This window comes from Hyla sarda, chromosome 10, assembly GCF_029499605.1.
Source record: "Hyla sarda isolate aHylSar1 chromosome 10, aHylSar1.hap1, whole genome shotgun sequence".
NCBI classification, from domain to species: Eukaryota; Metazoa; Chordata; class Amphibia; order Anura; family Hylidae; genus Hyla; species Hyla sarda.
This window is the reverse complement of record NC_079198.1, coordinates 28,109,421-28,253,599: the sequence shown is the minus strand read 5'-3', so window position 1 is coordinate 28,253,599 and position 144,179 is coordinate 28,109,421. Positions and strand designations below refer to the sequence as shown.

Genomic DNA, 144,179 nt, shown 5'->3' with positions numbered 1-144,179 from the left:
TCTGAAGAATCTAACATCAGAGGGATTTCATTTAAAGGGGTACTCCGCTGCTTAGTGTTTGGAACAAACTGTTCCGAACGCTGGAGTCGGCATCGGGAGCTCGTGATGTCATAGACCTGCCCCTTATGACATCACACCCCACCCCCTCAATGCAAGTCTATGGGAGGGGGTGTGACAGCCGTCACGCCCCCTCCGATAGACTTGCATTGAGGGGGCGGGGCGTGACGTCACAAGCTCCCAGCGCCAGCTACAGCGTTCGGAACAGTTTTTTCCAAACGCTGAGCAGCGGAGTGCCCCTTTAATACTGGCATTTGACATCTAAGTATGTGAGTCCTGTTCAAAATTAGGTTTTATTTTTTATAATTCCCAAGGAGGGTGGTAGTGTGTAACACCCCATAAAACTCGTTGGACAGAGAACATAGCGGAGAATCAATTGTCTTTTTCTTAATTACCATTCACGGTGAGTTACGGTAAAACTGACTGTATGCTTTTGATGGGTACTACATTTGTCCACCCCCTGAACAGGTGAGTTGCATGTAAGCTTTTGCCGTACCATCTCACTTAATCGGTTGGATTCTTGTTTTTCCATGTTGATACAGGATGAAATGATTCAAGTCTCACTCTGTACAATACAGCAAACGTTCACCAACCATCTGACTGGGGCACATGTAAGATTTGTTTTGCTTAGTCATTGTTATGTGCCTATGTATTGTGCCTAGTCATGGTGTACACAGGTCATGGGACCAGTGATCAACATGTAAGAGACTCTCAGACTGTTAGTTTAGAGACTCTGTTTAGAGGCAATGTTCAAGTTGCAGAATTCCATACATATTTCCTTCCGAAAAGCTTTCTGACTGTAATTGCAAAGTTGCAGCAGAATTTTTGGGCGGAATTCTGTGTTTTCTAACCCCATTGAGTTAAAGGGGTATTTTAGGATTTTTTTTTTTATTTCACTATGCTACAGGGGCTGTAAAGTTAGTGCAGTTCATAATATAGTGTCTGCACCTGTGTGTGACGGTTTTCTCACAATTCTTCTGTGATTTTCACCCCAATATTTATTTCTACCAGCATACAAAATGACTGTTGTCTCAGATTTTTGCCAGCTTGCAATGCGGCTGAGACCTGACATCACTGATGACAGGGAGCCTGTCTGCTTCAATGGGTGGAGCGATCGCTTGATGGGAGGGAGGAAATGGAATTATGGGATTTGTAGTCAAAAAAAGAAAAATCAAACAGGAAATACTTGTTCACAAAAGTCTAGCCACAGTGTTATGGTAATCTCACAACATAGCCATTAAACCCCAAGACAAGCGCAGATCCTTCCTAAGCATGTCCATGACTGGAGGGATTTTAGATACATACTCAGTGTATAACCAAACCTGTAAACTACCCCCATACCCTGTCCTCGCTCCAACCACCCCCTTCCCATAAAATACACAAGACCTGTTGGAGAAAAATGGGCTTTCAGCCTGTTTATTTAACAGACCATTATACACATATAAATATTATAAATAACAATATAAACAGTATAAACAGTATCAACATACTGTACATAACATGACCAAAAATTAACAGGATGGGTCCCTGGAGGTCTCAACTGTATTCCAAAATTTTACCAAACTGAAGGCACTGAATGTTCCTTTTACCCTTGGCCGCAACTCCCTGACCCAAGGGCACCCACACCGCTCAGTGCCTGTTTCCATCCTAAACTCCTGGGGCCCCTACACACAACCAGGAGGCCCAGTCCAGCTGTACCATAACAACTGGCCAACTCTTCACCATTTCCACACTCTTAACAATATTTTTAAAACCTTACACACCTCCAATGACCCATATACCTGCCTCCCACAACTGAACCACAACCACACACATAAAGGGTGGGTGGGTGGGACTTCTTTAGCTAACTTTCCCGCCGCTGTCTGGCTCCTCCCCCTTCCAGCCCCTATATACCCCCGTTACTCCACCCCTTGGCTACTGCACCCCCCAATAGCAACCCCACTAGGAAAAAACTGCCCATTTAACCCCCCAGATGTCTGTGACACCTTTTAACCCTTTAAGTACACTAAAACCCCCGTCAAGCCGCTACTCCGCTAGGGTGTTACCCTCCGCTCCATACGCTCCCATTACTGTCTGCCAGGTACGTACTAAAATCACCTTATGGTGGACAACCTCTTTAAATGTGATTCCACTCGCAATTCTGCAAAATTTAAAGACAGGAAATTCAGCTGTGTGAATGGGTCAGCAAATGGGCAGTAAATTTCGTCAGAATTCAACCTTGAAACACAGCCTTAGGATGCATTTTTACAGAGATGGTGGAGAAAATAAAGTGGGTAAGTGCCCTTAGTGCTTGCTGGTGATGGATTATAGAGGAGAACAGTGTAAAAAATTAAAAGTAAAGGTGCCTATTCATACATTGCTCAATAAAATAAAGGGAACACTAAGATAACACATCCTAGATCTGAATGAATGAACTAATCGTATGAAATACTTTCATCTTTACATAGTTGAATGTAGCTCATCTCACACTGAACTGCTCTGGGGTGTGTGTAGCAGAGTGAGGGAGGAAGTTCTCCCCTGTATGGCTTCAGATGATGTCACGCCTGCTGGGTAACGCCCCTTCCCAGTCTGTGAATCTGACTGAGACTGAGCAGAAAATACAGAGCAATATCAAGGTAGAAAACTAAAAAATAATAAAAAATAAAGGCAGGGGGTGGTTTATCCCAGTGAACTGGGAGGATTATAACATTTAATAAGATCATGACAGGTACTCTTTAAACTTATTCCTGCAAACAATGGCACACAGGAGCCGGGGATGTGGCAGATTTATTTAGTAGCTTACTACTTAGGGCCTGTTCACATTACAGATTTTCAGAGCTGAATTCCGCTTGGAAAATAGGGTGCAGCAGCGTTGCATTGTTTTTCAGTGGGATTCTGCAGCACCATTCAAAGTAAAGGTGCCTATTCATACACTGCTCAATAAAATAAAGGGAACACTAAGATAACACATGCTAGATCTGAATGAATGAATGAATAAATCGTATGAAATACTTTCGTCTTTACACAGTTGAATGTGCTGACAACAAAATCACACAAAAATTATCAATTGAAATCAAATGTATCAACCCATGGAGGTCTGGATGTGGAGTCACACTCAAAATCAAAGTAGAAAACCCCACTACAGGCTGATCCAACTTTATGTAATGTCCTTAAAACAAGTCAAAATGAGGCTCAGTAGTGTGTGTGGCCTCCACGTGCCCGTATGACCTCCCTACAATGCCTGGGAATGCTCCCGATGAGGTGGCGGATGGGCTCCTGAGGGATGTCCTCCCTGACCTGGACTAAAGCATCTGCCAACTCCTGGACAGTCTGTGGTGCAACATGGTGTTGGTGGATGGAGTGAGACATGATGTCCCAGATGTGCTCAATCGGATTAAGGTCTGGGGAACAGGCGGCCAGTCCATAGCATCAATGCCTTCCTCTTGCAGGAACTGCTGACACACTCCAGCCACATGAGGTCTAGCACTGTCTTGCATTAGGAGGAACCCAGGGCAAACCGCACCAGCATATGGTCTCACAAGGGGTCTGAGGATCTCATCTCGGTACCTAATGGCAGTCAGGCTACCTCTGGCAAGCACATGGAGGGCTGTGCGGTCCCCCAAAGAAATGCCACCCCACACCACCGCCAAACCGGTCATGCTGGAGGATTTTGCAGGCAGCAGAACGCTCTCCACGGCGTCTCCAGGCTCTGTCACGTCTGTCACATGTGCTCAGTGTGAACCTGCTTTCATCTGTGAAGAACACAGGGCGCCAGTGGCTAATTTGCCAATCTTTGTGTTCTCTGGCAAATGGCAAACATCCTGCATGGTGTTGGGCTGTAAGCACAACCCCCACCTGTGGACGTCGGGCCCTCATACCACCCCCTTATGACATCACACCCTGCCCCCTTAATGCAAGTCTATGGGAGGGGGGCGTACAGAACCATGTTCTGTACTGGGACATCACATTGTTATCCTACACATTTCATTAAAATCATTCTAAAAATGAGTTTATCATATCAGTCATGATTGGAAATCATGTTCTAGTGTGAACAGAGGCTTATACTTAAAGGGGTACTCCGCTGCTCAGCGTTTGGAACAAAATGTTCCAAGCGCTGGAGTCGGCACCGGGAGCTATGACATCATAGCCCTGCCCCCTCATGATGTCACGCCCCCTCTCATAGACTTGCATTGAGGGGTGGGGCGTGACATCATGATGGGGCGGGGTTATGACATCACAAGCTCCCGGCTCCAGCGTTCGGAACAGTTTGTTCAAAATGCTGAGCAGCGGAGTACCCCTTTAATTCCAAACAAATTCTGGCCCAAAATCAGACTTTACCAAAGTCCTCAGCAGCTATGATCTGCTAGGGATTTAACTATTTTTGCATACCTCATATGTCACCCAGCTTTCCTTGGATGTGATATGCTCTTCCTGAAACATATGACAGGTACCTCAGGAAATTATAGAGATCCCTGATCACCATTCCTGTCACTGTTTCACACTGATCATCCTGTAACACACCCAACCTGACAAGCTGATATCACCTCTGGGGTCAGCAGTACAAAACATATTTTACAATACACTATAGCTGTATATGTTATCTCAACATTTATAAGATATCTTACATGTGGAGCTAGGAATGTATATGAACTTTGAAAAGAAAATTACCGAATAGTAATGATTAACCACAGATCAATACGTAATGATTGTCTGAGATGGAATAATAAAAAATATTGCAGCAAACATCACTTTTTCCATTTAAAAGTAAATCTTTAATCCTTTTACTGATAGCAAAATAGTATAAACCTTGCTCTGTTTACTCGAGTTGGCCAAGAGCCTGCCGTGTGAACAAGCCAAAAAAGAGACAAATGACAAATGTTCTTAAAGGAACATGTGGTAGTCACGGGGTGTTAGAAAAATACTTTATCACGTGACGCCAGGGCACCATTAATCCTATACACGGTCCGAGGTTGGAGAAAGCTTCTCCTGGGCCAGACACAGGGAATAAAGGAACACACCGACGTCAGGTTATGAATAACTTTCTTTACTGAGCTGGGTGCAGATGGTATAAGGCTGCATTCACACCAAGTTGTTACGCCTAGCGCTCCGGGTCCCCGCTCCTCCCCGGAGCGCTCACGGCGTCTTTCTCCCTGCAGCGCCCCGGTCAGTCCCGCTGACCGGGAGCGCTGCACTGTTTTGGCCGTTGGGGATGCGATTCGCACAGCGGGACGCGCCCGCTCGCGAATCGCATCCCAGGTCACTTACCCGTCCCGGTCCCCTGCTGTCTTGTGCTGGCGCGCGCGGCTCCGCTCTCTAGGGCGCGCGCGCGCCAGCTCTCTGAGACTTAAAGGGCCAGTGCACCAATGATTGGTGCCTGGCCCAATTAGCTTAATTGGCTCCCACCTGCTCCCTGCCTTTATCTAGTCTCCTCCCTTGCACTCCCTTGCCGGATCTTGTTGCCTTGTGCCAGTGAAAGCGTTTAGTGTGTCCAAAGCCTGTGTACCTGAACTTCTGCTACCCATCCTGACTACGAACCTTGCCGCCTGCCCCCGACCTTCTGCTACGTCTGACCTTGCCTCTGCCTAGTCCTTCTGTCCCACGCCTTCTCAGCAGTCAGCGAGGTAAAGCCGTTGCTAGTGGATACGACCTGGTTGCTACTGCCGCAGCAAGACCATCCCGCTTTGCGGCGGGCTCTGGTGAAAACCAGTAGCCTCTTAGAACCGGTCCACTAGCACGGTCCACGCCAATCCCTCGCTGACACAGAGGATCCACTACCTGGAAGCCGAATCGTGACAGTAGATCCGGCCATGGATCCCGCTGAGGTGCCGCTGCCAAGTCTCGCTGATCTTCCCACGGTGGTCGCTCAGCAATCGCAGCAGATTGCCCAACAAGGACAGCAGCTGTCGCAGTTGACCGCCATGTTACAGCAAATTCTGCCTCTGCTACAGCAGCAACCATCTCCTCCGCCAGCTCCTGCACCTCCTCCGCAGCGAGTGGCCGCTCCTAACCTCCGCTTGTCCCTGCCGGACAAATTTGATGGGGACTCCAGACTCTGCCGTGGATTTTTGTCTCAGTGTTCCCTGCATATGGAGATGTTGTCAGACTTGTTTCCTACAGAACGGTCTAAGGTGGCGTTCGTAGTGAGCCTTCTTTCAGGAAAGGCCTTGTCTTGGGCCACACCGCTCTGGGACCGCAATGATCCTGCCACAGCCACAGTCCAGTCCTTCTTTGCTGAAGTCCGAAGTGTCTTTGAGGAACCTGCCCGAGCCTCTTCTGCTGAGACTGCCTTGCTGAACCTGGTCCAGGGTAATTCTTCCGTTGGCGAGTACGCCATACAATTCCGTACTTTTGCCTCTGAACTATCCTGGAATAATGAGGCTCTCTGCGCGACCTTTAAAAAAGGCCTATCCAGTCGCATCAAGGATGTGCTGGCCGCACGAGAGATTCCTGCCAACCTCCAAGAACTCATCCATCTAGCTACCCGCATTGACATGCGTTTTTCTGAACGACACCGGGAGCTCCGCCGGGAAAAAGACTTAGATCTCTGGGCACCTCTCCCACAGCATCCTTTGCAGTCTTCGCCTGGGCCTCCCGCCGAGGAGGCCATGCAAGTGGATCGGTCTCGCCTGACCCAGGAAGAGAGGAATCGCCGTAGAGAAGAAAATCTCTGTCTGTACTGTGCCAGTACTGAACATTTCTTGGTGGATTGCCCTATCCGTCCTCCACGCCTGGGAAACGCACGCACGCACCCAGCTCACGTGGGTGTTGCATCTTTTGGTTCTAAGTCTTCTTCTCCACGTCTCACGGTGCCCGTGCGGATTTCTCCTACAACCAACTCCTCCCTCTCAGCCGTGGCCTGCTTGGACTCTGGTGCCTCCGGGAATTTTATGTTGGAGTCCTTTGTTAATAGATTCAGCATCCCGGTGACCCGTCTCGTCAAACCGCTCTACATTTCCGCGGTCAACGGAGCCAGATTGGACTGCACCGTGCGTTACCGCACAGAACCCCTCCTGATGTCTATCGGACCCCACCACGAAAGGATTGAGTTCTTCATTCTCCCCAACTGTACCTCTGAGGTCCTCCTCGGTCTGCCTTGGCTCCGGCTTCATTCCCCCACCATTGATTGGACCACCGGGGAGATCAGGAACTGGGACTCTGCCTGCCACAGGAAGTGCCTCTCCCCCCCTCCCAGTCCCATCAGGCAAGCCTCTGTGTCTCCCCATGGCCCCCGTCCTGGTGTCACACTGCCCCGTGCCAGGCCTCGCCCTCTGCCCTCCCTCCCCATTCCCACTCCTGCTGTACTGCCTGCCGTTGAGGAAACCCTCCATTCTTTCCCGGTGTCCTCATCCCAGGGGAGGCAGTTACCGGACAAAGAGAAGGGGAGACCTAAGGGGGGGGGTACTGTTACGCCTAGCGCTCCGGGTCCCCGCTCCTCCCCGGAGCGCTCACGGCGTCTTTCTCCCTGCAGCGCCCCGGTCAGTCCCGCTGACCGGGAGCGCTGCACTGTTTTGGCCGTTGGGGATGCGATTCGCACAGCGGGACGCGCCCGCTCGCGAATCGCATCCCAGGTCACTTACCCGTCCCGGTCCCCTGCTGTCTTGTGCTGGCGCGCGCGGCTCCGCTCTCTAGGGCGCGCGCGCGCCAGCTCTCTGAGACTTAAAGGGCCAGTGCACCAATGATTGGTGCCTGGCCCAATTAGCTTAATTGGCTCCCACCTGCTCCCTGCCTTTATCTAGTCTCCTCCCTTGCACTCCCTTGCCGGATCTTGTTGCCTTGTGCCAGTGAAAGCGTTTAGTGTGTCCAAAGCCTGTGTACCTGAACTTCTGCTACCCATCCTGACTACGAACCTTGCCGCCTGCCCCCGACCTTCTGCTACGTCTGACCTTGCCTCTGCCTAGTCCTTCTGTCCCACGCCTTCTCAGCAGTCAGCGAGGTAAAGCCGTTGCTAGTGGATACGACCTGGTTGCTACTGCCGCAGCAAGACCATCCCGCTTTGCGGCGGGCTCTGGTGAAAACCAGTAGCCTCTTAGAACCGGTCCACTAGCACGGTCCACGCCAATCCCTCGCTGACACAGAGGATCCACTACCTGGAAGCCGAATCGTGACACAAGTTTTTGCAATACAGTTTGCGTATATGTTTTCAATTAGAAAATCGTACGGAACCATATTGGAAACCATATGCATTGACTTTCCATTGAAAACTGTATGCCAATCGATGGATCCGGTTGCATCCGTTTTCCATCTTGAACGGTTTTGTCTGTTTTTTTTTCCCATACCCAAAACTGTAGCCTACCATGGTTTTTGGTCCGAGTGAAAACATTTATTAAACCATATATGTTTTTTTTTTAACATGGGAGTCAATGGGAACTGTACAGAACCGTATGTGCGTAAGATTCCATCCAGTTTGCACCATACGGTTTTTGACTTTACACAGTTTTTTTTTCTTGGAATTTCAATCAGACAAGTGAAACTTTATTCATAATAATAATCCGTATACGTTTTTTTTTCTTAGAAAATGGATGCAACCGGACATCATTTTTCAAACCGTATACGTTTTTAACCATATACGGGTTAAAATTTGTACACACGTCTTGATACTGTTTAGTCCGATTTTGAGGAATCCGTTTTTCATACGGGAACTGTATTGCAAAAATGTGGTGCGAATGCAGCCTTACACTGACAGTCTGGTGCTGGGTGAGAGGATGCAACGTAACCCCTCGGGAGCCCTGTTGCTTTGCTGGGACTTGTGGTGCTTTCACCAAATGAATTGATACTGACTTGAAAGACGGATAGATTGATCCTGGTAGCTCATCTCTGTCCATGTCAGGAACTGTCCAGAGCAGGATAGACTTGCTATTGGGATTTGCTCTTGCTCTGGAGAGTTCCTGACATGGACAGATGTGTCAGCAGAGAGCACTGTGGTCAGACAGAAAATACATTTTAAAAGAAAAGAGCTTCCTGTGGAGCATACAGCAGCTGATAAGTACTGGAAGGATTAAGATTTTTATATAGAAGAAATTTACAAATCTGTTTAACTTTCTGGCACCAGTTGATTGTAACAAAAATGTTTTCCACCAGAGTACTCCTTTAAGGTTTTCCCATGGAAAAATGTTGAAAGGTACTTTACACCCATTACGAAAAAATCTAACCATGCTGGTGTTTTGCAATAATCGCACGGTCTCTTATGCATTTTCTCCACCGGCACAATAGTAACAGCTATGTTCTCTAGTTTGTAGGAAGCGCCTGAGGCCTCATACCAGAGGAAAAATGTTAATTGCAGCAGAGTTCCATTGTTTTCAATGCGATTCTCCTGCAATGCGCAGACAATGCAATTTCCACAGCTAAAAGATCTGCCGTAGAAATTCAGATTCTAGCCTCTGCTTGTAAATACATTGTCGTCTATGCAGACAGCGCATTTCCCAGCTGTCCTAGCACATGTTCTGCCGGCACCCACTGTCTGTGGAGTGTCTGCCGGAAATTTTCCAGGCAGACGTTCCACAAATAAATCTGCTGTCTGAATATATCCTTAGGCCAAGTTCACGCGGCAGAAATTCCACATATCTGCATGATTTCTGCATTCACATAGGTTCTGCTCAGAATTCCGCAGTTTTTTATCATTTGCGGAATCGGTGCGGAATTCGTGCAGAAATTTCCACACAAATTCTGCATGGTTCCGCATCTCAGTAAAAAGATAGGGGAAGATCTATGAAAACCTGTCCAGAGGAAAAGTTGACCAGTTGTCCATAGCAACCAATAAGATCGCTTCTTTCATTTTTAACCCCTTAACGACAAAGGACGTATATTTATGTCCTCCGCCATCAACGGCTGGGACCCGTGGCTAATTCAGGACATCACCACTCGCGGTGATGGCCTGTATTAACCCTTCAGACGCGGCGATCAAAGCTGACCGCTGCGTCTGAAGGGAAAGTGAAAGTATCCCGGCTGCTCAGTTGGGCTGTTCGGGCCCGCCACGGTGAAATAGCGGCATCCCATCAGCTTACAGAACACCGGGAGGGACCTTACCTGCCACCTCGGTGTCCGATCGGCGAATGACTGCTCCGTGCCTGAGTTCCAGGCAGGAGCAGTCAAGTGCCAAAAACACTGATCACAGGCGTGTTAATACACGCCAGTGATCTGTGTAAAAGATCAGTGTGTGCAGTGTTATAGGTCCCTATGGGACCTATAACACTGCAAAAAAAAAGTAAAAAAAAGTGTTAATAAAGATCATTTAACCCCTTCCCTAATAAAAGTTTGAATCACCCCTCTTTTCCCATAAAAAAAAACCAGTGTAAATAAAAATAAACATATGTGGTATCTCTGCGTGCGTAAATGTCCGAACTATAAAAATATATTGTTAATTAAACCGCACGGTCAATGGCTTACACGTAAAAAAATTCCAAAGTCCAAAAAAGCGTATTTTTGGTCACTTTTTATAAAATTAAAAAATTTATAAAAAGTGATCAAAAAGTCAGATCAATACAAAAAACTTCAGATGACGGCGCAAAAAATGAGCCCTCATACTGCCCTGTACGTGGAAAAATAAAAAAGTGATAGGGGTCAGAATAGGACATTTTTAAACGTATAAATGTTCCTGCATGTAGTTTTTTTCAGAAGTACGACAAAATCAAACCTATATAAGTAGGGTATGATTTTAACCGTATGGACCTACAGAATAATGATAAGGTGTCAATTTTACCGAAATATTCACTGCGTAGAAACAGAAGCCCCCAAAAAATTTTCTTCGATTTTGTTGCACAATTATTTTTTTTTTCCGTTTCACCGTGGATTTTTGGGTAAAATGACTAATGTCACTGCAAAGTAGAATTGGTGCCGCAAAAAATAAGCCATAATATGGATTTTTAGGTGGAAAATTTAAAGGGTTATGATTTGTTAAAGGTAAGGAGGAAAAAACGAAAATGCAAAAACTGAAAAACCCTGCGTCCTTAAGGGGTTAAAGAGTCCTGTGAAAAATGAAAGAAGCGATCTGATTGGTTGCTATGGGCAACTGCACTACTCTTCCTCTGCACCAGGTTGTGATAAATCTCTCCCATAGACTTTTTTTAATAGAACACAAAGGCCCAGATTTATCAAAGAATGTATATGGTAGAGCTATTTTCCCACGTTTATTTGGGTGGTGGGTTTGACTAGCGTGCATCTTATTTATCAAGAAGATGCAGCAGGACGATAAATTTTGCGCAGCTCTATGTAGTGGGAAAAGCTGTTAGGTGTTTTTACTTTCACAGAGTTGCCGGGACATTTTTACTTGCAATTTAGATGCTACAATCAAATTTGATTGCAGTGTCTAAGGGGTTAAAGCCAAGCATCACCGTGATCGGTGGGTCCTGGTGGCAGATAGCCGCCAGGACCACCCAGCTATGATCCGCGTTCAGCTCCTGAGCACATGTCATAGAAGGAGAGTCGGACGCTGTCGTCCACAAGAGGTTAAAGGTTGAATTGTGGAAGGTAGAAGTGATTCTCACACCTACTGGTAGGGGGTGTAGCTTTGCGTCTAAAAAAAAGTACATTTGCGCACAAAATAGCGACTTTTGACAAAAGTCGCAAATGATATATACATGACCACTGCATGGTCAAAAAGAAAAAGTTCTACAGGTAGGCAAAAAGAGTGAAACTGTCTATATCAAAAGACGCATAAAAGTCGCTAAATATGCTGCTTGCGCCTGAACTTCGCCAAAACATAGACAAAAAAAATGCTCTAAAAGCAATGAGAAATCTCCCCCTAAAAGTTTGTGCAGATTCCGCACAGAATCTGCATGCATTCGACGAGAATTCCACACAAATTTTGCAGAAATCAAGCGCCATTGACTTCAATGGGATTCCGCAGCCAAAGTCCCCAAAATAATATAAGACCAGACTTATCTTTTTCCGGAGTGCGGAATGCAGAATTTCAGCAGCGGAATTCAGCATGTGAAAATTCTGCTGTGTGAATGACATTGCGGAATCCCATTAAAGCAAATGGGCAATACATTTATGCAGAATTCCGCGCAGAAAACTCATTTCCTTCACGTGAACGCGGCCTTAGGCTCCTCAGTAACCTACGTAACCTACTGCATTGGTGCACAACAATGTATCACGAAATCACATACAATAGCTATGGCATGCAACACTGCAGCACACATAATCGTATGTATCAAATCATCCAAGACTTAAAATCTATGCATCACAAAATGCCTGTTCTCACAGGTACAGTGACCCCCCGACCTACGATGGCCCCGACCTACGATAATTTCAACATGTGATGGCCTCTCAGAGGCCATCGCATGTTGAAGGCAGCATCAACATGCGATGCATTTGTATGTCGGGGCCATCGCATAAACGGCTATCCGGCAGTGCAGACTGCTTCAGCTGCCACCGGATAGCCGTTTACGGTGCCCCGTGTGCTCCGGCGATGGTCTCCTACCTGTCCTCGGGGCTCCGGACCGTCCTCTTCACGATCCCCTCCATCGCCAGCGCTCTTCTTCGTCGTCATCACGTCCCATGCACGCCGTCCCATCATCCAATAGGAGCGGCGTACGTGCGTAGTGATGTGATGACGGCGACGGAGAGCGAGGATCCCGGGGAAGCAGAGACGGTCCGGAGCGTCGGGGACACCACGGGGACGCGGCGACATCAATGGAGGCCGACATCCAGGGCAGCGGTGACGGGTCCGGAGCGGCGGTGAGTACAGTTTCCTATACTTTACATCTCACGGATCCCTCAACAACATGATTTCAACAAACGATGGTTCATTTGGAACGGATTATCATCGTATGTATTCTACTAGAGATGAGCGAACTTACAGTAAATTCAATTCGTCACGAACTTCTCGGCTCAGCAGTTGATGACTTATCCTGCATAAATTAGTTCAGCCTTCAGGTGCTCCGGTGGGCTGGAAAAGGTGGATACAGTCCTAGGAGACTCTTTCCTAGGACTGTATCCACCTTTTCCAGCCCACCGGAGCACCGGAAAGCTGAACTAATTTATGCAGGAAAAGTCAGCAACCGCCGAGCCGAGAAGTTCGTGACGAATCGAATTTACTGTAAGTTCGCTCATCTCTATATTCTACCACTGTATTCTACTCTAGGATTATATTATACTTAATATTGGACGTATAATATTATATTCATTATTAAGCAATAACTTTGGAGCTCTGACCTTAGAGCAGTGGTCTTCAACCTGCGGACCTCTGGATGTTGCAAAACTACAACTCCCAGCATGCCCGGACAGCCGTTGGCTGTCCGGGCATGCTGGGAGTTGTAGTTTTGCAACATCTGGAGGTCCGCAGGTTGGAGACCGCTGCCTTAGAGAGTTACATTTTTACAGTTTCCTATCCAGAGGGCACAGAATAAGGTGAAAGTTGATGACAAGATCTTCTATTTGGCACTCTTTACTAAATCTCAAGCCAATCCAATGAATGTGAGGTAAGTGGGTGGGTTGGTTGTGTTTTGGAAGACTCCTCCCTTTGAGTGTATAAAATCCAGAGAGCAGCTGTGCACCCACCAGAGCATTGAGAGTCATAGGAGTTCTTAGTTCTTGCTTCAACAGTGTTTGAACGGAACAGGAATTCTCTGTGCCCGACTACACCAGTCCTTAACTCCAGGACCTCATCTTATTCCCTTAGAAAGTCCCTACTATGACCACCATGAGCTCCCAGGTCCGCCAGAACTACCATCAGGACAATGAAGCTGGAGTCAACCGCATAGTCAACCTGGTGCTGCAGGCTTCCTATGTCTACCAGTCAGTGGTGAGTACATGACCGCAAACATAAAGAACCTGTGTGTGTGTGTGTATATATATATGTATACGTATATATATATATATATATATATATATATATATATATATATATATATATATATATATATATATATATAATATGGGAGATTTATCAAAACCTGTCCAGAGGAAAAGTTGCCCAGTTGCCCATAGCAACCAATCAGCTCGCTTCTTTCATTTTTAACAAGGCCTCTACAAAATGAAAGAAGCAATCTGATTGGTTGCTATGGGCAACTCTTCCTTTGCACAGGTATCAATAAATCTCCCCTATATCTTTTAAAGCTATTTTAACATTACAAGTCAGCCTGTGCTCGTCTCTAGAGATGAGCGAACTTACAGTAAATTTGATTCGTCACAAACTTCTCGGCTCGGCAGTTGATGACTTAGCCTGCATGAATTAGTTCAGCTTTCAGGTGCTCTGGTGGGCTGGAAAAGGTGGATACGGTCCTAGAAGACCCTTTCCTAGGACTGTATCCACCTTTTCCAGCCCACCGGAGCACCTGAAAGCTGAACTAATTCATGCAGGCTAAGTCATCAACTGCCGAGCCGAGAAGTTTGTGACGAATCAAATTTACTGTAAGTTCGCTCATCTCTACTCGTCTCATGCCAAGGGATGTAGTTTCAAGGTGTAAAATATTTTAGGTTATCAGGAGTTCCATGAAGGTCTCTTACTATCAGTTAAAGGCCATATAAAGGGTCGCATGAACAGCATTTAGTCCTAATATTCCAAAATGTAAGTCTGGGTTCACACCATGGTTTTTCCCCATATGGGAGCGCATACGGCAGGGGGAGCTAAAAACTTCCGCTCCCGTATCCCTGCGTGAACCGGTCGGCACATTTTTTTTTTTTTTTTTCCCCCATATGCGGTTTTCTACTGGACCTAAAACTATAGTCAACCATGGGTTTAGGTCTGGTAGAAAACCGCATACGGGGAAAAATGAGCTGACCGGTTCAGGCTGGGTTCACACATCGTGTTTTTCAACTACGGTTCCCGCATAGGTTTTCATTAGTGAAAATGTATGGAACGGTATTGAAAACGGTATACATGGGCAAAGCATTGTAAACTGTATGCACCCTGATGCATATGGTTGCGTACGGTTTTTAACAGTACTCCAAACCGTGTTCAACCACTGTTTTGACTTTGGGTTAAAAACCGTACTGCAACCGCATACACTTGGTTTGTGTTTTTTATTTTTATTTTTTTTATTTTTTAACATGGACATCAATGGGAAACGCACATGTATACGGTTCCATACGGGAAACCATATGCGTTTTTTCTTTGCATATGTGCATTTGCATCCTAAAGTCCCCACCCAAGACCCCTCCCATTAAAAATGGATAGAATTTTCAAAAACATGTGTTTTTTTTTTTTTATAATTGGACGGAACTGTATGCACTTTTAAAAAAACAGTATACAGTTTAAAAAACACATACGGTTTACTTTTTTCCCATACTGTTCCATCTGTGTTTATTTATTTATTCCCCCCCCCCCATATGGTTTTTGATAGAAAACTAATGCGGGAACCGTAGTTGAAGAAGGTGATGTGAACCCAGCCAAATACAGTAGAAAAGTCACATAGCTACTGAAATTCTCCATCTAGTTCCTGCCCAATTAAAAACCACACTGGGGTTCTCATCTACATTCCTGGCTTATGTGTAGCAAACATATACTGTATCTGAACTATGATAAATCTGAGGTTGGTGGTTCTGTTAGGTTCCCCCTCTCCACAAAAAAAAGAGAAATTGGGCCAGTTTGGCTGCAAGGAGTATTGACCTGTAGCTTTACTATTCTACCTCTTCCATAGTGCAGCGTATTCAGCTGACAGATCTGCTGCCCGGACACAGGCTCTGGGGGAGACTTATCAACCCGTGTAGAGAAGTGGTGCAGTTGCCCATAGCAACCAGATTTCATTGGTAAAAAAGCTGAAAAATTTAAGCAATCAGATTGCTTTTATTTTTCAGCTCTTTTTACCAATCTGATTGCTATGGGCAACTGCACATCCGCTTGCTCTTATAGCTTTTTTTTTTTTTTTTTACCAGTGAAATCTGGTTGCTATGGGCATCTGTACCACTTCTCTGCACAGTTTTGGATAATTCTCCCCCTCTGAGAGCCTGCGAGTCGTGCTTATCCCCACTTACACATAGTGATTGACAGATCCCATACACATGAAGAGCTGTGTGTGTGTCCCTGAGCTCAACATCTCTTGTATGTAAGTCACACCCCAACCGCACCACATTTAAAGGGGTACGCCGCTGCCCCAGCGTCCAGAACATTGCTGGGTGCGGGCTGCAGGGGTTGTGATGTCACAGCCATGCCCCACAATGCAGGTCTATGGGAGGGGGCGTGATGTCAGTCATGCCCCCTCCTTTAGACTTACATTGACAGGGTGTGATGTGACATCATGAGGGGCGTGGCCGTGAGGTCATGACCTCTGCAGCTCGCACCCAGCGTTCGGAACTAAATGCTCCATACGCTGGGGCAGTGGAGTACCCTTTAATATAGTTAAGTTTGTCCATCTGATGCGTCCCTAAATGGTCAGATAATAAAAACCCTGAGATCTCAGGAATGGAAGGCATACTAAAAGCATAAACTGTTAGAATTAGGGCATGTTAAGCTATAAGCGATATTAAAAACTCAATATATTTGGGGTGCCCACAGGTCCTCATTAAAGATCTTTCTGAAAATGTTTGAGCTCAATTCCTATCTTTCCAGAGGCACTAAATTATCGACTGTCTTCCATCATAGGGATTCTACTTTGACCGAGATGATGTGGCCTTGGCCAAGTTCTCAAAGTTCTTCCGTGAACAGTCTGAGGAAAAGCGAGAACAGGCGGAGAAGTTTTTGAAGTTCCAGAACAAGCGTGGAGGACGGATAGTTCTTCAAGATATCAAGGTAAGAAAGTCTGTGTGTTGGACTAATGTCTGTGAAGAATTATCCCAAGCTGGAATCTATGGCTGCCCGAGAAGTCTGAAGCCTAGAAAATGCCTATCTAGCTTTAAAGGGGTACTCCGGTGAAAAACTATTTTCTAATCAATTGGTGCCAGAAAGATACACATATTTGTAAACTACTTCTATTAAAAAATCTTTATCCTTCCTGTATCAGTTGCTTGTTCCACAGGAAGTTCTTTTCTGTCTGACCACAGTGCTCTCTGCTGACACCTCTGTCCAGAGTAGTAGCGAATCCCACATCAAACCTATACTGCACTGTACAGTTCCTGACATGGACAGAGGTGTCAGCAGAGAGCACTGTGGTCAAACAGAAAAGAAATTCAAAAATGAACTTCCTCTGGAGCACACAGCAGCTAAGTACTGGCAGTATAAATTTTTTTTTTTTTTTTTTTTTTTTTAAATAGAATTAATTTACAAATCTGTAACTTTCTGGCACCAATTAAGGGCATGTTCCCACTTGGCATACACGCAGCGTACTAAATTCTTTGCAAAATCGGCAGCGGGAAATACACTGTATATCCCTTGCTCACCATACACACAAGGCTTTCTGGCAGCAGCCCTATGTGTGTAGTGAGTTTGAGGTGGGGCCATGTGCCGGCGGGATTGTGACGTGCGGCTCCACCTACAAAACGCACTGTACACATAGGACTGCCGCCGGGAAGCCTTGTGTGTTTGGTGAGCGAGGGATACGCAGTGTATTTCCTTCTGCTGATTTTGCACAGCGTGAAAGACGCTTCGTATACACAAAGTGGGAATGTGCCCTTAAAATAATTTTCACCGGAGTACCCCTCTAATAGGTTTCCATACATGGATCCAGAGTTGATAAAATGTACTTGATACCTGTTACACACACTTGGAAAGGTTTAACATGGAAGGAATATGCTGTAACTTATTGTATTTGTCCCATTTTATTCTAGAAACCTGATGCTGATGAATGGGGAAATGGCCTCCATGCTATGGAGTGTGCGTTGAAGCTAGAAAATACAGTAAACCAGGCTTTCCTGGACCTCCACAAGATTGCTACTGACCACACAGACCCTCATGTAAGTACAACTTTCTTGAATGTTGGAATATGTATCATAAGGAACCCTCTTCCGAAACCTGTGGGTTAATATTTGACAAACCGATGACTAGGCCAAACAGAATCCTCCAGAACTACATATAGTATTTATGCTCTTCATTAGTGGTCAACACATATAGATTGTCCAAAGTTACTAAACAATATCTGTAGAACATCCAGCTTCATCCTTTGTATGGGACCACTGAGTCTTCTTTAAAAGGCTGCCTCAATACTAGAGTACAGTGTTTCCCAAATGTGGTCCTCAAGCGCCCCCAACAGGTCATGTGTTCTGGATTTCCTTAGTCTTTCACAGGTGATATAACTGGTGATGTCTGATTCACTGATTAGATCACCTGTGAAAGACTAAGGAAATCCAGAAAACGTTACCTGTTGGGGGGTGATTGAGGACCACGTTTGGGAAACACTGCTATAGGCCTACAAAGCTTTCTCCCAGGTAGGCCTTATAGACACTCTTAGGCTGCATTCACACCACGTTTTGCAATACAGTTCCTGTATGTTTTCAATTTGATGATCGTATGACACTGTACTGACAACCGTATGCCAAACGATGCATCCGGTTGTGGACTTTGTGTCTTACAGTCTTTATTTTTTTATTTTTTCATTTTTTAACTGAGACAACCGGACATTTATCAGATTTTTAACTGTATATGGGTTAAAATTTGTACACACATCTTGATAGTTTTGAGGAATCCCTTTTTAATTTATGAAAAACTGATACGGGAACTGTTGCAAAAAAACATGGTGTGAATGCAGCGTCAAATCTCTTATTACTATGGGTCGCAGCCAACACACCTCCATGTAGTTCTACGGGGGAGGCAGCGTTAGTGCCTAACCCATAGGACTGGGAGGGGGTGTATAGTCTACCTCACATGGATCGGCAATGCGGCCCCAGGGATAAATTGTCTTGCTGCAGATGTCCTTTAATCCCCCTCCTTCCATTATTTGCATGCCCCTCTGATTCCCTTTTGCCATTTACAGTACATAATGCAGTGTTACTTAGTTGAACATGTTTACCAGGCCTGTGTTTATACCATTCGGAGGGCTGCACTGACGGATGACGTCCTTCTGTGCTGTGCCGACACCTCCACAATTTCAGGGATGTCGCATGGCCGTTATTTGTCAGTGAATTGACGTACCCCCCCCCCCCCCGCATAACCCTGGTCTATGCCATTCATGTACCTTAACCCCTTAAGGACCGGGGGGTTTCAGTTTTTGCATCTTAGTTTTTTGCTCCTTGCCTTTAAAAATCATAACTCTTTAAATTTTGCACCTAAAAATCCATATGATTGCTTATTTTTTGCGCCACCAATTATACTTTGTAATGACGACAGTCTTTTTGCCCAAAAATCTACAGTGAAACGGAAAGAAATAATTGTGAGACAAAATTGAAAAAATTTTGTAACTTTTGGGGGCTTCCGTTTCTACATAGTACATTTGTTGCTAAAAATTACACCTTATCTTTATTCTGTAGGTCCATACGATTAAAATGATACCCTACTTATATAGGTTTGATTTTGTCGTACTTCTGGAAAAAATCATAACTACATTCAGGAAAATTAATACGTTTAAAATTGTCATCTTCTGACCCCTATAACTTTTATTTTTCCGCGTATGAGGGCTCGTGTTTTGCGCCGTGATCTGAAGTTTTTAGTGGTACCATTTTTGCATTGATAGGACTTAATGATCGCTTTTTATTCATAATTTTTTTATATTTTTTTCAATGATATTTAGTGACCAAAAATGCACTATTTTGGACTTCGGAATTTATTTATTTTCCTCATAGGAAACCAGTGATCGATGATTCTGCCGCTTGACTGATCATTAGAGATGAGCGAACTTACAGTAAATTCGATTTGTCACAAACTTCTCGGCTCGGCAGTTGATGACTTTTCCTGCATAAATTAGTTTAGCCTTCAGGTGCTCCGGTGGGCTGGAAAAGGTGGATACATTCCTAGGACAGAGTCTCCTAGAACTGTATCCACCTTTTCCAGACCACCGGAAAGCTGAAATAATTTATGCAAGAAAAGTCATCAACAGCCGAGAAGTTTGACGAATCGAATTTACTGTAAGTTCGCTCATCTCAACTGCTCATTCCTGGATCTCGGGCACTGAGCAGTCATTCGGCAATCAGACAGCGAGGAGGCAGGTAGGGACCCTCCAGCTGTCCTGTAAGCTGTTCGGGATAGCCGCGGTGAAGTCGCGGCATCCCGAACAGCTCCCTGAGCTAACCGGCATGGTTTCACTTTAGAAGTGGCGTTCAACTTTGAACGCCGCGTCTAAAGGGTTAATAGCGCGCGGCACCGCCATCAATGCCGTGTGCTTTATAGATCGGGAGCAGACACATGACGTTACAGTACGTCATGTGTCCTTAAGGGGTTAATAGAACATATAGAGTTTTTTTTTTTTTTTTTTTTTTTTTCAGCCATTGTGATTTTAGTTACTAATTCCACATAGGATAAATATGCTGAAACGTCTAATATCACTTCCCTATACAGATGTGTGACTTCCTGGAGAGAGAATATCTGAAGGAGGAAGTGGAACTTATAAAGAAACTGGGAGACCACGTTACAAACCTGAAGCGTGTGCACGCAGCTGAAAATGGCATGGGAGAGTACCTGTTTGACAAGCTGACCTTAGAAGACTAATATGGTTACGGCAAGATCTGTAATGCTGGGAGGGATGGGGTCACTGGGGAGAAGTGACTGGCATGCTCTGAAATATCAACAATAAAAATAATGTCCAGCAAAACACTGTCTTGTTCTTGTCCCAAAGGTTTACTTCAATTATACAAAGTAACTTTCACCGCGACCAGAGTCCAAAGTAAATATTAAATACTGCTACACTAGTAGTGAATAATGAAGTCTCTTGGATAGGGTCCTAATAACAACTAAGTGGTCCCATATGGTCTGGTTTATATCCTAACCTTGATGGTTTGTAGTTTGATGTCCAGTCCCCAGGGCTCCCCTGCAGCATACCCCCCCCCCCCCATTCTGTATATAGGTTTGCATCATTTAATGTAATTTTTGCTTTTAATGTTTGTACCATATGATTGTTACCCAGGGACCAGGTGAGGCCCCCCCCCCGTAAATGACCTCTGGGCTCCTTGCACAGCCCACTATATAACAAGGGGAGAGGCTGCAATCTCTATCTCGCTACTTCTGCTGAGGTCCAGTGCAGTAAAGTTTGTCTGTGTCCAGAGCACTGGAGGCCTAAAGTCCTGCAGCCACAAGTCAGTCATCTGTCAGTCACCATCTGTCAAGTTAATCTGTAGTCACTGTGCTCTGCACTAAAGTCAGTCTAACTACTGCAAGTCCCTGCAAGGTCCCAGTGTCACTGGTCACCTTCCTGTGCTATTTGGCTGTACTGCAAAGACTATATCACCTGTCTTGCCTAAGTAAAGTTGCCATTATCCTTAATCTGGCATTGCTGTCTTCAATTTTTTCACTAAAATGCTGGTTTCCCCCCCCCCCCCCCCAAATTTTACACTTTTACAAGGGGTTATAGGAGAAAATGCCCCCCAAAATTTGTAACCCCATGTGTGGACATCAAGTGCTCTGCTGGCGCACTACTATGCTCAAAGAGGAGTCACATTTGGCTTTTGGAAAGCAAATTTTGCTGAAATAGTTTTTGGGGGCATGTCGCATTTAGGAAGCCCCTATGGTGCCAGAACAGCAAAAAAAAACACATGGCATACTATTTTGGAAACTACTCCCCTCAAGGAACATAACAAAGGTGTACAGTGAGCATTAACACCCCACAGGTGTTTGGCAAAGTTGGACGTGAAAATGAAAAATTTAAATTTTTTTTTTTTCACTAGAATGCTGGTTACCCCAAATTTTTCATTTTCGCAAGGGGTAATTGTACAAAAAGCCTCCCAAAATTTGTAACCCCATTTCTTCTGAGGATGAAAATACCCCATATGTGGATGTAAAGTGCTCTGCAGGCGAACTACAATGCTTAGAAGAGGAGTGCCATTGAGCGTTTGGGGAGAGAATTTGGTTGGAATGTAAGTCGGGGGCCATGTGTGTTTACAAAGCACCCTGTGGTGCCAGAACAGTGGACCTCCCCCACGTGACCCCATTTTGGAAACTATACCCCTCACAGAATTTAATAAGGGGTGCAGTGAATATTTACACTCCACTGGTGTTTGACAGATCTTTGGAACAGTGGGCTGTGCAAATGAAAAATAAAATTTTTCATTTTCACGGACCACTGTTCCAAAACTTTGTCAGACACCTGTGGGATGTAAATGCTCACGGCACCCCTTATTACATTACGTGAGGGGTGTAGTTTCCAAAATAGTGTCACATGTGGGGGTCCACTGTTCTGGCACTATGGGGGCTTTGTATACACACATGGCCTTCAATTTCAGACACTTTCTCTTGCCAAAATCCCAATGGCGCTCCTTATCTACTAAGCATTGTAGTGCGCCAGCAGAGCACTTTACATCCACACATGGGGTATGTTCTTACTCAGACGAAATGAGGTTACAAATTTTGGGGGGCTTTTTTTTTTTTCCTATTCTCCCTTGTGAATGAAAAATGTAGGGTAACACCAGCATTTTAGTGAAACATTTCCCCCCCCCCCCCCCCATCCAACTTTAATAAAAATTTGTCAAACACCTGTGGGGTGCGAAGGCTCTCTATACCCCTTGTTACATTCTGTGAGGGGTAATAACCAAAAAAGAAGGGCGCAAAATACTGACCTATGGTCCAACCTTGTCTCTGGCATACAGAGAAAAACAAATAATACCCAAGAGAATTGCACAGAGACACAAAGTAGTGAAAAAGTATATATAATCTTTATTAGTGATGACTGGTTTAAAAACAGAATTAAAAGGAACGACAATGGACAGACTACTGAGGCGTCTGGATAAGGGGAAGAGACAAAACTGGGCTATAACACATCAATAAAAAATGGGAGAGAATAAATGGACCCCCATCCGGGTGTATATACATGTAAAGGGTATAAGCTGTACAAAAATATACTAGCAATGACATACCAACATATTTAAACATATACACTCAGAATGGCTGTATAGATGTAAATCCAGTATTGCACAATGCCCAGAGAAAAAAGTTTTTATGACCGCACCATGGAGTAAGACAATGAGTAAAGTATACAATTATGAGAGTGATAAGCGGGTAAAAGGATAGAGAGTCCCAGGAACCGGGATAAGACATACACAAATGTTCAACAATCACCGGAATCCTGGAAAATCTGACTCAAGTATAAATCACCCATCTCACATCACAAGAGCATACAGCGGACATCTTACCCTAAGCCAGAACGCCACCCCTACAACGTTGTTTCGCAACAAGCTTCCTCAGGGAGTATGAAGCTTGTTGCGAAACAACGTTGTAGGGGTGGCGTTCTGGCTTAGGGTAAGATGTCCGCTGTATGCTCTTGTGATGTGAGATGGGTGATTTATACTTGAGTCAGATTTTCCAGGATTCCGGTGATTGTTGAACATTTGTGTATGTCTTATCCCGGTTCCTGGGACTCTCTATCCTTTTACCCGCTTATCACTCTCATAATTGTATACTTTACTCATTGTCTTACTCCATGGTGCGGTCATAAAAACTTTTTTCTCTGGGCATTGTGCAATACTGGATTTACATCTATACAGCCATTCTGAGTGTATATGTTTAAATATGTTGGTATGTCATTGCTAGTATATTTTTGTACAGCTTATACCCTTTACATGTATATACACCCGGATGGGGGTCCATTTATTCTCTCCCATTTTTTATTGATGTGTTATAGCCCAGTTTTGTCTCTTCCCCTTATCCAGACGCCTCAGTAGTCTGTCCATTGTCGTTCCTTTTAATTCTGTTTTTAAACCAGTCATCACTAATAAAGATTATATATACTTTTTCACTACTTTGTGTGTCTGTGCAATTCTCTTGGGTATTATTCTGTGAGGGGTGTAGTTTCCAAAATGTGGTGACATGTGGGCATTGTTTTGCGTTTGTCAGAACCGCTGTAAAATCAGCCACCCCTGTGCAAATCACCAATTTAGGCCTCAAATGTACATAGTGCACTCTCACTTCTGAGCCTTGTGCGTCAGCAGAGAATTTTACGCCCACATATGGGGTATTTCCGTATTCAGGAGAAATTGTTACAATTTTTAATTTTTTCCCCTTATACCGCTTGTAAAAATTAAAAGTATGGGGCAACACCAGCATGTTAGTGTAAAAAAATTAAAAAAAATTTACACTAACATGCTGGTGTAGACCCCAACTTTTCCTTTTCATAAGGATTAACAGGAGAAAAAGCCCCCCAAATTTTGTAACGCAATTTTTCCCGAGTACAGAGACCCCATATGTGGCCCTAATCTTTTTCCTTGAAATACGACAGGGCTCTGAAGTGAGAGCGCCATGCGCATTTGAGGACTAAATTTGGGGTTTGAATCCGCCACAAAAATACCCTACGGCAGTGTTTCCCAAACAGGGTGTCTCCAGCTGTTGCAAAACTCCCGGCATGCCTTGACAGTCAGTGGCTTTCCGGCAATACTGTGAGTTGTTTTTTTTTTTTTTAACAGCTGGAGGCTCCGTTTTGGAAACAGTGCCGTACAAGATTTTTTTTTTTTTTTTTATTGGGGGGAGACTGGGACTGTGTAGGGGTATGTAGTGCTTTACTTTTTTATTTTGTGTAGTGTTTTTAGGATACATTCACACGGGCGGAGGTTTACAGGGAGTTTCTTTGCTGGAAGTTTGAGCTGCGGTGGAAAATTTACTGCATCTCAAACTTGCAGCAGAACTCGCTGTTAACCCGCCCGTGTGAATGTACCCTGTACATTCACATGGGGGGGCAAACCTCCAGCTGTTGCAAAGCTACAACTCAAAGCATGCACTGACAGACCATACATGCTGGGAGTTGTAATTATGCAACAGCTGGAGGCACATTGGTTGGGAAACAGTTTGTTACTTAACTCAGTGTTTCACAACCAGTGTGCCTCCAGCTGTTGCAAAACTAGAACTTCCAGCATGTACAGTCTCTCAGTGCATGCTGGGGGTTGTATTTTTGCAACAGCTGGAGGCACACTTGTTGCAAAACACTGAGTTAGGTAACAAACTCTGTTTCACAATCAGTGTCTCCAGATGTTGCAAAACTGCAACAATCAGCATGCATTGACAGCCGAAGGGCATGCTGGGAGTTGTAGTTTTGCAACAGCTGGAGGCACACTGCCACAACTCAGTCTGTGCATGCTGGGAGTTGTAGTTATGCAACACCTGGCTGCACACTTTTTCCATAGAAAAAAAAGTGCCTCCAGCTGTTGCATAACTACAACCCCCAGCATGCACAGAATAGCAAAGGGCATGCTGGGAGTTGTAGTTGGAACTCCAGCAGTTGCAAAACTACAACTCCCAGCATGCCCTTTGGCTTTTGCATGCCGAGAGTTGTTGCTAAGCAACAGCAGGAAGTGAAGAGGCCTTACATCCTGCTGTGTACCCTGCCCCGGGCCGCCGCCGCTGCTGCAGCCGATCCTGCTGCTCCTGTCGCCGCCACCACACCAGAGGGGAACCCCACCAGACCAGGGCAAGGTAGGAGACCCCCTCTGGCGCCGATCTCCACTCCGATCACCATCTCCAGCAGGTCCGTGACTGATCGGTTGCTCCGACCGTTCAATCACGTGATCGCAAGGCGACACCCGTGCCACTTCACTCCTGCTGAGTAAGGGTGAATGGGGCTGTCTCGGACAGCCCCATTCACCCTTTTTTACCGGGTCACCAGAGACCCGATTGACCCGGAATAACCACAAATCGCACGTCTGAATTGATATGGGGGGGACCTCAAGACCCCCCTGGGTGATATGCCGAGATGCCTGCTGAACGATATCAGCAGGCATCCCGGTCCGGTCCCTGCCCGGTGAGCGGCAGGGACCGGAAGAATGCAGAGCGTATCCACACGCCCTGAGTCCTTAGGGACTCTGAAACGGGGGCGTATGCATACGCCCTGCGTCCTTAAGGGGTTAAAAAAATTACAATAAAAACAAGGATGGCGTCTGACGAACATGGAGCATCTCTCATATGGAAGCTGCTAGTATGGAGTAATATAAAATGCCCACACAGCATAAAGGGGTAGTACTAGGAATCTTATAGCAGCATAACAATAGTAAGGTGTTGTATCCAAATACAGTGCATAAGGTACAAACATAAAGTGCATAGGCAAAGTACAAGCATAGGATCACAGCAGCAAATACCTACATGTGCAGACAAAAAGTGCAATAGAGAGACGTCCACCCCTACGTCCGTTTCGGACTTGCGTCCTTCTTCCGGGAGAAAGAACGCAAGTCCGAAACGGAGGTAGGGGTGGACGTCTCTATTGCACTTTTTGCACTACCTGGGTCATGTTGTCAATATCGAGGGAGTGCAGACAATTCCTGAAAAGGTGGAAGTTGTCAAGAACTGGCCTACCCTGCGCACGGTGAAAGATGTCAGGAGCTTCTTGGGATTTGCCGGCTACTACCGCTGCTTCATTGCCCAGATTGCAGAACCCCTCACAGCTCACTTACGGGGTATGGCGAAGGAGAACTACCATGGAAGACTACCTGTTGAATGGGCCAAAAAGCAAGAGACAGCGTTCTGAGCCCTTAAATTCTTTGGATCTGGTCTCTGGTGATCGAATTAATCAGATTCTGGTTCCCTGAAGAGATGCGGCTATGGTCCTCAACCCATACCATGATCAGGTCAGGACACTTTGGATTCCACAAGACCCTAGTGTCAGGAGTAGACTCTATCGGATCGGAATGCAGAGCGACATTGAGAAATGGTGCAGTGAATGTGCAATCTGTAACATCACCAAGAATGTGCGCAAGGATGCCAGAGCACCCCTCCATTCCATCCAGAGTGAAAGGCCTAACCAGTTGGTCATGCTAGACCATGTTAAGTTGTCTCCTACCCAGAACCACCCATCCTGGCATATCCAGACTACAGTCAGCCATTCTGGCTATATACTGATACCAGTTTTGAAGGTCTGGGAGCCGCCCTGTCCCAAGTCCAACAAGGACAGGAACCGGTAATTGCCTATGCCTGTTGTAACCTGCGAGGAGCCGAGAAGAACAATGCAAATTACAGCTCATTCAAATTAGAACTTCTAATTTTCTGAACAATGCCGATGCACTGTCTCGGATGACCCCCGGCGAAGAACCCCCTGTTGAAGATGTGTGGTAAGACGTGGAGATGTCCCTAGTTTATCAATGGTTCGTTAATCAAAGTGTTGTGACTGCCCTCAGGGATGGCGAACCCAGGTCCAAAAAGTTCAAGAAGACCTATACACCTGGAAGACTCTTCAACAGGAAAGTCGAGTCATGGGGGATCGGTTGGGCTACTTGCTGGTGAAAAAGGTATCAATGCGTCTACGCCGGGCCCAATGTGATTATGAGCTGAAACGTCTGTGGCGACAGAGGAAGTCTGGTTCCCCGAAGAGACGTGGCTATGGTCCTCAACGCATACCAAGATCAGTCGGGACACTTTGGGGTCCACAAGACCAAATCTAGTGTCAGGAGTAGATTCTATCGGAATTTGGAGCGACATAGAGAAATGCGGTGGGGGCGGTGCGGGTGGCGGGGCATTATTGGCTTATCGGCAAGGTAATTGCCGATACCGATAATGCCCAAAATCGTGATTATCGGCCGATAATATCGGCCAAACCGATAATCGGTCGATCCCTAGTCAAGTTGTCTCCTAGCTGGTCCGGGTACACTTATGCTCTCACCATGGTGGATCACTACTCCAAATGGGTTGTCGTTGTATCCGTTAAAGATCTCACAGCCAAGACAGCGGCCCTGATGTTCTTCTCCAATTGGGTTCAAACCCTTGGGTGTCTGGAGTCTGTCCTAATGGACCGTGGAATGGCCTTTGAGGCCCAACTCTTCCAAGAACTGTGTCAATTCCATGCCTGCAAGAAACTCTGGATTACTGCTTACCACCCCCAGGGGAACGGGCTTTGTGAACGCATCAATCAGGTCTTTTTCATTTTTTTTTTTATAACATGAAATTATATTGAATTTTTCCAATACATGTAACATTTGTGGGCTTAAATAAAACATCTTTCTGTAGTTGACATACATATAAGGGAGATAAAATCTCTCCCTACAGCCCATGTAGACATTGAGAGAACAGAGGTAACATATAAAATTAAAAAAGGAGGACAACTAAATAAAAAAAAAAAGAAAAGAAACAATTAATAACCAGTCAGAACATATCTCTTGTACCCTTTCTGATTCAAGTATCATTGTATTTGCATAAAAGATAGGAGCAAACCTATATACGAAATAAATCATCAATGGGAATAGGCATTCACACACCCGACATATTTATAGTTGAACTGTGTTGTGGGGACTATTTAACCACACATCCCACTTGGAAAGAAACTCGTATTCTTTATCCAATGCAGATGCCACCTTATACTCATACCAACAGCTAAGATTAATTCCTAATTTAACGTCTAGAATAGATGTGTGGTGTCCCGTTACCGTATTGCATACCGTACCTTGTGTGGTGGTCCCCAAAGTCAGAGTAACTACGCTCAGGTAGGGTCCCCCAGGTGGGACAGCTACTAGTCCCCTCTTCTCTACTCTAATTCTGTGATGTTTATATATGTACATATTTAATATAATGTATAGTATACTTACCTTGTCTGGCGTCGCAGGACCTTCGGTCATGTGACCATGTTGAATCCTCTATGGTATGTTAGAGGACCTTTGGAGGTCCTTGGGTCACATGTTACCCATAATCCTGTGTGAAGGTGATTGACATCAGTATTGGACCAATTAGCACTAGTCCAGCCCCTGCCCATATAAGGGAGCTGTAGCCAATGATCGCTCTCTTGGGTTGCTGCTCTCGTGGATGCCGGAGTAGCAGGACGGATCTGCGCAACTTTCAAATACACGCTAGGCCTAACAACCTGCCGCCCTCAGCAGAACCTAAATCGTGAGTTCTAATCTAATCCCCGCTAAAGCTAGCTTGACTACTGGACTGCAACTAAGTCCCCTAAATCCAGTGGAACAGCGCATATCAATCTAAAGACTCTAAATTGCTTAAGGTCCCAACCACTGTCAATCTCCAAGAGAATGTGCATTTGTAGAGACTCTTCCTGTTGTGAAGTTGCATAAAATCTGTTTTCAGCAAACTCTCCAGTTGTGGACATTCCATTATTCTATACCTCCCTATCGCTCTTGGGAAGGGTGGCGGTAGGACAAGCATTACAGAGGAGCCCTCACCCTGGTGTCATGAATAGCAAGGGTTAATCAGACACCCTTTAGTCACCGCACAGCTACATCCTATATACCCTACTCCCCCAGGCTATCACATAGCGCACATGCTTTGTGCCCCACCTTCTAATAATGTTATGATGGGCAACTATTGGAGTATGTAAAATTATTGTTTTATGGAAATGAGAATATGTAGATATATCTATGTTCAAGAGAGCTAAAGCAGCATCAAGAATAACTGGGAACCCACATAGCTGTGAAATAAACCTGCCCAGTCTTTTCCAAAAGGAGAGAAGAGGTGGACAACTCCACCATATATGGATGAAGGAACCTGGGTCCGAACACCTCCAGCACTCACCCGTGGATGAGGTCAATTTTTCCAAGTGCGTTGGCACAAGGTATTAACGATATAACAATTTTTTGGACGATTCTAAATGGGCAATGCATTTAGAAAGTTTTGGCACTACATAATGAGCTATACTCCATTGGTTTTCTGTAAAAGAGGTGTTCAAATCACTCTCCAACCTTATTTTATATGGGTCCATTTCTAGAGTATTATGTGATATAAGGAATGAATAACACCAAGAAATACCTTTCCTTGTTGGGGTCAGGTGATTAAGCCAGGCATTGAGTTCAGAGATGGCCGTTGGATGTGATGGCGTGATAGACATTAGGGCATGTCTCATCTGAAAGTATTTATAAAATTCTTTATTACTTATAGAGAATCTAGAGTGGATTTCCTCAAAAGAGATACATGAAACTCCATCCCATACATCAGCAAGGTATCGAATGCCTCTCTCAGGCCAATGCGAGATTGAGAGGTCAGGTATATGTGCAGCTAGTACTTCTATAGGGGGTCTTATCATAGTGTGAATGGAATCATTTATTGGGTAGGATGTGTCTATTCCATACGGAGTAAATGGCATCAATTGTGGGGTGTGAAGAGGAAAGTGTAGACTGGAATACAAATGCAGCTGTGAGGATATGTTTGATGTAATTATTATGAAGCTCTTGTGTTTCAATAGTAACCCAAAGTTTGGAAATATCCAAACTCCACAGTGGTTTAAGTTGGTCCAAAATAACTGCTCTATAGTATTGTAGAATAGAGGGGCAGCCTATGCCTCCCTCCTTCAAAAGTGGATAAAGGCATGGAGTTCTAATTCTCGACTTTTGGTTATTCCATATATAATGCATAATAATCAATTGAAGTTTTTGTATATACACAAGAGGCAATTTTATCAGGACATTTCTAAATATATATAGGATTTTTGGCAAGACCATGATTTTAATTGCTGCAACTTTTCCTAACCAAGAAACCCCCAATCTTGGGAGTTGGGACACAATTTTCTTAAGATCTGCAAGAAGTGTAACATAATTAGCATTAAATAAATGCGAGGTAGGGTAAGTTAGCATCACTCCCAGATATGGGATAGAGTCTTTAACCCACGAGAATGGAAATTTTGATTTAAGAATATTAACTATTCTCTTGGGCAAACCTAGACTAAGAATTTGAGATTTAGACGCATTGATTTTGTAATATGAGATATTAACGAAAGATTGCAGGTCACTGACAATATTAGGGAGAGACTTTAAGGGATCCCTGCAAACCATAATCACATCGTCTGCAAATAACCCAATATGATGTTTGATCCCACCTATTTCTATCCCAGAGATCAATGCATTGGATCTGATCCTCTCTGTTAGGGGAGAGGGGGCACCCCTGACGCGTGCCGTTGGAAATAGAACATTTTTGTGACATAAACCCAGCCGTGAATACCGATGCAGAGGGACACGTGTATAATGCTAGAATTGCGTTTTTAATTCTGTCTGAGAAGCCGAATTTAGACAAAACTGCCATCAGGTAATCCCAGTTGATCCTGTCGAATGCCTTCTCCGCATCAAGAGTTAGCAGCAATGAAGGCACCCGACAGGACGCCACAGGATGTATCAAATTTATAAAACGTCTAGTTCCATCTACTGTTTGTCTTTGTGGTATAAAACATACTTGGTTGTTTTTAATTAATACTGGGAGAGTATTACTACGGTAAGTTTGTTTGCCAATATTTTGGAATGCACTTTGACATTTAAAAGTGAAATTGGCCAGAATTTTTCCGGTCTGTTAGGAGGTTTACCCGGTTTTGGCAAAGGGATAATAATTGCCTGCAGCATTTCAGGTGGAACTCTTCCTGTATGAAAAATGTCATTGAATGCAGAGAGAAGATGTGTGGAGAGAATGTGCTGAAATTTTTTGTAATATTCCCCCGTAAACCCGTCAGGGCCTGGATATTTATTTAGTTTTAAAGATTTTATAACTGATACTAGTTCCAGTTCTGTAATTGGTTCTTTCAAGAATGCCAGAGTCTCTGGCTCTAGGGATGGAAGACTCAATTTGTTAAGGTAAGAGTCAATCAGATGCTTTTGGGGTTGAGGGGTATTAGCGTCTAAGTTGAGGTTGTATACGTTTTTAGAATAGTCCGCAAGGACATCGGCTATCAATTTTGGATTCATGACTTTTTCATCATTGTTGTTATATATATATATATATATATATATATAAAAGGGATTTTGGCTTTAATGGTCCTAGATTTAAATCGGTTAGCCAGCATTTTACCTGCTTTATTACCATGTTGTTACGCCGAGCGCTCCGGGTCCCCGCTCCTCCCCGGAGCGCTCGCTACACTCTCTCCGCTGCAGCGCTCCGGTCAGATCCACTGACCCGGGGCGCTGCGATTCTGCTTCCAGCCGGGATGCGATTCGCGATGCGGGTAGCGCCCGCTCGCGATGCGCACCCCGGCTCCCGTACCTGACTCGCTCTCCCTCGGTCCTGTCCCGGCGCGCGCGGCCCCGCTCCCTAGGGCGCGCGCGCGCCGGGTCTTTGCGATTTAAAGGGCCACTGCGCCGCTGATTGGCGCAGTGATTCCAATTAGTGTCTTCACCTGTGCACTTCCCTATATCACCTCACTTCCCCTGCACTTCCCTGCCGGATCTTGTTGCCATTGTGCCAGTGAAAGCGTTCCTTGTATGTTCCTAGCCTGTGTTCCAGACCTCCTGCCGTTGCCCCTGACTACGATCCTTGCTGCCTGCCCCGACCTTCTGCTACGTCCGACCTTGCTTCTGTCTACTCCCTTGTACCGCGCCTATCTTCAGCAGCCAGAGAGGTTGAGCCGTTGCTAGTGGATACGACCTGGTCACTACCGCCGCAGCAAGACCATCCCGCTTTGCGGCGGGCTCTGGTGAAAACCAGTAGTGACTTAGAACCGATCCACTAGCACGGTCCACGCCAATCCCTCTCTGGCACAGAGGATCCACTACCCGCCAGCCGGCATCGTGACAGTAGATCCGGCCATGGATCCCGCTGAAGTTCCTCTGCCAGTTGTCGCTGACCTCACCTCGGTGGTCGCTCAGCAGTCACAACAGATAGCGCAACAAGGCCAACAGCTGTCTCAACTGACCGTTATGCTACAACAGTTACTACCACAGCTTCAGCAGTCATCTCCTCCGCCAGCTCCTGCACCTCCTCCGCAGCGAGTGGCCGCTCCTGGGCTACGCCTATCCTTGCCGGATAAATTTGATGGGGACTCTAAGTTTTGCCGTGGCTTTCTTTCCCAATGTTCCCTGCATCTGGAGATGATGTCGGACCTGTTTCCCACTGAAAGGTCTAAGGTGGCTTTCGTAGTCAGCCTTCTGTCCGGAAAAGCCCTGTCATGGGCCACACCGCTCTGGGACCGCAATGACCCCGTCACTGCCTCTGTACACTCCTTCTTCTCGGAAATCCGAAGTGTCTTTGAGGAACCTGCCCGAGCCTCTTCTGCTGAGACTGCCCTGTTGAACCTGGTCCAGGGTAATTCTTCCGTTGGCGAGTATGCCGTACAATTCCGTACTCTTGCTTCAGAATTGTCCTGGAATAATGAGGCCCTCTGCGCGACCTTTAAAAAAGGCCTATCCAGCAACATTAAAGATGTTCTGGCCGCACGAGAAATTCCTGCTAATCTACATGAACTTATTCACCTAGCCACTCGCATTGACATGCGTTTTTCCGAAAGGCGTCAGGAGCTCCGCCAAGATATGGACTCTGTTCACACGAGGCGTTTCTTCTCCTCGGCTCCTCTCTCCTCTGGTCCCCTGCAATCTGTTCCTGTGCCTCCCGCCGTGGAGGCTATGCAGGTCGACCGGTCTCGCCTGACACCTCAAGAGAGGACACGACGCCGCATGGAGAACCTCTGCCTGTACTGTGCTAGTACCGAACACTTCCTGAGGGATTGTCCTATCCGTCCTCCCCGCCTGGAAAGACGTACGCTGACTCCGCACAAAGGTGAGACAGTCCTTGATGTCTACTCTGCTTCTCCACGTCTTACTGTGCCTGTGCGGATGTCTGCCTCTGCCTTCTCCTTCTCTACCGTGGCCTTCTTGGACTCTGGATCTGCAGGAAATTTTATTTTGGCCTCTCTCGTCAACAGGTTCAACATTCCAGTGACCAGTCTCGCCAGACCCCTTTACATCAATTGTGTAAACAATGAAAGATTGGACTGTACCATACGCTTCCGCACGGAGCCCCTTCTAATGAGCATCGGATCTCATCACGAGAGGATTGAACTTTTGGTCCTCCCCAATTGCACCTCGGAAATTCTCCTTGGACTTCCCTGGCTTCAACTTCATTCCCCAACCCTGGATTGGTCCACTGGGGAGATCAAGAGTTGGGGGCCCTCTTGTTCCAAGGACTGTCTAAGACCGGTTCCCAGTAACCCTTGCCGTGACTCTGTGGTTCCCTCAGTAACCGGTCTCCCTAAGGCCTATATGGACTTCGCGGATGTTTTCTGCAAAAAACAAGCTGAGACTCTACCTCCTCACAGGCCTTATGATTGCCCTATCGACCTCCTCCCGGGTACTACTCCACCCCGGGGCAGAATTTATCCTCTCTCTGCCCCAGAGACTCTTGCCATGTCTGAGTATGTCCAGGAAAATTTAAAAAAGGGCTTTATCCGTAAATCCTCCTCTCCTGCCGGAGCTGGATTTTTCTTTGTGTCCAAAAAAGATGGCTCCCTACGTCCTTGCATTGACTACCGCGGTCTTAATAAAATCACGGTTAAGAACCGCTACCCCCTACCCCTCATCTCTGAACTCTTTGATCGCCTCCAAGGTGCCCACATCTTTACTAAATTGGACTTAAGAGGCGCCTATAACCTCATCCGCATCAGAGAGGGGGATGAGTGGAAAACGGCGTTTAACACCAGAGATGGACACTTTGAGTATCTGGTCATGCCCTTTGGCCTGTGCAACGCCCCTGCTGTCTTCCAAGACTTTGTCAATGAAATTTTTCGTGATCTGCTATACTCCTGTGTTGTTGTATATCTGGACGATATCCTAATTTTTTCTGCCAATCTAGAAGAACACCGCCAGCATGTCCGTATGGTTCTTCAGAGACTTCGTGACAATCAACTCTATGCCAAAATTGAGAAATGTCTGTTTGAATGCCAATCTCTTCCTTTTCTAGGATATTTGGTCTCTGGCCAGGGACTACAAATGGATCCAGACAAACTCTCTGCCGTCTTAGATTGGCCACGCCCCTCCGGACTCCGTGCTATCCAACGCTTTTTGGGGTTCGCCAATTATTACAGGCAATTTATTCCACATTTTTCTACCGTTGTGGCTCCTATCGTGGCTTTAACCAAAAAAAATGCCGATCCCAAGTCGTGGCCTCCTCAAGCGGAAGACGCCTTTAAACGACTCAAGTCTGCCTTTTCTTCGGCTCCCGTGCTCTCCAGACCTGACCCTTCCAAACCCTTCCTATTGGAGGTTGATGCCTCCTCAGTGGGAGCTGGAGCTGTTCTTTTACAAAAAAATTCTTCCGGGCATGCTGTCACTTGTGGTTTTTTTTCTAGGACCTTCTCTCCGGCGGAGAGGAACTACTCCATCGGGGATCGAGAGCTTCTAGCCATTAAATTAGCACTTGAGGAATGGAGGCATCTGCTGGAGGGATCAAGATTTCCAGTTATTATTTACACCGACCACAAGAACCTCTCCTACCTCCAGTCTGCCCAACGGCTGAATCCTCGCCAGGCCCGGTGGTCTCTGTTCTTTGCCCGATTTAATTTTGAGATTCACTTTCGTCCTGCCGATAAGAACATTAGGGCCGATGCTCTTTCTCGTTCCTCGGATGCCTCAGAAGTTGAACTCTCTCCGCAACACATCATTCCACCTGACTGCCTGATCTCCACTTCTCCAGCCTCCATCAGGCAAACTCCTCCAGGAAAGACCTTTGTTTCTCCACGCCAACGCCTCGGAATCCTCAAATGGGGTCACTCCTCCCATCTCGCTGGTCATGTGGGCATCAAGAAATCTGTGCAACTCATCTCCCGCTTCTATTGGTGGCCGACTCTGGAGACGGATGTTGTGGACTTTGTGCGAGCCTGCACTATCTGTGCCCGGGATAAGACTCCTCGCCAGAAGCCCGCTGGTTTTCTTCATCCCCTGCCTGTCCCCGAACAGCCTTGGTCTCTGATTGGTATGGATTTTATTACTGATTTACCCCCTTCCCGTGGCAACACTGTTATTTGGGTGGTCGTTGATCGATTCTCCAAAATGGCACATTTCATCCCTCTTCCTGGTCTTCCTTCAGCGCCTCAGTTGGCTAAACAATTTTTTGTACACATTTTTCGTCTTCACGGATTGCCTACGCAGATCGTCTCGGATAGAGGCGTCCAATTCGTGTCTAAATTCTGGAGGGCTCTCTGTAAACAACTCAAGATTAAATTAAATTTTTCTTCTGCATATCATCCCCAGTCCAATGGACAAGTAGAAAGAATTAACCAAGTCTTGGGTGATTATTTGCGACATTTTGTTTCCTCCCGCCAGGATGACTGGGCAGATCTCCTTCCATGGGCCGAATTCTCGTATAACTTCAGAGTCTCTGAATCTTCCTCCAAATCCCCATTTTTCGTGGTGTACGGCCGTCACCCTCTTCCCCCCCTCCCTACCCCCTTGCCCTCTGGTCTGCCCGCTGTGGATGAAATTTCTCGTGACCTTTCCATTATATGGAGAGAGACCCAAAATTCTCTCCTACAGGCTTCATCACGCATGAAGAGGTTCGCGGATAAGAAAAGAAGAGCTCCTCCCGTTTTTTCCCCTGGAGACAAGGTATGGCTCTCCGCTAAATATGTCCGCTTCCGTGTCCCTAGCTACAAGTTGGGACCACGCTATCTTGGTCCTTTCAAAATTTTGTGTCAAATTAATCCTGTCTCTTACAAACTTCTTCTTCCTCCTTCTCTTCGTATCCCTAATGCCTTTCACGTCTCTCTTCTTAAACCACTCATCCTCAACCGTTTTTCTCCCAAATCTGTTCCTCCCACTCCTGTTTCCGGCTCCTCGGACATCTTCTCTGTCAAAGAGATCTTAGCCTCTAAAAAGGTCAGAGGGAAAACTTTTTTTCTAGTGGACTGGGAGGGTTGTGGTCCTGAAGAGAGATCCTGGGAACCTGAGGACAACATCCTAGATAAAAGTCTGCTCCTCAGGTTCTCAGGCCCTAAAAAGAGGGGGAGACCCAAGGGGGGGGGTACTGTTACGCCGAGCGCTCCGGGTCCCCGCTCCTCCCCGGAGCGCTCGCTACACTCTCTCCGCTGCAGCGCTCCGGTCAGATCCACTGACCCGGGGCGCTGCGATTCTGCTTCCAGCCGGGATGCGATTCGCGATGCGGGTAGCGCCCGCTCGCGATGCGCACCCCGGCTCCCGTACCTGACTCGCTCTCCCTCGGTCCTGTCCCGGCGCGCGCGGCCCCGCTCCCTAGGGCGCGCGCGCGCCGGGTCTTTGCGATTTAAAGGGCCACTGCGCCGCTGATTGGCGCAGTGATTCCAATTAGTGTCTTCACCTGTGCACTTCCCTATATCACCTCACTTCCCCTGCACTTCCCTGCCGGATCTTGTTGCCATTGTGCCAGTGAAAGCGTTCCTTGTATGTTCCTAGCCTGTGTTCCAGACCTCCTGCCGTTGCCCCTGACTACGATCCTTGCTGCCTGCCCCGACCTTCTGCTACGTCCGACCTTGCTTCTGTCTACTCCCTTGTACCGCGCCTATCTTCAGCAGCCAGAGAGGTTGAGCCGTTGCTAGTGGATACGACCTGGTCACTACCGCCGCAGCAAGACCATCCCGCTTTGCGGCGGGCTCTGGTGAAAACCAGTAGTGACTTAGAACCGATCCACTAGCACGGTCCACGCCAATCCCTCTCTGGCACAGAGGATCCACTACCCGCCAGCCGGCATCGTGACACATGTCCATAATATTGAGTATTTATTTTTTTAAGGTAAAAGTCGAATTTATATTGAAGGATTTGGTGGAGTTGGAATCTTAGCGTCCTAAGTTCTTTCATTACGGCGGGGTCCCTGTACCTTTTATGATTATCTTCTAGATGTTTAATTTTCAAGGTTAGTTCTTGTATCTTAGAGATTCTCATTTTTTTCTGGTTGGCTGATAATTTAACACACACTACCCTTACCACTGCCTTGTGTGCACACCAAGTCTTTATCCACATGTTGCAAGCAGCCTCTGTGGCAAGACAAGAGTGGCCCCGACTGGTGCCCAAACTTTTGGAGATCTATAATAACACAGTCCATTGTTCTATGAGTACACCCCTTTCTACTTGATGATGGGACGACATGTGCAGCTGCCTAAAGACCGGACATTTGGGCTCCAGGCCCCGTTCAATAACTCTCCGCAAGCCTCCCTGGAATGGGCCTCTTACCACCAGAAAAGAATCCATGAAGCAAAGAAAATAGTCAGCAAAATGATGGGCGATGCTCAACAAAGACAGCAACAGGAGTACAACCACCATGCCTCTGCCAAACAGCTTCAATTGGGTGCTAAAGTGTGGCTGTGAAAATTTCCAAGAACCCATAAATTAGACTCTATCTGGGAGACGGAACTGTACACGGTGACGGCCATACCCTATCCAGACTCTGATAAGAAGTGCGGAAAAAAACCTTGGCAGCAGGCACTCAGCAATCCAATAGGAAGTGTCACACTCTGGTCACGAGGTAAAAAGTTCAGCAGCTTTATTCATGTACAATAATGACGCGTTTTGGGTTACTGTTTTAATCTGAAGAAGGGGTGGATTAACCTTGAAACACGTCATTGTTGTACATGAATAAAGCTGCTGAACTTTCTACCTTGTTACCAGAGTGTGACACTTCCTATTGGATTGATGAGCGCCTGTTGCCAAGGTTTTTTTTCCGCACTTCTTATCCAGTACCTCTGCAGGACACTGGCTGGTTGTTCCTGGGACCTTTGGGCTGCACGGATCCATACCATCTTTACAACCCCTATGCGGGGTGATATACATATTTCCTATACGCTCAAGGTAAGCGGCTATTTCATAGAGCCTGCACCCCCCTCTAACAAGGGACACCCCCTCTCCATTGTCTAGGGTAACGCACGAGGCGCCGTCCTTTGGTCTCTATTTTTCTTTCTACTTCTATCCAGACAAAGTAGAAAAGCCTGGGTATGAGCCACAAGTTGTTCATCACAATCAAATCAAACTATGTTTAAAAGATGATCTATCAGTGCTCCCAGCACCATCTCCTCCAGCTGTCAGACCTGCAAGAGAGTACATCCCAAGCGAGGGGATTCATTCATCTATGGACCTCCTATGTTTTCCACAAGTCAGCCTGCAGTTTTCTGTGTCTCACCAGCCTCGGGGTCTGTTCTACCAACATTAATTTCTACTCCAGCTTTAGTCCTGTCACCGTTGGCTCCAACCTACATACCAGTTTGCAGAGCGCCAACTCTGTCACCAGTCTCTCCAGCACCACAGTCAGCGACTGAGTCCTGACAGTTCAGACTCTGTACCAACTCTCGAATTTGCTGAGGAAGACCCAGTCACAGTTTCAGCTAAGCCAAGAGCTCCAGAAGACACCGGTGTTCCAGACTCTCCAGAAGTGGTGTCGCGTAGGTCTCAACGGTCAACCCAAGGACAACTCCCAGAAAGGTACAAAGATTAATTCACCCTAAAACATGTAAAAGTTATGTACCATACATAGTCCAGTTATATGGTAAAAGTAGTCCACATACATGTAAATATATCAGTTAGTATTATAACATTATTTGAACACCCAGTCCATGCATGTCTATAGTAAAAATGTCTAATATTTTCTCATGTCCAAGTGTGCAGGATACTTTTCTGGCCAGAAGGTATTCCTGATAGCTATACAAAACAAGTACAGTGACAGTGACAGAGATAATATAATGTAAAAGTAAAACTTATGTCTAGATTAATATGTACAGAGTTCTGGGGGGAAGTGTGTAAGACCAAGGGACCCCAGTAGCCAAGGCATTGGGTAGATAGCTTTCGGCAGCCCAATCCAAAAAATCTTTTTAATAATTGTTATGCCTATTGTTGTTAGAGAGTGTCCAGAACGTCATTACAAGGTCAAAAGTCCTCGCATATGTACAAGAGCATGTCTGGACATTCACCATGCCTGTTTGTCATCAAATCTGGAAAGGACATTGTGTTAAAAATGCCTCAGGAACTGTCATTGGCCCCAGTGGTCACTTTGGTCCTCTGCCCTCCAGGACTGGGTGTCGAGGGTGACTGCAATTAAGAGGGGGGGTTTGTGGTGGCCCAGTAGGGGATGGTGTTGCCCCATACCTTTCCTGCCCTGTCAGGCAGTGTCCCTCAGTGTCCCAGGGCTCCCTGTAGTTGTTTCCCCCTTTGGATATATGTTGTACATTAAAATATGTGTTATGCCTTTAATAAAAATGTACCATCGATTGTTACCCAGGAGGTACCAGTGACCAGCTGTCCCCAAAGGTGACCTATGTACTCCCTGCTAGTCTCCCCCATATAAAACCACAAGTCCAGTGCAAGTAAGATAAAGTCACCGTCCTGTCAGTCAAGTCAAGTCAAGTCTTCTGTCTACCCAGCGTGGCCTGCACTAAATTCTCCAGTCCAACTGCAAGTCTCAGCAAACCTGCGAGGTCTCTGTGTCACTGGTTACCATCTTGGTCCCTGGCTGTACTGCATAGACTGTAACAACTGTCTACCCTCAGTAAAGCTACCATTGCCCGTAACTTGGCGTCGGTGTCTTCATTGCCCCCGTGCCTCGCCCAGGATCCAGCGGTATACTTCGGATGGTTAAGACTAAACCCCACCCTGGTGTCACGAACACAAGGGGTTAATACCATCTTCCCCTAGGGTAACAACATCTGCCCTGCACCTCACACCCTGCCATACCACATAGCTTAGACCTCTAGTATAGAGGGATGCAGGGCATCATGGTGATGACTTATAATATAAAACATGTTCCCATCATTTCAGTTCATCACATTTCTGAGCTTCCCCAGTAAATGTAGCTGTAGTGAAATATCTGGGATCACTGAGTGCTAAAGAATGATGGATTCTGAAATCTTTCCTTAAAGGGGTACTCCGCCGCCCCAGCGTTTGTAACATTTTGTTCCGAAAGCTTGTAGCAGGAGACGGTGGTCGTGATGTCACAGCCACCCCCCTTGTGATGTCATGCCAAGCCCCCTCAATGCAAGTCTATGGAAGGGGGCATGGAGGCCCCACGCCCCCTCCCATAGACCGTGATGTCACGATCCCCGCGCTCACACACAGCGTTCTAAACAAACGCTGGGTCCTGCACAGAGATCGTGGGGGTCCCAGCTGCAGGACCGTCGCAATCAGACATCTTATCCCCTATCCTTTGGATAGGGCATAAGATGTCTAGGGGCGGAAAACCCCTTTAATGGATTGGGTTTCCATGAATGAACAGATGACATAAAGCTTGCCATAGACAGTGTCTACTGGAGAGGTAAGAATTATGACACCATAAAAATACACCACACTACCTTCTTAATAAAATTTTATGTATACACATTCTCTCATTTCTTTGTATTTTACGCCACCATATCCCATTTATAAAACACATACAATAAATATAAACCATGTAACACAATAGAGGGGACTGAGGTCACTGTCGAAGGACCAAATATCACACTGAACAATAAAATCCATCAATAATTCTTTCCTTGTTTTTTTTTTAACTTCTTATATACCAAATTCAGGACAGTCCTAATTCTGAGACATCCAGCATGGTCCCAGTGGATGCTTCTACTTGAACCATTGGGTCTGCTCAGCTTTTATACAGCATTGTTCTTATGATATCACTATACATGGCCTGTTTTGTGGCCTTTTCTCCATGAATAGACTAAGTGTAGACTATGTATAATGTCCAAACATCCAGGTGTCTGGTCCATATTCTTCAATGTTCTGTACAAGAGTTCATTGCCCTGTTTTATTCCGTCTAGTTTCTTAGTTTATTCAATACTCTGTTCTTGGCTCTCTTCATGTGAAATATCATTTGGGCCATTTCATCAGAAAAAGTCTAAAACAAAAAGAAAAAAAGTCATATGATGGAAGTTTGTGCTCAACAACAATCTTCTATGATATACATATATATATATATATATATATATATATATATATATATATATATATATATATATATATAATATATACATTTGTGAGGGTAAGGATGGGCCTTGTGACTGTATTATCTCACACTTAGAGTTTGTCTATAGTTGGTAAAGTGCCTGTAATAGTTGCAGGGCCCCTTATAAGAAGGGTTGCCACTTTTCTTGTAAAAAAATACCGGCCATGCTAATTTGCATAATTAATTATATATGCATGACATCACAAGATACACATATTTGAGGGAAATTTTCTCCTATTTTGACCCCAATAACTTTTTTATTTCTCCTTATACGGGCATTTTTGTTTTGATGTGACTGTTTGATCGCTTAAATTAAATTCAGGAGTTGCAGTTAGTTACTAACTACAACTCCCAGCATGCCCTGATACAACCTGTGGCTCAGCAGCTGCCCCAAACGAAAACGAAAACTCCCAGCATGTTGGACTATATGGTAGTATATAGAATAGGTCAGCGTTTCCCAAACAGGGGTACCTCCAGCTGTTGCAAAACTACAACTTCCAGCATGCCCGGACAGCGCTGGGAGTTTTAGTTTTGCAACAGCTGGAGGAGCTCTGGTTGGGAAACACTGGTATAGTAAATGGTGCTACATTCCAGGAGTTGGAGGATTGGTTGGGTAAATACCGTCCATTGCATTACCAGTATTTTTAATATAAAAATACTGTCAGGGTGGCCTAAATACCGGCTGTGCCGGGAAAATACCGGTCAGGTGGCAGTCCTACTTATAGGTTAACATTCTATACCGTAGAAACCCTTAAAGGAGATGTCCAGTGCAGACTTTTCAAACCAGCATCGGCCGGTGATAGGTACGCTGTGTAACGTACCGGGCTAAGGGAAGTAGGAAGTAGACAGCCCGGTCGAACGATCAGCTGTTGCAGAGCTCCGGGGGAACGTAGGAAGGTAAGTGAAAGTTTATTTTCTCTTTTTTTGCAGCCCGGGCAGGATGGAATAGGAAAAGTCCGCACCAGACATCTCCTTTAATCTGTCCCTATATAAATGGGCATGACTTAAGGAAAAATTTAGCTCGGGGCAATATACAAGCCACTACTTTTTACTTGATGTCTGTTCTTAAAAATGAATAAATATTTTTATGAGCGAGGTCACCAAGGCCTCAAACATTACATGATGCTGTAATGTGAAAATACAAGTTACGTCAGCAATGCTAATATTTTATTCATCTTTGTTATAGATCTGTCACTTACCTTTACAACAGGAATTTCTATTTGGCTATCCTGACCAGTTTCCTCTGAGGTTTTCTCCTGAAAGCAAAGAACGTTCAGAAACGTTAAGATTATCTCATGTAGAAGGTAGAATTATTGCTAACTCCCAATAAAAGCTTTTTTGGTCTATAGGAGTACCAAAGAGACCCGAGAGCTGTACTCTGGCATCTCCTGTGCTCCCAAAGAAATTAATGGAGATCGTGCGGACCCTAGCAGGCGCTCCTCTAAGAGAGCCGGTGGCCTGTTCAAGAGACCGTAGGGAGTCCCAGTGGTTGGACCCCCCCCACGATCTGATAAGTTACTTTTCGTTTTTCGTTGCAGTACCCCTTTAACCTTTTCTCATTATGTCCTTTTTAAGTTTGAAGTTCTGCAGCCACCATTATCAGAAATATCCATACTTGTTGAATACTATTATTAATGAATTCAATGTCTGCAGTTGGCTTAAAAGGCTTCTTCTAGTGGTGTCTAGTGTTTAAATTTATGCCATAGCAATCTGAAAAATGGAGTTCTGACTGCAATAAAGATTTATTAGGAGTTAATTAGGACAGAACAAAATGGTGCTCAGGTGTGGATAGTGGGGGAGATTTATCAAAACCTGGCCAGAGGAAAAGTTGCCCAGTTGCCCATAACAACCAATCAGATCGCTTCTTTCATTTTTAACAAGGCCTCTGCAAAATGAAAGAAGTGATCTGATTGGTTGCTAAGGGCAACTAGGCAAGTTTTCCTCTGCACAGGTTTTGATAAATCTCCCCCATTGACTTTAGATATTGACTTTATTGGATATTGAATTTAGATATAAATACAATTTTGTACAAACCTTCATATACACCTGTAGGTCTTCATAGATAGGAGCCATGGAGTTCTCCCAGTCCTCGTACACAACTCCAGGAGTCTCATACCTCTCATGTCTCCTGAGAACACACAAGGATGTCATTGAATAACCAATTCTAACAAAAAAGTCTACAACCTAAACCAGGCCTTCATATGTAGGGCAACACCTAATGGCCCAGATTTATCCAACTGTGTGAGAGAAAAGTGGAGTGATTTCCTCACAGCAACCAATCACAGCTCAGCTTTCACTTTACCTGACTCATTAGCTGAGCTGTGATTGGTTACTGTGGAAAAATCTCTCCATTTTTTCTCTCACACAGTTTGATAAATCTGGGCCAATAAGTTGATAATTGCTGGCTTGGTGGCTCTGGTATTTGCCAAGGTTATGTTGTGTGTGCATACTTATACTATGAGTAAGTTGGCATGCGAGTGTGCTTTTACAATAAGATGGTATGCGAGTGTGCTTTTACAATAAGTTGGCATGCGAGTGTGCTTTTACTATAAGATGGTATGCGAGTGTGCTTATACTATGAGCTGGTATGCGAGTGTGCTTATACTATGAGCTGGTATGCGAGTGTGCTTATACTATGAGCTGGTATGCGATTGTGCTTATACTATGAGCTGGTATGCTAGTGTGCTTATACTATGAGCTGGTATGCGAGTGTGCTTATACTATGAGCTGGTATGCGAGTGTGCTTATACTATGAGCTGTGAGCTGGTATGCGAGTGTGCTTATACTATGAACTGGTATGCGAGTGTATTTATACTCTGAGCTGGTATGGAGTGTGTTTATACTATGAACTGGTATGTGAGTGTGTTTATACTATGAGCTGGTATGTGAGTGTGTTTATACTATGAGCTGGTATGTGAGTGTGTTTATACTATGAGCTGGTATGTGAGTGTGTTTATACTATGAGCTGGTATGTGAGTGTGTTTATACTATGAGCTGGTATGTGAGTGTGCTTATACTATGAGCTGGTATGCGAGTGTGCTTATACTATGAGCTGGTATGCGATTGTGCTTATACTATGAGCTGGTATGCGATTGTGCTTATACTATGAGCTGGTATGCGATTGTGCTTATACTATGAGCTGGTATGCGAGTGTGCTTATACTATGAGCTGGTATGCTAGTGTGCTTATACTATGAGCTGGTATGCGAGTGTGCTTATACTATGAGCTGGTATGCGAGTGTGCTTATACTATGAGCTGTGAGCTGGTATGCGAGTGTGCTTATACTATGAACTGGTATGCGAGTGTATTTATACTCTGAGCTGGTATGGAGTGTGTTTATACTATGAACTGGTATGTGAGTGTGTTTATACTATGAGCTGGTATGTGAGTGTGTTTATACTATGAGCTGGTATGTGAGTGTGTTTATACTATGAGCTGGTATGTGAGTGTGTTTATACTATGAGCTGGTATGTGAGTGTGTTTATACTATGAGCTGGTATGTGAGTGTGTTTATACTATGAGCTGGTATGTGAGTGTGTTTATACTATGAGCTGGTATGCGAGTGTGTATATGCTATGAGCTGGTGTGTGCACTTACACAATGCTAAAATAATCTATTCTTTTGATTCCTAGTACTGACCAATGAATGGGTTGCTTTGGTTTGTTAGTGCTGGAGGCATTGTCATCCTGCTCAGCCCTAATTGATGGTACTTACATTACTAGGTCTATTAATTCTTTCATCTCCAGGGCCACATTCCTGGCTTCATTCACATGTCCTTCCATTGCAAGACGAGCACTGAACTGAACACTGTGGGTCTGCAAGACACTCAGATCAATGGTCTCCAGAGCGGCAGAGCTAGAAACGAGAACAGAAATGTATAAAATCTGAGCAATGTCAGTGAAATATATAGGAAAGGAAAATTATTTGATACCCTGTCTGATTTTGTACATTTTCCCACTGGCAAAGAAATAAACGGTCTGTAATTTTAATCCTTGAGCCCTACTTATTTGGTATTGGTTTTCACATTTTGTTCTCTCTTTTGTGTATTAGAGAGTCAGTGGTGAGCTCGGAAAAGGTGATACATTTGGAGTGAGCCAGATCTAACATTTGTTTGGTCGTTAATAATTTTAATGGTCGGTTTATTTGGACAGTGAGAGACATTTACAAATCTGTTTAACTTTCTGGCAACAGTTGATTTAAAAAAAGAAATGTTTTCCAGTGGAGTACCCCTTAAAAGCCCACATGGCTCTGTTATGTGCATGACTTTAAAGGAGTAGTCCAGTGGTGACTCAGTGGTGAACAACTTATCCCCTATCTTAAGGATAGGGGATAAGTTTGAGATCGCGGGGGGTCCGACCGCTGGGGCCCCCTGCGATCTCCTGTACGGAGCCCCGAGAGCCCGCGGGAAGGGGGCGTGTCGACCTCTGCACGAAGCGGCGGCCGACACGCCCCCTCAATACAACTCTATGGCAGAGCCGAAGCGCTGCCTTCGGCAATCTCCGGCTCTGCCATAGAGATGTATTGAGGGGGCGTGTCGGCCGCCGCTTCGTGCGGGGGTCGACACCCGCTATCTGGCCAGAGAGCCGGGGCCCTGTACAGAGAGATCGCAGGGGGCCCCAGCGGTCGGACCCCCCGCGATCTCAAACTTATCCCCTATCCTTAGGATAGGGGATACGTTTTTCACCACTGGACTACCCCTTTAAATTAAGTATAAACCAGTATAACTAAATGACTAGATTTATCTGGTCTGTTCTTACCAATCATTGGTGACCGGCCTTTTCTCACTGAGGATCCGTCGTCTACTCCTTCCATCTGGGAGTGTGTAAGATAAGTGTAATTGTATTGGTAGCTGGGAGTATCGAAGCACTTCTGTTACCAGAAACACAATAAGATATATTTAGAACATCATGAGACATTGACTATTCTCTATGACTGTTCTAACTGTTGCAGCCATCAAGGGCTACCCAAATTTCGAATTATTGCATTTTTAAACAAACCTTTAATCTTGGATGAATGGACATTAAATTCTGTAGACAGGACAGAATCAGCTGTTGTGCTGCCAAATGTCTTTTCCAACACTGACTCATCAGTCCCTTCATACAGGAAATGCCTTAACAGGAAATAATAAGGAATCGGGAAGTAATGTAAGTGAAGAAAACAATATATATATATATATTTTATTATTACTATGTACTGTCAGGGTTGCATGTTTCTGTTAGGGCTCATTCACACCACGTTTCGGGGATACAGTAGCCGGATCCAGTGAAAAAATGTAAAAACCATCCGCTGCTGTATCCCCCCTGAATCCACTCCGCACCCCATTCACTTCATTCAATGAGCTGGGTGAAGTCAGATAGTGACTCTGGTTGGCTCATTTTTGGACCGTATACGGTTTTGTTGCTGGACTGAAGACAGTTTTAAACCCGGCAATTGAACCGATTCGGATTACAAATGAGACGACCGGAGTCGCTATCTGACTCTGTTCGGCTTATTCAAATGAAAGGTGCTGCGTGGATCTGACGGTGTGAATGAGCCCTTACTACTACCTACTTCTACTTGTTGGCTTTACGACTACTTCTCGGCCATTACTTCAGGTGGAAATACAACTTTAAAAATACTAAATTAGCGGATGTGATAAAAACTGCAACACTGGTTCATATGATATTTATAATCTTCCATGTAATGTGTAACATATTACCCACTTAAAGGGGTACTCTGCTGCTCAGAGTTTGAAACGTACTGTTCCGAACGCTGGAGCCGGTGCCGGGAGCTCGTGATGTCATAGTCACGCCTCATCATGATGTCACGCCCCTCAATGCAAGTCTATGGGAGGGGGCGTGACGGCCGTCACGCCCCCTCCCATAGACTTGCATTGAGGGGGCGGGCCGGGGCGTGACATCATGATGGGGCTATGACGTCACGAGCTCCAACGTTCGTAACAGTGTGTTCCAAATGCTGAGCAGCGGAGTACCCCTTTAACAACACAAATTATACATAAGTGTTGTACCACCATGGGAATCTCTAGAACCGCTATAAAAATAAGCAGATTTATTACAGAGAGCACAGGGGGTCTATATCATAGTACATAGACTTACATAGTTTGTGGCAGGAAAACTTTCAATTTCACATTAGTAGCAATAATTTCTTCTTCTATGATAGACTGGAACTCATTAGCCAACTTTAATGGATGTACAATATTTACCTATCAGAGACAAAGCATAAGACTTTCCAAATCCAAGTATTTTATAGGTTATGAGATAAGAAGTGCTGAACAAGTACAAATTACCGGTCTGTAAAATAAGGAGGGAACTAAGGATAGGCAAATAGGCAAAACTCAACATTCTACTTTACAGGCAGATGGTAGTAGAAATTCTTCAGTTTTGTATTAGTTATATTTTAACATATTTCACTGTACCATAATGCTAAAAAAAAAAAAAGAGCTTGTACCTTGCCTCCAGTTTTATCGGCTAGTTGTCCCAACTCTGGCAACCGGCAGTTAGTTCCTTCTATTGTAACCACAGAGACAACTACACTGAAAGACAGTAAGAAAACATCTAAACTTCGTTACCCAATAATGTAATGATCACCAGGATCTGATGATCTATTCAAATTACCATGTTTCCCTTGTATCCAGGGTTATGCTATTTTTGGTGGTAATAATGGTATGGTCTGCTGTGACGTTTTTTCTGTGCAAAGTCAGGCCCCGATATAAGTCAATGGGATCTGTAAGCTCCTTTCAACTTTTCCTAAAAAAGTGTTGTGGCGGACCACCGGGTGTAATGGCGGGACCACAGGTGTAGCGGTGTGAGTGGTGGGATCAGATGGTATTAACCCCGGGGGCTGGACGGTATTAACCCCTAGTGTTCTTGACGCCAGTGTGGTTTTCGGGTTCCGGAACACCACACGCCCGGATTCTCCACTATCCCAATTGCTAGTAGTCAAATGAGAGTCCACAACCAGTTATGGTCAAACGGAGGCTTTACTAAGTATAAGACAGATGGAATTGTCTTCACAGCTAAGGCCAGAATTCACAGAGAGGTGGCCAGGACCCAGAGGACCCCGCAACTGCTGGACCAATATACTTGTAGTTAACTTGACTTGAAATTAGACTTGACTATGTGCAGGACTTGACTAGTTTCAGTGACCGCAGACATAGACTTGAGACTTACTGGAGAGACTGAAGCTTTTGAGGTCTTCCAGATGCTGATCACTTGTCCTGAGATCTCTGGTGGTTGCTGTCTCAGCAAACTTGTTCTCCAAGAGACTTAACTGTAATGGCCGCCCCTTTATATAGTGGGGGGCTTGACTAAAACCCATTGGTCAAGCTCCGGGTCATAGGTTAAGCTGGTGCTCTCTGGGAGAACATGTGACAAAAAATAATGTGACTGCATAACATAACATGTGACAGACTTACACAGGTCCTTGAGACCTCCCACAGGTCCCCTACACTACCTATACATAGGGATCCTGTCTAGGCATTAAAGTGATACACATCTTTATAAAACCAACAGGGAGAGACCTTGCAGGGGAGCCCCCAGGTGACTGAGGGTCTCAACCTGACAGGGCCTAAGGGTAGTACAGAACCATGTTCTGTACTGGGACATCACAGTGTTATACTACACATTTCATTAAAATCATTCTAAAAATGAGTTTATCATATCAGTCATGATTGGAAATCATGTTCTAGTATGAACAGAGGCTTATACTTAAAGGGGTACTCCGCTGCTCAGCGTTTGGAACAAAATGTTCCAAGCGCTGGAGTCGGCACCGGGAGCTATGACGTCATAGCCCTGCCCCCTCATGATGTCACGCCCCCTACCATAGACTTACATTGAGGGAGCGGGGCATGACATCATGAGGGGGCGAGACCATGACGCCACAAGCTCCCAGCGGTAGCTCCAGCATTCGGAACAGTTTGTTCCAAATGCTGAGCAGCGGAGTACCCCTTTAAAGGAGAACTCCACTGGCCAGCATTCGGAAGTAAATGTTTCGAATGCTGTTTTCACGCTGCGGGGGTCAGCCATGCCCCTCGTGACATCACTGACACGCCCCCTCAATGCAAGTCTATGGGAGGGGACGTGATGGCCGTCACGCCCCCTCCAATTGACTTGCACTGAGGGAGCGTGATTATGATGTCACAAGAGGCGTGGCCGACCGCAGCAGTGCGAAAACAGCATTCAGAACATTTACTTCCGAACGCTGGCCAGTGGAGTACCCCTTTAAAGAAGAACTCCAGCCAAATGTAACCTAACCTATCTCCTATCCACACGATAGGGAATTAGTAGCTGATTGCAGGGGTCTGACCACTGGGATTCCCCGGGATCCCTGGAAAAGGACCCCGGCTGTAAGTGAGAAGCACATGTCCGGGCAGTATCACACTGTGCACGTCCACTTATTTATTTTATATGTTTTTGTCACGTGTGCTCACGTTTGTGTTCTTTTATGTGTCACTAGGATTTGGTCAGGGTGCAGTAATCCCTTCTGCCGGTCTAGGGGAGGTGTGTGTGGCCATCAGGTTCCTCACCTCCCTGCCATACCCCGAGCATTGCTGCTTCGGCAGGAATACCAAACCCGTTTTACTGTCTCCTTGGGGGCAGCTTGGTTAACGCTTAGTTGTTCGCCAGGAGCACTTTTTGGTCCCTGAGTAGCTTCGGCGAAAGGGGACATTGTACCTGGAGCCTTGCAGGTGCCTTTTGGCCCGGAGGTGAAGGGTTTAGTTTGTTGGGGGGGCCTCTCTCCTTTTGGAAAAGTGCTTGCGATGGACCGCATCCTCGTGCATGTTTTTTTGTGTGAACACTTGCACTTTTTACTTGCACTTGGGTGAATTGAGAGCACACTCCTCGGCTCTTTCCGGCGCTAACATAGAAATAAATGGAGCGTGTGCACTTTTAGATTTCATATCAATTAGGTATCTTCACTTTTGCTTATCTGTTTCACACACGCCCTGTTCTGCACACAATCCCTCGTCGGATGTCAGTAGCGTCATTATTGTCCTCTATAGCCCAAGCGGCGGCAGAGGGGAGGAGACTGAGTTGTGATGTCATGAGGCAGAGGACATCAGCGATCATTCCTGTCCGCCTCTGAGGATCACGTTGCAGCTGAAAGCAGTTCTCCTCTGAGGCGGACAGACATGATCACTCAGGAGAGGTGGGAGGTTGTGGCAGATGTATGGAAGTGTGTGCAAGGATGCTGGACGGACCTGACCTGCCTTTCTGCCTCGGAGGTGGCACTGCACTCCTCCAGCACTCCACTTGCAAAATTTGGCAAAAGAAATGGTGCAAAATGAACAATACATGAGCCCGTTTGTATTTCAGTTTATCACCATTTTTATAGTTTGCTGTCAGTGAATGAGAACGTCCTTGTTTACAAGCCTGGACTCCAGAGTCATACAGTGCAGCAAACTATCAGAGCATTGATAAGACTGGATACAACAGTAAGCACTTTTTAGCTGAGAGCAGGACTTGCTATGTAAGGTTTGCAGTCTCTGGATGTGCAGTCCCATTCACTGACTGCAAACACAAAATGGTGGTTATGCAAACACGAAGAGGGAGCTTTATGTAGCTTTTTAGTAGTATTGTTTGTCGCAAGTGGTGTTTTTGCTCAACATTTGTGCAACTTTTTGCAAACTACGTTTTTCCTAAAATGACTTTGGTAACCACTTTTGGTTTTTCACTTTGCAGTGGTTACTGGTCGAAGTGCGACTTTCCTTAACAAAAAGTCACAAGTTTGTCGCAAAAGTGTTCAATTACACCACACTGGTTGTGGACAGTATTTTAAAAGAGTAGCTGGACAGTATTTAAAAAAAAAAAAAGTTAAAAAGTCTCATGAAAGAATCATACAACATGGTGTACTGAAGTGTTATTTAAAAAAAAATGTGTATTTGACTAATATTTATCACGACATGCAACTTTTTAATAAATTCGGTGCACGTACACATTACCAGCACACAAATTAAAGGTGTAGAAAAAAATATATCAGGGAGTTGCTCTATATATATAGGACAAACAGCAATGTAATGCGTTCTGTGCTGTGGATCAGATATCTAAAATATGGGAGAAATTACGCAGATAGCAAGTGGGGGCAAATACCTACAGGGGAACACATAAAGATGGATCTTAGCAATGGGGAGACACAACATAAATCAAACCTGTGCTGAAGAGCCAGGTCTCCCAAATGACTGTAGTAAAGCTTGGAGGACTGGTAAGCGTACTCATCGGAAATGTCCTCCAGGTTACCTAGGTCGGTGTTAGCTCTGCCATCAGTGCATATGATCACCTACAGAGAAGATAAACCACATGGTAACATTAAAGGGTGCACGACTAGCTGGCATTGATAAAGGAAAATCTTACTACTTGTTTTTTTTTAGCATTGATATCTTTAAAGGGGTACTCCGGTGGAAAACATTTTTTTTTTTTTTAAATCAACTGGTGCCAGAAAGTTAAACAGATTAGTAAATGACTTCTATTAAAAAATCTCTACCCTTCCAGTACTTTTAAGCAGCTGTATGCTACAGAGGAAATTCTTTTCTTTTTGAATTATTTTTTTTTGTCTTGTCCACAGTGCTCTCTGCCGACACTTGATACCCGTATCAGGAACTGTCCAGAGCAGGAGAAAATCCTCATAGCAAACCTATCCTGCTCTGGACAGTTCCTTACACGGACAAAGGTATCAGCAGAGAGCACTGTGGACAAGACAAAAAAGAAATTAAAAAAGCAAAGAATTTCCTCTGTAGCATACTGCTGCTAATAAGTACTGGAAGGATAAAGATTTTTTTTATAGAAGTAATTTACAAATCTGTTTAACTTTCTGGCACCAGGTTATAAAAAAAAATAAAAAATACCCCTTTCATTTGTCATATTTCGACTATTTCAGCACAATTGCCATCTGTAACAATCATGACTACACAGTGCCACCTAGTGGAATAGACTGGTAGCGTCACATTGCAGGTAGCAATCACAGTGATTAGTCTGACAGTAATGTTTTGGTGCCCCTGGTTTTATAAATAGGTATTTTTAGGATGTTCCTAAAGCAGTAGACTTTACCGCCCCAAACTAGAGTTCTGGAATGCTTTAAAGGGGTATTCCGGGCAAAAACATCTTATCCCCTATCCAAAGGATAGGGGATAAGATGTCTAATCGCAGGGGGCCCGCCGCTGGGACCCCCTGCAAGCTCCCTGCAGCAGCCCGCATTCTATGCGTAGCTGCGTCTGCAGTTTCGGAAACCGCCGAGCTTCCGAGATGGGGACGTGACGTCACACCACGCCCCCTCCATTAATTTCTAAGGACATGGATGGAGGGGGCGCGACGTGACGTCATGTCCCCGTCTCGGACGCCCGGCGGTTTCCGAAACTGCAGACGCAGCTACGCATAGAATGTGGGCTGCTGCAGGGAGAACGCGGGGGGTCCTTTGGATACGGGTTAAGATGTTTTTGCCTGGAATACCCCTTTAAAGGGGTTCTCCACTGCCCTGTCTTCCGGAGCTCCGCTCGCAGCGTCCGGAAGTTCATTACTCCGGGCTTCCGCGTTCGAGGCCGCCCCCTCGTGACGTCACGCCCGCCCCCTCAACAAAAGTCGGGGGCGGGTGTGACATCACGAGGGGGCGGCCTCGAACACGGAAGCCAGCACACAGCGTTTGGAGTAATAAACTTCCGGACGCTGCGAGCGGAGCTCCGGAAGACAGGGCAGTGGAGAACCCCTTTAAGCTGCTTCTGCTGTACAGATCAATGGCTGGAGACCCAGTTGGACAGGAGCATTCTCTGTCAGCTCCCCCCTAAATAAGCATTGCTCATCCTGTGCTGCACCATTCACATAGCTGTCCCCACTCGGTGGCAAAAGCAACTTACAGCAACAAAAAAGGAACACTCCGGCCAGCAGTTCCCCCCTGGGTTTACTTATAGTGACCTATGATTTTACAATCCCCAACTCACTTGCCTTTGATCCTGGACTCTTGGAAGCCATTGCTATTGAAACCAGAGCTGCCGGCCCCAGCGCTGTAGCTCCCGTTTCTTCCAGACTGTTATAGAAAAAATAAAAAGCAAATTCTAATCTTTAAAATATTACAAACATAGCCAGACATTAAAATATTAAAAACCTTAAACAGTTCGAACAAGGCAAAACAAGAAGGAGATCAATAAACATTACCATTGAACCTTTTCTTTCAGGGGGTGCAGAGTATTTATTAGGGGGTGCGGCATGGCTTGGGCTTCACCCTGTGATTTCAGATAATCGGGATCTAAAAGCTCAGCGTCCTGCAGCACCAGTGGCTCTCGAGTACCATCACCATAGAGCTTCACCTGGATAGAAATCAACAGGACATGAACACAAGCGTCAGCGGAAACCTATAACAATGTCATTTTTAACTTATCATAAAAAAAATTGTAGAAAAGACAGATGCCTGTGAAGCTTAAAGGGGTACTCCGCTGCTCAGCGTTTGGAACAAACTGTTTCGGACGCCGGAGCTAGCACCAGGAGCTCGTGACATCATAGCCCCGCCCCCTCATGACGTCACGCCCCACCCTCTCAATGCAAGTCTAACATCATTAGGGGCGGGGCTATGACGTCACAAGCTCCTGGCGCTAGCTCCGGCGTCCGAAACAGTTTGTTCCAAACGCTGAGCAGCGGAGTACCCCTTTAAAAGCAAACAGACATGGTGTTACCAGCACTAACCCCCCCCCCCCCCCAAAACACTGGGTTCTAGTGCGAGTAAACCTGAGGAAATGATGTTATACTTACTAAAATCAGTCCAGCTATTTTCTAGACGTTGCGCGTATTGCTTGTAGGCAATATAAGCCTTGGGCTCAAGGGATGCAGGAGCCGGTGATGTGTAGAATTCTGTTCCTATCAGCTGTTAAGGACACATTTCTCTACAGGGAGCAGAATTCTTCACATCACCGGCTTGCCGAGCTTCCCTGCCTCTGTCCTGTTTGAGGCGTCATGCCCGTCCATCTTCTGCATAGTCACTAGGATGTACGAGTGAAGAATTGTGAGTATGCAGAAGATGGGGGTGTGGGGTGAAATGAAGAACATCTATGACAGACATTTATCAACCGATTTACCCGAGTTTTTTCGCATAAAATTGTCGCAAAAAATTCACGATTGCGCCACCGTCTTTTTTCATACGACAATCTGCCACGAGAGCGAGAAAAGCATTTTTTGTTTCAAATCGGCGTACATAAGCGTTTTTTTCAATTTTGCCATAGTCAGAAATTTATCAACCATGACATTCGCAACTGGTGCCAGAAAGTTAAACAGATTTGTAAATCACTTCTATTAAAAAACCGTAATCCTTTCAGTACTTTTTAGGGGCTGTATACTAAAGAAATGCAAAAAAGAAATGCATTTCCTCTGATGTCATGACCACAGTGCTCTCTGCTGCCCTCTGCTGTCCATTTTAGGAACTGTGCAGAGCAGGAGAAAATCCCCATAACAAACATATGCTGCTCTGGACAGTTCCTAAAATGGACAGCAGAGGTCAGCAGAGAGCACTTTGGTCATGACATCAGAGGAAATGCATTTCTTTTTTGGATTTCTCTTTAGTATACAGCCCCTAAAAAGTACTGGAAGGATTAAGATTTTTTTTTATAGAAGTGATTTACAAATCTGTTTAACTTTCTGGCACCAGTTGATGTAAAAAAAAAAAAAAAAATTTTCCACGGGAGTACCCCTTTAACCCCTTCATGACCCAGCCCATTTTCACCTTCATGACCTGGGCATTTTTTGAAAATCTGACCACTGTCACTTTAAACATTAATAACTTTGGAATGCTTTTACTTATCATTCTGATTCCGAGATTGTTTTTTCGTGACATATTCTACTTTATTTTATCGGTAAAATTTCACTGATATTTGTATCCTTTCTTGGTAAAAAATCTAAAAATTTCATGAAAATTTTTAAAATTTAGCATTTTTCTAACTTTGAAAGTCTCTGCTTGAAAGGAAAATGGATATTCCAAATAAATTACATATTGATTCACATATACAATATGTCTACTTTGTGTTTGCATTAAAAAATTGACAAGTTTTTACTTTTGGAAGACATCAGAGGGCTTCAAAGTTCCGCAGCAATTTTCCAATTTTTCTCAAGATTTTCAAAATCTTAATTTTTCAGGGCCCAGTTCAGGTTGGAAGTGGATTTTAAGGATCTTCATATTAGAAATACCCCATAAATGACCCCATTATAAAAACTGCACCCCCCAAAGTATTCAAAATTACATTCAGTAAGTGTTTTAACCCTTTAGGTGTTTCACAGGAATAGCAGCAAAGTGAAGGAGAAAATTCTAAATCTTCATTTTTTACACTCGCATTTTCTTGTAGACCCAATTTTTTCATTTTTACAAGGGGTAAAAGGAGAGAAATCACCCTAAAATTTGTAACCCAATTTCTCTCGAGTAAGGAAATACCTCATATGCGTATGTAAAATGTTCGGTGGGCGCAGTAGAGGGCTCAGAAGGGAAGGAGCGACAATGGGATTTTGGAGAGTGAGTTTTTCTGAAAGGGTTTTTGGGGGGCATGTCCCATTTAGGAAGCCCCTATGGTGCCAGAACAGTGGACCCCCCCACATGTGACCCCATTTTGGAAACTATACCCCTCATGGAATGTAATAAGGGGTGCAGTGAGCATTTACACCCCACTGGCGTTTGACAGATATTTGAAACGGTGGACTGTGCAAATCAAAAATTTTATTTTTCATTTTCACAGACCACTGTTCCAAAAATCTGTCATACACCAGTGGGGTGTAAATGCTCACTGCACCCCTTATTACATTCCGTGAGGGGTGTAGTTTCCAAAATGGGGTCACATATGGATATTTATTGTTTTGCGTTTGTCAGAACTGCTGTAACAATCAGCCACCCCTGTGCAAATCGCCTCAAATGTACATGGTGCACTCTCCCTTCTGGGCCTTGTTGTGCGCCCTCAGAGCACTTTGCACCCACAAATGGGGTATCTCCGTACTCAGGAGAAATTGCGTTACAAATTTAGAGGGTCTTTTTTCCCTTTTACCTCTTGTGAAAATGAAAAGTATAGGGCAACACCAGCATGTCAGTGTAAAAAATTTATTTTTTTACACTAACATGCTGGTGTAGACCCCAACTTCACCTTTTCATAAGGGGTTAAAGAAGAAAAAGCCCCCCAAAATTTGTAAGGCAATTTCTCCCGAGTACGGCGATACCCCATATGTGTCCCAAAACTGTTGCCCTGAAATACGACAGGGCTCCAAAGTGAGAGAGCGCCATGCGCATTTGAGGCCTGAATTAGGGATTTGCATAGGGGTGGACATAGGGGTATTCTACGCCAGTGATTCCCAAACAGGGTGCCTCCAGCTGTTGCAAAACTCCCAGCATGCCTGGACAGTCAATGGCTGTCCGGCAATACTGGGAGTTATTATTTTGCAACAGCTGGAGGCTCCGTTTTGGAAACAGTAGCGTACCAGACGTTTTTCATTTTTTGGGGGGAGGGGGGCTGTGTAGGGGTATGTGTATATGTAGTGTTTTTTACTTTTTATTTTAGGTTAGTGTCAGTGTAGTGTAGTGTTTTTAGGGTACAGTCACATGGGCAGAGGTTCACAGCAAGTTTGCCGCTGGAAGTTTGAGCTGCAGCGCAAAATTTGCGCCATCTCAAACTTGCAGCACTCACTGTAAACCTCCGCCCATGTGAGTGTACCCTGTACATTCACATTGGGGGGAGGGGGCAAACATCCAGCTGTTGCAAACTCCGAGCATGCCCTTTGGCTGTCCGTGCATGCTGGGAGTTGTAGTTTTGCAACAGCTGGAGGAACACTGGTTTGGAAACACTAAGTTAAGTAATAAACTTTCAAGTGTTTTGCAACCAAACTTAGTGTTTCCAAACCAGTGTGCCTCCAGCTGTTGCAAAACTACAACTCCCAGCATGCATGGTCTGTCAGTGCATGCTGGGAGTTATAGTTTTGCAACAATTGCAACAGCTGGAGGCACTGAGGTAGGAAACGGACAATGTTTCCCAACTAGTGTGCCTCCAGATGTTGCAAAACTACAACTCCCAGCATGCCCAGACTGCCAAGGCATGCTGGAAGTTGTAGTTCGGCAATATCTGAAGGATCAGATGTTGCTGAACTACAACTTCCAGCATGCCTGGGCAGTCTGGGCATGCTGGGAGTTGTAGTTTTGCAACATCTGGAGGTCCACAGTTTGGAGACCACTGTATAATGGTCTCCAATCTGTGCTCTTCCAGATGTTAGAGAACTACAACTCCCAGCATGCCTGGACAGACTGAGCATGCTGAGATTTGTAGTTTTGCAACATCTGGAAGAGCACAGATTGGAGACCATTATACAGTGGTCTCCAAACTGTGGACCTCCAGATGTTGCAAAACTACAACTCCCAGCATGCCCAGAAAGCCAAAGGCTGTCTGGGCATGCTGGGAGTTGCAGTTTTGAAACTCTCAGAGGCAGCAGTGAGATCGCTTTACGGCAATCTCACTGCTGCCAATGAAGATGCCGCACTGCTGCCGGAAACTCACCTCCGGGACGCAGCGCAGCCGGGACCGCATGGAGGACGCCGGGACCGCATGGAGGACGCCGGGACCGCATGGAGGACGCCGGGACCGCTCGGGACACCGCTCCGACGGGTAAGTGACGCCGGGGGACGGGTCAGGGACACTTAGCAGAGCAGTGTGTGTCCCGATCCCCGTGATCGGGACTCACACACCGCGCTGCTAAGTATTTTCATAGCGAAACGCTGCTATCAGCTAGTCAGATTTGACCAGCTGATAGCAGCGATCGCTGGGGGGGTGGGGGATGAAACCCCCCGTGGTCGCACGGTAAGATGGCTGGCTATCAGTGATAGCCACCATCTTTCCGGGCGCTGCGGGATGCCGCGAGTAGCGGCAGTAATATCCATGACGTACCTGTATGTCATGGGTCGGGAACACCTTGCCACCCATGACGTACAGGTATGTCATAGGTCGGGAAGGGGTTAACTAACAGAAACTGACTATTGTTTTAGCTTAGGTGAGAAAAAAACTCCCGCTTTTGCTTACCTGGGAAAAATATATTAACGCCGTGCAGCAATATAGTAAATTTATCGCACGTAAGCAGACTGGAAGTGGAAAAAAAATAGCATAACTAAGCAAACTTTCATAAATGCCCCTCTATGAGTGTACAAGTCTAGAATTTTGTTTCCAATTCTAGAAACTTCTTTCAACTGCTCTTGATCCCCAGCACAATGAAAAGCCAACGGCAACAACTGGAGGTCCACAGTTTAGAGACCATTGGGATACATGGTTCAAAGCTCAACCATAATACTGTACTATGATTTCTCTAAAACACAGCAGCATTTCATAGTACAGGGTGGGCCATTTATATGGATACACCTTAATAAAATGGGAATGGTTGGTGATATTAACTTCCTGTTTGTGGCACATTAGTATATGTGAGGGGGGAAACTTTTCAAGATGGGTGGTGACCATGGCGGCCATTTTGAATCCAACTTTTGTTTTTTCAATAGGAAGAGGGTCATGTGACACATCAAACTTATTGGGAATTTCACAAGAAAAACAATGATGTGCTGGGGTTTAACGTAACTTTATTCTTTCATGAGTTATTTACAAGTTTCTGACCACGTATAAAATGTGTTCAATGTGCTGCCCATTGTGTTGGATTGTCAATGCAACCCTCTTCTCCCACTCTTCACACACTGATAGCAACACCGCAGGAGAAATGCTAGCACAGACTTCCAGTATCCGTATACACTGCTATATACTACTATATACACCGCAGGAGAAATGCTAGCACAGGCTTCCAGTATCTGTATACACTGCTATATACTACTATATACACCGCAGTAGAAATGCTAGCACAGGCTTCCAGTATCCGTATACACTGCTATATACTACTATATACACCGCAGGAGAAATACTAGCACAGACTTCCAGTATCCGTAGTTTCAGGTACTTCAGAATGGACAAAACAAAAATTGGAACAGGACCCTCAGTTTACGCAAAAGATTTTGTTCAGTGATGAGGAAACTTTTATGTGAATGGTGAAGTTAACAAACAAGACCAGCGCTATTGGTCTGACACTAACCCACATTGGATTGATCCCTGCAAGACTCTTGGAACACAAAAATTGATGGTATAGTGTGGTATATGGGGTACAAAGATAGTGGGGCCATTCTTCATCAATGGAAACCTCAAGGCCACTGGATATGCGAAATTGATACATGATGATGTTTCCCTCTTTATGCACTGAAGCTGACACGTCCCCTGAGTTTTTCCAGCAAGATGGTGACCACCACATTATGGGTGTCAGGTCCGAGCATTCCTAGATGAAGAGTTTCCTGGAAAGTGGATTGGTCATCATGGGCCAGTTGAATGGCCCCCAAGGTTTCCTGATCTGACCCCCTTAGACTTTTATCTTTGGGGTCATCTGAAGGCAATTGTCTATGCTGTGAAGATACGAGATGTGCAGCACCTGAATCTACGGATAAATGGCCCACCCTGTGCATTGTAGGGAGGTAACCTGTGCCCGTTTCATTCTCCCTGTTCGGGTATGTTCACACTGCGGAATTCCGCAAGTGGAATTCCGCACAGTGAACGTTAGCATCAGTGTGAAAGGGTCTTCCACGAAACCTGTTCTCAATGGTCCTACCGCCGCCACCGGCTGCCAGGCTGGATCTCTGCTCACTGAATTCTGTGAGTGGAGATTCAGTGACATATCCGTAGTGTGAACATACCCTAGTTCGGGAAGCATGAAAACAATTGACAGGTTCCCTTTAAGCAATATACAGAACCCTTCAAAATTGCAGCCTGCAGTAAAGTTTTACGGACACACTGGTAAAATGATAAATGACTGTAAACTAATAATCTAGAATAGAGACAGTATTGTCACCTGGTCGCTGAAGGTTACAAGTGCTACTCTCTTTTGAGGATGCTGCTCATGAAGGAAATCCAGAGTTTGATCCAATGCAGATTTAACAGCCTGAAAGCAAATAGATAGCATTAGGATAGCAGAGCGCTGTCATAACCTTGGATCGGAATTTAAGAAACTCACAGGGCAACAAAAGAGAATTTAGAAGAGATTCAAAACATATTGACTCATAATGGAAGCGGCTGCCAGGCCAGTGGTCACATATTGATTTATTAGAAAATTCGGCAGGGTGTTTTAGTTAGGATTGCCTAGCAAACACTAGCTTAGCTTTCCATGGTGGACTACTATATGACCAGACATACTGTATGAATAGACGTAGCGGCTGCGGTGTTACATAGTGTAATGTTAATGGTGTAGAAATCCCACCTGGGTAGGCCTGGGTCACACCATGTTCAGGTTTATGTCTGAGGTATACATCAGGGTACTGGCCAAAAAGTTCAGTTTCTGAGTCTCACATAGAAACAGGATATTTACATTTAATGAATAGACTGAACATAGTCAGCCTAGTCACTAACATTTGACCCATTTTACTCAATAAGGCTTGTTGGGCCATAAGTCTGCACCCCTTTTTTGACAGGCTGCCAACATATATCACAATGTGTGGCCAAAAACATGATATGAATAAGGTCTTAGAATTCACTTTTCAATGCAAAATAAATAAATGTTATCATCTAAAACGGGCACTCTCATTAAAACAAATATTTGCTATTGCACTCCTTATGGTAAATAAAAAATCTTTGTTTTGGGTTTATGTCTATGTTTTGTGTTAAAAAAAAAGTTGCCACTTGGTGTCTCCCTACTTGTCCAGACCACATTTCCCCCCATTTCTCTTGCTCAGACATTGGACTCCTGCTGGCCTGGCAAAAGTCCAAAATCGGGATATGCAGTCTGGAGTGCTAAGGGGGGGGGGGGGGGGGGGGTGCAACCTTAGCCAATTATAGCTCATCTTACACACTGCCCTGCTCTGGGCTGTGTGTAGCAGAGTGAGGGAGGAAGTTCTCCCCTGTATGGCTTCAGATGATGTCACGCCTGCTGGGTAACGCCCCTTCCCAGTCTGTGAATCTGACTGAGACTGAGCAGAAAATACAGAGCAATATCAAGGTAGAAAAAAAGGCAAATAAATAAAAGGCAGGGGGTGGTTTATCATGATGAGGGCAGTGAACTGGGAGGATTATAACATTTAACAAGATCATGAGAGGTACTCTTTAACCTCTATGTCCCTCATTAAATTTGCTTGTTCTTATATATATATTTTCCAATTCCAGGGCAGTTACTTATGTATTTAGCGAGCAGATTCCTTGAGTACCATTGGTGGCGCTCTTCTTTAAAATACTGTACATAAAATACAGATGGCACATGTTGGTGTTTACCTCCATTCTTGTTTTGTAGAATATACTATAATCATTGCTCTGGTCTTGGGTCACCTGCAGTAGAATGTAAAATGAATTATATTTCCAGCATAATATGGGCACATTAAGAAATGTTTGCTGTACATAATACTGCCATTCCTTGCTACACAGACTTATTTTAGATTCTCTCTTCTCAGGTAAAAGAGATGGCACAAGAAACGGGCAGGTTAAGGATAAAAACGAGTCGAGAAGCAGAAAATACACGAGTAAGAAAGATGTTATGGAAAACATTGTCAATGGCTGTAGACTGGACAGAAAAAAGTCCTGACTCCTTCTCACCTCCAGGGTCACACTCATGCTCCCTGATATATCTATGCAGAATATTATCATGGTATGGTCGGCATATGAGTACTCATTCTCAGATTGGTAATCCCAGATATAGAGCTCATCTCCCACTTCTCTGCTCACAAATGTCTTATCATCAGGCAAGGGGTTTTCAGCAGCACAAAAAACACAAGTCCATGTCTGTAGGGAACCCAAAAAAATACATTAAAATACATAATTAGGCTAAGTTCACACTGCTGCTATGCTTCATCCTGTTCTGGGTAAGTCCAGCTCTTGGCCGAATGGCCCCAAAATTGTGTTGAAGCACAACGGACTCCACCAGATCACCACCAGATCCTAACAGATCCTATTGACTTAAAGGGGTTATCCAGGAAAAAACTTTTTTTTATATGTATCAACTGGCTACAGAAAGTTAAACAGATTTGTAAATTACTTCTATTAAAAAATCTTAATCCTTTCAGTACTTATGAGCTTCTGAAGTTAAGGTTGTTCTTTTCTGTCTAAGTGCTCTCTGATGACACCTGTCTCGGGAACCGCCCAGTTTAGAAGAGGTTTGCTATGGGCATTTGCTTCTAAACTGGGCGGTTCCCGAGACACGTGTGATCAGAGAGCACTTAGACAGAAAAGAACAACCTTAACTTCAGAAGATCTTGGTAGCTGGATTATGTTTTGATCACGCGCCTAGCATCTACAGATTCTTCGACAATGGGGCTTGTGGGGTAAAGAATCTGTTTAAGATGCAATTCAGAAGAAGAGCCACATGTTCAAGATATTATCTTGTAGATGATAAAATACAAAAACAGCAACTGACCTACTAAAGTGGACCTGTCCCAGGGACATGTAACAATATATTCAGGATAAAGGAGCTTTATTGCATATTGATTTGAAGTATGTGCAATAAAGCTCCTTTTTCCTGAATATACTTGGTGAGTGCTGGGACTTTATTTACACTGTTTTCTAGCCTTGATCCACCAGGTGCACATCCCCCAACGGAAGTGCTGACCAAAATTTTCAGCAGTCAGGGTATGAAACTCTTTATATCACTACAATGACTGGGATGAGGAGCGCGCTCTGTGTCGATTTGAGACGGTATCATAGACTCGAATTACGAGACTGTATTGGTCATGTGACACATAATATGCTAAGCGTGCACTTTTTCCAGCTCATTCTAGTAACTGGTCAGGGTTTTAACAGCCCCTGACTGAACTTTTCATATGTCTCTATGACACATGAAACGTTTTTGTAATGACACCGCCCACTTAAATGCCCGAGGAAGTATATTAAACTGACAGCAGATGGTGCCACATTACCAGTCAATCTTACTGATTGTGTATATTGATTACTCTTGTCTATGGTTACAATGAGATCACTTTTCTCTGTTAACCTTTAGGCTAGGTTTCCACACATTTTATTTATTTATTTATTTTTGGTGTTTTTTTTTGGAAAACTACCACTGCAGAAGTGGATCCAGCAGGAAGTGTAAGTCCTTCTTATATATTTCCCATACACACTTCTGGCTTTGGCTCCAAACTGCAGCGGCAGCTATCCAAAAAGCTCAGAAAAAAACCTGTGTGGAAACCTAGCCTTACCTTGATGGGCATGGTATGTGATGTTCTTTGTATTTATATAAAGGAAACAGTTAAATCTTCCACAATGTCTAACAACTCTTGCAACAGTAGGATGCATTAAAGGAAAAGTATCATACTAAAAAACGTATTCCCCATCCGCAGAGAGTGGATAGGGAATACGTTTTTTTAGGATGATACTTTTCCTTTATTTTACAAGTCAACAAAGTGGCATAATAAACTTGGGGAATATATATTTAGTCGCTTACCTTGGTATCAGTTATATGGTTAAGCTTTGAGCAGGCAGCAGAGCAGCCACTGCAGAGTAATGGGGGTTCTTGGATATAAGTTTCTAAGGAAAGAAGCATGGTTCAGTGTCTACATTAATTCATGGTTTACTCCAACCTCTCCTCCAGTTGGGGGCTGAATAAATCAGGCACTGGTAGTAAGAACAACTTTTTATTTTCCCATAATTCAACGTGTTTCGTGGCGGTTCCGCTTCAACATTTGGTCAAGCTTCAAATGACTGTTTAAAGCAAGAGCCGTTTCCATGTGTTTTGGGGCTGAGAGGTAACAGAGTCACTGTGGGTCTCTTATTTGTCCCACCCTTAGCTTAATACAATACAAGAATATGGGTGCACTACTGTGGTAGATGTATACAATGACATTGGCTATCCCTCAACACTGATGTTAAAATTGAGACATTCGCCAGTATATCCTTATATGAAGGACATACCAGAGCCCGCACACCAACGCCAAGGTTTCTCAAATGGCGCGGGACCTTACGCTAATCCTACCTGTGCGTGATAAGCAAAACAGGGGCCAGTGGGCAATTACGGCAGCATTCGGTCGACTCACAGCGTCCTCCCAGGTACCCTCCAGTGTGACTGAGCACACATACAATGGGAGGAGAGAGGAAGGCTGCAAGCCCCACCCAAGTTGGCTAATATAGGTGCATGGCCTCACAGGTGCTACCCTAATGCTGCCTGGAAGATATTCAAGGCGCATTACATAAAATTTAAACAAACAACAAACCGAATGCTGCCGTAATTGCCCACTGGCCCCCTGTTTTGCTTATCACGCACAGGTAGGATTAGCGTTAGGTCCCGTGCCATTTGAGAAACCTTGGCGTTGGTGTGCGGGCTCTAGTATCTCCTTCATATAAGGATATACTGGCGAATGTCTCAATTTTAACATCAGTGTTGAGGGATAGCCAATGTCATTGTGTACATCTACCACAGGAGTGCACCCATATTCCTGTATTGTATTATTCTAATTGTTACACATCCACACCGGTTATCTGGTATAGGATACTATTGTGGCACTTGTAGTCCACTGCAGGCATCCTCCATTGTATGAATTTTTATGCTGGGGATTGCCCCTAGCAACGGACTACAAGGGCAGGATCTGCTCCCCCAGTATAAATGCACAACCGCATTTGGGGTTGAGCACCTCCACCCTTAGCTTAACAATATACCCATAAACAAACAAACAATAACTCATAGGGTCAAAGACTTTTATGTGTGTCTATGAAATGATCCATTTGTGGAGGTCTACACCGGCATTATTTATATCATGTGCCATGTCTAGAACTTTATGGTATAAACTCTATATAAATTATTATCTATAAAAACATTATTATTATTATCCATGTCTAGGACTTTATAGTATAAAGATTTATTTAGATTTCTGTTTTCTTACCAGAATCCTCAACTATCTTTCCTATGTTCAGAAGCAAAATGTTGCAGTTTGCTGGCAACCGTTCCTCAGGGGGGGCTACAAATAATAAAGATATATTGTAAAACCAACTCACCATAAAATGAGCAAGCAAAAAGTAGTCTGATCTTTGCAGAAAGTATATAAAAAGATATTGGTAGAAAAGAGCTACTGGATGAAGAAAAAATAGATAGATAGATAGATGATAGATAGATAGATAGATATAGATATGAATATATAGATAGATATGAGATAGATGATAGATAGATAGATAGATAGATAGATATGAGATAGATATTAATAGATAGATAGATATGAGATAGATATTAATAGATAGATAGAAATGAATAGATATGAGATAGATAGATAGATGGATATGAATAGATAGATAGATAACAGGAGAAAGGAACGCAGAACACAAAAATTCTTCTGCCAAAAATTTGTGTTTATTCCATTCTCAGCAAGATAAATACAAAAAGTTCAACATTTCGGTAGTCTCACACCACCATCTTCAGGCATAGTGCAGTGAACAAACAATATATATACATATATATCTGACTCTACATACATACCGGTATATACAAAATATTTGTTCACAAAATCCTATGCTGTACATAAAGTAAAAAGTTAGGGGTTGTGTCCAAGCGATCACCTAGTGTACATTTTGCTATATGTCTTGAATTCAACATTGAGTCCACCAGGTTTCAGGGAACCCAATTTGAAAATCCTGTTTAATTCGTGTTTTTTAAGAGCTGAAACCCTATCGCTTCAGTGGGGGAAAGTGATCCATTATCATCACCTTCAGATCCCGCTCCAAGTGATTTTTTTCAACAAAATGTTTTGATACAGGTAAATCTAATCTTTTCTTGCGGATACTGTATCTATGCTGATTAAGAACATATTTACAATTAATACACGTGCAACATGGAAAGCAGCCTCTCCTGAACGGCTAAGAATTTTTGTTTGTTATCAGGTTTAATGGAGACATCAGTTTTTACAAGTCTATCCCTAATATTAGGGGCTCTACTATAAGAAATCAAAGGGCGTATTTGGAATTCATTAATTTGTGGGTATCCCTCGCTAATCAGATGTCAATGTTTATTTAATGTCTGGGCAATTTTGCCCGACATATCGTTAAAGGTGGAAACAAATGGTATTCTAATTTTTTTTATTTACATCCAGTTTATCCTGTCTAGAGATATTTCCATTTTTTACTCTTGATGTCGTGCAATCAATTTATCAGGATAACCTCTCTATTTGAAAGGTTCAGACATGTTTTCCAAAGCCTTGTCTTATTTCTTCTGTGCCATGTGTTGAGCACGCCATGTAGCATTTGGCTGTACGGTAACAACTCAATCATGGGACGTGGATGACAAATTTCATATCTTAACAAATTGTTACAATTGGTAGTTTTAGTGAACAAATCAGTTATAATCACCAAAAAAAAGTATGGCTCTAGAGTTTGTTACCCATGGCCAGCACAGCAATCACCACCAAAAATATATGGATAAATAAGACATACAATGTTAAAATGAATAAAAAAAAAAAAAACTCCCCTACATTGCACAAAATATTGGTCATCAAATAGAAAATAATTATTCTCTAATACAAGTTGTAACAATGGAAGTACAAAATCAACATCAATAGAGCTTCTACCATCACTTTTAAGTGCTTGCCTGACAGTTTGTATACGTATATACCACATCTACGAGGATTGGAAGCTGTCAGTCAAGCACTTAAAAGTGATGGTAGAAGCTCTAATGATGTTGATTTTGTACTTTCATTATTACAACTTGTATTAGAGATTAATTGTTTTCTATTTGATGACCAATATTTTCTGCAATGTAGGGGAGTGGCTATGGGGAGTAATGTAGCCCCAACTTACGCTAGTATATTTATGACCTTCCTGGAGGAGACTGTCGTCCCACCACTTCAGGCATGCCCTGGGGTGGTGGAGATACATAGACGACATCTTCCTCATGTGGTCAGGCACTAAGGTGGAATTGAAGTCTTTCCATGAATTTTTGAACTCCGTTGATACTGATGTGAAATATACACTGGTATACTCTCAAGAAACGGTACCATTTTTGGATTGACAACTGATTTGTTCACTAAAACTACCGATTGTAACAATTTGTTGATATGAAAGTTGTCATCCACGTCCCATGATTGAGTCGTTCCCATACAGCAAAATGCTAAGTGCTCAACGCATTACTGACACAGAAGAAAAATTAGACAAGGCTTTGGAAAATATGTCTGAATCTTTCAAAGAGAGAGGTTATCCTGATAAATTGATTACATGACATCGAGAGAGTAAAAAATGAAAATATCTCCAGACAGGATAAACTGGATGTAAATAAAAAAAATTTGAATACCATTTGTTTCCACCTTTAACGATATGTCGGGCAAAATTGTCCAGATATTAAATAAACATTGACATCTGATTAGCGAGGGATACCCACAAATTAATGAATTTCCACTACGCCCTCTGATTTCTTATCGTAGAGCCCCTAATCTTAGGGATAGACTTGTAAAAACTGATGTCTCCATTAAAGGGGTACTCCGCCCCTAGACATCTTATCCCCTATCCAAAGGATAGGGGATAAGATGTCAGATCGCTGGGGTCCCGCTCCTGGGGACCCCTGGGATCCCCGCTGTGGCACCCCACTATCATTACAGCACAGAGAGAGTTCGCTCTGCACGTAATGACGAGCAATACAGGGGCCGGAGCATCGTTACCTCACGGCTCCGCCCCTCGTGACATCATGGCCCGCCCCTTTCAATACAAGTCTATGGGAGGGTGAGTGGTTCAGAAAGGGAGTTGTTTTATTCATTCACAGACTAAGGAGAAACTTAAGATTAATTATATTTAACATGTAACCCTGATTTTATTATTTATATTCTTTGGTGTCCATGCAATTTAATTTATGTGGGGGAGACCACTAATAACTTAAAAACACGCCTTAATAAGCATAGATACAGTGTCCGCAAGAAAAGGATAGATTTACCTGTATCAAAACATTTTGTTAAAAAAAAATCACTTGGATCGAGATCTGAAGGTGATGATAGTGGATCGTATTCCCCCACTGAAGCGTAGATGTACAGCATAGGATTTTGTGAACAAATATTTTGTATATATATGTATGTAGAGTTAGATATATATGTATATGTGTATATATATATATATATATATATATATATATATATATATATATGTATATGTATATAATATACAAACACATATTTATGTAATTTTGTTCTTTCTTTTATTTGCAGATCTGGGAGAAGAAAGGGAAGGAACACACCAAATCAACAATAACTTGTGTTTAATTATCGGATGAGACCGTAGTCTGTGATAATATGTCCACTTTTCATCTTTATGTGGCATTAATATGTTATAATTTGTATTATTTACTTAGGCACCTTGGATATATATTGAAATGTATCCGTTCTACCATATAGACCATAGGTAGTGCGCACCTGACAGGTATGTCATTGAGCCAGTGACGTCAGTGGCGCCAGTTTTGTGCTGCAACTGTCTCTGGACTCAGCCTGACACATATGGAGCTGTCCGGCCTCAGATATTGTCAATGTCTGACAATTCCAGCCATGTGGGACACATTGGTCTGCTCTGCTTCTCTTTGCCCTATACTAACATGCTGCCTGAATTCTCTTACACTTGTAATGCGCTTGCGCAAGCCCCGTTGCTTGCGATTATTATAGTTACGGAATGTCATTGGCTTTTGCCGGCATCTGCGTCGTGTAATTTACTCCACGCTAACTCTTAGACACAACAGTATATACAATTGACTGGTGAGTGTTCCGCCCCTAATATCCATTCAGATCTGTATTTTAATTGCACCAGCACTGTACTGTATGTAATTATGGGTGTATATAACAGCAAGACATAATATTTTGCACATATAAGATTTGTTATCAAACTATTTCTACTTAACACATGATTTTATGCAATTCCTTTGAGACGTTTTATGCACTATTATGTATAATGTTATATATTTATGTAAATTATTAATGTATCAATTGAGTGATGTCATTGGGGATATTATAGAACCATTGTTTGTTCTCTGCACTATGCCTGAAGATGGTGGTGTGAGACTACCGAAACGTTGCACTTTTTGTATTTATCTTGCGGAGGATGGAATAAACACAAGTTTTTTGCACTAAGAGAATTTTTGTGTGCTGCGGTACTTTCTCCTTTTATTGAAGTTGGGGTCTCAAACCAAGTCTCCCATGACTGCGTGCACCTTAATACTATTGAACGTGGATTGGTGGATATGCTGCTTTTTTGGATTTCTAGAAAGATAGATAGATATGAGATGGATACATAGATAGATAGGTAGATAGTTTAGGGTATTTGTTCACATTGGTCATGTCCCATTAACTCCAGATTGGAGGATCAGTAATATATAGGTGATGTAAGGTTACCAGGTGAAGGTGCCATTGGACGATCTGGAGGTTTCACTGGTTTTCCCTGCATTTCCAGTTCTGCGGGGAGAGCTGGCAATATGTCCAAGTAACTTCGGTCATTTGGCTCTATGGTCGTACCCTCGGCTTGGTCTATAAACGAGAAAATGGGATTAAAATATGAGCATCCCTCAAACCAATAATCTGTACATATATCTCATATTATTTTACAGATGTAATCACATTCATAACATGGAACAGTTGCATAAGCATGGTTTCACACCCAGTGTTTTCTTACAGTTTTTTATGAAGTTTTTTAGAGCCAAAAGGAACAGAAAATATAATAGAAGGGCCTACACTTCTTCTTTCCGCTTAATCCTTTTCTAGCTTTGGCTCATAAAATGGCATCAACTACTGCAGTATCGTGTTTCCCAAAAAAAAAAAAAAAAAACATTGAGTGCGATACCTGCCTAATAAAGCTCTATCGTGTCCGTGTAAACCTTCCGATAGAAGATGTTTCAACAATATCCGATCTACTATGAATGAGCAATAGACTAAAGTGGTTTAAACGTGTACTCCGCTGCCCCATCGTTCGGAACATTTTGTTCCGAACGTTTGGAGCAGTCAGCGGGGGTCATGATGTCACGGACACGCCTCTCATGATGTCACACCATGCACCCTCAATGCAAATCTACGGGAAGGGGGGAGGCGGTAACCACGCCCCCTTCGATAGACTTGCATTGAGGGGGTGAGGTGTGATGTCACGAGGGGCGTAGTCGTGACGTCGTGACCCCCGCCGCCGGCACCCAGCATTCTAAACGAACGCTGGGCGATGCACAGAGATTGCCGGTTCCCCAGCTACAGAACCCCCACAATCGGGGATAAGATGTCTAAGGGCTAAGTACCCCTTTAAGGCAATTGGGGAAAAAATATGATATGAACATCCCTCTATAGTAATAGAAGAAAAGCAAAGTGGTGGGGGCCCTTGGCAATTGCAGCCAGTGTCCCACCTCAGTCACTGACTAGCTTTAGGGGATATGATTAGGTTACGAGATGTTCTCCATTACCTTCATCGGGCCTTTTGGAAACTGTATTTGGTATGTGAAAATGAAACAGTGGGAGAGATTGCACCCTGGGAGTCTGGCAACAGGCAGATCACATCCAGCTATTTCATATCGGTAAGGTAGCCATACTTTCAGGTAGCCATATATATTTCTAGTGACTCTCAGTAAAACACTCGGGGTCCATCCACTCTAGACACCTGTGGCATCGATAACATCTCTGTTTCTGAACGACTGAGACTACAGGTACCAGCAGACCCTTCCCTACTACTGTGTTCATCCCAGGGGTCAGCGCATATTGATAAAGACTACCAGTGGGCAGAAAAGAATTAAATGGAATCACAATACCTGACATCTGATGTTCTGGAGGTTTTGCATTGCAGTTTGGAAAATCCACATAAGACTGGTCACCTTGAATTATTCTTGAAAACCGAAAATCTAAAGTGTCAGAAAAAATTATAGGTCAACAATCGTAATGGTGGATTTAAAGGTCTATTCCAATTAGGATATTTATGGCATAGTCACAGGATATGACTTATAATGTTTCATAGATGTGTAAACTACATCTTAGGATCAAGGTCCCCCGACCCCATTCTGCCTGTTTGCCAATTTGCATAACTCTAATAGAGGTTAATGAGAGCTACGTAAACAGCGGTGAACCTCTTCCTGTGCTTTTTCTATAACCTGGGTGTATTCCCAACTACCTCTGGCTGCTGCTAGCTTCTGGAATGGGGCCAGGGGGCCTTAGTTCTTAGAATAGGTGGAGCGACATTGGTGGAGCAGTGGTTTAGATCTTCCATCCACGTCATAATTGCGGGCAGGAGATCGGTTGTCATGGCAGCCAGAAGGCTTACCAAGCCTTCCATGGCTGTTGATCGTCTCCTATTGGTAAAGCTTGCCTATGACAGGCTCCAGTAATAGAGCGCAGATATCATGGATCATTGCAGTACAGATGTGCTGCACTGATCTGTATGAGGAATCTCATAAATCAAATCGTTTATTAATTTGGTATCAATGTAATCATATTGACCTAAAGAATAAAGATAGTGGGGAGGATTTAACAAAACCTGTCCACAGAAAAAGTTGTTCAGTTGCCCATAGCAACCAATCAGATCGCTTCTTTCATTTCGGAAAAGGCATGTGAAAAATGAAAGAAGAGATCTGATCGGCTGCTATGGGCATCTCAGCAACTTTTCCTCTGGACAGGTTTTGATAAATCTCCCCCAATGTGTCATTTCTACCGTAAAGTGCACTGCGTAGAAAAACGAAACCCCCAACACTTGGAAAAAATGGGTTGTTTTTTCAATTTCAGCCCACAAATAATTCTACTTTGGTTTCTCCCTTGATTTTGTGTTAAAATGAGTGATGTTTTTACAAACTAAAATTTGTGCCATATAAATCAAGCCCTTATATGGGTCTGTGGTTTAAAAATTGATGGCTCTTAGAAGGAATGGAGGAAAAGGTGCCCCACTTATAGACTTACTGGGGAATCATACAATGACCTGTGATTATCATCCAGAACTATGAGCGGGTGTAGGCCTCACAGAATCCCTCATGGCTAATATACACAGGTTATCCTTCTACTTACATGTCAGTCTGAGGTTATTTGTTTTGAAAAAAAATAAAAAGACGTCTTAGGGGCGATCTGATCACAATGTACACATATATGAATGGCTAATACAGAGATCTTTTCTAGTGGTCTTTTTAAACCTGGGCTGGTAACCAGGACAAGGGGGCATCCTCTGCATCTAGAAGGGGATTCTTTATTGTGAGAGCATCGAGACTATGGAACTTTCTGCGACGTGATGTTGTGATGTCTGATTCAATATACAAGTTCACAAGAGATTACATCATAACCCCATGACGTTGTTTCAGACACAGCTCTTTTCGATATTGGATCATGCGTTTGAAGAAGGGATCATAAATTAAAAAAAAGGGTTGGACAGGCTTAAAGTACAGTGTCCTGAGGTACCGACTTTGTACCTATTACCTAAGGCGAACAAGTGTTTACAAGACCCCCCAGAAAGACCCATAGTGTCCGGCAGGGGGGCCTATGTGAACAAGCATGCCGATTCCTTGATTATTACTTACAGCCATGTGTTCAAGACTTGCCATCTTACATTAGAGATTCGAGGGAGGTGCTTCAGCGTTTTGATGGCATTACACTAGATGAGGACATGTATTTAGTATCCTGTGTTGTGGAATCCTTATATACGTGTATCAATCACACTCATGGGATTGCTGCCAGCCGACCTTTCCTACAGATGAGGGGCTTGGATTCCCAACTGTTTCAGTTACTGTTGGACTTATTAGAGTTTGCACTCTACCATCATTTCTTTGTGATGTCCCAGTACAGGTACACATTCCTGTACTACCTGTAGACCCTGTCAGGTTGAGTCCCTCAGTGACCTGGGGGCTCCCCTGCAGGGACTCACTTTGTTCTCTTGTTAATTTATTAAATGTGGTATATGTGACTTTAAGAGCATAGACAGGATCCTAATATCTAGATAGTATGCAGGACCTTTGGAGGACTCAAAGGACCTGTGTGAGTAAGTCTGTCACATGTTATGTTATGCAGTTATATGATTTGTTGCAACATGTACTCCCAGAGAGCACCAGCTTTACCTATGACCCACAGCTTGACCAATGGGCTTTAGTACAGCCCCCTCACTATATAAAGGGGTGGCCATCTTTAATTCACTCTCTTAGCTACCAGGTCTCTTAGCTTTACCACCTGCTGCTTAAAACAAGTCTTTGCTGAAGCAGCTACAATAGGCCATAGAGACCAGTGTTCAGCATCTGAAGTACCACAAAGCTACAACTCTCCAGTAAGTCTACAAGTCTATGTCTGCTGTCACTGAAGTTAGTCAAGTCCTGCACATAGTACAAGTCAAGTCCAAATTACAAGTCAAAGTCAAGTTTATTACAAGTATTGGTCCAGCAAGCTGTGAGGTCCTCTGGGTACTGGTCACCTCTCTGGGAATTCTGGCCTTAGCTGTGAAGATAATTACACCTGTCTTCTATTCAGTAAAGCCTCCGTTTACCCTCAACTGGTTGTGGACTCTTTATTCACTACTAGCCCGTGGGATAGCGGAGAATCCGGGCATGTGGTGTTCCGGAACCCGAAAACCACACTCGCAAAACAAACACATAGGGGTTAATACCATCTGACCCCCCCCCGGGTTAATAACACCTGATTCCACCATTCACACCGCAACACCCGTGGTTGCGCCATTCACCGCAGTGGTGCACCACATTTGTTTTTAAGGAGATTTTTTTCTACAATCAAGAGGAGAAGTGATGGGGGCCAGATGTGCGCCATCGTATGCTAACTTGTTTCTCAAATATTGGGAGCAGGAGAGTGTACTCCCCTATGACATTGGACAATGAACAGGTCACAACATGGATGCGATTTATAGATGATGTGCTATTTATTTGGCAAGGTACGGAACACAATTTATGTATATTGTTGCAACAACTGAACTGTAATGACCTGAATATTAAATTGACGCATACTGTCCATAAAACACAAATGGATTTTCTCGATTTTAGGATCTTTTGCAATCAAGATGGTAAACTACATACCACAATTCACCGGAAAGATACCAGTGTCAATTCCCTGTTACACGCAAAATCGTCTCATCCTGGAAACACTATTAGAGCTATTCCTTATGGCCAGTTTGTTTGAGCTCGACGTATATGTGACGAAGATATGGAATTTGAAAATCAAGCTTTTGAATTACAACAGAGATTTCTGCAGAGGGGTTATGCACCCAGAGTCATATCTGTTGGATATGTGAGAGCCAAGCGTTTGTCAAGGTCTCAGCTTCTGATCCCGAAACAATATAGAAATAAGACTTCGGATGAGTTAAGGATGGTCACCGACTACCACACCGGATGTCATGAGATGGTCACCGACTACCACACCGGATGTCATGAGATGGTCACCGACTACCACATCGGATGTCATGAGATGGTCACCGACTACCACACCGGATGTCATGAGATGGTCACCGACTACCACACCGGATGTCATGAGATGGTCACCGACTACCACACCGGATGTCATGAGATGGTCACCGACTACCACACCGGATGTCATGAGATGGTCACCGACTACCACATCGGATGTCATGAGATGGTCACCGACTACCACACCGGATGTCATGAGATGGTCACCGACTACCACACCGGATGTCATGAGATGGTCACCGACTACCACACCGGATGTCATGAGATGGTCACCGACTACCACACCGGATGTCATGAGATGGTCACCGACTACCACATGGGTGGCATGAGATGGTTGGGGCATTGAAGAAATTCTGGCCCATATTACTACATGATGTGAAAAAAATCTTGTATCCACGTGTTACAGCAAGACGCAGTAAGTCCCTGAGGGATATCTTAGTTAAGAGTCATTACATTTCACCAAGATCTACAATTATCTTCTCATCACAAGGTCCTAAGTGGGGGTCAGTACCCTGTGGGAACTGCTCGATTTGTCCCCAGATTGTTCGCACTGATGTTTTTGTGGACTCAAGTGGCCAGAAGAAATTCAGAATTGTTCATCACATAAATTGCAAAACAACTGGTATTATTTATTACGCCTCGTGCCCATGTGAATTAATATATGTGGGGAGGACATCTCGTGAATTAAGAATTAGAGCTCAGGAGCACATACGAGACATTAATGCAGCGAGAATTGTCCCTCTGACTGATGAAGAAGGGATTTTAAAACTGAAACCGATTCCACGTCACTTTAAGCTTGCACATGGTTGCCAATGGTAACAAATGGGATTCCACTTCAGTCCACTTGGGAATCAGAGGCGGTGACATCATGAGAATGCTTGGCCAAAAAGAATGTAAGTGGATTTTCACATTAAAAACGACATCACCTTAAATGAAAATACCAGCTTTTCTTGCTTTTTATAGATTTCATTGTTCTGAGTATAGTTTTTATGTTGTTATGATTTTTGGGGGAGGGACTGGAATCTTAATTTGGGCATACAGATATCTGTGTGATAGTTATCTTGTTGCTGATCATGTTTACAATTTTTTCTCAACATTTTTTTTTTAAAAATATTTTTAGAATACATACTGGCCATCGTTTTGATTGACTATTCCTGTGGATCCAGAGGTGGATGATGTCTAAGTGCACACGAGGATCAAGAGAAAATACATCTATTATTTTATTTTTTATACATAAACATTTTTTTATTATTTGTACTGCATTACACAGAGTGGTTTTCATATGAATTTGTCATTTTTTAAATATATTTATGCACTCTATTATACATTTTACACATATTTTTAGGCACAATACTTCATTTTATGTTGTTAATTGAGTGTATTAATGTAATTTTCATCACCATATTTTTTACTTGTCTCACATATATTATTTCACTACAGTTCACTACTACCGTGAATTATTCAATCATTTCACACTATAGTTTCAATAGATTTTTTTTATTATAATGCACCTTATGAATTATTAGTATTTTTTTTTGCTTTTCACAACATTTTTTACACTACCACATTTTAATTATGGTTAACACTATGTACTGATTATCAATTGCATTGAATATATTATGATTTTTATTTATATTCTTATACATACATGTATACTAATATTATTTATTATTATCACATATATTTATTTGCACACTTTTTTATATATTTATATTTTCTATTAATTAGTACAGGGGGGGGGCGTGGCCTGGCTGCCTAACTGAATGGGCGCACGTTAACTGTGCTCCGCTAATATCAGCTCCGTGAAGCGACTACACAGCACGCACAGCCACCTACTTTATATCCACGGACTTGGGATCAACCGGAGAACATGCAGGGATGAAAAAAGAGTCAGGTAAATCAAGAGACACTTGCTAAATTTTACTTTTCCCGTGTGCCGGCTGCCTTCCAAGATGGCACAGATGGAGCCTGTGACTCTGAGCCCACGCTCTCCCAGCCTACTGCTCCTCTACAGAGACACTCTTCATCTGACCCAGCACTGCACAAGACTTGCCTGCCGCCAGATCACTCATGCCTGAGGTCTACTTCCACATCTCCCATTGCGGCCGCCTCCACTCGTCTACCGAACCGAGAGTCTTCCTCTCCCTCATGCCATCCCCTCTCCTCCAGCCTGCCTCTATCACCCTCGGGTAGCCCGCTGAAACAAAGGCCCAGATACTCCTCGCCTGCAGCTATCTCTTGTATGCCTGACTGGGGCCTGGATGCTACTCTCCCTCTGGAGGATAGTGAGGGTTTGGGGTCCCTACCGGTCTATGACAAGTCCCTCACGGACACCACTATGAGAGACATGCTGTTAGTTCTCCAGCAGTCCTTAAGAAAAGACATACACACTATGATTGCTCCCCTGAACCGTGCTATAGATGATCCAGGAAGCAGGGTCAATCACATTGAAAACAAATTTGTGGAATTTGCCGTTTCCCATAATGTCCTGATCGATCTGCAAAACACGGCAGAGGATGATATTGCTGCCCTCAAAGCTAAAGACGCCGACCTAGAAGATCGCAGCCGCAGTGAAAGATTGCAGTGAAAATCAGAGGGATTCCAGAGTGAGTACCTCCGGCTGATATCATGCAGTATGTCCGCACTCTCCTAGAGACTGTATTACCTTCATGCTCACCTCAAGAGTTGGAGGTGGACCGCGCTCACCGTGTCCCGCAACCCAGGCACCTGGATGATTCTGTGCCTCGGGATGTCCTACCGCGGATTCATTTCTTCTCCACCAAAGAGCGCCTAATGGAACTGGCCCGCAGAAATGATGGCTTACCTGCTCCGTACCATCAACTATCCCTGTTTACAGATCAATCTGCTGCCACTCTCCAACTTCGCAGGAATCTCCACCCTGTCACCGTTGCCCTTCGTGAAGCGAAGATCTAGTACAGATGGGGCTCATCCGTAAGGATAATCAAGTATCTGTTGACCGGTCCCTGCAGGAAGGCCAAGACCTTTTGCACCGCTGGAGGATCCCGATGGAGAGTCCCCCGGGACTCTGAATGCACCTCAGCCCGCAAGGTCCATAACGAATGGTCCACTGTAAGGTGACGCCTGTGCCCCCTTGTGCTTTATTTCTCCACATGAGTTGATGTGTCCTACCTCTGCTTGTCTTCAGCATGGACTCTCGCCCTAACTGTGCATATTGGCTTATGCCATGGTGTCTTACTTTTTTTCAGCATATTTCTCTAATTTCTACATGTTTAACATTTATTGTTTGCACTGTTTTCCTATGTTTTTGGTGCATATATGCCACAATGTGTCTTTAATGCGCTGCCCACCCTATAATGACCCGTGCGTGATGGTTGGGAGGTGCATAGGGTCCTTTCCTTATATGATATCTTGCTATGATTTCTCCTTATTACTTATGCCTTTATGGTTATCAAGTTAGTGAGTCTAAATATGAATAGTCTTAATAGTCCACAATAAAAGAGCATTTTTTTGGAAAGAAGCTTTGTCTCTAGGAGGGGATATAGTTTGCACTCAAGAAATGCATTTACTTATGTCAGATGGACACCGTATAAAACATCAGTCCTACCCTTATGTATTTCAATCAAATTTTTCATCCAAATCTAGGGATGTTTTAATAGCAGTTAGAAACACTGTAGCTTTCTCCTTATCTTAACTGGTCTCAGACCCGAAGGTCGCTTTGTTCTTTTAACTCTGTTCTATAAATAATGTACCGCACACCATTTTGTCTTTATATGTACCCAACCAAGCTCAACTGCGTTTCATACAACGCACTCTAAAAATGGCCTCACAACACAAAACAGGCCCTATAGTCCCCAAAGTCTGTGGGGACTTTAATTTAGTGACAGATGTTGCTATGGATACTACTACATTACAATGCACCACTTCTCCCTCACTCGCTGATGTACTATGGTCTGCAGAACTGTATGACGTCTGGCGTAGAATGCACTCCAATGAGCGTGATTAAATTTACCATTCAATCACCCATAACATGTACTCTAGACTGGACATATTTTTTGGTTGAACGTCCCTACCTAGACAATTTAGCTGACTCCACCATAGAAACTATAAAGTGGTTGGACCATGCGGCTATCACATTATCTATACTAGAAAATTTTCAGCCACACCCCGCCTATTTATGGAGAGCTAGTCCATTTCTCCTATCTCATCCAAAACATGCCCAGACTCTGCGTACTGACCTCTCCCAGTTTTCTCTATCTAATGCATCCCTGGATATCGATCCAATGACTTTGTTGAATTACCATAAAGCCTATATAAGGGGCTTTTTTTAAGTATGGTGCCTATTGTAAAATACAACGGGATGAGCAACTTACTGATGTTCTGACACAACTCCACACTCTAGAGGAATTTAATAAAACTACTCCATCCAACTCCACTGCTACCCAACTGGTGTCCCTCCGCCAGGAGCTTAGAGAACTAATGCTGTTTACTTACCTTTTGATTGGCAGTCCTCCAGCCTTATATATCTTACTATCAACCTATCCTATCCACATAAACTTTTATACCCAAACAATTATGAGCCCTTCCTCCAAGATATAGGCAAAGAGGTAGAAAGACTGAATAATATTGATATCTCATGGGTAGGTAGAGTAGCTGCTTTTAAGATGCTCCTTCTCCCTCGCTTTCTCTATCTCTTTCGTACGCTCCTCATTTCTGTCCCCTAGTTCTTTTTCCCTAAAGCACAATCCCTTCTTTCTGTATTTGTATGGTCCAGCAACAAAGCTAGACTTGCTGTTTCTATCTTGACTAAATCACGAGAATTGGGTAGTTTGGGTGCCCCAGACCTATGGTGCTACTATATTGCTACTCTAGTAGGCATGCTACGTGGATGGCGAAAAGGCGACCTCTCCGTTCATTTGGTTCATATCGAAAATCACTATATCTCTCCCTACCATATCAAGGACCTTCTCCTTTTGCCTCACTGGTCCTCTTCTTACCTACCTTCCTCCAATCCTATAGTACTTAGTTCTTACAAGGCATGGAAAGATTATCTCTCTATGGTATCTCCATCAAATCCCATGGATATGACCCTCATTCCTCTATCTTTAGTGCAAGCTATATTCCCCAATCTTGATATTCGCACCTGGCTGGCCCAGGGCTTTACACATGTTAACCACTTGTATGACAGTGAAGGCCTCCTCCCCTTCTCATCTCTCCAATCTTCTTTTACTATCCCTAAATCTGAGTTTTACAAATACCTCCAGACATTTTCTACTTACTACCCCTACATCTTCTGTTCCCATCCATAAACCGTCTTGGTGTTCTTATCGAGCAACATAAAAGGCCTTCATCCTTTATATACTGCAGCTTCTCACTCTACTCAATTTCATAATCCATTCCACCCCGCCATTCCACACCTGGGATAATGAGTTGGGCACTGTACTTTAAATATTCCCAAAGAGCTTTCCACTCTGTCTCACACATTGAATCTGCCATAAAATCTATGTTAAGGTCGTACTTTATTACTGACCATCTATCTCGCATATACCCTGATACGACAGCACAATGTTGGCGACACTGTGGTCAGCGAGACACCCTGATACATGTCCTATGGAGTTGCCCACTTGTCTCTCAATATTGGCTCGCTTGTAAAAAGTTACTGGAAGAGGTTCTTGATGTTGGTTTAGTGTGGTCCCCTCAAACAGTTTTATTGTTTATTGACTTAAACATTGTTCCTAGTAGGGATCGAGATCTTGCCTGCATTATTTTAATAATAGCGAAAATTGCCCTAACGAGTTTTTAAGACACCACAAGTACCCACACTAGACATACAGAAGATTAACATAGCGCATATGCTTACGAACGAACCATTGCCCTTGGATCTGGTTCCTATTCCAAGTTTAGTGCACGTTGGCGCACTTCTAAATATGTTACATCTGTTACTTAATTGACTAGCTTGGTTTACAATTATGATTATCGCATTTTGTGGGCATTAGACAGTTATTATATCTAGGTATTATATACTAACTTGATTATGTAACAGGAACATTACTATATCTTGATTGCTTTACTTTATTGCTGTATATGTATCCACTCTATGTGAATTTGTGTGGAAAAGACTCTGTTTACACATCCATGGTTCATAGTGTTGGGTAAGGGCATATTTTTCCTACCTAGTGATGGCCGGGTCGAGTTCAGTGCTTGCGTGCTCTTGCTCCGAGTTCCCGGCGCCGGCCGTCCCCTCCTCTGTCTTATAACGATGCATCCGGCGGCCGAGGGAGATGGAGGATGGGCGGCTTCCGGCACTGCGACAACTGCGGTGAGCATCGCACAGTAAGCGGTGCACTAATTTGGCACCACTAATTTGTAGGCGGTTTGGCTATCCACTTAACTTAGGGTGTTTAGGGTGTTTAAGTTCCGTTGTTGCAGCTTGTAAACAGATTACAAACGGTTGTAAAATAATCCCATTGATGTCAATGGGATTTTTTTTACAATCCTTTCACATCTGTTTGCACCCGTCTGCGCTCATTTCCTTTTTTTACAAGGAGAAAAGACGGTGCATGCAGTATTTTTTCTCCCGTTCAAAAAATGGAAGAAAAAACGGATACAGTAAATTTAACATTGAAGTCTATGGAAAACGGATGAACCTTTAATGTCCTCCGTTTGTATCCGTTTTTTCAATCAGTTTTTTGATCCGTTTTTACTTATGAGCATGCTCAGAACAAAAAAAAATTCTGGTTTATTAACTGAACTATAACGGGTACAAACAGATAACATCCATTTGCATCCGTTATTGTCCGTTTTTTTTGAAAGTCTATATTTTTTTTGACGGGAGAAGAACGAGACGGGTCTAGACGGCCGTGTGAACACAGCCTTAGTCCCTATATATACTGTCCAGTCTTCCCCACCTCACTACTCCTAGATAAAACTAGGTGAAACGCGTAGGGTCACAGCCTTTTTTTACATTGGTTTGCATTTTTACATCCGGTACTATTTCATGTGTTTTGCTTATCACATGCACTTTGCTCTTTATCGATCTGTGCCTCGTTCATCATATGCATTCTGCTTTTTATATACATGTCACTTGCCATGATTAAATCTACCTCTGCATAGGCGAGAAGCACATATTAAATATAAGTGACATTAGCATATATACTGTTGCACTCTTGTACACTGTAGTGCATGCATGTCACTCTGTTTATGGATTTTTATGCAATAATTTGGCAACCCTTATGATATAATTAGATGAATTGTATACCATCCTAGGGTTGCTCTAATACAGATATTCTCATGTATATCAGAGTATATTGATTTTATTACGTTGTTGCACGAGGCACTTTATTCGTTTGTCCATCTTGAACAATGATGCGGTAGATCATTGGACACTAGGGCTGCAGTCTCATACGTGATTTACATGATGATGTCCCCCCACCACTTCTTATTTTAATTATGTGTCATGTGTATTTGTATTTTAGGGGGGTTGTTCTTTGTCATTTTTGGATTACATAGTTACATAGTTAGTACGGTTGAAAAAAGACATACGTCCATCAAGTTCAACCAGGGAATTGAAGGGTAGGGGTGTGGCGCGATATTGGGGAAGGGATGGGATTTTATATTTCTTCATAAGCATTAATGTTATTTTGTTCCAGGAATGTATCTAATCCTGTTTTAAATCAATTAATTGTTCCTGCTGTGACCAGTTCCTGAGGTAGACTGTTCCATAAGTTGACAGTTCTCATGGTAAAGAAGGCGTGTCGCCCCTTGAGACTAAACTTTTTTTATATTCTTGCTACATTGGTGTGTGTGCATTATAATTATTGGCAGGTCACTTGATTCAAGTTCAATGGAGGTCTGGAATCCTTTCTTGAATAACTTAAAAATGAAAGTTATGGGTATTAGATTTCTGTAGGTGTGATGTTGATTCAGTGATAAATTCTGATTCCAGACATGGCATGTTTACATGACGGAATTTCCAGAAAAATTTCGCTCAGAAATTCTGTGCGCAAGGCGGAAATCCCAATTTCAGCCTCTGCTAAGAAATGACATGTCAATTATTTCTGTGGAATTCGCATGGAAATGCATTGCCTTCTATGAAGATGGTGCATTTTCAAGTGGTCCTAGCGACAGCAGAAGATGCAAAGTTGCAGAATGGCTGCTTGTGTTTTCCGGGCGGACATTCCCTAATTTTCCACCATGTAAACATACCCATACAAGGCAAAAGGCACATGTTTTTCTCTGGACCAGATTGAACTCAGGTTGAGTAGGTGGGAGAGTCTCCTACAAAGCCCTTTATATTGTTACGCCGAGCGCTCCGGGTCCCTGCTCCTCACCGGAGCGCTCGCGGCGTTCTCCTCTCTGCAGCGCCCCGGTCAGACCCGCTGACCGGGAGCGCTGCACTGACACTGCCGGCGGGGATGCGATCCGCATAGCGGGACGCGCTGGCTCGCAGGTCGCATCCCAATCTACTCACCTGTGCAGTTCCCCGGCTGTCACGTCCTGGCGCGCGCGGCTCCGCTCTCTAGGGCGCACGCGCCAGCTCTCTAAGATTTAAAGGGCCAGTGCACCACTAATTGGTGCCTGGCCCAATCAGTGTAATTAGCTCCCATCTGCTCCATGCCTATATTACCTCACTTCCCCTTCCCAGCATGGCCGGATCTTGTTGCCTCTGTGCCTAGTGAAAGCGTTTCTGTGTTTGCCTTTACCAGTGTTACCAGACCTTCTGACGTTGAACCTTGCCGCCTGCCCTGACCTTCTGCTATGTCTGACCTCGCCTCTGTCTAGTCCTCCTGTCCCATGCCACTCTCAGCAGTCAGTGAAGTTGAGCCGTTACCGGTGGACACGACCTGGTTGCTACCGCCGCAGCAGGACCATCCCGCTTTGCGGTGGGCTCTGGTGAATACCAGTAGTAACTTAGAACCGGTCCTCCGGTACGGTCCACGCCAATCCCTCTCTGGCACAGAGGATCCACCTCCAGCCTGCCGAATCCTGACATATATCATAATGTATTTATTTATTTCAAATGTCTTTGTCCTCACCATTAGGTCTGGACTCTTCACAGGTGGCATAATCATATACAAGTGCTTCAGGCTCAGTCACACCTATGGAAAAGGAAAATGACAAAAAGACTTTACTATGGCTATGAGGATCATAAAGGTGAGTAGAGAACACACAAATGATATGAAGTGTGAGGATAACACATATGTAACATGATGACTAGTCCTAGTAACACTTATATCAAACCCACCACAGTTATATTATTTATATTACAAGTAGGCAGTTTAGGGATAAAAACTGTAATTTACACAATACAATTAGAGAATAGAAAGCTTCAAGTCTTGACTGGACACCTCCCAAATGTCTCGGAATTCCCACTATCCAGAAACCCAACACTTCTCTCGGGGGTGTGATCTTCACAAACATCTTCCTACTGGAAGGTACAGCAGCATCAGAGTTAGGGACATTGAAAAATTGTGCTGAATAAAGTAGAACAACTATTGGAAAGTGTCAAATTTTAAGGGGTTATCTGTTTTGGATCATCTTTCTTTGCTAGACATCTCATCCCCTAGCCAAAGGATAAGATGTCTGATTGCGCGATCTCCCTGCTGCACCCGGCGTTCGTTTAGAGCATCGGGTGTAGTGCCGGAGGCTTGTGACGTCACGACCGCACCCCGCTCGTGCACCACGGCCACGCCTCCTCAATGCAAGTCTATGGGAGGGGGCGTGATGGCCGTGAAGGCAGTACAGTTCCTCCTACAATGAAGCTCAGAGCTGCACCGAGTCTCTGTGTGCGCTCCCAGCGAGTGCTCTCTGCAGTCTGATATACAGAACAGGAGTGAGCACAGAGGAGTGCTAGCCCAGCCCTCACTTCCTAGACCTTGTCCTAGCCTGTCATCTAATGTGTTGAATGGGGTTTTTGGAATTATAAACTTCATAGAATAGGGGATCCTTGTTGTCCCCTCAGCAGGCAGTCTGCAGTCATACGTGTTGACACATAACATTCAGTAGGTCACCTCTATGAGGATTTTCCACTGTACAACAACCAATATTGTCTTCTAACCCTGGAAATAAAAATCACTGTACCTGGGTTTGTGGGCAATTTTTTGCGACATGGAACAGGCGGAGGCGTCTTCCTGCCATCTAACATCACTGGAGATTTTGGCTGCAATCCCATGTATACATTAGATTTCGGACTGCAGTCTTTAGGCACTGAAAACAAATCACAAGCTAAATGGCTAAATATTTCTACATGTCATATACAAGCAATTTGGGTCTATGTCTGCATTATACATACTATGTCTATTAATAGTACGTACGGTGATCCCTCAACTTACAATGGCCTCAACATACAATAGTTTCAACATACAATGTTCTTTTCTGGACCTTTGTGAGTTGAAACCAGACTCAACATACAATGCTACAGACAGTCAAGATCTGTGAAACGTGTCAATGGCCGGAAGAACCGACCAATCAGAATGGGCGTTTTACTGATAAAAACCCCTGTATTACTGAAGTGCATGCACTGACTGGTGTCTGGTAGCACCCCCTACAGTACAGGGGGGTATTACATGTTCTGTACACTTTACCTGAGCCAGGGTTACCTGCTCCTTTGGACACCAGGTGGGGGCGGCTCCATGTTACTTTTTTTAGGACATTGCATGTACTGTACAGGACCCTGAAGAAGCTTCTGTCCTCTACATAGACCAGTGTTTACCTCTTGTCCTGGTAAATTATTCAACCCTCTACATCAGTGTTTCCCAATCAGGGTGCCCCCAACTGTTGCAAAACTACAATTCCCAGCATGCCCGGACAGCCTTTGGCTGTCCGGGCATGCTGGGAGTTGTAGTTTTGCAACAGCTGGAGGCTCCCTGCTTGGGAAACCCTGACATAGACAGTGATTACAGCTCCCAGCAGATCTTTCTTACTTTTATATGTAAGGATTTGCTTTATCTATATTAGTTATCTACTTATTTTTCTTTAATTCTCACTTTTTCCTATTTTTGGATGACATTTTGGTGCCTTTAGAACCGATTACCAGGTTTCCATAGAGTTATGGCCTCAACATACAATGGTTTCAACATACAATGGTCGTCCCGGAACCAATTAATATTGTAACTTGAGGGACCACTGTATAATGTAGTGCATATAACAGCATCATTGCAGCATATTTTACACTATTTCACAGCAACAGAGAACTAGAGAAGATTATGTAGTACAATAGAAAATATTAGTAGGATGAATACATGACAGTAAGTCACCTCTATGAGGATTGAGGATTTTCCATTGTACACAACCAATAATGTCCTCAAACCTCTGTTGGTGAGGCTGCACATTTCTGAACCAACCCCCTTTCACCTCTGTCTTCCATATTTACTCATGCCAAGCCTTATATAAGATTGGACTATTCGGTATAGAGCAGTAGAATTACATTTCTATCTCATTTAGTTGTGAGTCAGAGGCTTAAAGGGGTACTCCAGCGCTAAGACATCTTATCCCCTATCCAAAGGATAGGGGATAAAATGCCTGATCGCGGGGGGTTCCGCCGCTGGGGACCCCCGTGATCTTCCACGCCGCACCCCGTTAGAATCAGTCAGAATCAGTCTGATTGCTGGCGATTACGGGGACGGAGCATAGTGACGTCACGGCTCCGCCGCCCGTGTTACATCACGCTCCGCCCCCTCAATGCAAGCCTATGGGAGGGGGCGTGACAGCTGTCATGCCCCTCCAATAGACTTGCATTGAGGGGGCGGAGCGTGATGTCACACGGGGGCGGAGCCGTGACGTCACTATGCTCCGTCCTCGTGGTCGAGATGGACTCAGCCTGAGGACCTCCAGCGGTTCCGGAAGCCGCTAAAGGTGGGTGCTGCATGGTAGATCCCGGGGTTCCCCAGCGGCGGGACCCCCGTGATCTGACATCTTATCCCCTATCCTCTAGGGGCGGAGTACCCCTTGAAAATGAAGCCCAATACACAATCTGTAACAGGTCCTTCTATCAACCTTGTTCCATTTGTAATAATGGGACCTTCATATGTAGTGGAGAAACCCATAGGCTGCTAGATATGTCTCTGTGCTGCGAAGAAAACTAGAATAATAAATGGAGACAAATTCATTGTGACTAGGAAACTTGAGGCTACCACCATGACTCCCAAGCAATTCATTTACCAGATGGCTTATAGAATGAAGATTTTGTCTTGCGGTCTGGGACAGGCGGAGGAGTGTTTTGTGCTGAAGAACTGATGATGATTGTTGGCTGCTCAGTTTGGTCTCCGTTGGCGACATAATTCATACTATTCCTCATGGGGAGAGTTGGTATTCCTAAAACAAGAGAGATCAGAGAACTATAGACTTCCTGTACATGTTATCATTTATTGTATATTTACTACAAATGGGATCAAGCTGGAAACTAATGGCGCGAGAAAAATAGGCAACAAATGATCGACAGATACTTCCTATCTATTCTGCAAGTGCAGCTTTACATGGTTGATTTCATGCCCATTTTAGGCAAAGTTCAGACTACAGAATCTCCATACGGAAAATTTCCATCTAGAGATTCCGAGTGCTGCCAGCGCTGACTGAATCAGTCGGCGCAAGGACCGCGCGGACATTGCAGTCCCCACTATGCAATGTGTTCCGCGAGTATTTACGCCTGAAGAAAGAGCACCACCATTCTTCGGGCGGAAATTTTTAAGAGAATTTTCCGTTCACAAATTCTGCTTCAAAAATTCAGAAGTGTGAATTGGTGAACGGAAAACCCATTCACTATCTTGTACATTTTAGTAAGCAGAATTTCTGCCTGCAATTTCAAAGCGGAATTGCAGGCAGAAATTCAGTACTAGCCTTATGGTTGGCCTCAATTTTAATCCTATCTTATTCCCCATTTGGTCATCTAACCCTGGAAATCACTGTACCTGGGTCTGTAGACACTTTTTTGCGACATGGAACAGGAGGAGGCGTCTTCCTGCCATCTAACATCAATGGAGAAGTTGGTTGCAATCCCATGTATACATTAGATTTCGGACTGCAGTCTTTAGGCACTGAAATGAAAACACATGTCCAAAAGTTTCATCATGTCCTATACATGCCTGTGATGGCCAAAGTTAAAGCACAAGGATTGTCACCCGCCATACCCAAAGGTTATTATGTCTATATGTATTATATAGTGCATATAATAGTGTCACTGCAGCGTATTTACACTAATTCACAGCAACACAAAATTAGAGAAGCTTATGTAGTACAACAGAAAACATTAGTAAAACAAAGCATTTAATAGAACTTACCAGAACAATGAAAATAAATAGTATATAAACAACAAAAAACAATTATTATCAATGAATGCATGAATGAATAAACAGTAGGTAAGCAGTATTATTATAGATCAATTTTCTCTGTTATCTTTTAATCTATCTTAAAATCCATCTTTTTCTATCTATATCTATGTCTTTCTTTCTGTCTTTCTGTATCTTTCTGTCTATCTGTCTATCTATCTATCTATCTATCTATCTCATACCTATCTATCTTACATATATCTATCTATTTATCTCATATCTATCTATCTATTAATCTATCTATAACATGATGCAATAGTAAGTTATTGTATTTATTGTATAAATAGAACACTGTTGTGGAGAATTATTAGGTAGTCTTGTTCAAAAGGGATATTAGTGTGGTGGCCCAGTACAGGATGGTGTTTCCGCGTACTTCTTCTGCCCTATCAGGCAGAGTCGCTCTATGTCCCCAGGGCCCCCTTTATGTATTGCAGAGGTATAGGAGGAAAAAAGCTGCGATGGCGCTCCCAAGGAAATAACCCAAACTCATGGGTATTGGTGAAAAATGAATAAATAATTTATTCTTACAGCATAAAAAATCAAAGAAAATAATAAATGTAAAGCAAGACGCGTTTCGGGAGTCACAGCTCCCTTTTTCAATTGCAGGTGGTCGCTGTATGGCAAGGTGACAGGTATACGTGTTTAAATACATGAAAAACCAGGTGAGCTGGTGACGTCATGTGGTGTGGATGCCGGGGCCAGGTAAGGGCCAGGCTTTAAAGACCTATATAATAAAACATATTCAATGAAGGAGCATGAAAACCACATAAAACATGTAAAAAAGCATAGGTATAGTCTTTTACAGGAGTATTTGGATGTTCAAACTGAACCGCGAGAAATGTCCGTGTTGGCGACCAATCAGGAAGCTGCCGGCATCCGTGGGACCAATCAGGAGGCAGTAGGAGGAGGCTGTCATCGCTGTGCAGGGTTGCCGCTGTGGGGAATGAATGGAGACGAGCCTCTTGAAGCTGATTGTCCGCTTGCTGCGAGAGGTGAAAAGGTGGCCAATCAGGAGCTGTGTACAGTTACGCTGTCATAGGGGAACATTGGCCGTACGGGGATGTAGTCCAAAGATGTGTAAGGGGATAGTGGGTGGGATGCTGATTGGCTGTCCGTGATATTAGATGAGCCAATCGGAGGGGGGACGTATAAGTCCGGGTTGCAAGTCCTTGTCGCTGGTGGCGGTAGAATAAAGTTAAAAAATGTCAGCCAATTGCTGCTGGACCGGTCCGGGTAGCGGCCAATAAGAATGAAGACATGTATATCCTCTACGGGTGATTCCTAAAGGCATCGGCGGCAAATCCATTTTGAAGAATACGACCAATAGCTGCTGGGCAGGTCCCGGCGGCGACCAATCATGAAGAGGGATGTGTTGTAGTGCTGTCAGGATGCCGGTGTCAGACTTTATCATCGTCCGGGCGGGCTGTCATCTAATCTGGAGGTCATCAAAGTCCAGAACACACTCGGAACTTGTCATGGAGGAGCCGTAAACCTGTAAGGGAGAAAAGAGGAAGAAGGGGAGGGGAGAGACAGGTGGTTTTGGCGGCGGCTTGCTGTCAGCTTGTCCCGCAGTGAGGAGGCATCTGGTGCGGCGGTCATGATGTCATCGGGACCTTGTGCTGCCCTTAGCTGGCATCAGTGGGTGGACTGGGGTTATGGATTACGGGATGTTTTCGATGTATTCATTCAGACCCGAGGGGGTCAAAGTTTTGAGGGTGAAGATCCAGAAGTTTTCACGTTTCCTCAGTACTGCGAAGCGGTGGGCCGTGTCGGCAGAGATGTGTTCAATGGGTGTGATGGTGTGGCACCTGAAGTCGCTGCTGTGCTTTTCATCTGCATGCCTGGAGACCCTATGGAGTTGGTACCCCTTGGTGACATTAGATCTGTGCTTGTTAATGCGCTGATTCAGTGGTTGGATGGTACGTCCGACGTACTGGAGACCACAGGGGCACTCGAGGAGGTAGATCACCTAGGAGGTGCTGCAGTTGATGAAACTCTTGATAGGGTAAGTGATGTTGGTGATCCTGCAGGTGAACTTGGTGCATTTGTTCGCAATGTTGTTGCAGCGTTTGCAAAGGGGTTTGCTGCACTTGTAAGAGCCGATGACAGGTGGGTGTCAAGCAGGGTAGTTTGTTTCTTTGGTGCTTTGAGTTTACTGGGTGCCAGCATATTTTTGAGAGATCTGTTCTTTCTGAAAGTGATATTAGGTCTGGGAGGCAGAATTTCTTTAAGGAAGGGGTCCAGTAGGAGAGTCTTCCAGTGGTCTGTGATGATCTTCTTGATGCTTTTGTGGTCATCATTGTAGGTAGTGATGAAGTTGAAGGAGTGGGTTTGTTCAGGTGGGTCATTGTTGGTGACCTTAGGTTTCAAGCACTCTTTCTGTGAGAATTTGCTAGCCTTGAGTTTGCTCTAGTTGATGAGTGAGGTGGGAAAGCCTTTGGATTTGAAGCGCTGTTCCAGGATTCTACTTTGGTCCACAAAGTCTGAGGGTTCGGTGCAGTTTCTTCTGATTCTTTTGTATTGACCAAAGGGGATGTTCTGTGTCCACTTCTTCAAGTGGCAGCTGTCATAGTTGAGGTAGCCCATCCACTGACTTGAAGTAGGTCTTACTCTGGACCTGGTTGTCCTCGGTGTGGTAGACAATGACATCCAGGTATTCAATGGTGTCCCCTGAGTGGTTAGAGGTGAATTGGATGTTCCAGGAGTTTTCATTGAGGGACGTGAGGAAGTTGTTGAGATCTTCCTTAGAGCTGTCCCAGATGATGAAGATGTCATCTATGTATCTTTTGTACAGTATGCAGTGTTTGAACAGTTCATGTCTGTACAGTACAGTCTCTTCGAAGTGTCCCATGAAGAGGTTAGCAAGACTAGGTGCGAATCGGCTCCCCATCGCTGTGCTACAGCACTGGTGGTAAATGCTGCCGTTGAATTTGAACGTATTGTTCTGCAGGATGAAGAGGATGCTGTCCAAGATGAATTGGCGCTGGAGTGGTGGCATGGTGGGATCACTTTGAAGAAAGTGGGATACTGAAGCAATTCCCAGGTGGTAGTCAATGATAGTGTACAGTGAGGTAATGTCCATAGTCAAAAGGCTGTAGTGACTTTCCCACTTAACCTCGAGGATGGAGCTGATAAAGTCTGTGGTGTCCCTGGTGTAAAAGGGTAGCGCTTGGATGTATGGCTGTAGGATGACGTCCACGTACTGTGACAGATTCGATGTCAGGGAGTTAATGCCGGCAATGATAGGTCTGCCGGGTGGGTTCTTTTGGTCTTTCTGGACTTTGGGCAGGTAGTAGAACAATGGGGTGTCTGGCTCTGTGATGTTAATATAGTTGTGCTCCTGCTTTGTGATGATGCCCTCTGTCAGACCATGGTTGAGTAGTTTGCTGAGTTCTTTCTGTTGGTCAGTGATGGGGTTTCTTGACAACTTGCTGTAGAAGGTGCGGTCGGAGAGGAGCCTTTGTGATTCCTTCAAGTAGTCGGTTCTGTTAAGTAGGACGATGCCGCCGCCTTTGTCGGCTGATTTAATGACGATGTCGGGGTCATCTGCCAGTTCTTTGATGGCTTTTCTCTGTTGAGATGTGAGCTTGCTGGAGTCCTTTGGTTTGTTGGAGGGCTTGCATAGTCTCTCAAAATCAGTTGATACTCCGGCGGCGAAGGTGTCAATGACATTGCCTTTGTGATGAGCTGGAAAAAACTAGGACTTGAGTTTGAGTCCACTGTGATGTGGTGGAGGATCAATCGGTGTGGCAGGTACCGATGTCTGTGCAGCTGCAGGTGTCTCTTTGACGTAGTAGCTGGGTAGGTTGAAATGTCTTTTAAGAGTCAGTTTCCTGATGTAGGCATTGAGGTCCAGGAACAGGGTAAATTCATTTGGTCTGGCTGATGGGCAAAAAGACAGACCTTTCTGGAGGACACTCTCATGGTGTTTAGTGAGAGTTTTGTTGGGCAGATTGAAGATTTTTACTGTGTCCAGGTGGGTGGTGGATGGAATGGGTGGTTCAGAGTCTTTTACTGGAAGTGTTGTTTCTTTCTTTCTTTTTCCTCGTCTGCATCCTCTCTTTCTTTTCTTTTTTGTGTTCTGGTTTGTAGTGATGCTTGCAGCGGTGGGGCTAGTGTGACTTTCTCCAGGTACTGGTTGATGATCCCCGCTTGTATGGCCTTCACCTGGATCGGCGTGGTGTTGCAGTTCAGGGCCGGGGGAAAGACTAAAAAAGACTCGGCCAGGGAGGCGTTGACCGTGGAGAAGTCCCCCAGGTCGGTAACTTCGTTATTGTGGAAGTTGGGGGAAGATTGCGGGTAGCCGGCTGTGGGGGTGAAAAAAGAGGTGGTGTCTTGGGAGGCAGATTGCAGCAGTGGTGATTGCTGGGTGCGTGGCGGTGTGATGCTGCCGTGCACAGTGATGAGGGAGTCATCGAAGCATGTGGAGGACTTGTTGGCTGGTGAGTCGAAGCGACCGGAGGGTAGCTGAGGTGGAGTAATGCTGGGGTGGTCGCTGTCAATCTTGTGTTGCCTGTCGATGAATTCCAGAAGTTCGGGTGGGATGGGAGGGTGGTTGACGGTAGTGTCCGGTGCTCCGCTGGGTGCCGCGGTAGTTGAAGGTACCACCGGGCATTCTGCCTCCCAGACCTAATATCACTTTCAGAAAGAACAGAAGAACAGATCTCTCAAAAATATGCTGGCACCCAGTAAATTCAAAGCACCAAAGAAACACACTACCCTGCTGGACACCCCACATGTCACCGGCTCATACAAGTGCAGCAAACCCCTTTGCAAATGCTGCAACAACATTGCGAACAAATGCACCAAGTTCACCTGCAGGATCACCAACATCACTTAATCCATCAAGAGTTTCATCAACTGCAGCACCTCCTACATGATCTACCTCCTCGAGTGCCCCTGTGGTCTCCAGTACGTCGTACGTACCATCCAACCACTGAATAAGCGCATTAACAAGCACAGATCTAATGTCACCAAGGGATACCAACTCCATAGTGTCTCCAGGCATGCAGCGGAAAAGCACAGCAGCGACTTCAGGTGCCACACCATCACACCCATTGAACACATCTTCCCCGACACGGCCCACCGCTTCGCAGTACTGAGGAAACGTGAAAACTTCTGGATCTTCACCCTCAAAACTTTGACCCCCTCAGGTCTGAATGAATACATCGAAAACGTCATGTAATCCATACCCCCAGTCCACCCACTGATGCGAGCTAAAGGCAGCACAAGGTCCCGATGACATCATGACAGCCGCACCAGATGCCTCCTCACTGCGGGACAAGCTGACAGCAAGCCGCCGCCAAAACCACCTGTCTCACCCCTCCCCTTCTTCCTCTTTTCTCCCTTACAGGTTTACAGCTCCTCCATGACAACTTCCGAGTGTGTTCCGGACTTTGATGACCTCCAGATTAGATGACAGCCCGCCCGGACGATGATAAAGTCTGACACCCCTCTTCATGATTGGTCGCCGCCGGGACCTGCCCAGCAGCTATTGGTCGTATTCTTCAAAATGGATTTGCCGCCGATGCCTCTAGGAATCACCCGTAGAGGATATACACATCTTCATTCTGATTGGCCGCCACCTGGACCGGTCCAGCAGCGATTGGCTGACATTTTTTAACTTTATTCTACCGCCATCAGCGACAAGGACTTGCAACCCGGACTTATACGTCCTCGCCACCACGGACATTTCTCGCGGTTCAGTTTGAACATCCAAATACTCCTGTAAAAGACTATACCTATGCTTTTTTACATGTTTTATGTGGTTTTCATGCTCCTTCATTGAATATGTTTTATTAGATAGGTCTTTAATGCCCGGCCCTTACCTGGCCCCGGCATCTACCCCACATGACGTCACCAGCTCACCTGGTTTTGGCGCCATTTTTCATGTATTTAAACACGTATACCTGTCACCTTGCCATACAGTAACCAACTGCAATTGAAAAAGGGAGCTGTGACTCCCGAAACGCGTCTTGTTTTACATTTATTATTTTCTTTGATTTCTAATGCTGTAAGAATAAATTATTTATTCATTTTTCAACAATACCCACGACTTCGGGTTATTTTCTTGGGAGCGCCATCGCAGCTTTTTTCCTCCTATACCTCTGCATTACTCTACGGACTCTCCGCTGGGCTCCGTCCTCACGCTGCTGGGCTGCATACCAAGCTACCATCACCGGCAAGGAATACGCTACCCCCACCTGGGTACCCACCTACACCGGCTAAAGACCTACACCGTACCCGGCGCTACCTCTGCCTTTTTCCTCCATTTATTGCCCTTTATGTATTATCACCTGTGTATATAAGATGTGATATTAATAATGTACTCTTTCTTTAATTGTTATACCATGTGATTGTTACCCAGTAGGCACTAGTGACCACTTGACCCCCCAAGTGACCTATGGGCTCCTTGCACAGCCCCCCTATATAACCAGGGAATGGGCTGCAATCTCTCTCTTAGTTCCTGAGGTCCAGTGCAGTCATCTCAGTGTGTGTCCGAAGCATTGGAGGCCTCAAGCCTAAAGTCTGCAGCCACCTGTCAATTGCAAGTAAGCCAAAGTCATCTAATTGTCAGTCATCAAGTCAGTCAAATCAAGTCACCGTGGCCTGCACCAAAGTCAGTCTAACTACTGCAAGTCCCAGCAAGCCTGCAAGGTCCCTCCTTGGGATATTGGCTGTACTGCATAGACTGTGTCTACCGTTTGTCTGTAACTTGGCATCGGTGTCTTCATTGCCCCCGTGCCTAGCCCAGGACCAGCGGTATTACCTTTGGGTGGGGAAGGCTAAACCACGCCTTGGCATCACGACAAGAAGGGGTTAATAACATCTGCCCCTTAGGTTATAACATCTACCCTGCACCTCACACCCCGACGCCACATTAGTATACAATAATGGTCAATGGTTAAAAGTCGGTAGTGAACAGACAGTAGAAAACTTTAAAGAGACAGTGGATACACACACACAAAGTGAGATAGCTTTACCTAGAGGCGGAGACACAGGGAATTTTCTCCCTCGTTGTGGAACAGGTGGTGGCGTTTTGCGACCTTCTAACTGCTTGGGAGATGTTGGCCGTAAGCCATATATATTGGGTTCTGGTGAGAGCGTGCAATGTTGGAGCCCTGTAAAGAAAACACAACATATGAAGTAGAATGTTCATAGAAACAAATAGGAATAGAATATTCCCTCCTGGAGAGTCCTGTTCACACTCTGCAGTTAGGAGATCACACAAAGCAAGCTGTAATATCTATCTATCTTTTACTGTCCCTCTGAAATGCATTATTGGTAGGTTAACCCCTTCCTGACCTATGACATACCTGTACGTCATGGGTGGCAAGGTGTTCCCGACCCATGACATACAGGTACGTCATGGACATTACTGCCGCTACTCGCGGCATCCCGCAGCGCCCGGAAAGATGGTGGCTATCACTGATAGCCAGTCATCTTACCGTGCGACCACGGGGGGTTTCGTCCTCCACCCCCCCCCAGCGATCGCTGCTATCAGCTGGTCAAATCTGACTAGCTGATAGCAGCGTTTCGCTATCAGAATACTTAGCAGCGCGGTGTGTGAGTTCCGATCACGGGGATCGGGACACACACCGCTCTGCTAAGTGTCCCTGACCCGTCCCCCGGCGTCACTTACCCGTCGGAGCGGTGTCCCGAGCGGTCCCGGCGGTCCCGGCGTCCTCCGTGCGGTCCCGGCGTCCTCCGTGCGGTCCCGGCTGCGCTGCGTCCCGGAGGTGAGTTTCCGGCAGCAGTGCGGCATCTTCATTGGCAGCAGTGAGATCGCCGTAAAGCGATCTCACTGCTGCCTCTGAGAGTTTTAAAACTGCAACTCCCAGCATGCCCAGACAGCCTTTGGCTTTCTGGGCATGCTGGGAGTTGTAGTTTTGCAACATCTGGAGGTCCACAGTTTGGAGACCACTGTATAATGGTCTCCAATCTGTGCTCTTCCAGATGTAGCAAAACTACAAATCTCAGCATGCTCAGTCTGTCCAGGCATGCTGGGAGTTGTAGTTCTCTAACATCTGGAAGAGCACAGATTGGAGACCATTATACAGTGGTCTCCAAACTGTGGACCTCCAGATGTTGCAAAACTACAACTCCCAGCATGCCCAGACTGCCCAAGCATGCTGGAAGTTGTAGTTCGGCAACATCTGATCCTTCAGATATTGCCGAATTACAACTTCCAGCATGCCTTGGCAGTCTGGGCATGCTGGGAGTTGTAGTTTTGCAACAACTGGAGGCACACTAGTTGGGAAACATTGTCCGTTTCCTACCTCAGTGCCTCCAGCTGTTGCAATTGTTGCAAAACTATAACTCCCAGCATGCACTGACAGACCATGCATGCTGGGAGTTGTAGTTTTGCAACAGCTGGAGGCACACTGGTTTGGAAACACTAAGTTTGGTTGCAAAACACTTGAAAGTTTATTACTTAACTTAGTGTTTCCAAACCAGTGTTCCTCCAGCTGTTGCAAAACTACAACTCCCAGCATGCACGGACAGCCAAAGGGCATGCTCGGAGTTTGCAACAGCTGGATGTTTGCCCCCTCCCCCCAATGTGAATGTACAGGGTACACTCACATGGGCGGAGGTTTACAGTGAGTGCTGCAAGTTTGAGATGGCGCAAATTTTGCGCTGCAGCTCAAACTTCCAGCGGCAAACTTGCTGTGAACCTCTGCCCATGTGACTGTACCCTAAAAACACTACACTACACTGACACTAACCTACAATAAAAAGTAAAAAACACTACATATACACATACCCCTACACAGCCCCCCTCCCCCCAAAAAATGAAAAACGTCTGGTACGCTACTGTTTCCAAAACGGAGCCTCCAGCTGTTGCAAAATAATAACTCCCAGTATTGCCGGACAGCCATTGACTGTCCAGGCATGCTAGGAGTTTTGCAACAGCTGGAGGCACCCTGTTTGGGAATCACTGGCGTAGAATACCCCTATGTCCACCCCTATGCAAATCCCTAATTCAGGCCTCAAATGCGCATGGCGCTCTCTCACTTTGGAGCCGTGTCGTATTTCAGGGCAACAGTTTTGGGACACATATGGGGTATCGCCGTACTCGGGAGAAATTGCCTTACAAATTTTGGGGGGCTTTTTCTTCTTTAACCCCTTATGAAAAGGTGAAGTTGGGGTCTACACCAGCATGTTAGTGTAAAAAAATAAATTTTTTACACTGACATGCTGGTGTTGCCCTATACTTTTCATTTTCACAAGAGGTAAAAGGGAAAAAAGACCCTCTAAATTTGTAACGCAATTTCTCGTGAGTACGGAGATACCCCATATGTGGGCACAAAGTGCTCTGGGGGCGCACAACAAGGCCCAGAAGGGAGAGTGCACCATGTACATTTGAGGCGATTTGCACAGGGGTGGCTGATTGTTACAGCAGTTCTGACAAACGCAAAACAATAAATATCCATATGTGACCCCATTTTGGAAACTACACCCCTCACGGAATGTAATAAGGGGTGCAGTGAGCATTTACACCCCACTGGTGTATGATTTTTGGAACAGTGGTCTGTGAAAATGAAAAATAAAATTTTTGATTTGCACAGTCCACTGTTTCAAATATCTGTCAAACGCCAGTGGGGTGTAAATGCTCACTGCACCCCTTATTAAATTCCATGAGGGGTATAGTTTCCAAAATGGGGTCAAATGTGGGGGGGGTCCACTGTTCTGGCACCATAGGGGCTTCCTAAATGGGACATGCCCCCCAAAAACCCTTTCAGAAAAACTCACTCTCCAAAATCCCATTGTCGCTCCTTCCCTTCTGAGCCCTCTACTGCGCCCGCCGAACACTTTACATAGACATATGAGGTATTTCCTTACTCAAGAGAAATTGGGTTACCAATTTTAGGGTGATTTCTCTCCTTTTACCCCTTGTAAAAATTCAAAAATTGGGTCTACAAGAAAATGCGAGTGTCAAAAATGAAGATTTAGAATTTTCTCCTTCACTTTGCTGCTATTCCTGTGAAACACCTAAAGGGTTAAAACACTTACTGAATGTCATTTTGAATACTTTGGGGGTGCAGTTTTTATAATGGGGTCATTTATGGGGTATTTCTAATATGAAGATCCTTAAAATCCACTTCCAACCTGAACTGGGCCCTGAAAAATTACGATTTTGAAAATCTTGAGAAAAATTGGAAAATTGCTGCGGAACTTTGAAGCCCTCTGGTGTCTTCCAAAAGTAAAAACTTGTCAATTTTTTAATGCAAACACAAAGTAGACATATTGTATATGTGAATCAATATGTAATTTATTTGGAATATCCATTTTCCTTTCAAGCAGAGACTTTCAAATTTAGAAAAATGCTAAATTTTCAAAATTTTCATGAAATTTTTTGATTTTTTACCAAGAAAGGATACAAATATCAGTGAAATTTTACCGATAACATAAAGTAGAATATGTCACGAAAAAACAATCTCGGAATCAGAATGATAAGTAAAAGCATTCCAAAGTTATTAATGTTTAAAGTGACAGTGGTCAGATTTTCAAAAAATGCCCAGGTCATGAAGGTGAAAATGGGCTGGGTCATGAAGGGGTTAATGTGTTTCATTTCAGACAGTGATATATACTTTTATATCCCTATATTCAATTGTATTGGCTTTCTTAAAGGGTACTCCGGTGGAAAACATTTTTTTTTTAAATCAACTGGTGCCAGAAAGTTATACAGATTTGTAAATTACTTCTATTTATAAATCTTAAGCCTTCTAGTTCTTATCAGCTGCTGTATGCTCCACAAGAAGTTGTATAGTTGTTTTCTGTCTGACCACAGTGCTCCTGACTGATACCTCTGTCTGTGTCAGGAACTGTCCAGAGTAGGAGCAAATCCCTATTGCAAACCTATACTGCTATGGACAGTTCCTGACATGGACAGAGGTGTCAGCAGAGAGCACTGTGGTCAGACAGAAAAGAACAATACAACTTCATCTTTAGTATACAGTAGTTGATAAGTACTGAAAGGATTAAGATTTTTACATAGAAGTAATTTACAAATCTTTTTAACTCTCTGTGGTAGCCCAGTACGGGAGGTGTTACCCCGTGCTCCTGCTGTCCTGTCAGGCAGCCTCCTTCAGTGTCCCCAAGGCCCCCTGCACTTGTTTCCCCATTGTAAATATGTTTTACCATGTAAAGTTGCTTTTAGAGTTATACCATGTGATATGTCATGTGATTGTTACCCAGGAGGTACCAGTGACCAGGTGATCCCAAGAGTGACCTATGGGCTCCCTGCTAGTCTCCCCCATATAAGCCCTGGGTGGAGCCTCTCTCTCTTAGCTCTTGCTTCCTGCTGAGGTCCAGTGCAGTCGTACTGGAGGCCTCAAAGTCCAGTCCGGCAGCCACCATCAATTCAAGTAAGATAAAGTCACAGCTTTAGGAGTCAAGTCAAGTCAGTCCTTGTCATCTGTCAAGTCAGCGTGGTCTGCATTCAATTGTCCAGTCCTACTACAAGTCCCAGCAAACCCTTAAGGTCTCTGCGTCACTGGTCACCCCCTTGGGCCCTGGCTGAACTGTATAGACTTTACCAACTGTCTACCCTCAGTAAAGCTGAATACAAGGGGCTAATGCCATCTGCCCCTAGGATAACAACATCTGCCCTGCACCACACGCCCCGCCACCTCAACTTTTGGCATCCTATGAACAGGATATGGGCTTGAGCCTTATGCCACAAGTCCTCTCCCCTAGTCTGAACTGTGTCCAATACTGTCTGCAAAAATCGCATGCCAATGCGATTTAATTCTGTGCCGAAAAGTCAGCACGTGAAAGGTTTAATTGGGTCCCGTGCTTCCCACGCGCGAGCGGTCACAGCTCCGCCCCATCAGTCCCCAGCGGTGACGCCTCTCCAGCACAGTGAGGAGGAACCAAAGAGTCGCCCTGTGTTACACAGTGGAAGACTTTGCCGACCGGACCAAAACAGGAAGTTCCCTGGGCGCAGCCATATTGGAGGTTCCGACGGCTGCGCCCTGCTCCGCTGTCTTCTATCAAGCACCCGCTGCAGCGCAGACTCTGCAAACGCCAAGGATTACCGGTGCCAGTAACTATCAGCATTAACCCACTAGTGTCCGCAAGTCTGGCCGCAAGACAAATTACTATCGGGTACCTGCAAAATGGAGGGAGAGCATTCTTTATAGTACTCCCACTAGCCAAGTGTAACCCGCTGCAGCACTTATTATTATCTTAAAGGGGAAAGCACCTTATTCTTCTTAAAGCGACAGCACACTCAAAATTCAGCAAGATGTCAGAACCCAGCTCTCCAAATCAACCAGGCGACAGTACCTCTCCATCTCCAGCAGCGGGATCATTACCTGCCCCAGCATCCGGAATGTTGCCAGTCCTGCCTGCAGTCCACTTCAACAAGCCTGGTGTTCCAGCATCTGCACTGGTATTCATGGGGAACCCTGTCCTCCCTACCTACAATGAAGACCCCTTCACCCTGAGGGATTTCAAAGAAAGGATCCAGAGTTTGTTTGTCTTTTACTCTTTCCCTCCTAATCAACAGGTGCAATTGCTCACAGGACAACTCCAGGGACCAGCGTTAGAGGAAGTTAGCACCTGGCCAGCCTCCGAGAAGGCGACTGTAGAGCAGATCTTTGAAGGACTGTACCAGGTATTTGAGTCCCATTCACCATCAGAGGTACGTCTCCGGCAGCAGGAAAGGCGACAGAAGCCAGGGGAGACCTTGAGAGCATATGCCGTAGCCTTACAGAATGCCCTAGAGACTGTTCAAAAATTAGATGGTATAACTCCCGAGCAGGGCAACAAGGTGTTAATGGACAGATTTATTGATGGGGCTCATAATAAGTTGGACAAAGGCCAGCTGCGAATGTTAGCGGTCCAGAACCCCAACTTGTCATTCCTTTCTTTCAAGAGACTGGCTATTCGAATGATTGAGTCCGGAACTGAGTTAGAGGAAACTTGTCCACCTGTCCAAGAGCCATTAGGGGTGGTAGCCAGACCTATACCACCACCATCACCAGCCCTAGTGTCACCTGCTTTGCCACCGCACCCTCAGATTTACAGAGTGTTAGGCAGGACATTGAACAACTGACTAAGGCTGTGAAGGAGCTTGCCACCTGGTCGGCCCCACCTGACCGTGAACCGCCCCTGCATAGAAAACCTACCCTTGCTCCTTCTCCCTGCAATTTTAACTCCCGCAACCCTCTGCGTAATAGACCCTCAGGCACTCAAAGACCCTTTTGTACATATTGTAATAAACCAGGACATTGGAAAATGCAGTGTTGGGATTTAATCGGATTTCTCCTGAGGTCGCGGACCGGCCCTCATGAAAACAGTCATCAGGTCAGACCCCCAAACAACCTCAGTCAGGACTCTCACTTTTGTCGCCTCCTGCCCCTATGTAAAAGTTATTGTAGAAGGTGTACCATTGGAGGCGTTGATAGATACCGGGTCACAAGTGTCTACTATACCTAAAAATGTTTTCTATCAGCATTGGGATGCTAGTTTATTGTGTGAACCGAAGGATGTTAACTTCAGAGAAGTTGCAGGTAATGGGCAACCAGTCCCCAGACATAGATACTGGGAGCCAACCATTCAGTTAGGAGAGCATGGACTTAGCGGGCAGGAAGTGATTGTAACTAATGTGACAGATAAGGGGTCTGCTGAATTCATACTGGGGATGAACATTATGAAAAACTGTTTTGTTGAAATAGTAGATTCCTTGCATGCCTCTCTTTCCCTTCAGGCCAGCGGGCTGAGCAGCACCACTTGAAAGTTCTACAAGCGGAGCGGAAGTTTGCCAACAAGCAAGGTGAAATCTGCAGAGTTTGAGTACAAGACATCCGATCGGTGACCTTGCAACCCAACACAGAGACTATCATCTGGTGTCATGCATGTCCCGGAGTCAAAAATAGAGACTATCAAGCCCTGCTGGAGCCTCTGCAACTAGAAGACCATACTCTTGTCCAAGCTGCGAGAAGCCTTGTCACCGTTACCAACGGGAGAGTTCCAGTCCGGTTAGTCAACCTATCTGATGCTGCTACTGTGTTACCCAAATACACCCCAGTAGCCCAGTTGTATCTCATTGAGTTAAAGAACATCTTAACAGAACATAAGGTGGCCCGACATCGTGCAGCCCAAGTGGCTGAAGGATCCAGTACGAGTCCTCCCGAGCCCTGGTGGGCACGACTCCACGTTGGAGACCACACTACCCCAAGGGACCAAGTCAAGGGAGTCATCAATGTCGCCAAAAGGTACCATGAAGCTTTTAGCAAACACCCCACAGATTTTGGGCATACGTCCTTGATCCAACACTGGATTGTGCATAAATGCCCCAGGAACTGTCTCTAGGCCTCAGTGGCCACTTCAGTCCTCCACCCTCCAGGACTGGGCGTTGAGGACAACTTTAATTATGAGGGGGAGTTTGTGGTGGCCCAGTACGGGAGGTGTTACCCCATGCTCCTGCTGTCCTGTCGGGCAGCCTCCTTCAGTGTCCCCAAGGTCCCTGCCCTTGTTTCCCCATTGTAAATATGTTTTACCATGTAAAGTGTTATAAAATGTAATGATGCTTTAAGAGTTATACCATGTGATATGTCATGTGATTGTTACCTAGGAGGTACCAGTGACCAGGTGATCCCAAGAGTGACCTAGTCTCCCCCATATAAGCCCTGGCTGAGCTAGCTTCTTTCTCTTTGAGCTCTGCTCTTCTGCTAAGCTGAGGTCCAGTGCAGTCGCCTAGTGTGTGTGTCCAGAGTGTTGGAGACCTCAAAGTCAAGTCCTACAGCCACAATCATGTCAAGTAAGCTAAAGTCACGGCTTTATGAGTCAAGTAAAGTCATTCCCTGTCATCTGTCAAGTCAGCGGGGTCTGCATTCAATTGTCCAGTCCTACTACAAGTCCCAGCAAGCCCTTAAGGTATCTGCATCACTGGTCACCTCTTTGTCTTTGGGCCCTGGCTGAACTGTATAGACTTTACCAACTGTCTACCCTCAGTAAAGCTACCATTGTTCCTAACTTGGCATCGGAGTCTTTATTGCCCTGTGCCTAGCCCAGAATCCAGCAGTATACCTTCGGATGGTTATAGGCTAAACCATGCCCTGGCATCACAAATACAAGGGGTTAATTCCATCTGCCCCTTGGGTAACAACATCTTCCCTGCACCACACACCCCGCCACCACATTTCTGGCACCAGTTAATTTGAAAAAACATTGTTTTCCACCGGAGTTCCCCTTTAAATGTTTTCCACTGGAGTGGACTGTACCTCTTTAACACACCAATACAGCTAAAAAGCTGAGTTCCATAAGGAACAAGAGATCGCTCGGCTACCTGTTCTGCTGCTCTGATCTGACTTCTGTGGATGCAGGCAGCGCTAGGGGCTTTATAACTTATTATTAGGATGCTGTACATTAATATCGACTTTATTCCACTCTGTAACCTAAAGTGAATAGTGCTCTAGTCTCCTGCCATGATCACTGGCTACAAAACACGATGTAGCTGAAAATGACATGCATGTAATAGTAAGATGCCCAAGGGGTGGTTGGGGAGTCAAGTTGAACCGAGTGCAGTATATGTAACCAAGGCTGAACATGCAATGAGGTTATTCTTCACCCTTACCATTAACTGCTGGATCTCTTCTGGGCGGGTCTGCTTGATTAATGTTGTCATAAAAAGCTGGGTCCAATACAGTACCTGTAGTCACAGGAAAAAAAGAGAGAAAATCAACCTGCAATTTATAACCTGTCTGAGGGTACGGTCCCACGTAGCACTTATGAAGCGTATTTCACGCTGCGCAAAATTGGACCCACCTCCAGACCGCACTGCCGCCAGGTAGCCCTGTGTGTCTGCTAATTGTAGAATACGCAGCGTGTTCCCCATTGTGCAGTGTAAAATACACTGCGTACGTGCGTAACCCTTAAAGAGGATTGGTCAGCTCCACTAATGTCCCCTTTAATGGGAATCCACCGTGAAGTTTATCTGATGCAGATATGAAAATCAAAAATTTCTTATCAAAAAAATGATACAGCCAAATAATAATTAAATGGCCGTCATAAAAGTTACCCTTGGGTATGGCAGCCCCTATCAGTAACCCTCATACAGCAGTAGCGATGGTCTCCGGTAAATAACACGTCTCCAGATCCCTTCCTACAAATATAGTACCTCTTGTCACACTCACAGCCATAGGAGATCCAACACCTAAGAGAAAATACCCCATCACTTTCATTGTTCCCAGGTACCTAAGGAAGAAAAGATCACCGTACATAATGCCACTTGGCGGCTTACTCATGATTACACTGCCGCTCAGAGATTCTTCACGGTGGAGCCCTAGGCCGATGAGATACCCCCAAGGAGTCACATCACTGAGTAAAGCATCACCTCCGTAGTTTCCATGACTATATATCACGTTGGGTGCCCAGTGCCCTAAAACATGTTAAGACTTCCTGGTGTTTATGTTATATATGCTCACGGCATACATGCAAGTACATGACCCTAAATATAATAAAACTCTGAGGGTGAACAGCATCCCTGAGAACATATACTTAAAGGGTAGCTCCCACCATCCTTTTTTTTTTTTTTTCTTTTCCTGCCTATTGCACATCTTTCCCTAACCCCCTCCCTGCCTTAATTTTTTTTTTTTTACTATTTTAGAAATGCCTTTTTGTCTGCCTGGTAGTGTGCTCACTTACCAGGCAGACTTCCCCAGCAGGCACCACGTCACTGATGCCTGCTGGGGCCGGCACTTCCGCCCTTAGTTCACCTATACAGGGTGCCTCCAGCTGTTTTACCACTACAACTACCAGCTTGCCCTGACATCTATCGGCTGTCAGGGCATGCTGGGAGTTGTAGTGGTGAAACAACTGGAGGCATCCACTAATACATGCAGCTCTAACCCCCGCCCGCTCCAGTGAAAGCTGATTGACAGGCAGGGAGCGAGCGCAGGCTGAATGAAAAGGACCAATGCCCAGCCGCATCAGTCCTTTTTCAGCCGTGACGTCATGCCAGGCTGCTGACGGCCACTAGGAGGGAGACCCCTAGTGGCCGGTTTTCAAACGTAAATTTCACCATATTAATAAAAATATATATATAATGAAACTATATTAGAGATATGTTGTAGTACATAAGTACTACAACATATCAAAAAAAAAAAGTTGATGACAGTGCCCATGGAAGGCAGGTATGTGAGTACATAACTTTAATACAGAGGTTTGAGGGTGAATGGGCTCTGCCCTCTGTCAGGTTCTTGCTCAATTATACTGTGGTGGACATATGTGGGTGGCATTTTTGATCGGTACCTACTTAGCTGAAAACTTAGCATCCCTTTAATTGTGGTTGGATGCGTAGGGTTACTGACCAGTGCCACCATATCTGTCTCCAAGTTATGTATGTAAGTTATACTATTAGTCCTGTTTGTCCAATATGAGTCGTCTGATGTTATAACATTTACCGTATGCTATTTAGAATAATTATCTGATTGATAATAATATTGGTTGTTTTAATTTTTTTTTATATGTGAAAAACTTATCAGTCTCTGCCGCTATCCATGCTTACCATCATGTATAAGATTTGAAACTTATTGCCTAAATCACATGAAGCGCATAATTTGCGCATGCGCAGGAATCCGGCCGGAACTTTAGCACTGCTTACAGCTAATTCAATTTGCACCGCTGCGATGCCACAGCGGGGCGTCATGCTGACGTAGTGGGCTGGCGACATACGCCGGCTCCACGAGTGAGAGCACTGAGTAGCTGTACTTAAAGGGGTACTCCGCCCCTAGACATCTTATCCCAAATCCAAAGGATAGGGGATTAGATGTCTGATTGCGGGGGTCCCGCCGCTGGGCTCGGCTGCAGCACCCTGCTGTCATTACGGCTCAGAGCAAACTCGCTCCATACGTAATAACGGGCAATACAGGAGCCGGAGCATCGTTACATCATGGCTCCGCCCCCATGTGACATCATGGCCTGCCCCCTTAATGCGAGACTATGGGAGGAGGCTCCAGCCCCTGTATCGCCTGTCATTACGCACGGAGCGAGTTTGCTCTGAGCAGTAATGACAGCGGGGTGCTGCAGCCGAGATCCCGGGGGTCCCCAGCGGCAGCACCCCCGCAATCAGACATCTTATGCCCTATCCTTTGGATAAGGGACAAGATGTCTAGGGGGGGGGGGAGTTCCCCTTTAACACACAGCTCCCCGCCACTGTGGGTATGTGCTCCACCATTGAGAATCTCTGACCGGCAGTGTAATCGTGAGTAAGCCGCCAAGTGGCATTATGTACGGTGATCTTTTCTTCCTTAGGTACCTGGGAACAATGAAAGTGATGGGGTATTTTCTCTTAGGTGTTGGATCTCCTATGGCCGTGAGTGTGACAAGAGGCACTATATTTGTAGGAAGGGATCTGGAGACGTGTTATTTATAGCCCTCCTTTCGTTTTTGTTCTTTATTGTAGGTACCGGAGACCATCGCAACTGCTGTATGAGGGTTACTGATAAGGGCTGCCATACTCCAAGGGTACCCTGTTTCTGACCACATGTACCCGATTTCTGACTAAATGTATGAGTATTGCTGCAATTCTGTTTAACCTATGAGTTGCTGTTTATCCTTTGGCAAACATACAGTATAAGTATCATAGCAATTCAGTTGAGTCAGTGGTTTTCTACATATCCATTGGCAAACATGATTGCAAATGTGAACATTAGAATTTCATTGGATTATCCATACTAGATATCCCCTGAGGAAGCCAGTTAATATTGGCAGAAACGCGTTGGGGTTTGGCTATTGTTGGATATCTTTATGATTGTGTAACAATCTATGCTTCATCACTGGTTTTATGACGGGCATTTAATTATTATTTGGTTGTGGTCATATGAGCACTGGATTATTTTTGGTGGTTTATTTAATCTGGTGGAATAAAAATTAAGTTTTAGGCACCTCCCCCTTTTTTTTTTTTTTTTTATATATAGACATTTTTGGTTCTAATAGCTGGGAGACGATGGATCTTTGTAGGTCCGAATATATAGCAAGTTTTTTGTAGATATGAAAATCCATGCATAAAATCCAGCACACAACCATACAATCTCCAAAAACAAAGGTTATGTTCACACGTTGGAATTTCTGTTCCGTACATTGGAATTTGGCACGGAATTTCCGCTGCAGCAGAGTCCTGTTGAATTCTACTGCACTGTGCATATGGCAGTATTTCCGTTCCAGATTATTCCGGCACGGAAATTCCTTTTTCCATGTCCTCAGAAAGAGGACACCATAAGGAATGCATAGTCGTCTATGAGACGACGCATTTCTGTGCGGTCCTTGTGCCAGCAGTTTGAGCAATATAGGCCTTGAACTATATCTGAAATCACACATCAAAAGATGAAAAATCTGTAAATTAAGACAAATCTAAAGCAGAAAAAAAAAATCATAAGTTGGCAAAGGTCTTAGCTGCATCAACATGAGAGTTCTACACCTGACAGGTAGAGGAACCTTCTATGAACGGAATCATGCTGTCAATGGGTGTAAATCTGCTGCTGAAACTGCCCATGTTATCAGGGGTCAAGTCCTGGGGAAAAAAGTGTGGGAACTCACCCAAGATTTCCACTCAAGGGCTAGTCTTGCAGGACTCCTGCTAATGGGAACAGTGTTCCTGCTGTGAAAAAAGTGCAGGAACTTAGTTCCCATGCGTTCCTACAGGACTTGAGCCCTGCATGTTATACTATCCAGGGCAAATAGGCTAGACTTAACTGTACATCATAGGGTTGGGCAATGGAAAAGTACAGTATAGTGATCGTTAAAGGGAAACCAAGCTGATGTGCCAAAGTACTTATAATGTTGGCACTTATTGTGGGACATAAACGTGCAAAAAAAAAAGTCTTCATTGCAAAAAAAAAAAAAAAAAAGTCTTCATTGCAAAAAATTAATTAAAAAAAGCAATTTTTTGGGCTATAGATTTTAACGTCTGTAGATATGGCTGTAAGAGGCTGTCTAAAACGGCCATTTTATGTTGCTCAAAAAACGGTGTGTGTAATAGCCTAAGGGTCTATTCACGCGGCAGAACATCCACCTCAAATGAAAGCCCATAGACTTCTATGGGATTCCGCACTCCTATTTATACTTCTGAATTTCCGCTTGCGGAAATTCAGAAGTGTGAATGGGAGTGCGGAATCCCATAGAAGTCTATGGGTTTCAATTTCAGGCAGAACTCCGCAAGCAGAAATTCTGCCGTGTGAATAGACCCTTAGGCCAGCTTCACACTGCAGAATTTCTGGGCGGAATTTCCACAGCAGCGCAAGGAATGAGCGGACAGCATTGCTGCCCCCATAGACGGCAATGCATTTTTGGTTGGATCTTTTGGGAGACCTGCTCAGAAATGCATTGCCATCTATGGGGATGGCAAAGCAGTCCGTGCGGTCCTAGTGCCGCCGGCTCCATCTCCGGCAGAAATTCTTAGAGTAAAAAAAATTTTAAAAAATCTTCCGCAGCTAGCTGAAAAACAATCTAGAGTAATAACAAACTGGAAAATACGTGGGCAAACAATAAAAGGGACAGTTTTTACATGACCGTTTTACAGCCACAAGTTACTATGACGCCCCGACCTTTTTCCCCAGTTGTATATATTTACATACCATTCTGGGATCCTGGGGATGTTCTTGGATACGGGTGGCTTTCTGGCTGTGCATTATTCTGACCTTTGGACTCATCTACATAAATGTATCTACAGCCAAACTCCATGTCACAGACCTGACATAAAAATGATTTAATAGGTTAGAATTATCATAAAACCAAACATTAAAATGAAACAATCAGAAAGGGAATATGTCGTATTTAAATACATTTTAGTAGTATAAAGTTTGTATGTATTTTTTTTGTTATTTAGCTTTGTTGTGTAGCCTGGGACAGAGCCAACAGAGTGCAGGGAAAATGTCGGATAGTAGAACTGTAGATTATGTACACAGGCTATGTATGCAGCCCCTGTACTCACCATTCTCTGAGGGAGAAAGTAGTATGCAGGGCTCAAGTCCTGCAGGAACGCATGGGAACTAAGTTCCTGCACTTTTTCTATAGCAGGAACACCATTTCCATTAGCAGGAGTCCTGCAGGACCAGCCGTTAAGTGAAAATCATGGGTGAGTTCCCTCACTTTTTTAACCAGGACGTGACCCCTGGCAGTGCGCCATCACTTCCTAGAGTTACAATTAATAACACTGCTCTGTCCATTGTCTCTTATTAATATCAGCTGCCATAAAGCACTCACCTGCTGCTGCACTATCCATGAATACAATACAGGATTGTAAGGCCCCTTTACATATGTCAGGCAGTGCTTCCCTATGGGGCCGTAGAAAAGCATCAAAGGGAAACGGAACCTATCCTATTCATTTAAATGGAACAGTTCACATTTATCAGGTGTCTCAATTTAAAGGGGTACTCCAGTGGAATTTTTTTTTTTTATTAACTGGTTCCAGAACAGTTAAACAGATTTGTAAATGACTCCTTTTTAAAAATCTTAATCCTTCCAGTACTTATCAGCTGCTGTATGCTCCAGAGGAAGTTCTTTCCTTTTAGAATTTATTTTCTGTCTGACCACAGTGCTCTTTGCTGACACCTCTGTCCATTTCAGGAACTGTCCAGAGCAGGAGAAAATCGCCATAACAAACCTCTTCTGCTCTGGACAGTTCCTGAAATGGACAGAGGTGTCAGCAGAGAGCACTGTGGTCAGACAGAAAAGAAATTCAAAAAGAAAAGAACTTCCTCTTGAACAAACAGCAACTGATAAGTACTGGAAGGATTAATATTTTTAAATAGAAGTAATCTATAAATCTGTTTAACTTTCTGGCACCTCTTTAATCGCCAGTGGCTGGACGGGTTCCAGATACTAGGATGCCGGATCCTAAACAAGTGATTCCAACTGGTGCATGTTGTTGTCAGTTGTGGCATCAATTGCGGTGAGCTTAACCCCTTAAGGACGCAGCTCATTTTCACCTTAAGGACGCAGTCCTTTTTCGCAATTCTGACCACTGTCACTTTATGCATTAATAACTCTGAGATGCTTTTACCGATTATTCTGATTCTGAGACTGCTTTTTCATGACATATTCTAATTTATGTTAGTGGTAAATTTTTGTCGTTACTTGCATCCTTTCTTGGTGAAAAATCCCCAAATTTCATGAAAATTTTGAAAATTTAGCATTTTTCTAACTTTGAAGCTCTCTGCTTGTAAGGAAAATTGATATTCCAAATACATTTTATATTGATTCACAAATACAATATGTCTACTTTATGTTGGCATCATAAAATGGACATATTTGTACTTTTTGAAAAAATTAGAGGGCTTCAAAGTAAAGCAGGAATTTTCTAAATTTTCATGAAAATTGCAAAATCTGAAGGGACAGATGTTACAGAACTACAACTCCCAGCATGCCTGGGCAGTCTAGGCATTCTGAGAGTTGTAGTTTGGCAACATCTGGAGGGCTACTGTTTGGACACCACTGTATTAGTGGTCTCCAAACTGTGACCCTCCAGATGTTGCAAAACTACAACTTCCGGCATGCTGGGAGTTGCAGTTTGGCAACCACTAGAAGGGCAGCAGTAAAGATCGTGCATACGCCCTACGATATGCATACGCCCTACGTCCTGAACAGGTTAAAGGAGTACTCCGCCAAAAAACATCTCATCCCCTGTTCAAGCGATAGGGGATGAGATGTGTGATCGTGGGGGTCCCGCCACTGGGGACCCCTGCGATCTCCGGGCTGGCACCCCAGTCATCCATGTATGGAGCGAACTCCGTTCCGTGCTGGATGACTGGTGACTACAGCTGCCACGCCCCCTCCATTCATGTCTATGGGAGTAGGCGTGACGGCTACGTACTAGCCGTCACGCTCCCTCCCATAGATATGAATGGAGGGACACGGTACGACGTCACGATTGCGGAATCCTCCATTTTTTGACCAAGAGTGCTGCTGCAACCTTCTTTTTTGTACAAGTTTTCGTATTCTGGATGCCATCTCTGCCGACCCGGAGATTGTGGGGGTCCCCATCGGCGGGACCCCCACGATCAAACATCTTATCCCCCATACTTTGGACCGGGGGATAAGATGGCAATAAATATTTTGACTTGTCTGTCTGAATTTTTTCTAAATGATAGCGACACTAAAAAAGAAAGAGCACAAATCGTGGGGGTCCCGCCACACACCCCTACCCCTTAATTCCCTGGTTGAACTTGATGGACATATGTCTTTTTTCGACCGTACTAACTATGTAACAAAGCTGAATTCATGAATTTTCTATAATCTGATCATATAAAGGTGCCTTCATGTACCAACACATGAATTACATGTAAACCTATAAAAATGCCAAACCATGAGGTAGTACCCAAGCCGGATTTCTGATCATACTAGGTGTGTGCCTATAGGTGGCAGATGCTGTCAAGTTATGGTAACTATGCTGTATAGTGAGCACATATGGTGCTATAAATTCCTATTATGTCCTATTACTATTCCTATTATTCCTATACTGTGTTGCATAAGGTTGGATACAAATTTATGCAGTCATCTATAAGGGCAAAGATCAATGTAGATACAGATGTGGTCAGCGTCATCTTAAGGCTGCTGCATTAGGATATTTTTGTGCATTTCTGAAGATGAGATACAGTGACCCCCCCGACCTACGATGGCCCCGACATACGATCATTTCAACATACGATGGTCTCTCAGAGGCAGCATCAACATACGATGCTTTTTTATGTCGGGGCCATCGCATAAATGACTATCCGGCAGCGCAGACTGCTTCAGCTGCCACCGGATAGCCGTTTACGGTGCTCCGTGTGGCCCGCTGACGATCACTTACCTGTCCTCGGGGCTCCGGCGCGTCCTCTTCGGGATCCCCTGCATCGTCGGCGCTCTCCATCGTCGTCATCACGTCGCTGCGCACGCCGTCCCGTCATCCAATAGGAGCGGCGTGCGTAGCGACGTGATGGCGGCAACGGAGAGCGAAGATGCCGGGGAAGCAGAGGCCTTGCTGGAGCGTCGGGAACACCCCGGGGACGCGGCGACAGCGATGGACGGCGACATCCAGGGCAGCGGTGACGGTCCGGAGCGTCGGGGACACGTAAGTATAACCTCCAATATCAGTGGTCTTCAACCTGCGGACCTCCAGATGTTGCAAAACTACAACTCCCAGCATGCCCGGACAGCCGTTGGCTGTCCGGGCATGCTGGGTGTTGTAGTTTTGCAACATCTGGAGGTCCGTAGGTTGTAGACCACTGTCCTATACTTTACATTGCAAGGATCCCTCAACATACGATGGTTTCAACAAACGATGGTCCATTTGGAACGGATTACCATCGTATGTTGAGGGACCACTGTACATAATCCTAACACGTTGCATAAACCTAATTTCAACATTTCTTCTCATATCAATAATCTCTGATCCATTAGAATATTACAACATAAATCAATGATGTTCAAGATAACCATGGATACATCCGTACATCCCAAATTCTATAAGCAGGACATACATAGACAAATAATTCAACCCCATAACTCAACCCTTATATTCAGAGAGGGGAGACCACATATTAACACAGAGGGGTCATATTCAAAACTCTTCACGTCAAAAATCTTGTGTTTCGCACCAAAATTTTGGCGCGAAAAAGTTCACATCAGATATTCAAAGTGTTTTACATGAGAATTATCCAAGGTTTACACTAGTCACACTAGTTTTACAAAAGTGGGTGTGGCTATGTAAATTTAATGTTTTACATTATATTTTCAAAGAGGTGAGAGTCCATTTTACATAGAAAATTTCACAGCTTTTTGCCAGTGTAAAAATCACAGAAATGGTCGTAGTTTTTTTTTTTTTTTTTTTTTTTCTTTAGGTTTTTTTTTGGGGGAAAAGGTGTTATTTCATCAATTATTGAAAAATAAATAATTATTATTGGAAAATGTTATTTTAAAAAATTATATATTTTTTTTATTTTTTCATGGTCACTGCACCTGAACTCACATTTAAAGGAAATCGGTCACCAGGGTCACCTGCACCAATCTGTCGGTGACACTGATGAAAAAGGTACTTACCTTGTCCCGTTCCGTGGTGGGGATATTCGGTAATTTCCTCCGTTAGCTCCAGTCCTGGCAGCTGGCTTGGGGCACGGACGGAGATTACTAACATCACCGCTGCGAGATACTGCAGAGAGCAGCAGCGGCTTGGAGCGTGGGCGGAGCTTAGTGACGTCACCACTGCTGCTCCCTGCTGGGTCCCGCTGTTACAGAACAGCAGCAGTGACGTCAGTTAGCCCCGCCCGTGCCCCAAGCCGGGTGCCCGGAGCGGAGCTAACGGAGAAGATTACAGGAGATCCCTGCCACGGAATGGGACAAGGTGAGAACCATTGTCATCAGTGTCACCTGCACTATCTGTCAGTACTGACAGGTTTTGTTATGGTGACACTGGTGACAGATTTCTTTTAAGCCCTAGAAATGTTTTATTTATACAGTTATCGCTTGATTGAGCTAGTAATCATGGAATATTTCATGAGATTCTTCCACCAGAATTTTTGGGTATGTAAAATATGGCGCCAAAATCTGCACTTTTGGTGCAAAAAAAAATCCAATATGGTGACAACAAAAAAAAATTTTTGGACGCCAAATTTTTTAATACCGACAGGTTAGTGCAGGTGACACTGATGACAAATTTCCTTTAAGTTACCATATGAATTGGTCCCAGAACAACCATTGTATGTTGAGACTATAACTCTATAGCAGGGGTCTCAAACTCAAATTATCTGGGGGACACTGGAGGTAGCAGCTGGTTGAGGCTCGGCTACATGTGTCTCCTTACATATAATGCCCCCAATCATGCGTCCCTTACATATAATGCCCCCCATCATGTGCCCCTCATCATCCACCAGCAACCCCCCCATTCTCCCTACCCCCGTGTGGTAATAGCATGAGCTGACGGATGATGGGGGTGCTACTTCTGGGGGTTCCCCACATTAGGTAGTAGCAGGTTCCTCACATTAGGTAGGTAGTAGCAGTTTCCTCACATTAGGTAGGTAGTAGCAGGTTCCCCACATTAGGTAGAAGCAGGTTTCCCACATTAGGTAGTAGCAGGTTCCCCACATTAGGTAGTAGCAGGTTTCCCATATTAGGTAGAAGCAGGTTCCCCACATTAGGTGGAAGCAGGTTCCCCACATTAGGTAGTAGCAGGTTCCCCACATTAGGTAGAAGCAGGTTCCCCACATTAGCTAGTAGCAGGTTCCCCACATTAGGTAGTAGAAGGTTCCCCACATTAGGTAGAAGCAGGTTCCCCACATTAGGTAGTAGCAGGTTCCCCATATTAGGTAGCATTGTCGTTTCCCCCACTCCCCCCCAACCCAACCCCAACCCACTCACACACACACACAGACACCCACACATGCAGACACAAATAGACACACACAGACACCCCCACACACACAGACACCCACACATGCACGCACACACACATAGACACACTTACATGTCCTGCGCTGCGCTTCTCCTCTCCGGCGGCGGCCTGACAAGTGACGTCACTGACGTCCTCCTGTGGGGGTCTGTGGAGGGACATCACATGAGCGACGTCCCCCATCAGACTCGGGCCGGCCGGCCAACCGGAGACCGGGAGGAGGAGGAGGGCGGGGTAAATGAAGCCTTCCGGCATTTAGTGCTGCTTGCCCGAAGCAGGGCTAAATGCCTGAAGAAGTTACCTGCCCGGCGCCCAGAACTGCATGTCCCGGGCGTCGGGCAATACAAATTACATATACCTGGTGCGGGCCACAAACTTTTGTTCCGCGGGCTGGGAGTTTGAGACACCTGCTCTATAGAAACCTGGAAATTGGTTCTGAAGCCCCAGAATGTCATCCAAATAGGAAAAAGTGAGGATTGAAGAAAAATAAGTAGATAACTAATACAGATAAAGCAAATCCTTACATATAAAAGTAAGAAAGAGCTCATGTAAGCTGTAAATCACTGTCTATGTAGAGGACAGGAGCTTCTTCAGGATCTTGTACAGTACACACTGTCACGATGCCGGCTGGCAGGTAGTGGATCCTCTGTGCCAGAGAGGGATTGGCGTGGACCGTGCTAGAGGATCGGTTCTAAGTCACTACTGGTTTTCACCAGAGCCCGCCGCAAAGCGGGATGGTCTTGCTGCGGCGGTAGTGACCAGGTCGTATCCCCTAGCAACGGCTCAACCTCTCTGGCTGCTGAAGATAGGCGCGGTACAAGGGAGTAGACAGAAGCAAGGTCGGACGTAGCAGAAGGTCGGGGCAGGCAGCAAGGATCGTAGTCAGGGGCAACGGCAGAAGGTCTGGAATCACAGGCAAGGAACACACAAGGAACGCTTTCACTGGCACTAGGGCAACAAGATCCGGCGAGGGAGTGAAGGGGAAGTGAGGTGATATAGGGAAGTGCACAGGTGTAAACACTAATTGGAACCACTGCACCAATCAGCGGTGCAGTGGCCCTTTAAATCGCAAAGACCCGGCGCGCGCGCGCCCTAGGGAGCGGGGCCGCGCGCGCCGGGACAGAACTGACGGGGAGCGAGTAAGGTACGGGAGCCGGGGTGCGCATCGCGAGCGGGCGCTACCCGCATCGCGAATCGCATCCCGGCCGGAGGTAGTAACGCAGCGCCCCGGGTCCGTGGAACCGACCGGGGCGCTGCAGTGAGGGAAGTGTAGCGAGCGCTCCGGGGAGGAGCGGGGACCCGGAGCGCTCGGCGTAACAGTACCCCCCCCCTTGGGTCTCCCCCTCTTCTTGGGGCCTGAGAACCTGAGGATCAGACTTTTGTCCAGGATATTGTCCTCAGGTTCCCAGGACCTCTCTTCTGGACCACAACCCTCCCAATCCACTAAAAAAAAAGTTCTTCCCCTGACCTTTTTAGAGGCCAGAATCTCTTTGACAGAGAAGATGTCCGAGGAGCCGGAAACAGGAGTGGGAGGAACAGATTTAGGAGAAAAACGGTTGAGGATGAGAGGTTTAAGAAGAGAGACGTGAAAGGCATTAGGGATACGAAGAGAAGGAGGAAGAAGAAGTTTGTAAGAGACAGGATTAATTTGACACAAAACTTTAAAAGGACCAAGATAGCGTGGTCCCAACTTATAGCTCGGGACACGGAAACGGACATATTTAGCGGAGAGCCATACCTTGTCTCCAGGGGAAAAAATGGGAGGAGCTCTTCTTTTCTTATCTGCGAATCTCTTCATGCGAGAAGAAGCCTGTAAGAGAGAATTTTGGGTCTCTTTCCATATGGTGGAAAGATCACGAGAAATTTCATCCACAGCGGGCAGACCAGAGGGCAAGGGGGTAGGGAGGGGGGGAAGAGGGTGACGGCCGTACACCACGAAAAACGGAGATTTGGAGGAAGATTCAGAGATTCTGAAATTATACGAGAATTCGGCCCAAGGTAGAAGATCTGCCCAGTCATCCTGGCGGGAGGAAACAAAATGTCGTAAATAGTCACCCAAGATCTGGTTAATTCTCTCTACTTGTCCATTGGATTGAGGATGGTATGCAGAAGAAAAATTTAATTTAATCTTGAGTTGTTTACAGAGAGCCCTCCAGAATTTAGACACAAATTGGACGCCTCTATCCGAGACGATCTGTGTAGGCAACCCGTGAAGACGAAAAATGTGTACAAAAAATTGTTTAGCCAACTGAGGCGCTGAAGGAAGACCAGGAAGAGGGATGAAATGTGCCATTTTGGAGAATCGATCAACGACCACCCAAATAACAGTGTTGCCATGGGATGGGGGTAAGTCAGTAATAAAATCCATACCAATCAGAGACCAAGGTTGTTCGGGGACAGGTAGAGGATGAAGAAAACCAGCGGGCTTCTGGCGAGGAGTCTTATCCCGGGCACAGATAGTGCAGGCTCGTACAAAGTCCACCACATCAGTCTCTAGAGTCGGCCACCAATAGAAGCGAGAGATGAGTTGCACAGATTTCTTGATGCCCGCATGACCTGCGAGATGGGAGGAGTGACCCCATTTGAGGATCCCAAGGCGTTGGCGTGGAGAAACAAAGGTCTTTCCTGGAGGAGTTTGCCTGATGGAGGCTGGAGAAGTGGAAATCAGGCAGTCAGGAGGAATGATGTGTTGAGGAGAGAGTTCAATTTCAGAGGCATCTGAGGAACGAGAGAGAGCATCGGCCCTAATGTTTTTATCAGCAGGCCGAAAGTGAATTTCAAAATTAAATCGGGCAAAGAACAGAGACCACCTGGCCTGACGAGGATTCAGCCGTTGGGCAGACTGGAGGTAGGAGAGGTTCTTGTGATCGGTGTAAATAATAACTGGAAATCTTGATCCCTCCAGCAGATGCCTCCATTCCTCAAGTGCTAATTTAATGGCTAGAAGCTCTCGATCCCCGATGGAGTAGTTCCTCTCCGCCGGAGAGAAGGTCCTGGAAAAAAAACCACAAGTAACAGCATGCCCGGAAGAGTTTTTTTGTAGAAGGACAGCTCCAGCTCCCACTGAGGAGGCATCAACCTCCAATAGGAAGGGTTTAGATGGGTCAGGTCTGGAGAGCACGGGAGCCGAAGAAAAGGCAGACTTGAGTCGTTTAAAGGCGTCTTCCGCTTGAGGAGGCCAAGACTTGGGATCGGCATTTTTTTTTGTTAAAGCCACAATAGGAGCCACAATGGTAGAAAAATGTGGAATAAATTGCCTGTAATAATTGGCGAACCCCAAAAAACGTTGGATGGCACGGAGTCCGGAGGGGCGTGGCCAATCTAAGACGGCAGAGAGTTTATCTGGGTCCATTTGTAGTCCCTGGCCAGAGACCAAGTATCCTAGAAAAGGAAGAGATTGGCATTCAAACAGACATTTCTCTATTTTGGCATAGAGTTGATTATCACGAAGTCTCTGAAGAACCATACGGACATGCTGGCGGTGTTCTTCAAGATTGGCAGAAAAAATCAGGATATCGTCCAGATATACAACAACACAGGAGTATAGTAGATCACGAAAAATTTCATTAACAAAGTCTTGGAAGACGGCAGGGGCGTTGCATAGACCAAAGGGCATGACCAGATACTCAAAGTGTCCATCTCTGGTGTTAAATGCCGTTTTCCATTCATCCCCCTGTCTGATGCGGATGAGATTATAAGCACCTCTTAAGTCCAGTTTGGTAAAAATATGGGCACCTTGGAGACGATCAAAGAGTTCAGAGATGAGGGGTAGGGGGTAGCGGTTCTTAACCGTGATTTTATTAAGACCGCGGTAGTCAATGCAAGGACGTAGAGAGCCATCTTTTTTGGACACAAAGAAAAATCCGGCTCCGGCAGGAGAGGAGGATTTACGGATAAAGCCCTTTTTTAAATTTTCTTGGACGTATTCAGACATGGCAAGAGTCTCTGGGACGGACAGAGGATAGATTCTGCCCCGGGGTGGAGTAGTGCCCGGGAGGAGGTCAATGGGACAATCATAAGGCCTGTGAGGAGGTAGAGTCTCAGCTTGTTTTTTGCAAAAAACGTCCGCAAAGTCCATATAGGCCTTAGGGAGACCGGTTACATGAGGAAGCACAGGGACACGGCAAGGTTTACTGGGAACCGGTTTTAAGCAGTCCTTGGAACAAGAGGGCCCCCAACTCTTGATCTCCCCAGTGGACCAATCCAGGATTGGGGAATGGAGTTGAAGCCAGGGAAGTCCAAGAAGGATTTCAGAAGTGCAATTGGGGAGGACCAACAGTTCAATCCTCTCGTGATGAGATCCGATGCACATTAGAAGGGGCTCCGTGCGGAAACGTATAGTACAGTCCAATCTTTCATTGTTTACACAATTGATGTAGAGGGGTCTGGCGAGACTGGTCACCGGGATGTTGAACCTGTTGACGAGAGAGGCTAAGATGAAATTTCCTGCAGATCCAGAGTCCAAGAAGGCCACAGCAGAGAAGGAGAAGGCAGAGGCAGACATCCGCACAGGCACAGTAAGACGTGGAGAAGCAGAGTAGACATCAAGGACTGTCTCATCTTTGTGCGGAGTCAGCGGACGTCTTTCCAGGCGGGGAGGACGGATAGGACAATCCTTCAGGAAGTGTTCGGTACTAGCACAGTACAGGCAGAGATTCTCCATGCGGCGTCGTGTCCTCTCTTGGGGTGTCAGGCGAGACCGGTCGACCTGCATAGCCTCCACGGCGGGAGGCACAGGAACAGATTGCAGGGGACCAGAGGAGAGAGGAGCCGGGGAGAAGAAACGCCTCGTGCGAACAGAGTCCATATCCTGGCGGAGCTCCTGACGCCGTTCGGAAAAACGCATGTCAATGCGAGTGGCAAGATGGATGAGTTCATGTAGGTTAGCAGGGATTTCTCGTGCGGCCAGAACATCTTTAATGTTGCTGGATAGGCCTTTTTTAAAGGTCGCGCAGAGTGCCTCATTATTCCAGGATAATTCTGAAGCAAGGGTACGGAACTGTACGGCATACTCGCCAACGGAAGAATTACCCTGGACCAGGTTCAACAGGGCAGTCTCAGCAGAAGAGGCTCGGGCAGGTTCCTCAAAGACACTTCGAATTTCCGAGAAGAAGGAGTGTACAGAGGCAGTGACGGGGTCATTGCGGTCCCAGAGCGGTGTGGCCCAAGCCAGGGCTTTTCCAGACAGCAGGCTGACTACGAAAGCCACCTTAGACCTTTCAGTGGGGAACTGGTCCGACATCATCTCCAAGTGTAATGAACATTGGGAAAGAAAGCCACGGCAAAACTTAGAGTCCCCATCAAATTTATCCGGCAAGGATAGTCGTATTCCAGAAGCGGCCACTCGCTGCGGAGGAGGTACAGGAGCTGGCGGAGGAGATGATTGCTGGAGCTGTGGTAGTAACTGTTGTAGCATAACAGTCAGTTGAGACAGCTGTTGGCCTTGTTGCGCAATCTGTTGTGACTGCTGGGCGACCACCGTGGTGAGGTCAGCGACAACTGGCAGAGGAACTTCAGCGGGATCCATGGCCGGATCTACTGTCACGATGCCGGCTGGCAGGTAGTGGATCCTCTGTGCCAGAGAGGGATTGGCGTGGACCGTGCTAGAGGATCGGTTCTAAGTCACTACTGGTTTTCACCAGAGCCCGCCGCAAAGCGGGATGGTCTTGCTGCGGCGGTAGTGACCAGGTCGTATCCCCTAGCAACGGCTCAACCTCTCTGGCTGCTGAAGATAGGCGCGGTACAAGGGAGTAGACAGAAGCAAGGTCGGACGTAGCAGAAGGTCGGGGCAGGCAGCAAGGATCGTAGTCAGGGGCAACGGCAGAAGGTCTGGAATCACAGGCAAGGAACACACAAGGAACGCTTTCACTGGCACTAGGGCAACAAGATCCGGCGAGGGAGTGAAGGGGAAGTGAGGTGATATAGGGAAGTGCACAGGTGTAAACACTAATTGGAACCACTGCACCAATCAGCGGTGCAGTGGCCCTTTAAATCGCAAAGACCCGGCGCGCGCGCGCCCTAGGGAGCGGGGCCGCGCGCGCCGGGACAGAACTGACGGGGAGCGAGTAAGGTACGGGAGCCGGGGTGCGCATCGCGAGCGGGCGCTACCCGCATCGCGAATCGCATCCCGGCCGGAGGTAGTAACGCAGCGCCCCGGGTCCGTGGAACCGACCGGGGCGCTGCAGTGAGGGAAGTGTAGCGAGCGCTCCGGGGAGGAGCGGGGACCCGGAGCGCTCGGCGTAACACACACACTGTCCCAAAAAAGTAACATGGAGCCACCCTCATTTGGTATCCAAAGGAGCAGCTAACCCTGGCACAGGTAAAGAGTAGTACAGAACATGTAATACCTCCCTGTACTGTAGGGGGGCGCTACCAGACAGCCAGTAGGTGCATGCACTTCACTAATACAGGTGTTTTACCAGTGAATGCCCATTCTGATTGGTCAGTTCTTCCAGCCATTGACACATTTCGCAGATCTGGACTGTCCATAGCATTGGATGTTGACTCTGGTTTCATGTTTCTATGCTCCAGAAAAGACCATTGTATGTTGGAAATAGTGGGGGAGATTTATCAAAACCTGTCCAGAGGAAAAGTTGCTGAGTTGCCAATAGCAACCAATCAGATCGCTTCTTTAATTTCTGAAAAGGCCTCTGAAAAATGAAAGAAGCGATCTGATCGGTTGCTATGGGCAACTCAGCAACTTTTCCTCTAGACAGATTTTGATAAATCTCCCCAATTGTAACCTGAGGTCATTGTAAGTTGAGGGACCACTGCATATGGAAAGACCATTGATTGTAAAGGGGGCTATGTAATGCTTCATTTCCCCTGTATTGCCAGTGTTCCCTACAAATTACAGCTGATCATTGGGGATCCCAGCCTGGAGACAGCCTGTAATGGCTTCATTATTAGTGGCCCCATTGACTAAAACCCTTTTATGATCATTTATTTCTATGATTTTATGTGTCTACTCAATAAACAAGCTGTAGTTGTTAGTAGACTGCAATGTTGGCATTCTTTTGGAACCTGTCCTTGAATGCACAAATAAATATCAATTCAACCAGAAAGTGCAGAAAATGATGTAATAACTAAATCACAGAACGATCATCAGCTGTGACTCAAATAAGAAAGAAAAACAACAAAATATGTATTTCCTTTATGTCCTACAGCAGCACCACCAATGGGGAAGATTCTATTTTTCTGCAATGAAAGGACAGATTATATCAATTAACCATTTAATTTCATAGCCTATATAACATCTACTACTCCATTGTTTCACTGTGTTTTTTTTCTGTTCTCCTCTGGGACAGGTGGCTTTCGGGAAGGGATCAATCTATTCCTTTCCCTTTTGTCTCTTTAAAGGGGTACTCCCCTGTTAGACAAAGGATAGGGCATAAGATGTCTGATTGCATGGGTCCCGCTGCTGGGGCCCCCCGCCATCTCCCACAGCACCTGGCGTTCTAAACAAATGTCGGGTACCTGCGGCAGTGGTCGTGATGTCACGGCCACGCCCCTTGTCTCTGGGACATCACGATCACGGCCTCCGGCTCCAAACGTTCTGAACTAAATATTCAGAATGCTGGAGCACCGGAGTACGCCTTTAACTCTGTGCCTGCATAGTCATACTGGCGGGAAGTTATTATCAGTATTATTTTTAGCTTTTTTTTCAGGTTCCTATTGAAAACAGTCGTGGCTCGGAAGAATTGGTGACATTTTTTTTTTTAAGCTTTAGGTTATGGTCAAACATACCTCATAGGCAGCATATTTTATGCTGCGCAAAATCCACTGTGGATACTGCTATGAGCATCTGTCACCTAAAATCTGCTGCTGAAGTAAGCTTCGAAGTTGTTGGCTGGCTGGCTAGAGGCAGGGAGCTTGTTTTACTGACTTACATTGGTGTCCTGGGACTTGCCTCCAAACCCTACTGCACACACAGGGCTGCAGCCGGGTAGTTCTGTGTGTCAGTCATAAGCCGGTGATGTTTGGGAGAGGGGCGTTTTAGCGCAGCAGATTTTACGTGACAGATGTTCGTAGCAGAATCTGAAGCGGATTTCACGCTGCGGATGCATTAAGTGTGACCCTAACCTTATATGTTTTATTGTGAGTCGTTTTGTTGCATCTTACATTTTACACTCAGGATCCTTTGTTTCTGTTGCCGTTCTCTGTATTAGGCTACTTTTTGTCTTTTTTTTCTGATAAGAAAGGGTAGTCTCTCCCTTAAAGAGTACCTGTCACCAAATACAACTTTTATATAGTGTTCCTCGGTAATTAGCAGACACTTTCCCATTCACTTGCTTTTAAAATTATCAACATAAATATGTTAAAAATGTAATAGAAAAAACGGCCACTAGGTGGCTCTGTTCTGTTCCCTATCACAAATAATACAGTGAGTTTGGTCTCCTCCAGACCTGACAGGAGACCAAACTCAGGAAGTGTTTCTCTGCACTGAGCCTCACTGAAAGCTGCAAAGAGCCTCACTGAAGATGCACAGAACTTGAGATCTTCTATTCATCACAGCACTGCAACCATGTGAGGGCGGAAGTGGCCCCCAGCAGGCTTCAGTGATGTCATGCCTGCTGTGAAATGCCCACTTTCTCCTGCTAGAGCAAGAATAAAGGTATAATACACAGCTTTTTAAAGCTCTGAATTTTTTTTAAGGGTCGGAGGGGTGTTAGGAGTAGTTAGGGAACATAGCCTGAGTTAGTTTAGAATAGTTTATTTGGTGACAGGTACTTTTTAAATAAAACAGATTTCTAGCAGTCAGAAGAGAGAAGGTTTATCTGCATAGAGACCATTCTCCCAGTGATCTCTACAAACCACAAGTTGGGCTCCTGATACCGACAGAAGGCCAGTGTGGGTTCATCCAAAAGGGAAAAACTTTATATGAAAACCTTTCATTTGGCCTTTCAACTCCTGGAGAGGACACATACCTGGACATCCCTGTTTGCAGAAACAATTGCAGATCCCCACACAAGAGCCTGAACAAAAGACAACCTGCTGCACCTCCAGTCCTCTACCTTTCAGGATTCTTCTCATTTGCATACATTTAACAAAGTGGTTGCTGCATTGTCACTGGCCTAAGATTCAGGTATTACAATATCTTTTCCTATCTGGAAGAAGGGCTGGTTAAGCAAATTCGGTGAAGTCTTAACAGCAAATTTTCACCCCAGTATTAAGGAGATTACATGAGGAGGAGATTTGTTACAGTGTGTCACCCCAGCAGTAAGGAGATTACATGAAGAGGAGATTTGTTACAGTGTGTCACCCCAGTAGTAAGGAGATTACACAAGGAGGAGGTTTGTTACAGTGTGTCACCCCAGTAGTAAGGAGATTACATGAGGAGGAGGTTGGTTACAGTGTGTCACCCCAGTAGTAAGGTGATTACATGAGGAGGAGGTTTGTTACAGTGTGTCACCCCAGTAGTAAGGAGATTACATGAAGAGGAGGCTTCTTACAATGTGTCACCTCAGTAGTAAGGTGATTACATGAGGAGGGGTTTGTTACAGTGTGTCACCCCAGTAGTAAGGAGATTACATGAGGAGGGGGTTTCTTACAGAGTGTCACCCCAGTAGTAAGGAGAGTACATGCGGAGGAGGGTTGTTACATTGTTTCACCCCAGTAGTAAGGTGATTACATGAGAAGAAGGTTTGTTACAGTGTGTCACCCCAGTAGTAAGGTGATTACATAAGGGGGAGGTTTGTTACAGTATTTCACCCCAGTAGTAAGGTGATTACATAAGGGGGAGGTTTGTTACAGTATGTCACCCCAGTAGTAAGGTGATTATATGAGGAGAGGGTTTGTTACAGTGTGTCACCCCAGTAGTAAGGTGATTACATAAGGGGGAGGTTTGTTACAGTATTTCACCCCAGTAGTAAGGTGATTACATGAGGAGGAGGTTTGTTACAGTATGTTACCCCAGTAGTAAGGTGGGGCAGGTCAATGGGCAAAGTCCCAAATTAGCTTTTGCCTATAGTTGCAAAAATCCTTGCACCAACCCTGGTTCCTTATATCCTGGGATGGATAGTCTACCAAGAGAAATCCCCTCTTTGTCCAGCTAAGTTGAGCCAGTATATGGGGTTTCTGTTAGACACCGGGACTATGTCTATGTCTCTTCCACAAGAAAAGCAAAAGATCTTATATGCTATTCAGGATCCGAGAACCTACACTACTGTCTTTGTCAAATGATGAAGATGTGTGGTACATGGCATCAGCCAGAAATTCTAAGGAGAATAGAATGTTTAGGGAATAGAATGTATAGAATGTTTTTCTGCCTATACCAATGATCCTAAAGGTCCTACAAGAATACAAATAGGCCTAAGTCATTGTCATCTGCCCTTGTTGGCCCGACAGAACCTGGATTACACTGCTAATGTTGATGTCTAGCAGCTTCCACAAATAACACATGTGGTGACTCAGGACAGCTGATGTCCTCACCTAGATGGCCTATCAAAATGGTACTGCAGTCTGTGGTGCAAAACTACCACTCCTGCAATGGTTAATTTCTAAATCCCCATTGGTGCTACTGCTGTAGGACATAAAGGAAAGTGCAATTTCTTTTCTCCATAAATTCTCTTTCCTTTAGTCCAACGCAGCAGCACATATTTCCCACCCAATAAAACTGTTGTACAGCAGACCTTGAGGATTGTATTCGCTAGAAGTACACAGTGAGGTTATAGAGTAGTAGGTGTTATATAGGCTGTGCAACTAAATGGTTAATTAATTCATCTGTCCTATCATTGCAGGAAGACAGACACTTCCCCATTGATGCTGCTGTTTTGGATTAAAGGAAAGAGGATTTACGTTGAGTAAAACATTACACTATAGCATTTACTGGAATAGATTTTTTAGCACCCGCTGGGAGTGTGACAGGTCTATGTCAAAAGGAATGTAGACAAATACATGGCTTGCAGGCTATTTCCTTAAGCAGTATATTATATTATATTTCCTTCACTGAAAAGTCAAACTTTCTATCTGCCAAAACCTCTGACAAGTTGGATTTCTATAAAAGGAACAACAATTATTGCACAAAAACTAGATACATGACAAACATGTAAAACACTCTTTATTTGTGACCATAGACATCCAGGAAATAGTTTAGTAATGTTCAAGGCCTCTCACCCAGAAGACCAGAAAAACGTGTTTTCTTTAAAGGGTAGCTCCTACCAACCCTCTTTTTTTTTTCTGTCCCTGCCTATTGCCCTTCTATCCCTAACCCCCTCCCTGCCTTTTTTTTTTATATTTATTGACTAATAAATACCATTTTGTCTGCTTGGTAGTGTGCTCACTACCAGGCAGACTTCCCCAGCAGGCACCACGTCAATGATGCCTGCTGGGGGGGGGACTTCCGCCCTTAGTTCTAACAGGGTGCCTCCAGCTGTTTCACAACTACAACTCCCAGCATGCCCTATTGGCTTACAGGGCATGCTGGCAGTTGTAGTGGGGAAACAACTGGAGGCACCCAGTCATACCAACCTCCCGCCCCCACCCCCCTCCGGTCGCTCAGATGGGGAGAAGAAGCCGGGACCGAGAACTCTGCGCTGCGCGGCGAGCTGCGGAGAAACGGGGAATCCAGATGCAGGACGTGCCGGGGAATCCAATTCAGTTACCGGAGTCTGCAGAGAGAGTGCAGACTCCAACTGGGCTGAGGTACAGGCTGCGTGCCTGCTGCGGCCAGGGCGGCTGCTCCTGGACTTTACTGCGCTGGCTTCCTGCCTGTTTGATTGACAGACAGGAAGCCAGCGTGCAGTGAATGAATTTCGACTCATTTGCCCGGCTGAAATGAGTCGAAATTCTGTAGTGACGTCACTGCAGAATGCATTCAGCCACTAGGAGGGCGACCCCTAGTGGCCGAATTTAAAAGTGATTTTAAACTGTTTTAAAATCACTTTTTTTAATTAAACTATATTAGAGATATGTTGTAGTACTTAAGTACTACAACATATCAATTTTTTGTTTTCAAGACAGTGCCCATTTAAATGAAGAAACATTGGATGTTTCATAGGAGTTGTTCTTTTTGGCCACTCTCTTTTTCTTAGACAGTTTTATAGAAATATACTAACATAGGTTTTTAGATAAGGTTTTTTTTTTGCTTCAAAGACCTTAAGTGATGAGCTATAATCTGAAAGGTAACCTGGCAACAAGTGTACAATTCACATGCAGCGCCCCCACAGGGGAAATTATGTATTACTTGGTTTCGATCAAACTCAAGGAGTTGTCAATGTATTGTACAACTGCATGGGTCCTCCAGGGTAAAAGCTGCTCTTTGATTCAAGAAGGGCCAGGATGTGGGAATCCCCTTTAATTGACTTTCCTTAGGATAGGGGATAGTTTTTTCACCACTGGACGTCCCCTTTAAATTGGTTGCCCAGTAAAATGTATTATTTTGCTATTATCTCCATCCTGCCTAATAAAATAATAAACACTTTAAATCACCTTCATCCGCTCCTTCGTAGCTCCGGAATTTGGCGCTCTGTTGGCAGCTTGTGACACGACACTGCAGAGCATACTATCTACATCTGGGGGAAATGATAGTGCTGCTCCAATCACTGACTGAGGCAGGACACCTCTGCGGCCAGTGATTGGCTGAGTGGCGCTGTGACATCACCTCTACAGCTTCGGCTGGCTCCAAGATGAAGGGCTGTCTTGAGGAAGGTGAGTGTTTCATATTTTAAGGGGTACTGTGGTGGAAACATATTTTTTTTTTACAAATTAACTGGTTCCAGAAAGTTAAACAGATTTGTAAATTACTTCTATTAAAGTCTTAATCCTTCGAGTACTTATCAGCTGCTGTATGCTCCAGAGGAAGTTGTATAGTTCTTTCCATTCTGACCATAGTGCTTTCTCCTAACACCTCTGTCCTTGTCAAGAACTGTTCAGAGTAGGAGTAAATCCCCATAGCAAACATCTTCTGCTCTGGACAGTTCCTGGCATGGACAGAGGTGTCAGCAGAGAGCACTGTGGTCAGACTGGAAAAAACTACACAACTTCCTGTGGAGCATACGGCAGCTGATAAGTACAGGATGGGTTAAGATTTTTAATAGAAGTAACTTACAAAAATGTTTAACTTTCTGCCACCAGTTGATTTCAAAAATAGTTTTCCACCGGAGTACCCCTTTAAGCAGCTTGAGGACAATAGAAAAATAATTAATTTTACCGGACAACCCCTTGAAGGCGTGGCCAAACCAAACAAATTGAGATTTTACTGTCATTAAATAACTTAGGATTCCCTGACCACATAACTTTTATAGTTTCTTGATATGCCCTTTTGTTCCTTAGATATGAGGGTCTATAATTTGTCTGACAGTTCAGTCAGATAATCGTGAACTTAAAGAAGTATCGTGCACAAAAACATATCCCCTATCCAAAGGAAAGGGGATAGGTTCTAGATAGCAGGGGATCCCAGCGGGACTCTGGCTCTCTCCAGGAATGGAGCGTGTCGACCCTGCACGAACCAGTGGCGATACACCTTTGCATAGGGAATACATTTTTGTGATGCTTCTCCTTTAATTAAAAAAAAGTGAGTGAATATCAGGTAATGGGTGGGTTAGACAGTCAGGGGTGTGAACATTGTACATATCTCAGGAACACAAAGGCGTATAAGGAAACTGTGAAAAGGTGTGTGATCAGGGCATCCTAAGCTGTGTAATTGTGTAATTGGAAGTTAGCCAGAGGTCCTCTTTAGGGTGCGCTCACACTGTGGAATCTCCGCTCGCTGAATTCAGCGAGCGGAGATTCCATCTGGCGGCCATTGCCGAAAATACTTCGGCGCTAGAGCCGCGGGGCACTGAGCCATCACCATTGATGGCTATGCAGTGCTCGCGGAATCCGCACAAAGAATGAACATGTTCTTTCTTTGCGCAGAACAATTTCAGCAACGGAATCGTCCGCCGCTGAAATTCCGCAGTGCGAACGTGTCTCGCGGAGACCCATTCACACTAATGTTTAGTTCACACCGTGGAATTTTGCGAGAATTACGTAGTGTGAACGTACCCTTAATCAACATCTGCCATGGATATCCCAAGATCTTGGTGAAAAGTAAAGCTGGCCTAACACATATGATAGCTGTTGAGCTATCTGGGGCCCTCATCAGGGGTCTCAAACTGGGGGCCCTCCAGATGTTGAAAAACTTCAACTCCCAGCATGCCTGGACATGCCCGGACAGCCATTTGCTGCAGCTAATGGTTGTTGGGAATGCTGGGAGTTGAAGTTTTGCAACATCTGGAGGGCCACCAGTTTGAGCCCCTTGGTTTATAGGGCTTGTTCTCTTTGTAAGCGGGGTTGTTCTAATAATATATCCAATTCTCTGCAAATGCCCAGAAGGTCCCATCAGGAAAATACCCACTGCTGTCTGGATTTCATTAACATACAAGCCTAGACAATCCAGGAGTATGAGTTTATGAAGAGACATATCCTTAAAGGGGTACACCGGTGAAAACCTTTTTTCTTTTAAATCAACTGGTGGCAGAAAGTTAAACATATTTGTAAATTACTTCTATTAAAAAATCTTAATCCTTCCAGTACTTATTAGCTGCTACAATGCTACAGAGCACAGTGCTCTCTGCTGACATCTCTGCCCATTTTATCAACCATGCATAGCACATGTATGCTATGGGCAGCATGGTGGCTCAGTGGTTAGCACTGCTGTCTTGCAGTGCTGGGGGCTTGGTTTGAAATCCCACTAAGGACAACACTAAATAAAGCGTTATTATTATTATTATAATAACGTCAGCAGAGAGAACTGTGCTCGTGATGTCATCAGAGAGCATTCCAAAAAGAAAAGAATTTCCTCTGTAGTATTCAGCAGCTAATAAGTACAGGAAGGATTAAGATTTTTTAATAGAAGTAATTTACAGATATGTTTAACTTTCTGCCACCAGTCGATTTAAAAGAAAAAAGGTTTTCACCGGAGTACCCCTTTAAGCAATCTTACATGTTTGACTGCCATTTACATCTTAAAAATCACATTCATATAAATTCAACAGATGTAATACCACCATATAGTACATTGTCATATACAACCCACATAATGGCAGCATGTTACGCCGAGCGCTCCGGGTCCCCGCTCCTCCCCGGAGCGCTCACTTCACTCTCTCCGCTGCAGCGCTCCGGTCACGTCCTCTGACCCGGGGCGCTGCGATCCCGCTGCCAGCCGGGATGCGATTCGCGATGCGGGTAGCGCCCGCTCGCGATGCGCACCCCGGCTCCCCTACCTGACTCGCTCCCCGTCTGTTCTGTCCCGGCGCGCGCGGCCCCGCTCCCTAGGGCGCGCGCGCGCCGGGTCTCTGCGATTTAAAGGGCCACTGCGCCGCTGATTGGCGCAGTGGTTCCAATTAGGGTAATCACCTGTGCACTTCCCTATATTACCTCACTTCCCTTGCACTCCCTTGCCGGATCTTGTTGCCTTAGTGCCAGTGAAAGCGTTCCTTGTGTGTTCCTTGCCTGTGTTTCCAGACCTTCTGCCGTTGCCCCTGACTACGATCCTTGCTGCCTGCCCCGACCTTCTGCTACGTCCGACCTTGCTTCTGCCTACTCCCTTGTACCGCGCCTATCTTCAGCAGCCAGAGAGGTGAGCCGTTGCTAGTGGATACGACCTGGTCACTACCGCCGCAGCAAGACCAACCCGCTTTGCGGCGGGCTCTGGTGAAAACCAGTAGTGGCTTAGAACCGGTCCACTAGCACGGTCCACGCCAATCCCTCTCTGGCACAGAGGATCCACTACCTGCCAGCCGGCATCGTGACAGTAGATCCGGCCATGGATCCCGCTGAAGTTCCTCTGCCAGTTGTCGCTGACCTCACCACGGTGGTCGCCCAGCAGTCACAACAGATAGCGCAACAAGGCCAACAGCTGTCTCAACTGACCGTTATGCTACAACAGTTACTACCACAGCTTCAGCAGTCATCTCCTCCGCCAGCTCCTGCACCTCCTCCGCAGCGAGTGGCCGCTCCTGGGATACGCTTATCCTTGCCGGATAAATTTGATGGGGACTCTAAGTTTTGCCGTGGCTTTCTTTCCCAATGTTCCCTGCATCTGGAGATGATGTCGGACCTGTTTCCCACTGAAAGGTCTAAGGTGGCTTTCGTAGTCAGTCTTCTGTCCGGAAAAGCCCTGTCATGGGCCACACCGCTCTGGGACCGCAATGACCCCGTCACTGCCTCTGTACACTCCTTCTTCTCGGAAATCCGAAGTGTCTTTGAGGAACCTGCCCGAGCCTCTTCTGCTGAGACTGCCCTGTTGAACCTGGTCCAGGGTAATTCTTCCGTTGGCGAGTATGCCGTACAGTTCCGTACACTTGCTTCAGAATTGTCCTGGAATAATGAGGCCCTCTGCGCGACCTTCAAAAAAGGCCTATCCAGCAACATTAAAGATGTTCTGGCCGCACGAGAAATTCCTGCTAATCTACATGAACTTATTCACCTAGCCACTCGCATTGACATGCGTTTTTCCGAAAGGCGTCAGGAACTCCGCCAAGATATGGACTCTGTTCGCACGAGGCGTTTCTCCTCCTCGGCTCCTCTCTCCTCTGGTCCCCTGCAATCTGTTCTTGTGCCTTCCGCCGTGGAGGCTATGCAGGTCGACCGGTCTCGCCTGACACCTCAAGAGAGGACACGACGCCGTATGGAGAACCTCTGCCTGTACTGTGCTAGTACCGAACACTTCCTGAGGGATTGTCCTATCCGTCCTCCCCGCCTGGAAAGACGTACGCTGACTCCGCACAAAGGTGAGACAGTCCTTGATGTCTACTCTGCTTCTCCACGTCTTACAGTGCCTGTGCGGATGTCTGCCTCTGCCTTCTCCTTCCCTGCTGTGGCCTTCTTGGACTCTGGATCTGCAGGAAATTTTATTTTGGCCTCTCTCGTCAACAGGTTCAACATCCCGGTGACCAGTCTCGCCAGACCCCTCTACATCAATTGTGTAAATAATGAAAGATTGGACTGTACCATACGTTTCCGCACGGAGCCCCTTCTTATGAGCATCGGATCTCATCATGAGAGGATTGAACTTTTGGTCCTCCCCAATTGCACCTCAGAAATTCTCCTTGGACTTCCCTGGCTTCAACTTCATTCCCCAACCCTGGATTGGTCCACTGGGGAGATCAAGAGTTGGGGGTCCTCTTGTTCCAAGAACTGTCTAAAACCGGTTCCCAGTAACCCTTGCCGTAACTCTGTGGTTCCTCCTGTAACCGGTCTCCCTAAGGCCTATATGGACTTTTCTGCAAAAAACAAGCTGAGACTCTACCTCCTCACAGGCCTTATGATTGCCCTATCGACCTCCTCCCGGGCACTACTCCACCCCGGGGCAGAATTTATCCTCTCTCTGCCCCAGAGACTCTTGCCATGTCCGAATACGTCCAGGAGAATCTAAAAAAGGGCTTTATCCGTAAATCCTCCTCTCCTGCCGGAGCCGGATTTTTCTTTGTGTCCAAAAAAGATGGCTCCCTACGTCCTTGCATTGACTACCGCGGTCTTAATAAAATCACGGTTAAGAACCGCTACCCCTTACCCCTCATCTCTGAACTCTTTGATCGCCTCCAAGGTGCCCACATCTTCACTAAATTGGACTTAAGAGGCGCCTATAACCTCATCCGCATCAGAGAGGGGGACGAGTGGAAAACGGCATTTAACACCAGAGATGGACACTTTGAGTATCTGGTCATGCCCTTTGGACTGTGCAATGCCCCTGCCGTCTTCCAAGACTTTGTCAATGAAATTTTTCGTGATCTGTTATACTCCTGTGTTGTTGTATATCTGGACGATATCCTAATTTTTTCTGCCAATCTAGAAGAACACCGCCAGCATGTCCGTATGGTTCTTCAGAGACTTCGTGACAACCAACTCTATGCCAAAATTGAGAAATGTCTGTTTGAATGCCAATCTCTTCCTTTTCTAGGATATTTGGTCTCTGGCCAGGGACTACAGATGGATCCAGACAAACTCTCTGCCGTCTTAGATTGGCCACGCCCCTCCGGACTCCGTGCTATCCAACGCTTTTTGGGGTTCGCCAATTATTACAGGCAATTTATTCCACATTTTTCTACCATTGTGGCTCCTATCGTGGCTTTAACCAAAAAAAATGCTGATCCCAAGTCCTGGCCTCCTCAAGCAGAAGACGCCTTTAAACGACTCAAGTCTGCCTTTTCTTCGGCTCCCGTGCTCTCCAGACCTGACCCTTCCAAACCCTTCCTATTGGAGGTTGATGCCTCCTCAGTGGGAGCTGGAGCTGTTCTTCTACAAAAAAAATTCTTCCGGGCATGCTGTCACTTGTGGTTTTTTCTCTAGGACCTTCTCTCCAGCGGAGAGGAACTACTCCATCGGGGATCGAGAGCTTCTAGCCATTAAGTTAGCACTTGAGGAATGGAGGCATCTGCTGGAGGGATCAAGATTTCCAGTTATTATCTACACCGACCACAAGAACCTCTCCTACCTCCAGTCTGCCCAACGGCTGAATCCTCGCCAGGCCCGGTGGTCTCTGTTCTTTGCCCGATTTAATTTTGAGATTCACTTTCGTCCTGCCGATAAGAACATTAGGGCCGATGCTCTCTCTCGTTCCTCGGATGCCTCAGAAGTTGATCTCCCTCCGCAACACATCATTCCACCTGACTGCCTGATCTCTACTTCTCCTGCCTCCATCAGGCAGACTCCTCCAGGAAAGACCTTTGTTTCTCCACGCCAACGCCTCGGAATCCTCAAATGGGGTCACTCCTCCCATCTCGCAGGTCATGCGGGCATCAAGAAATCTGTGCAACTCATCTCCCGCTTCTATTGGTGGCCGACTCTGGAGACGGATGTTGGGGACTTTGTGCGAGCCTGCACTATCTGTGCCCGGGATAAGACTCCTCGCCAGAAGCCCGCTGGTTTTCTTCATCCTCTGCCTGTCCCCGAACAGCCTTGGTCTCTGATTGGTATGGATTTTATTACTGATTTACCCCCTTCCCGTGGCAACACTGTTATTTGGGTGGTCGTTGATCGATTCTCCAAAATGGCACATTTCATCCCTCTTCCTGGTCTTCCTTCTGCGCCTCAGTTGGCTAAACAATTTTTTGTACACATTTTTCGTCTTCACGGGTTGCCTACGCAGATTGTCTCGGATAGAGGTGTCCAATTCGTGTCTAAATTCTGGAGGGCTCTCTGTAAACAACTCAAGATTAAATTAAATTTTTCCTCTGCATATCATCCCCAGTCCAATGGACAAGTAGAAAGAATTAACCAGATCTTGGGTGATTATTTGCGACATTTTGTTTCCTCCCGCCAGGATGACTGGGCAGATCTCCTTCCATGGGCCGAATTCTCGTATAACTTCAGGGTCTCTGAATCTTCCTCCAAATCCCCATTTTTCGTGGTGTACGGCCGTCACCCTCTTCCCCCCCTCCCTACCCCCTTGCCCTCTGGTCTGCCCGCTGTGGATGAAATTTCTCGTGACCTTTCCATTATATGGAGAGAGACCCAAAATTCTCTCTTACAGGCTTCTTCACGCATGAAGAGGTTCGCGGATAAGAAAAGAAGAGCTCCCCCCGTTTTTTCCCCTGGAGACAAGGTATGGCTCTCCGCTAAATATGTCCGCTTCCGTGTCCCTAGCTACAAGTTGGGACCACGCTATCTTGGTCCTTTCAAAATTTTGTGTCAAATTAATCCTGTCTCTTATAAACTTCTTCTTCCTCCTTCTCGTGACACAGCATTTAAAACACAAACACTATGCTGTATCCTAATGATAAATTCAAAGTAATACTGTCCTATAAATTCAACTAAATACTTTGAACCAATGTCCCGATATCTGGCGGTGTCAGGGCCCTATAATACTAGCTCTTTGTGTATTTTTATATACATGTTGTCCTCACGTGTCTATGTTGCAGCAGCTCTTTTAGGGGGCATTTTATTTTATACATACATTAGATGTTTATGTCCCTCAAAATACAGTTCAGTTTAATCACTACAGAGATAGTCTGTCTGGTCTGGGGTCTGATATTAATATTTGGGTGTCTAAACATATTTAGTGGATCTGGTCGGGAGTCTGTTAGGTGGTCAGTTTTGTCTTTCTTTCCTAGCAGGATGCTTGAACATTACAGGTAGCTGACACTTGTCCCTATCAGATGTTAGATACGTATGTTCGGTAATGCCTCCGCCATGTTGTGGCGCTTTATCGGCTCCTCAATACAATCAGTCCAAGTTTCCTAGGGCTATAGCATTTTACGGCACAAAAGTATTTCAGACAAGCACAAAAATCACTTATGGTTAGTTGTATTCATTCTTTCTTCTTTTTAGTTTTCATATTGTAGCTTTTCTTTCAAAAATGTTACATATAATAGCATAAAATACCATGAGCATACAATGCAAGCCCAGGTCTAATCGCTACAAAGTAGACATCAGGGTTTGACGCAAGGTTTCAGGGTCCGCTCCCTTCCTCATGCGTAGTCAGACCTATCCCACTATATAATATCAGCACAACTTCAATTCATCACAAGTTTTTGTATATACCTTTCTATCCCCCAGATAACAATACAGTTCTATAAGCACCTAAATAACTTTACAATGTTATACAATCATAGGTATGAATATGCTTTAAAACTGCAAATTTAATTTGATCCTAACAGATAAATCGCTTCTAGCTCCGTTATCCAGAATGTCTCACACTGTAATAGACGTCTCTGATTCATGGTCTCATTCAGACCTACAGGTTGTATTTTTTAACATTTTACTTCAGTAACCTTGTGTTCCTAACCCAAGGGATTTGCTATGGTAGTTTCTCTATATTTCGTTGACTCACTTTCTATGTTAGTTTGTAAGATTTTTCTTATTGCTGATTTATGTTCTGTCAGTCTTAATTTTTATTCTACTTGTTTGTCCAATGTATGCCCTACCTCTTGGCCATTTTAGTAAATATATCACTTTTTCAGATCCACACGTAAAAAAACCTCTTACAGGGATATTGTGACTCTGTACGTGTTCACCTTGTATAATGCCACTGCAGTGTATACAGGACAAATAAGGAAATGCTGCTTTTTTTTGTTGTAGACGTAAATGTTTTGTAATTTTTATGTTTAATAGCTGTATTGTCATGAACAGGGGGGAGGGGTGTCAGGGAGAAGTGATCCCTAAACTGTACCTATAAACCACTGACCCTGCCTACTTGCCCATCTGCCCTAAATGACGGATCGACAACTTGGAGCCGGTCCCTTCCTTGCACCAAAGTGCATGGGCATACGAGTCAAACAAAACAAACAGAGCTGTACATGTTGGGAAACAAGTCAGGAACATAACGGAACCAACAAGCAGATATATGAATAGAAACAGAGCAGGATATAGCATACTAACATGCAGCTCAGAAACCAGAATCAAGATTAACGGCAGTTATGATAATATAAACAAGACTAGATATGAGGATAGGTTTACAACAGACAAAACCAAGAGAGGCAGGTGATGAACAGGTTAACTGAATGTCAGAACACTAAATGGGTCAGGAAATCAAGAGCCCTGTTCACACTGGACTCCGAACAAGAAACACACTAGACACCCCACTCCAATCATGGAGGGACATCAATACCAAAGCCAAATAGGCTCCTAGCCAGCGGGCACTCTCCACTGAGTGATTAGAATACTGGCCTAGGAGGAAACTAAAATCCTATATACAAACAAACACGGGTACAGGCACAAGACTCACTTACTCCTAGATAGACAGATTAGTCCAAGGCTCAGAATAGGATTCTATCCTCGGAGCTGCAGGATCATACAAGGTCAAAACAAGACTGGCAAACGGCCAGTGTGAATACAGACTAAGGCAACACCAAGCAAATGCAGAACGAACATGCAAGAAAACTAAAACCCGACAAATGTAATAAAACAAAGCAGTCTAGGATCAATATATCAAACAGGACAGATAACCATGGTTAAAACTCAGGATATGTGCACAGACGGACATAGTGAACATAAAGCCAACATGGCCAGAATACAGGTCTAATCACCAGAACAGAACAGCACCTGAAGAGGTCTTATATATCCTCCCTGAAGTCAAGAAGGTTAACTCTTCCCATCCCATGGAGAATTAACACAGAAATTGTTCAGACATAAACAATGTCTGAACAGGACCCAAAGCAGAAAATACAAAATACAAATAAACGGACATCACATATATCTCCTCTTACAAGTTTGTCTCCAACTATTTTTCCTTTATTATGAACGAACATTGTGGGCTCCTGAAACAAGACCCCATACTTGGGATCTGATCGGGGTAATACACATTATTTGTTCACCATTTTTTAATCATAGTGGTATGTCAGTCGTAGGTCCCTACATACATTACACAATTAAATTTTTTTCTTTTCTTTTGGTTTATTTTTCAATAATTTAGACCTGTCCATTAGTGCAACCTCTTATCTCATTTCCTCAACCTCTTTTTCACTGCACCCATTTGTTGAAAATTTTCTTTACTATTTTTTTTTTCTTATATTCTTCTTTTGGAGTAGTTATTCTTTTTGCATGTATAAACTGACCTTTTGGTGGTCCATGAAAAACCGTAGGACTATGGAAAAATTTTCTATGTAGCATATTGTTTTTATCAGTATTTTTTTTTACAAATAAGTATCAAATCAATTTCCTTTTTTAGTTTACTGCTAAATCCAGAAATTGTATAGTACTTTTATTATATGTAGGAGTAAATTTGATAGACGATTGTACCTTATTCAATTGTTCTACAAAATGTAACAGTTCTGATTCTGATTTATTCCAAAGCACGAATATGTTGTCCACATATCGCATCCATGGGAACGACATATTCATGCTAGTGGGAGTAAAAATCAGTGCGTTTTCAAAAGATTTAATTTACTAAACTTGGAGCGATGGGCGAGCCCATTGAAGTGCCATGTATTTGAAGGAAAAAGTCTTTATCAAAACAAAAGTAATTTTTTGTTAATACAAAGTCCAACAAACCCATCAAAAAATGAATCATACGATTACTCATGCTTGTAGAGGGATGTTGGTATAGATTTTGTACATCCAGGGTACATAGAAATTCTATAGCTTTTGGGTAAATATTCTCTAATAACTGTAAAAAATGACTGGTATCTCGCAAACATCCATCCAATGTTTATGACCCCAGCTGGAGGAAGATATCCACAAGGATCACGAGCGTCAACCCGTACCAGATACAATTGAAGTATTAGCCATTTTTGAGGAGATTATTTCATCTTGTCCTCCCTGCGTTAAATAAGTATCAATATTCTGTTTCAGCTTAGTAATTGGATCACTTTTAAAGGGGTACTCCACTGCTCAGCATTTGGAACATACTGTTCCGATTGCTGAAGCCAGCGCCGGGAGCTCGTGACATCATAGCACCGCCCCATTATGACCCGCCCCCTCAATGCAAGTCTATGGGAGGGGCTTGACGGCTGTCACGCCCCTCCCATAGACTTGCATTGAGGGGGCGGGGTGTGACATAAGGGGGTGGGGCTATGACATCACAAGCTCCTGACGCCGGCTCCAGCATTCGGAACTGTTTGTTCCAAATGCTGAGCAGCGGAGTACCCCTTTGAGTAACTGATAGACTTTATCATCTGCCAATTGGTTTTTGGCTTCTTCGCTATATTAGCTTTCAATCATCAGCACAATAGCTCCCCCCTTGTCCGCTCTTTTTATGACAAGGGAGAAGTCATTCTGCCAATCTCAGAGACGTCTATTACAGCGTTAGACATTCTGGATAATGGAGCTAGAAACAATTTATCTGTCAGGATTAAATGAAATTTGCAGTTTCAAAGCATATTTATAACTATGATTGCATAACACTGTAAACTTGTGATTTAGATGCTTATAGATCGGTATTGTTACCTGTGGCCCTGTCCGTGACGTCACGCCCCCTCCCCTCCATTCTATGCGAGGGGACACGACCACGACTGCCGAAGCTGGCGTTCTGACCATAAATGTTCAGAACGCCGGGGTGCTGGCCAAGAGATCGCGGGGGGTCTCAGCGGCCAAACCCCTTACGATGAGACATCTTATCCCCTATCCTTTGAATAGGGGATAAGATATCTAGGGGCAGAGTACCCCTTTATAACCTCAGCTTGCATTGTGTGCTCATGGTATTTTATGCTATTTATATGTAACATTTTTTGTTCAACAATGTTTTTTATCCATTAATAACCTCTTTAAAGGGGTTGTGCGCTGCCCTGACTTTCGGAGCTCCGCTCACAGCGTCCGGAAGTTCATTACTCCGAACGCTGTGTGCGGGCTTCCGTGTTCGCGGCCCCCGGCCCCTCGTGACGTCTCGCCCGCCCCCTCAACGAAAGTCTATGGGAAGGGGGCGCGACCGCTGTCACGCCCCCTTCCCATAGACTTTGGTAGAGGGGGCAGGCGTGACATCACGAGGGGGTGGGTGAGACGTCACGAGGGGCCGGGCGTGATGTCACGCCCGGGGGCCGCGAACACGGAAGCTCGCACACAGCGTTCGGAGTAATGAACTTCCGGACGCTGTGAGCGGAGCTCCGAAAGTCAGGGCAGCGCACAACCCCTTTAATACAGGTACAGTCTCATAAATTTAGGGCTCTTGACGTTTCCCAGAATCCGTAGAAAGACAAAGAATACATGGCTGAACTGTAGAGGGTGCAGAGGAGGGAAACAAAGATAATTAATGGTATGGGAGGATTACAGGACATAGACAGGTTATCAGGCTTGGGGTTATTTAGTTTAGAGAAAAGACGTCTTAGGGGCGATCTGATCACAATGTGCAAATATATGAATGGATAGTACAGAGATCTTTCTAGTGATCTTTTTTATACCTAGGTCGGTAACCATGACAAGGGGAAATCCTCTACATCTAGTGAAAAGAAGGCTTCCCCCTCATCACAGACGGGATTCTTTACTGTAAGAGCAGTGAGACTATGGAACTCTCTGTCACATGATGTTGTGTTAGCTGACTCTCTTTTTTCAACGTTATGGACTATGTAACTATAAAACCTAATAATAGTTAACTATGTTTTTTTAACTTCTGGTTTTACGGGCTATAAGGCCAAGAAAAGGCATTAGAAACTCCCATTTAAACAGGTATATCAATCCTTATAGTGTGTTCTTAGACAATGATGCTCAATTTACATGTACAGAGTTAAAAAAAATTCAGTGACATGTAGGAATTTGAGACCAGGGTAAACAGAAACAACAGCCAAAACACTGTGGAAAGCTAAACTTGCAGGTACAGATATGTACCTGTCTATACTGGATCGCAGGAACACTCCCAGAGGTTAATAACTCTATTACCAACTACACAAAGAAATACCGGCAATGACTCAATGCCGCAAACTGGGCCAAATCATACCATAAGCACCAAACTAAGTACCAACTACAAAAGGTTAATACAAACACATGGACATACTTTATTAAATATTAAAAACCTTTGATAAAAACAAAAAGAAATGAGAGGAAATTAGGCACTTTGGATACATATGCAGAAGATGCTGGTGGTAGCAATGACAGGTGCTAAATGGTATACAGGTTAAAGGAGATGTCCGGTGCTCACTTTTCTTATTTTATCCGTTCCGGGCTGAAAAATAAAAGAAAACAAATTTTCTCTTACCTGCCTAGGCTCCCCCGGTGCTCCGGTACAGGTGTTCGGTCCTCGGAATGTATTCTTCTTACTTCCTGTTAGCCCGGCACGTCACACGCAGCTTCACCCTATCACCGGCCGCAGCGATGTCCCGCCTCGGCCAGTGATAGGCTGAAGCTCCGTGTGACGTGCCGGGCTAACAGGAAGTAAGAAGAATACAGCCGGGGACCGAACAACTGTACCGGAGCACCGGGGGAGCATAGGCAGGCAAGAGAAAACTTATTTTCTTTTTTTTTTTTTTTGCAGCTCGGAACGGATACAATGAGAAAAGTGAGCATCGGACATGTCCATTAAGTCACAGAAAAATTAAATAATAGTAAGGCTGCATTAGAATTTTGTTTGGGGAACAGAGCGGCAGAAAGACCATGAAAGTCGATGGAACTTTCATTCAAGGTGGATTTGGAGCAGAATACTGGCACGGAATTATGCAAACATAACTTAAAAGAAACAACTATAAAATGAAACATAACTTTAAACTGGCAAATCTGAACAAATGGGAGAAACCAGTATGTTAGATAGAAAACATATAGGTGGGCGCCCCCTGACGAAGCGAGTATGCAAAACGTACGTTGGGGTGTCTGGTGGTTGGTCTCTGACAGGGTACATGGTAGGTGTATTCATGCTTCTGGCATCCATGTCCATGACTTTGTCTTCTGTGAGGCTTTATTGTATATCAGATACCCTTATATCATTGTAGCATTTGTATTGTATCTGTTTTTACTCCCTCTTACACGCTGTGTTAGGCTGCATTCACACCACGATTGCAGCCTACGGTTGCCGGATGCGGCTGGGGGAGGGGAAAACCGGGCGGTGTTCTATCGGAATCTGCTGCAGAAAAACTACTGCCCAATAATCCAAGTAAACCACACATATACATTCTGCCTAAAACACACAAAAATGTATTACCCCCCCCCCCCCCCCAGGTCGCCCAATTGTCGCTGGAATAGGAGCCCCTACGGCCTACCTTTCCAGCTACATTGACTGGCTCCTGTCCCCCCTCCTTTCCTCTATCCCTACCTACCTCAAGGACTCAGGGGATTTGATTAGATCCCTGGACAATTTTGAGTGGCAGGACAATTTCCAACTAGCTAGCATTGATGTAGAAAGTCTGTATACCCGCATTCCCTATAACGCGGGTATACAGACTCTAAAAGACTTTCTCCAATTTACAGAAAAATCTGATTCATTTATTTCATTTGTTACTGAAGCCGTGTCACTGATTCTCAATAACAACTTTTTTTCAGTATAGAGGTCAATGGTTCAAACAACGGTTCGGAACCGCGATGGGGACACCTTTCTCTTGTCTATATGCCAATATATTTTTGCCTATATTCGAGCAGTGTTATATTTTTTCCCCATTGAATCCATTTATCGGACATATTAAATTATTATTCCGATATGTGGACGATATACTCATAATTTGGGATGCCTCCGAACATCTATTTAAAGAATTTATATCATATCTAAATGAAATTAATGACATGAACATGTTATTTACTTATGTGTTCGGAGGTAATCATCTTGATGTTTTTGGATATATCCATCACCATTATTAAAAATACAATTACAACATCCGGCTTCAGAAAACCCTCCTCTAAAAATGCATTATTACATTATGGGTCGTCTCATCCAAGTAAAATGAAAGACAGCATCCCATTTAGTCAAATGGCCCGCTTAAAACGTATAAATAGTGACCATAATGTGTATGAAGAGCAATTAAAAGATCTTAGTCAGAGATTTACTGAACGGGGATACCCAACGCATGTGATACACCAGGCACAGAATAAAGTTAATAAATCATCCCGCAACTCCCTTCTTAGTCCAAAATCTAAACAAGAGAAAAAATCTACTGATAGGTTCTGTCTCCCATTTACTAATACTCCTATGAATTAAATTATCAGCAAAGCCATAGATAACAATTGGTTTATCTTACAAAAAGACACGGAGTTGAAAGACTTTGTTACAAACATTTAAACGTAACAGAACAATTGGTGATTTTCTGAAAAAGAAACAGCAACATAATAATAACAAAATATCGTGGCTTACCGACACTAGACCTATAGGTATGTTTCCATGTGGCAGCTGCTCTTTCTGCAATACATGCATCAAAGGAAAAGTTCTGCAATTAGGTGCACACACAATACACATAAAACAGCCTATTACTTGCAGATCCAAGTATGTAGTATATTGCTTAGTATGTGCATGCGGCCTATACTATATAGGCAAAACGATACGGCCACTGTTCCATAGGATCCGAGAGCACACTAGATCCCTACGGACAGGCAAAGGAGTTCCAAGATTCATTTCACACATGGCCGAATGTCACAATTCTGATCCGAACATGTTCAGATTTTCCGGTATTGAGAGAGTAGAAACCAATTTTAGAGGAAAAAATAGAGACCAAACCTTATTGGCTAAAGAGGCACGGTGGATTCTGCCACTTGAAAGGCCACTGGCGCAATAGGTTTGAACGATAAGAATGAACTTCGTGTTCTACTATAATCATAATCCCTCTTTTATATAATGATTTGTTGCTCGCAATTAAGTTTAAGATTTTCTGTATTCTATTTGTTTTTAATTCACTGGGTTGCACGTTTTTGTAACATTTTGTTTGTATCACTATGGCAACAAGAAACAGATAAGACAGGATCTGACGTCAGACGCGGCAGGGGCCTGACGAAGTGCTTTGATAGCACGATGCGGACCGTGGCCCGCCGTTGTCTGCTACTCCCCCACTGTGACATCTGCCCCCCGTGGCTTACATCTATGTCTGCACGATATGCAATAAAGTAAAGATTTTGCTACCGCCTCTCGGGTCTTGGGTGAGTTGCTCCTATTCATCTTTCTTCTTGTGTCATTTTCATAATTTACAAATTTGTTTAACTTCCTGGCACCAGTGAATTTAAAGAAAAATGTTTTCCAGTGGAGTACCCCTTTAAACATATTGAATCTTCTGGCAGATACTGTGGGTAAAAGCCCATTGAAGTCAATACAACTTAATGTTTCTTGACAAAATTAGTTTGGAGTGGAATTGATGGCAAATTGACAGGAAATTGAGCTGGAATTGATGCTGAATTTTTGCGAGGAAATTTTGTAAATTAAGAGCTAGCCAGTTGGTGGTTGTAGTACTGATCCATCAAATTCTGTGTCAAATTCTTCTTCAAATTCTAAAGCGATTCCATGGCAATGCAACACCAAGCAGAAAATGTCAGATTTGCCAAATTTCCTGGTCAAAATGATTCTTCATCTATTGCTCAGTGTGAACATACCCTTAGGGTTTATTCACACGGCAGAATTTATGCTTGCGGAATTTCGCCTTAAATTTAAAGGGGTATTCCAGGAAAAAACTTTTTTATATATATATCAACTGGCTCCAGAAAGTTAAACAGATTAGTAAATTACTTCTATTAAAAATTCTTAATCCTTTCAGTACTTATGAGCTGATGAAGTTGAGTTGTTCTTTTCTGTCTAAGTGCTCTCTGATGACACGTGTCTCGGGAACTGTCCAGAGTAGAAGCAAATCCCCATAGCAAACCTCTTCTACTCTGTGCAGTTCCCGAGACAGACAGAGATGTCAGCAGAGAGCACTGTTGCCAGACAGAAAACAACAACTCAACCTCAGCAGCTGAATATTATTGAAAGGATTAAGATTTTTTTAACCCCTTAAGGACGCAGGACGTAAATGTACGTCCTGGTGAGGTGGTACTTAACGCACCAGGACGTACATTTACGTCCTAAGCATAACCGCGGGCATCGGAGCGATGCCCGTGTCATGCGCGGCTGATCCCGGCTGCTGATCGCAGCCAGGGACCCGCCGGCAATGGCCGACGCCCGCGATCTCGCGGGCGTCCGCCATTAACCCCTCAGGTGCCGGGATCAATACAGATCCCGGCATCTGCGGCAGTTCGCGATTTAAATGAACGATCGGATCGCCCGCAACGCTGCTGCGGGGATCCGATCATTCAGAACGCCGCACGGAGGTCCCCTCACCTTCCTCCGTGCGGCTCCCGGCGTCTCCTGCTCTGGTCTGTGATCGAGCAGACCAGAGCAGGAGATGACCGAT

At 44.9% G+C, this 144,179-nt stretch overlaps 2 protein-coding genes across 2 annotated transcripts; one reads left to right on the top strand and one right to left on the bottom strand.

The window, feature by feature from the left end:
- Positions 1–13,506: 13,506 nt before the first annotated feature.
- Positions 13,507–20,581, top strand: LOC130293647 (ferritin light chain, oocyte isoform-like). The gene is made up of 4 exons (XM_056542581.1): positions 13,507–13,777; positions 16,556–16,702; positions 17,677–17,802; positions 20,336–20,581. The coding sequence occupies exons 1-4, from the start codon at positions 13,667–13,669 to the stop codon at positions 20,483–20,485; spliced, it is 534 nt and encodes a 177-aa protein (XP_056398556.1). The 5' UTR covers positions 13,507–13,666; the 3' UTR covers positions 20,486–20,581.
- Positions 20,582–40,896: 20,315 nt separating this feature from the next.
- Positions 40,897–113,289, bottom strand: LOC130293191 (circularly permutated Ras protein 1-like). Its single transcript, XM_056541693.1, has 28 exons — positions 113,196–113,289; positions 109,380–109,450; positions 108,752–108,866; positions 104,419–104,556; positions 103,753–103,827; positions 95,150–95,287; positions 87,750–87,875; positions 87,004–87,156; positions 84,925–85,050; positions 83,880–83,942; positions 71,242–71,331; positions 69,854–69,985; positions 65,393–65,467; positions 63,961–64,043; positions 62,121–62,306; positions 61,803–61,856; positions 60,394–60,483; positions 53,674–53,825; positions 53,464–53,545; positions 51,681–51,808; positions 47,981–48,065; positions 47,629–47,735; positions 46,531–46,643; positions 46,291–46,402; positions 45,248–45,388; positions 43,568–43,661; positions 42,733–42,789; positions 40,897–41,425 (listed from the first exon to the last, which is right to left on the bottom strand). The coding sequence occupies exons 1-28, from the start codon at positions 113,287–113,289 to the stop codon at positions 41,345–41,347; spliced, it is 2,961 nt and encodes a 986-aa protein (XP_056397668.1). The 3' UTR covers positions 40,897–41,344.
- Positions 113,290–144,179: the final 30,890 nt, after the last annotated feature.

Excerpts from the sequence above, each read along its gene's own strand:
- LOC130293191 (XM_056541693.1), bottom strand. The coding sequence starts at position 113,289 with ATGTTAGTAATCTCCGTCCGTGCCCCAAGCCAGCTGCCAGGACTGGAG. Across the intron at positions 95,288-103,752 it reads AAGAGATCCAGCAGTTAATG|GGCTCCAACATTGCACGCTC; the intron begins GTAAGGGTGAAG and ends TTTTCTTTACAG. Across the intron at positions 69,986-71,241 it reads TCCAGAACATCAGATGTCAG|ACCAAGCCGAGGGTACGACC; the intron begins GTATTGTGATTC and ends TCTCGTTTATAG.
- LOC130293647 (XM_056542581.1), top strand. The coding sequence starts at position 13,667 with ATGACCACCATGAGCTCCCAGGTCCGCCAGAACTACCATCAGGACAAT. Across the intron at positions 13,778-16,555 it reads CCTATGTCTACCAGTCAGTG|GGATTCTACTTTGACCGAGA; the intron begins GTGAGTACATGA and ends CTTCCATCATAG. Across the intron at positions 16,703-17,676 it reads TAGTTCTTCAAGATATCAAG|AAACCTGATGCTGATGAATG; the intron begins GTAAGAAAGTCT and ends ATTTTATTCTAG.